General features: G+C 36.7%; 6 protein-coding genes and 1 long non-coding RNA gene across 39 annotated transcripts; 2 read left to right on the forward strand and 5 right to left on the reverse strand.

Moving 5' to 3' along the window:
• Positions 1 to 21,332: 21,332 nt before the first annotated feature.
• LOC129879983 (mediator of RNA polymerase II transcription subunit 25-like) lies at positions 21,333 to 39,831 on the reverse strand. Of its 10 annotated transcripts, XM_055953751.1 has the most exons (14): positions 39,554 to 39,676; positions 35,367 to 35,430; positions 34,702 to 34,832; positions 32,686 to 32,895; positions 32,538 to 32,603; positions 31,141 to 31,342; positions 30,129 to 30,184; positions 28,822 to 30,018; positions 27,165 to 27,218; positions 26,689 to 26,717; positions 25,121 to 25,189; positions 24,909 to 24,999; positions 21,802 to 21,891; positions 21,333 to 21,697 (listed from the first exon to the last, which is right to left on the reverse strand). In XM_055953751.1, the coding sequence occupies exons 3-14, from the start codon at positions 34,825 to 34,827 to the stop codon at positions 21,560 to 21,562; spliced, it is 2,328 nt and encodes a 775-aa protein (XP_055809726.1). In that variant the 5' UTR covers positions 34,828 to 34,832; positions 35,367 to 35,430; positions 39,554 to 39,676; the 3' UTR covers positions 21,333 to 21,559. The 10 variants fall into 10 exon arrangements, 8 of the variants coding, with proteins under 8 accessions (XP_055809726.1, XP_055809725.1, XP_055809724.1 ...); XM_055953750.1 differs by lacking the exon at positions 35,367 to 35,430 and having other exon boundaries at positions 30,138 to 30,184; positions 34,702 to 34,816; positions 39,554 to 39,821; XM_055953749.1 differs by lacking the exon at positions 35,367 to 35,430 and having other exon boundaries at positions 34,702 to 34,813; positions 39,554 to 39,820.
• Positions 39,832 to 51,688: 11,857 nt separating this feature from the next.
• LOC129879987 (uncharacterized) lies at positions 51,689 to 52,351 on the reverse strand. The gene is made up of 2 exons (XR_008765318.1): positions 52,158 to 52,351; positions 51,689 to 52,053 (listed from the first exon to the last, which is right to left on the reverse strand). It is a non-coding gene; the product is annotated as an uncharacterized LOC129879987 (long non-coding RNA).
• A 1,417-nt stretch (positions 52,352 to 53,768) lies between these two features.
• On the reverse strand, positions 53,769 to 66,543 carry LOC129879984 (mediator of RNA polymerase II transcription subunit 25-like). Of its 9 annotated transcripts, XM_055953761.1 has the most exons (9): positions 66,236 to 66,358; positions 61,033 to 61,096; positions 60,367 to 60,497; positions 58,384 to 58,593; positions 58,236 to 58,301; positions 56,837 to 57,038; positions 55,825 to 55,880; positions 54,519 to 55,715; positions 54,153 to 54,273 (listed from the first exon to the last, which is right to left on the reverse strand). In XM_055953761.1, exons 3-9 carry the CDS (start codon positions 60,490 to 60,492, stop codon positions 54,202 to 54,204), a joined length of 1,929 nt encoding a protein of 642 aa, XP_055809736.1. In that variant the 5' UTR covers positions 60,493 to 60,497; positions 61,033 to 61,096; positions 66,236 to 66,358; the 3' UTR covers positions 54,153 to 54,201. The 9 variants fall into 9 exon arrangements, with proteins under 9 accessions (XP_055809735.1, XP_055809736.1, XP_055809733.1 ...); XM_055953760.1 differs by lacking the exons at positions 54,153 to 54,273; positions 61,033 to 61,096 and adding an exon at positions 53,769 to 54,146 and having other exon boundaries at positions 60,367 to 60,481; positions 66,236 to 66,541; XM_055953758.1 differs by lacking the exon at positions 61,033 to 61,096 and having other exon boundaries at positions 60,367 to 60,478; positions 66,236 to 66,543.
• A 3,976-nt stretch (positions 66,544 to 70,519) lies between these two features.
• On the reverse strand, positions 70,520 to 82,932 carry LOC129879988 (mediator of RNA polymerase II transcription subunit 25-like). Of its 8 annotated transcripts, XM_055953770.1 has the most exons (11): positions 82,673 to 82,756; positions 79,778 to 79,841; positions 78,818 to 78,848; positions 78,560 to 78,623; positions 77,895 to 78,025; positions 75,911 to 76,120; positions 75,763 to 75,828; positions 74,347 to 74,548; positions 73,335 to 73,390; positions 72,341 to 73,225; positions 71,930 to 72,095 (listed from the first exon to the last, which is right to left on the reverse strand). In XM_055953770.1, exons 2-11 carry the CDS (start codon positions 79,828 to 79,830, stop codon positions 72,024 to 72,026), a joined length of 1,770 nt encoding a protein of 589 aa, XP_055809745.1. In that variant the 5' UTR covers positions 79,831 to 79,841; positions 82,673 to 82,756; the 3' UTR covers positions 71,930 to 72,023. The 8 variants fall into 8 exon arrangements, with proteins under 8 accessions (XP_055809742.1, XP_055809743.1, XP_055809745.1 ...); XM_055953767.1 differs by lacking the exons at positions 71,930 to 72,095; positions 79,778 to 79,841 and adding an exon at positions 70,520 to 70,596 and having other exon boundaries at positions 82,673 to 82,931; XM_055953768.1 differs by lacking the exon at positions 79,778 to 79,841 and having other exon boundaries at positions 71,929 to 72,095; positions 73,344 to 73,390; positions 82,673 to 82,932.
• A 12,773-nt stretch (positions 82,933 to 95,705) lies between these two features.
• Positions 95,706 to 115,786, reverse strand: LOC129879989 (mediator of RNA polymerase II transcription subunit 25-like). Of its 9 annotated transcripts, none has more exons than XM_055953777.1 (16): positions 115,483 to 115,785; positions 110,048 to 110,078; positions 109,798 to 109,861; positions 109,131 to 109,261; positions 107,107 to 107,316; positions 106,959 to 107,024; positions 105,677 to 105,878; positions 104,677 to 104,723; positions 103,361 to 104,557; positions 103,050 to 103,115; positions 101,560 to 101,613; positions 101,084 to 101,112; positions 99,482 to 99,550; positions 99,270 to 99,360; positions 96,175 to 96,264; positions 95,706 to 96,070 (listed from the first exon to the last, which is right to left on the reverse strand). In XM_055953777.1, exons 4-16 carry the CDS (start codon positions 109,254 to 109,256, stop codon positions 95,933 to 95,935), a joined length of 2,385 nt encoding a protein of 794 aa, XP_055809752.1. In that variant the 5' UTR covers positions 109,257 to 109,261; positions 109,798 to 109,861; positions 110,048 to 110,078; positions 115,483 to 115,785; the 3' UTR covers positions 95,706 to 95,932. The 9 variants fall into 9 exon arrangements, 5 of the variants coding, with proteins under 5 accessions (XP_055809752.1, XP_055809750.1, XP_055809751.1 ...); XM_055953775.1 differs by having other exon boundaries at positions 104,668 to 104,723; XM_055953776.1 differs by having other exon boundaries at positions 104,668 to 104,723; positions 109,131 to 109,861.
• A 12,849-nt stretch (positions 115,787 to 128,635) lies between these two features.
• Positions 128,636 to 132,367, forward strand: LOC129879990 (transcription factor HHO3). The gene is made up of 5 exons (XM_055953781.1): positions 128,636 to 128,997; positions 129,610 to 129,932; positions 130,020 to 130,299; positions 130,683 to 130,759; positions 131,742 to 132,367. The coding sequence occupies exons 1-5, from the start codon at positions 128,862 to 128,864 to the stop codon at positions 132,165 to 132,167; spliced, it is 1,242 nt and encodes a 413-aa protein (XP_055809756.1). The 5' UTR covers positions 128,636 to 128,861; the 3' UTR covers positions 132,168 to 132,367.
• A 109-nt stretch (positions 132,368 to 132,476) lies between these two features.
• LOC129879991 (transcription factor NIGT1-like) lies at positions 132,477 to 134,242 on the forward strand. The gene is made up of 2 exons (XM_055953782.1): positions 132,477 to 132,631; positions 133,612 to 134,242. The coding sequence occupies exons 1-2, from the start codon at positions 132,563 to 132,565 to the stop codon at positions 134,035 to 134,037; spliced, it is 495 nt and encodes a 164-aa protein (XP_055809757.1). The 5' UTR covers positions 132,477 to 132,562; the 3' UTR covers positions 134,038 to 134,242.
• The last annotated feature ends 9,937 nt before the right edge of the window (positions 134,243 to 144,179 follow it).

Raw genomic sequence — 144,179 nt, forward strand, 5'->3', positions numbered from 1 at the left:
TTTGCTAGCTTTTCGTGTGTGTTAGCCCACGGATTTTTTAGGTGCCGGGGGTCTGGGTCGAATTTTCTTGGATTCTTCCATAGTAGTGTCCGTAACGACCTGGAGAACGACTCCAGTAGCCCCGGCGGCGCTTTAGAGGTGTTTAAGAGCATTTTATTTGAGATGCAATAGGAATTAGGCGATTTTGCCAGTTTTTGTTGTGTGTTAGCCCACAGATTTTTTACGTGCTGGGGGCCATGTCGAAATTTCTTGGAATCTTCCATTATAGCGTCTGTAACGACCTGGGGAACGACTCCAGTAGCCCCAGTGGCGCTTTAGTGGGGTTTAGGAGCATTTTATTGGCGACACAATAGGAATTAGGCGATTTTGCCAGTTTTTTGTATATGTTTGCCCACGAATCTTTTAGGTGCCGGGGGTCCGGTTCAAATTTTCTTGGATTCTTCCATTGTAGCATCCGTAACGACCTGGGGAAGGACTCCAGTAGCCCCGGCGGCGCTTTAGAGGGGTTTAGGAGCATTTTATTGTTGACGCAATAGGAATTAGGTAATTTTGCAAGTTTTTCATGTGTGTTAGCCCACGGATTTTTTACATGCCGGGGGCCTTGTCTAAATTTCTTGGATTCTTCCATTATAGCATCCATACGACCTAGGGAATGACTCCAGTAGCTCCGGCGGCGCTATAGAGGGGTTTAGGAGCATTTTATTGGCGGCGCAATAGGAATTAGGCAATTTTGACACTTTTTCGTGTATGTTAGCCCACGGATATTTTAGATGCCGAGGGACTTGTCTAAATTTCTTGGATTCTTCCATTGTAGCATCCGTAACGACCTAGGGAATGACTCCAGTAGCTCCGGCGGCGCTATAGAGGGGTTTAGGAGCATTTTATTGGCGGCGCAATAGGAATTAGGCAATTTTGACACTTTTTCGTGTATGTTAGCCCACGGATATTTTAGATGCCGGGGGTCTGGTTCAAATTTTCTTGAATTCTTCTATAGTAACGTCCGTAACGACCTGGGAAACGACTCCAATAGCCCCGGCGGCGCTTTAGAGGGGTTTAGGAGCATTTTATTGTCGACGCAATAGGAATTAGGTAATTTTGCCAGTTTTTCGTGTGTGTTAGCCCACGGATTTTTTACATGCCGGGGGCCTTGTCTAAATTTCTTAGATTCTTCCATTGTAGCTTCCGAAATGACCTGGGGAACGACTCCAGTAGCCCCGGCGGCGCTATAGAGGGGTTAAGGAGCATTTTATTGGCGGCGCAATAGGAATTAGGCAATTTTGCCATTTTTTCGTGTGTGTTAGCCCACAGATATTTTAGGTGTCGGGGGTCCGGGTCGAATTTTCTTGGATTCTTCTATAGTAGCGTCCATAACGACCTGGGGAACGACTCCAATAGCCCTGGCGGTGCTATAGAGGTGTTTCGGAGCATTTTAGTAGCGACGCAATAGAAATTACACAGTTTTGTCAATTTTCGTGTGTGTTAGCCCACGGATTTTTTACATGCCGGGGGGCATGTCTAAATTTCTTGGATTCTTCCATTGTAGCGTTCGTACTGACCTGGGGAACCACTCCAGCAGCCCTGACGGTGCTATAGAGGGGTTTAGGAGCATTTTATTGGCGGCGCAATAGGAATTAGGTAATTTTACCACTTTTTCGTGTGTGTTAGCCCACGGATATTTTAGGTGACGGAGGTCCAGGTCGAAGTTTCTTGGATTCTTTCATAATAGCGTCCGTAACGACCTGGGGAACAACTCCAGTAGCGCCGGCAGTGCTTTAGAGTAGTTTCGGAGAAATTTATTGGCGACGCAATGGAAATTAGGCGATTTTGCCAGTTTTTGTTTTGTGTTTGCCCACGAATCTTTTAGGTGCTGGGGGTGCGGGTCGAATTTTCTTGATTTATTCAATAGTAGCATCCGTAACGACTTGGGGAAAGACTCCAGTATCCCCGGCAGCGCTTTAGTGGGGTTTAGGAGCATTTTATTTGAGACGCAATAGGAATTAGGCGATTTTTCCAGTTTTTCGTGTGTGTTAGGCCACGGATTTTTTACGTGCTGGGGGTCTGTGTCGAAATTTCTTGGAATCTTCCATCGTAGCATCCGTAACGACTTGGAGAACGACTCCAGTAGCCCCTGTGGCGCTTTAGAGGGGTTTAGGATCATTTTATTGGCGACGCAATAGGAATTAGGCGATTTTGCCAGTTTTTCGTGTATGTTTGCCCACAGATTTTTTAGGTGCCGGGGGTCCGGCTCATATTTTCTTGAATTCTTCCATAGTAACGTCCGTAACGACCTGGTGAACGACTACAGTAGCCCCGACGGCACTTTAGAGGGGTTTAGGAGCATTTTATTGGCGACGCAATAGGAATTAGGTGATTTTGCCAGTTTTTCGTGTGTGTTAGCCCACGGATTTTTTACATGCCGGAGGCCTTCTCGAAATTTCATGGATTCTTCAATTGTTGCATCCGTAACGACCTGGGGAACGACTCCAGCAGCCCCGACGGCGCTATAGAGGGGTTTAAGAGCATTTTATTAGTGGCGCAATAGGAATTAGGCAATTTTGCCACTTTTTCGTGTGTGTTAGACCACGGATATTTTAGATGTCGGTGGTCCGGGTCGAATTTTCTTGGATTTTTCCATAGTAGCGTCCGTAACGACCTGGGGAATGACTCCAGTAGCCCCGGCGGTGCTATAGAGGGGTTTAAGAGCATTTTATTGGTGACGGAATAGAAATTAGGTAATTTTGTTAGTTTTTCGTGTGTGTTAGCCCACAGATTTTTTACATGCCGGGGGGGCCGTGTCTAAATTTCTTGGATTCTTCCATTGTAGCGTCCATACCGACCTGGGGAACAACTCCAGCAGCCCCGACGGCGCTATAGAGGGGTTTTGGAGCATTTTATTGGCGGCGCAATAGGAATTAGGCAATTTTGCCACTTTTTCGTGTGTGTTAGACCACGGATATTTTAGATGTCGGGGGTCCGGGTCTAATTTTCTTGGACTCTTCCATAGTAGCGTCCATAACGACCTGGGGAACGACTCCAGTATCCCCAGCGGCGCTTTAGAAGAGTTTAAGAGCATTTTATTTGAGACGCAATACGAATTAGGCGATTTTGCCAGTTTTTCGTGTGTATTAGCCCACGGATATTTTACATACTGGGGGGCCGTGTCGAAATTTCTTGGAATCTTCCATTATAGCGTCCGTAACGACCTGGGGAACAACTCCAGTAGCCCCGGCGGCGCTTTAGAGGGGTTTAGGAGCATTTTATTGGCGACGCAATAGGAATTAGGCAATTTTGCTAGTTTTTCGTGTATGTTTGCCCACGGATCTTTTAGGTGTCAAGGGTTCGGGTCGAATTTTCTTGGATTCTTCCATAGTAGTGTCCGTAACGACCTGAGGTACGACTCCAGTATCCCCGGCGGCGCTTTAGAGGGGTTTAAGAGCATTTTATTTGAGACACAATAGGAATTAGGCGATTTTGCCAGTTTTTTGTGTGTGTTAGCATACGGATATTTTACATGCTGGGGGGCCGTGTCGAAATTTCTTGGAATCTTCCATTATAGCATTCGTAATGACTTGGGAACAACTCCAGTAGCCCCGGCGGCGCTTTAGAGGGGTTTAGGAGTATTTTATTGGCGACGCAATAGAAATTAGGCGATTTTGCTACTTTTTCATATATGTTTGCCTACGGATTTTTTAGGTGCCGGGGGTCCGGTTCAAAATTTCTTGGATTCTTCCATAGTAACGTCCGTAACTACCTGGGGAACGACTCCAGCAGCCCCGGTGGTGCTTTAGAGGGGATTAGGGGACTTTTATTGTCGACGCAATGGGAATTAGGTGATTTTGCCAGTTTTTCGTGTGTGTTAGCCCACGGATTTTTTACATGCCGGGGGCCTTGTCTAAATTTCTTGGATTCTTCCATTGTAGCATCCGAAACGACCTGGGGAACGACTCTAGTAGCCCTGGCGGCGCTATAGATGGGTTTAGGAGCATTTTATTGGCAGCGCAATAGGAATTAGGCAATTTTGCCACTTTTTCGTGTGTGTTAGCCCACAGATATTTTAGGTTCCGGGGGTCTGGGTCGAATTTTCTTAGATTCTTCCGTAGTAGCGTCCGTAACGACCTGGGGAACGACTCCAGTAGCCCCGGCGGTGCTATAGAGGTGTTTAGGAGCATTTTATTTGCGACGCAATAGAAATTAGGCAATTTTGCCAGTTCTTCGTGTGTGTTAGCCCACGGATTTTTTACATGCCGAGCGGGCGTGTCTAAATTTCTAGGATTCTTCCATTGTAGCGTTCGTACCGACCTGGGGAACGACTCCATCAGCCCCGACGGCACTATAGAGGGGTTTAGGAGCATTTTATTGGCAGCGCAATAGGATTTAGGCAATTTTGCCACTTTTTCGTGTGTGTTAGCCCACAGATATTTTAGGTGCCGGGGTCCGGGTCGAACTTTCTTGGATTCTTCCATAGTGGTGTCCGTAACGACCTGGGGAACGACTCCAGTAGCCCCGGCGGCGCTTTAGAGGGGTTTAAGAGCATTTTATTGGCGACGCAATAGAAATTAGGCAATTTTGCCAGTTTTTCGTTTGTGTTTGCCCACGGATCTTTTAGGTGCCGGGAGTCCGGTTCAAATTTTCTTGGATTCTTCCATTGTAGCGTCCGTAACGACCTGGGGAATGACTCCAGCAGCCCCAGCGGTGCTATAGAGGGGTTTAGGAGCATTTTATTGGCGGCGCAATAGGAATTAGGCAATTTTGCCACTTTTTCGAGTGTGTTAGCCCACTGATATTTTAGGTGCCGTGGGTCCGGGTCGAACTTTCTTGAATTCTTCCATAGTAGTGTCCGTAACGACCTGGGGAACAACTCCAGTAGCCCCGGCGGTGCTATAGATGGGTTTAAGAGAATTTTATTGGCGACGCCAAATTAGGCAATTTTGCTAGTTTTTCGTTTGTGTTAGCCAGCAGATTTTTTACATGTCGGGGGACGTGTCTGAATTTCTTGGATTCTTCCATTGTAGCATTCGTACCGACCTGGGGAACGACTCCAGCAGCCCCGACGGCGCTATAGAGGGGTTTAGGAGCATTTTATTGACGGTGCAATAGGAATTAGGCAATTTTGCTACTTTTTTGTGTGTGTTAGCCCACAGACATTTTAGGTGCTGGGGGTCCGGGTCGAATTTTCTTGAATTCTTCCACAGTAGCGTCCGTAACGACCTGAGGAACAACTCCAGTAGCCCCGGCGGTGCTATAGAGGGGTTTAAGACATTTTATTGGCGACGCAATAGAAATTAGGCAATTTTGCCAATTTTTTGTTTGTGTTAGCCCACAGATATTTTACATGCCGAATGGCCGTGTCTACATTTCATGGATTCTTCAATTGTAGCGTCCGTAACGACCAGGGGAACGACTCCAGCAGCCTCGGCGGCGCTATAGAGGGGTTTAGGAGCATTTTATTGGCGGCGCAATAGGAAATAGGCAATTTTGCCACTTTTTCATGTGTATTAGCCCACGGATATTTTAGATGCCGGGGGTCCGGGTCGAATTTTCTTGGATTCTTCAATAATAGCGTCTGTAACGACCTGGGTAACGACTCCATTAGCCCCGGCGGCACTATAGAGGGGTTCAGGAGCATTTTATTGGTGACGCAATAGGAATTAGGCAATTTTGCCACTTTTTCGTGTGTGTCAGCCCACGAATTTTTTAGGTGTCGGGGGTCTGGGTCGAATTTTCTTTTATCTTCCATAGTAGCGTCCGTAACGACCTGGGGAACGACTCCAGTAGCCCCGGCGGCGCTTTAGATGGGTTTAGGAGCATTTTATTTGAGACGCAATAGAAATTAGGCGATTTTGCCAGTTTTTCGTGTGTGTTAGCCGACGGATTTTTTACGTGCTGGGGGGCCATGTCGAAATTTCTTGGAATCTTCTATCGTAGCGTCCGTAACGACCTGGGGAACGACTCCAGTAGCCCCGGCGGCACTTTAGAGGGGTTTAGGTGCATTTTATTGGCGACGCAATATGAATTAGGCGATTTTGCCAGTTTTTCGTGTATTTTGCCCACAGAATTTTTAGGTGCCGGGGGTCCGGTTTAAATTTTCTTGGATTCTTCCATAGTAACGTCCGTAACGACCTGGAGAACGACTCCAGTAGCCCCGGTGGCACTTTAGAGGGCTTTAGGAGCATTTTATTGGCGACGCAATAGGAATTAGATGATTTTGCCAGTTTTTCGTGTGTGTTAGCCCACGGATTTTTTACATGCCGGAGGCCTTGTCTAAATTTCGTGGATTATTCCATTGTTGCATCCGTAACGACCTGGGGAATGACTCTAGTAGCCCCGGGGTGCTATAGAGGGGTTTAGGAGCATTGTATTAGCGGTGCAATAGGAATTAGACAATTTTGCGACTTTTTCGTGTGTGTTAGCCCACAAATATTTTAGGTGCCGGGGGTCCGGGTTGCATTTTCTTGGAGTTTTCCATAGTAGCGTCAATAACGACCTGGAGAACGACTCCAGTAGCCCCGGCGCTGCTATAGATGTGTTTAAGAGCATTTTATTGGTGACGCAATAGGAATTAGGCAATTTTGCCACTTTTTCGTGTGTCTTAGCCCACGTATATTTTAGATGCCGGGGGTCCGGGTCGAATGTTTTTGGATTCTTCCATAGTAGCGTCCGTAACGACCTAGGGAATGACTCCAGTAGCCCCGGCGGTGCTATAGAATGGTTTAAGAGCATTTTATTGGCGACGCAATAGAAATTAGGCAATTTTGCTAGTTTTTCGTGTGTGTTAGCCCACGGATTTTTTACATGCCGGAGGGCCGTGTCTAAATTTCTTAGATTCCTCCATTGTAGCATCCGTAACGACCTGGAGAACGACTCCAGCAGCCCCGACGGCGCTATAGAGTGGTTTTGGAGCATTTTATTGGCGGCACAATAGGAATTAGGCAATTTTGCCACTTTTTCGTATGTGTTAGCCCACGGATATTTTAGGTGCCGGGGGTCCGGGTCGAATTTTCTTGGATTCTTCAATAGTAGTGTCCGTAACGACCTGGGCAACGACTCCAGTAGCCCCGAAGGCACTATAGAGGGGTTCATGAGAATTTTATTGGCGGCGCAATAGAAATTAGGCAATTTTTCCACTTTTTAATATGCGTTAGCCCATGGATATTTTAGGTGCCGGGGGTCCGGGTCGAATTTTCTTTGATTCTTCCATAATAGCATCCGTAACGACCTGGGGAACGACTCCAGTAGCCCCGGCGGTGCTATAGAGGGGTTTAAGAGCATTTTATTGGAGACGCAATAGAAATTAGGCAATTTTGCCAATTTTTCGTGTGTGTTAGCCCACGGATTTTTTACATGCCGGAGGGCCGTGTCTAAATTTCTTAGATTCTTCCATTTTAGCGTCCGTAACGACCTGGGGAACGACTCCAGCAGCCCCGGCAGCGCTATAGAGGGGTTTAGGAGCATTTAATTGGTGGCGCAATACGAATTAGGCAACTTTGCCACTTTTTCGTGTGTGTTAGCCCACAGATATTTTAGGTGCCAGGGGTCCGGGTCGAATTTTTTTGGATTATTCAATAGTAGCGTCCGTAACGACCTGGGCAACGACTCCAGTAGCCCCGGCGGCACTATAGAGGGGTTCATGAGCATTCTATTGGCGACGCAATAGGAATTAGGTAATTTTGCCAGTTTTTTGTGTGTTAGCCCACGAATGTTTTAGGTGTTGGGGGTTTAGGTCGAATTTTCTTGGATTCTTCCATCGTAGTGTCCATAACGACCTTGGGAACGACTCCAGTAGCCCCGGCGGCGCTTTAGAAGAGTTTAAGAGCATTTTATTTGAGACGCAATACGAATTAGGCGATTTTGCCAGTTTTTCGTGTGTATTAGCCCACGGATATTTTACATGCTGGGGGGCCGTGTCGAAATTTCTTGCAATCTTCCATTATAGCGTCCGTAACGACCCGGGGAACGACTCTAGTAGCCCCGGTGGCGCTTTAGAGGGGATTAGGAGCATTTTATTGTCGACGCAATAGGAATTAGGTGATTTTGCCAGTTTTTCGTGTGTGTTAGCCCACGGATTTTTTACATGCCGGGGGCCTTGTCTAAATTTCTTGGATTCTTTCATAGTAGCGTCCGTAACGACCTGGGAAACGACTCCAGTAGCCCCGGCGTCACTATAGAGGGGTTCAGGAGCATTTTATTGGCGACGCAATAGGAATTAGGCAATTTTGCCAGTTTTTTGTGTGTGTTAGCCCACGGATTTTTTAGGTGTCGAGGATCTGGGTCGAATTTTCTTGGATTCTTCCATAGTTGTGTCCGTAACGACCTGGGGAATGACTCTAGTAGCCCCGGCGGCGCTTTAGAGGGGTTTATGAGCATTTTATTTGAGACGCAATAGGAATTAGGCGATTTTGCCACTTTTTCGTGTGTGTTTGCCCACGGATCTTTTAGGTGCCAGGGGTCCGGTTCAAATTTTCTTGGATTCTTCCATAGTAACATCCGTAACGACATGGGGAACGACTCTAGTAGACCCGGTGGCGCTTTAGAGGGGATTAGGAGCATTTTACTATCGACGCAATAGGAATTAGGTGATTTTGCCAGTTTTTCGTGTGTTAGCCCACGGATTTTTTACATGCCGGGGGCCTTGTCTAAATTTCTTGGATTCTTTCATTGTAGCATCCGTAACGACCTGGGGAATGACTCTAGTAGCCCCGGTGGTGCTATAGAGGGATTTAGGAGCATTTTATTGGCGGCGCAATAGAAATTAGGCAATTTTGCCACTTTTTCGTGTGTGTTAGCCCACGGATATTTTAGGTTTCGGGGGTCCGGGTCGAATTTTTCTCGGATTCTTCTATAGTAGCGTCCGTAACGACCTGGGAAACGACTCCAGTAGCCCTGTCATCACTATAGAGGGGTTCAGGAGCATTTTATTGGCGACGCAATAGGAATTAAGCAAAGTTTTCCAGTTTTTCGTGTGTGTTAGCCCACAAATTTTTTAGGTGCCGAGGGTCTGGGTCAAATTTTCTTGGATTCTTCCATAGTTGTGTCCGTAACGACCTGGGGAACGACTCCAGTAGCCCCGGCGGCGCTTTAGAGGGGTTTAGGAGCATTTTATTTGAGACGAAATAGGAATTAGGCGATTTTGCCACTTTTTCGTGTGTGTTATCCCACGGATATTTTAGGTGCCGGGGGTCCGGGTCGAATTTTCTTGAATTCTTCAATACTAGCGTCCGTAAAGACCTGGGCAACGACTCCAGTAGCCCCGGCGGCACTATAGAGGGGTTCAGGAGCATTCTATTAGCGACGCAATAGGAATTAGGTAATTTTGCCAGTTTTTGTGTGTGTTAGCCCACAAATTTTTTAGGTGCCGAGGGTCTGGGTCGAATTTTCTTGGATTCTTCCATAGTTGTGTCCGTAACGACCTGGGGAACGACTCCAGCAGCCCCGGCGGCGCTTTAGTGGGGTTTAAGAGCATTTTATTTCAGACGCAATAGGAATTATGCAACTTTGCCACTTTTTCGTGTGTGTTAGCCCACAGATATTTTAGGTGCCAGGGGTCCGGGTCGAATTTTTTTGGATTATTCAATAGTAGCGTCCGTAACGACCTGGGCAACGACTCCAGTAGCCCCGGCAGCACTATAGAGGGGTTCATGAGCATTCTATTGGCGACGCAAAAGGAATTAGGTAATTTTGCCAGTTTTTTGTGTGTTAGCCCACGAATGTTTTAGGTGCTGGGGGTTTAGGTCGAATTTTCTTGGATTCTTCCATCGTAGTGTCCATAACGACCTTGGGAACGACTCCAGTAGCCCCGGCGGCGCTTTAGAAGAGTTTAAGAGCATTTTATTTGAGACGCAATACGAATTAGGCGATTTTGCCAGTTTTTCGTGTGTATTAGCCCACGGATATTTTACATGCTGGGGGGCCGTGTCGAAATTTCTTGGAATCTTCCATTATAGCGTCCGTAACGACCCGGGGAACGACTCTAGTAGCCTCGGTGGCGCTTTAGAGGGGATTAGGAGCATTTTATTGTCGACGCAATAGGAATTAGGTGATTTTGCCAGTTTTTCGTGTGTGTTAGCCCACGGATTTTTTACATGCCGGGGGCCTTGTCTAAATTTCTTGGATTCTTTCATAGTAGCGTCCGTAACGACCTGAGGTACGACTCCAGTAGCCCCGGCGTCACTATAGAGGGGTTCAGGAGCATTTTATTGGCGACGCAATAGGAATTAGGCAATTTTGCCAGTTTTTTGTGTGTGTTAGCCCACGGATTTTTTAGGTGTCGAGGATCTGGGTCGAATTTTCTTGGATTCTTCCATAGTTGTGTCCGTAACGACCTGGGGAATGACTCTAGTAGCCCCGGCGGCGCTTTAGAGGGGTTTATGAGCCTTTTATTTGAGACGCAATAGGAATTAGGCGATTTTGCCACTTTTTCGTGTATGTTTGCCCACGGATCTTTTAGGTGCCAGGGGTCCGGTTCAAATTTTCTTGGATTCTTCCATAGTAACGTCCGTAACGACATGGGGAACGACTCTAGTAGACCCGGTGGCGCTTTAGAGGGGATTAGGAGCATTTTACTATCAACGCAATAGGAATTAGGTGATTTTGCCAGTTTTTCGTGTGTTAGCCCACGGATTTTTTACATGCCGGGGGCCTTGTCTAAATTTCTTGGATTCTTTCATTGTAGCATCCGTAACGACCTGGGGAATGACTCTAGTAGCCCCGGTGGTGCTATAGAGGGATTTAGGAGCATTTTATTGGCGGCGCAATAGAAATTAGGCAATTTTGCCACTTTTTCGTGTGTGTTAGCCCACGGATATTTTAGGTTCCGGGGGTCCGGGTCGAATTTTTCTCGGATTCTTCTATAGTAGCGTCCGTAACGACCTGGGAAACGACTCCAGTAGCCCTGTCATCACTATAGAGGGGTTCAGGAGCATTTTATTGGCGACGCAATAGGAATTAAGCAAAGTTTTCCAGTTTTTCGTGTGTGTTAGCCCACAAATTTTTTAGGTGCCGAGGGTCTGGGTCGAATTTTCTTGGATTCTTCCATAGTTGTGTCCGTAACGACCTGGGGAACGACTCCAGTAGCCCCGGCGGCGCTTTAGAGGGGTTTAGGAGCATTTTATTTGAGACGAAATAGGAATTAGGCGATTTTGCCACTTTTTCGTGTGTGTTATCCCACGGATATTTTAGGTGCCGGGGGTCCGGGTCGAATTTTCTTGGATTCTTCAATACTAGCGTCCGTAAAGACCTGGGCAACGACTCCAGTAGCCCCGGCGGCACTATAGAGGGGTTCAGGAGCATTCTATTAGCGACGCAATAGGAATTAGGTAATTTTGCCAGTTTTTGTGTGTGTTAGCCCACAAATTTTTTAGGTGCCGAGGGTCTGGGTCGAATTTTCTTGGATTCTTCCATAGTTGTGTCCGTAACGACCTGGGGAACAACTCCAGCAGCCCCGGCGGCGCTTTAGTGGGGTTTAAGAGCATTTTATTTCAGACGCAATAGGAATTATGCAATTTTGCCACTTTTTCGTGTGTGTTAGCCCACGGATATTTTAGGTGCCGGGGGTCCGGGTCGAATTTTCTTGGATTCTTCAATACTAGCGTCCGTAAAGACCAGGGCAACGACTCTAGTAGCCCCGGCGGTGCTATAGAGGGGTTTAGGAGCATTTTATTGGCGACGCAATAGAAATTAGGTAATTTTGCCAGTTTTTTGTGTGTGTTAGCCCACGAATTTTTTATGTGCCGGGGGTCTGGGTCAAAGTTTCTTGGATTCTTCTATAGTAGTGTCCATAACGACCTTGGGAACAACTCCAGTAGCCCCGGCGGCGCTTTAGAAGAGTTTAAGAGCATTTTATTTGAGACGCAAAAGGAATTAGGCAATTTTGCCACTTTTTCTTGTGTGTTAGCCTACGGATATTTTAGGTGCTGGGGGTACGGATCGAATTTTCTTGGATTCTTCAATACTAGCGTCCGTAAAGACCAGGGCAACGACTCCAGTAGCCCCGGCGGCATTATAGAGGGGTTCAAGAGCATTCTATTGGCGACGCAATAGGAATTAGGTAATTTTGCTAGTTGTTTGTGTGTGTTAGCCCACGAATTTTTTAGGTGCCGGGGGTCTGGGTCGAAGTTTCTTGGATTCTTCCATAGTAGTCTCCATAACGACCTTGGGAACGACTCCAGTAGCCCCAGCGGCGCTTTAGAAGAGTTTAAGAGCATTTTATTTGAGACGCAATACGAATTAGGCGATTTTGCCAGTTTTTCGTGTGTATTAGCCCACGGATATTTTACATACTGGGGGGCCGTGTCGAAATTTCTTGGAATCTTCCATTATAGCGTCCGTAACGACCTGGGGAACAACTCCAGTAGCCCCGGCGGCGCTTTAGAGGGATTTAGGAGCATTTTATTGGCGACGCAATAGGAATTAGGCAATTTTGCTAGTTTTTCGTGTATGTTTGCCCACGGATCTTTTAGGTGTCAGGGGTCCGGGTCGAATTTTCTTGGATTCTTCCATAGTAGTGTCCGTAACGACCTGAGGTACGACTCCAGTATCCCCGGCGGCGCTTTAGAGGGGTTTAAGAGAATTTTATTTGAGACACAATAGGAATTAGGCAATTTTGCTTGTTTTTTGTGTGTGTTAGCATACGGATATTTTACGTGCTGGGAGGCCGTGTCGAAATTTCTTGGAATCTTCCATTATAGCGTTCGTAACGACTTGGGAACAACTCCAGTAGCCCCGGCGGCGCTTTAGAGGGGTTTAGGAGTATTTTATTGGCGACGCAATAGAAATTAGGCGATTTTGCTACTTTTTCATAGATGTTTGCCTACGGATTTTTTAGGTGCCGGGGGTCCGGTTCAAAATTTCTTGGATTCTTCCATAGTAACGTCCGTAACGACCTGGGGAACGACTCCAGCAGCCCCGGCGGTGCTTTAGAGGGGATTAGGGGCCTTTTATTGTCGACGCAATGGGAATTAGGTGATTTTGCCAGTTTTTCGTGTGTGTTAGCCCACGGATTTTTTACATGCCGGGGGCCTTGTCTAAATTTCTTAGATTCTTCCATTGTAGCATCCGAAACGACCTGGGGAACGACTCTAGTAGCCCTGGCGGCGCTATAGATGGGTTTAGGAGCATTTTATTGGCGGCGCAATAGGAATTAGGCAATTTTGCCACTTTTTCGTGTGTTAGCCCACAGATATTTTAGGTTCCGGGGGTCTGGGTCGAATTTTCTTAGATTCTTCCGTAGTAGCGTCCGTAACGACCTGGGGAACGACTCCAGTAGCCCCGGCGGTGCTATAGAGGTGTTTAGGAGCATTTTATTTGCGACGCAATAGAAATTAGGCAATTTTGCCAGTTCTTCGTGTGTGTTAGCCCACGGATTTTTTACATGCCGAGTGGGCGTGTCTGAATTTCTAGGATTCTTCCATTGTAGCGTTCGTACCGACCTGGGGAACGACTCCATCAGCCCCGACGGCACTATAGAGGGGTTTAGGAGCATTTTATTGGCAGCGCAATAGGATTTAGGCAATTTTGCCACTTTTTCGTGTGTGTTAGCCCACAGATATTTTAGGTGCCGGGGTTCGGTCGAACTTTCTTGGATTCTTCCATAGTGGTGTCTGTAACGACCTGGGGAACGACTCCAGTAGCCCCGGCGGCGCTTTAGAGGGGTTTAAGAGCATTTTATTGGCGACGCAATAGAAATTAGGCAATTTTGCCAGTTTTTCGTTTGTGTTTGCCCACGGATCTTTTAGGTGCCGGGGGTCCGATTCAAATTTTCTTGGATTCTTTCATTGTAGCGTCCGTAACGACCTGGGGAATGACTCCAGCAGCCCCAGCGGCGCTATAGAGGGGTTTAGGAGCATTTTATTGGCGGCGCAATAGGAATTAGGCAATTTTGCCACTTTTTCGAGTGTGTTAGCCCACTGATATTTTAGGTGCCGGGGGTCCGGGTCGAACTTTCTTGGATTCTTCCATAGTAGTGTCCGTAACGACCTGGGGAACAACTCCAGTAGCCCCGGCGGTGCTATAGATGGGTTTAAGAGAATTTTATTGGCGACGCCAAATTAGGCAATTTTGCCAGTTTTTCGTTTGTGTTAGCCAGCAGATTTTTTACATGTCGGGGGACGTGTCTGAATTTCTTGGATTCTTCCATTGTAGCGTCTGTAACGACCTGGGGAACGACTCCAACAGCCCCGACGGCGCTATAGAGGGGTTTAGGAGCATTTTATTGGCGGCGCAATAGGAATTAGGCAATTTTGTCACTTTTTCGTGTGTGTTAGCCTACGGATATTTTAGGTAACGGGGGTCCGGGTCGAATTTTCTTGGATTCTTCAATAGTAGCATCCGTAACGACCTGGGCAACGACTCCATTAGCCCCGGAGGTGCTATAGAGGGGCTTAGGAGTATTTTATTGGCGGCGCAATAGGAATTAGGCAATTTTGCCACTTTTTTGTGTGTTTTAGCCCACGGATATTTTAGGTGCCGGGGGTCCGGGTCGAATTTTCTTGGATTCTTCCATAGTAGCGTCCGTAACGACCTGGGGAACAACTCCAGTAGCCCCGGCGGTGCTATAGAGGGGTTTAAGAGCATTTTATTGGCGACGCAATAGAAATTAGGCAATTTTGCCAGTTTTTCGTTTGTGTTAGCCCACAGATTTTTTACATGCCGGGAAGCCGTGTCTAAATTTCTTGGATTCTTCCATTATAGCGTCCGTAACGACCTGGGGAACGACAACAGCAGCCCCGGCGGTGCTATAGAGGGTTTAGGAGCATTTTATTGGCGACGCAATAGGAATTAGGCGATTTTGCTAGTTTTTCGTGTATGTTTGCCCACGGATCTTTTAGGTGTCGGAGGTCCGGTTCATATTTTCTTGGATTCTTCCATTGTAACGTCCGTAACGACCTGGAGAATGAATCTAGTAGCCCCCGCAGCGCTTTAGAGGGGATTAGGAGCATTTTATTGTCAACGCAATAGGAATTACGTGATTTTGCCAATTTTTCGTGTGTGTTAGCCCATGGATTTTTTACATGCCGGAGGCCTTGTCTAAATTTCTTGGATTCTTCCATTGTAGAATCCGTAACGACCTGGGGAACGACTCTAGTAGCCCCGGCGGCGCTATAGAGGGGTTTAGGAGCATTTTATTGGCGGCGCAATAGAAATTAGGCAATTTTGCCACTTTTCGTGTGTGTTAGCCCACAGATATTTTAGATTCCGGGGGTCCGGGTCGAATTTTCTTGGATTCTTCCATAGTAGCGTCCGTAATGACCTAGGAATGACTCCAGTAGCCCCGGCGGCACTATAGAGGGGTTCAGGAGCATTTTATTGGCGACGCAATAGGAATTAGGCAATTTTGCCACATTTTCGTATGTGTTAGCCCACGGATTTTTTAGGTGCCGGGGGTCTGGGTCGAATTTTCTTGGATTCTTCCATAGTAGTGTCCGTAACGACCTGGGGTACGACTCCAGTAGCCCCGGCGGCGCTTTAGAGGGGTTTAAGAGCATTTTATTTGAGACGCAATAGGAATTAGGCGATTTTGCCAGTTTTTCGTGTGTGTTAGCCCACGGATATTTTACGTGCTGGGGGGGCGTGTTGAAATTTCTTGGAATGTTCTATTATAGCGTCCGTAACGATCTGGGGAACAACTCCAGTAGCTCCGGCGGCGCTTTAGAGGGGTTTGGAGCATTTTATTGGCGACGCAATAGGAATTAGGCGATTTTACTTGTTTTTCATGTATGTTTGCCCACGGATCTTTTAGGTGTCGGGGGTTCGGTTGAAATTTTCTTGGATTCGTCCATAGTAACGTCCGTACCGACCTTGGGAACGACTCCAATAGCCTCGGCGGTGCTTTAGAGGGGATTAGGAGCATTTTATTGTCGACGCAATAGAAATTAGGTGATTTTGCCAGTTTTTCGTGTGTGTTAGCCCACGGATTTTTTACATGCCGGGGGCCTTGTCTAAATTTCTTGGATTCTTCCATTGTAGCATCCGTAACGACCTGGGGAACGACTCTAGTAGCTCCGGCGGTGCTATAGAGGGGTTTAGGAGCATTTTATTGGCGGCGCAATAGGAATTAGGCAATTTTGCCACTTTTTCGTGTGTATTAGCCCACGGATATTTTAGGTTCCGGGGGTCCGGGTCGAATTTTCTTGGATTCTTCCATAGTAGCGTCCGTAACGACCTAGGGAACGACTCCAGTAGCCCCGGCGGTGCTATAGAGGTATTTAGGAGCATTTTATTTAAGACGCAATAGGAATTAGGCGATTTTGCCAGTTTTTCGTTTGTGTTAGCCCATGGATTTTTTACGTGCTGGGGGGCCGTGTCGAAATTTCTTGGATTCTTCCATTGTAGCGTTCGTACCGACCAGGGAAACGACTCCAGCAGCCCCGACGGCGCTATAGAGGGGTTTAGGAGTATTTTATTGGCAGCGCAATAGGAATTAGGCAATTTTACCACTTTTTCGTGTGTGTTAGCCCACGAATATTTTAGGTGCCGGGGGTCCGAGTCGAATTTTCTTGGATTCTTCCATAGTAATGTCCGTAACGACCTGGAGAACAACTCCAGTAGCCCCGGCGGTGCTATAGAGGAGTTTAAGAGCATTTTATTGGCGACGCAATAGAAATTAGGCAATTTTGCTAGTTTTTCGTTTGTGTTAGCCAACAGATTTTTTACATGCCGGGGGCCGTGTCTAAATTTCTTGGATTCTTCCATTGTAGCGTCCGTAACGACCTGGGGAATGACTCCAGCAGCCCCGGCGGCGCTATAGAGGGGTTTAGGAGTATTTTATTGGCGGCGCAATAGAAATTACGCAGTTTTGCCACTTTTTTGTGTGTGTTAGCCCACGGATATTTTAGGTGCCGGGGGTTCGGGTCTAATTTTCTTGGATTCTTCAATAGTAGAGTCTGTAACGACCTGGGCAACGACTCCATAAGCCCCGGCGGCGCTATAGAGGGGTTCAGGAGCATTTTATTGGCGACGCAATAGGAATTAGGCTATTTTGCCAGTTTTTCGTTTGTGTCAGCCCACGGATTTTTTAGGTGCATGGGGTCTAGGTCTTATTTACTTGTATCTTCCATAGTAGTGTCCGTAACGACCTGGGGAACGACTCCAGCAGCCCCGGCGGCGCTATAGAGGGGTTTAGGAGCATTTTATATGCGGCGCAATAGATATTAGGCGATTTTGCCACTTTTTCGTGTTTGTTAGCGCATGGATTTTTTACATGATGGGGGGCCGTCTCGAATTTTCTTCGATTCTTCAATAGTAGCGTCCGTAACGACCTAGGCAATGACTCCATTAGCCCCGGCGGTGCTATAGAGGGGTTCAGGAGCATTTTATTGGCGACGCAATAGGAATTAGGCTATTTTGCCAGTTTTTCGTGTCTGTCAGCCCACGGGTTTTTAGGTGCAGGGGGTCCGGGTCGAATTTTCTTGTATCTTCCATAGTAGTGTCCGTAACGACCTGGAGAACGACTTCAGTAGCCCCGGCGGTGCTTTAGAGGGGTTTAGGAGCATTTTATTTGAGACACAATAGGAATTAGGCGATTTTGCCAGTTTTTCATGTGTGTTAGCCCATGGATTTTTTACATGCCGGGGGCCTTGTCTAAATTTCTTGGATTCTTCCATTGTAGCATCCGTAATGACCTGGGGAACGACTCCAGTAGCCCCAGCGGCGCTATAGAGGGGTTTAGGAGCATTTTATTGGCGGCGCAATAAAAACTAGGCAATTTTGCCACTTTTTAATGTGTGTTAGCTCACAGATATTTTAGGTTCCTGGGGACCGGGTCGAATTTTCTTCGATTCTTTCATAGTAGCGTCCATAACGACCTGGGGAACGACTCCAGTAGCCCCGGCGCTGCTATAGAGGTGTTTAAGAGCATTTTATTGGCGACGCAATAGAAATTAGGCAATTTGGCCAGTTTTTCGTGTGTGTTAAGAGCATTTTATTGGTGACGCAATAGAAATTAGGTCTTTAAGAGCATTTTATTGGTGACGCAATAGAAATTAGGTAATTTTGCCAGTTTTTCCTGTGTGTTAGCCCACAGATTTTTTACATGCCGAGGGGCCGTGTTTAAATTTCTTGGATTCTTCCATTTTAGCATCCATACCAACCTGGGGAACGACTCCAGCAACCCCGACGGCGCTATAGAAGGGTTTAGGAGCATTTTATTGGCGGCGCAATAGGAATTAGGCAATTTTGCCACTTTTTCGTGTGTGTTAGCCCACAGATATTTTAGATGCCGGGGGTCTGGGTCAAATTTTCTTGGATTCTTCCATAGTAGCGTCCGTAACGACCTGGGGAACGACTCCACTAGCCTCGGCGGTGCTATAGAGGGGTTTAAGAGCATTTTATTGGCGACGCAATAGAAATTAGGCAATTTTGTCAGTTTTTCGTGTGTGTTAGCCCACGGACTTTTAACATGCCGGAGGGCCGTGTCTAAATTTCTTAGATTTTTCCATTGTAGCGTCCGTAACGACCTGGGAAACGACTCCAGCAGCCCCGGCGGCGCTATAGAGGGGTTTAGGAGCATTTTATTGGTGGTGCAATAGGAATTAGTTAACTTTGCCACTTTTTCGTGTGTGTTAGCCCACGGATATTTTAGGTGCCGGGGGTCCGGGTCGAATTTTCTTGGATTCTTCAATAGTAGCGTCCGTAACGACCTGGGCAACGACTCCAGTAGCCCCGGCGGCACTATAGAGGGGTTCAGGAGCATTTTATTGGCGACGCAATAGGAATTAGGCAATTTTGCCAGTTTTTCGTGTGTGTTAGCCCACGGATTTTTTAAGTGCCGGGGGTCTGGGTCGAATTTCCTTGGATTCTTCCATAGTAGTGTCCGTAAAAACCTGGGAACGACTCCAGTAGCCCCGACGGCGCTTTAGAGGGGTTTAAGAGCATTTTATTTGAGACGCAATAGGAATTAGGCGATTTTGCCAGTTTTTCGTTTGTGTTAGCCCATGGATTTTTTACGTGCTGGGGGGCCGTGTCGAAATTTCTTGGAATCTTCCATTGTAGCGTCCGTAACGACCTGGGGAACGACTCCAGTAGCCCCGATAGCGCTTTAGAGGGGTTTAGAAGCATTTTATTTGCGACGCAATAGGAATTAGGCGATTTTGCCAATTTTTCGTGTATGTTTGCTCACGGATCTTTTAGGTGCCGGGGGTCCGGTTCAAACTTTCTTGGATTCTTCCATAGTAACGTCCGTAACAACCTGGGGAACGACTCCAGTAGCCCCGGTGGCGCTTTAGAGGGGTTTAAGAGCATTTTACTTGAGACGCAATAGGAATTAGATGATTTTGCCAGTTTTACGTGTGTGTTAGCCCACAGATTTTTTACATGCCGGGGGCCTTGTCTAAATTTCTTGGATTCTTCCATTGTAGCATCCATAACGACCTGGGAAACGACTCTAGTAGCCCCGGCGGCGCTATAGAGGGGTTAAGGAGCATTTTCTTGGCGACGCAATAGGAAATAGGTGATTTTGCCAGTTTTTCGTGTGTGTTAGCCCACGGATTTTTTAGGTGCCGAGGGTTCGGGTTAAATTTTCTTGGATTCTCCCATAGTAGCGTCCGTAACGACCTGGGGAACGACTCCAGTAGCCCTACGGCGCTTTAGAGGGGTTTAGGAGAATTTTATTAGAGACGTAATAGGAATTAGGCGATTTTGCCAGCTTTTCATGTGTGTTAGCCCACAGATTTTTTACGTGCCAGGGGTCCGTGTCGAATTTTCTTGGATTATTCCATAGTAGCGTCCGCAACGACCTGGGGAACAACTCCAGTAGTCCCGGCGGCACTATAGAGGGATGTAGGAGCATTTTATTGGCGGCGCAATAGGAATTAGGTAATTTTGCCACTTTTTCGTGTGTGTTAGCCCACAGATATTTTAGGTGTCGGGGGTCCGGGTCGAATTTTCTTGGATTCTTCCATAGTAGCGTCCGTAACGACCTGGGGAACGACTCCAGCAGCCCCGACGGTGCTATAGAGGTGTTTAGGAGTATTTTATTGGTGACGCAATAGAAATTAGATAATTTTGCCAGTTTTTCGTGTGTGTTAGCCCACGGATTTTTTACATGCCGGGGGCCGTGTCTAAATTTCTTGGATTCTTCCATTGTAGCGTGCGTACCGACCAGGGGAACGACTCCAGCAGCCCCGACGGCGCTATAGAGGGGTTTAGGAGTATTTTATTGGCGGCGCAATAGGAATTAGGCAATTTTGCCACTTTTTCGTGTGTTTTAGCCCACGGATATTTTAGGTGCCAGGGGTCCGGGTCGAATTTTCTTGGATTCTTCCATAGTAGCGTCCGTAACGACCTGGGGAACAACTCCAGTAGCCCCGGCGGTGCTATAGAGGGGTTTAAGAGCATTTTATTGGCGACGCAATAGAAATTAGGCAATTTTGCCAGTTTTTCGTTTGTGTTAGCCCACAGATTTTTTACATGCCGGAAAGCCGTGTCTAAATTTCTTGGATTCTTCCATTATAGTGTCCGTAACGACCTGGGGAACGACACCAGCAGCCCCGGCGGTGCTATAGAGGGGTTTAGGAGCATTTTATTGGCGGCGCAATAGGAATTAGGCAATTTTGCCACTTTTTCGTGTGTAATCAAAGATCTTATCTATCAGATAATTTTTCTGGTGAAGGAGAGAAAGTTTGACAAGCTAAGAAACTCTCATTTAAACCAAGAGTTTAAGCTATCTAATTTATATATTTGGTAGTAAAACTAGTTGACCGAACGATGCATTTGGATAAGAAGGCCAATGAAAATGCCTCTTAAAGTTGTTATATATCATTTCAATCGAATAGTTAACATTCATATTGTTTGTAAAAGTAAATATGAAATGTAAATAAAGCGACCAAGTTCTACCTAACCAACAAGCAGAATTATAGATCTTCCCCTATTGTGTAAATGAAAGACAAATGATCGGAATAATTGTCTCGAAGAGACAATGCCACCTGAAAATCACCAGAAAGAGGCTCAGTACCATAGTAAGTGTCATAAATAAAGGCTAACACAAGTTGGCGTTGTAAGACGGCTTTTCCATAATAAATCCTATGTTTCATTTTTATAACTATGATGTCCAGACTTAATTGCGTGCACATTGACTAAAACCACAATAATCGCCAATAACTCTATTCACCAACACAAAAACAAATGGAAACAAAGACCTAGTATTTATTGTCTTTCTTGTTGGAGGGCTGGGGGGTGCCTTGCACGTCTTGGGAAAATCATGCTTTGTATCTGAAGTTATTGGTGTTGAAAATTAAACCTAATATCTCACGGTGCTCAACCTACTTCATTAACCACTAGATCCTACGTTAACTGGAGAGAAATCTATGATCTCAAAAAAAATTGAAAGTTAAAAGGTGAAATAACAACAATGAAACTTGTGTTTCTTCAAACTGTAAATCCAAAGTGGTCAACAGGAATAACGAACAAGAAACCCACAATGTTAGGTTTGGGTTTGGAGATGAAGAACAATAGTCATATTGGGCAGCCAATTACTCTCCACACTGCATGAAGAAAGTGTTTAAAATTCGATAGCCAAGTAATAGCAATTTCTGCAATGGCTATTTGTCAAATTTATTGTCACATTTAATTAACCAGAACTGCTGTTGAATTCTAGGAATTCCTGGTAACGCGCCCCAGTAATTGGTTGTTCGAGCAGCTGCTCTACTTGGGGAGACAATTGTTCTTGCAGCTGCTGATTGGGTATTGTTGGCCTAAACTCCATGTTCTGAAAAAATCCGAAGATCCACGAATTTGAGATATCACAAAAAATACAGCTCCATTTAAATGATCGTCTAATCAAAAGATTCGAAGTATGTCAAGGTTTCTTACCTCATAAGGTAACAGCATTCCAATTAAGCGGTAGGTTTTATCAGAAACATAGAGGAACAATGTATGTGATGGTAGTGAAATTATTCCACCCTAAACAATTATAATAAAGAGAAAAATGTCAGTTTAAATTTCAGACTGAAAAATTGCATAGGAACTCCTTATAAAGTATAGCATATATAGAGAGAGGAGAGAGATTTGTGGATCGCCGACCTTCTCCTCAAAGAAAATAAAAAAGAACTAAGGTAAAGGGCAGAGGTGCACAATATTTTCAGTAGATAGTTCAGACTTCAGAGAACAGCCATTAGACCTTGCGAATTTCAATGGTTAAAGGCCCTACCCTGCAGGGAGGATATCGACTGCCACAAATACTACTGGAACCAGGTTAAGTTGCCAATTCTGTAGTTTTTCTCAAGGAGTGAGAAATTGACAACACAGATGAATGTCTTAATGATCTGACTCACTAATTGCCAGTATATATGCTGATACTAAAACTGCTCTACTTCGTAAGGTGTTAAGCAAGGAAAAGTCAACCAATAATGTGACTTCATTTTTATTAACATCTCGAGCTGTCTGCAGATTCTGTATATATAGTGTCAAATATCCATGTGTTTCCTTTCTTCTGATACTAGCTGATACTGTGAAATTTGAACAGTTTCTGCATCAACATGCTCTTAGTACCCTCTCCACCACCACCACCACCACCACCACCCTAAACCCATATTTAAGAAAGGAAAAGAAAACAGGATAGTGAGACATATATATATATATATGATTGAACTATTATCATTGTAAAGAAAATGAACCTCGTATCTAACTCATTCCAAAAGCTAACTATGTGGTGAGAGTTATGCAAGACCATATAAGGACACAACCTATGTTGCACGGACTCTTAGAAATTCCTGCCGCACCCGTGTCAATGCGACAGGGTGTGTGGGATCCATACCGAATTTGGTCACCTTATCTTGGGAACTTTGACCACATTCTATGACTGGGAACGGGAAGTAAAGATTGATTGGGTATATAGTATGAAGTTTTATTAGTCTTAGTTCAATAACTTTAACTAATCAGAATATATACTTTATATATCCTAATAGACATTTATTGGCCGTATCCCAGCACCCGTATCCACAGTTGGATCCATACCCCCGAATCCTAAAACTTACGCGATTGAAGAATCTGACCTTTAGATTCGCAACCGGATCGGATATCCGCACCTCCGAGCAACATAGGAGACAACGACCTATTCTCTCAACAAATGTAGGATACTCTAACACCCGATGCACGCTCATGTCTAGACATCTGAAGTGTGGGGACATATCAGATGAAGCCCAACATTGGGTAGAGATGGATCTGATATCACGTAAAGAAAATGGACTGGGTCTAACAACCCCAAACGCATAAGATAAGGATTGTCCAAAACCACATAAGGAGACAACAATCAATTCCCTTAAACAATGTGGGTACTCTAACAATTATGATAGAAATACAATGATAAAACTTCAAGTATTGTAAAGGGGGGTATCAACTCCAAGTGACTTAGTAGGTGTATAAGGTATTCTATTCCACTACACTAGAACACTAGTTACTTTTAAAAGCCTCTTCAAATGGATTATACATCTGCTTTTATGCACATTATTGTATTAATTACATGGAAATGTAAGACTACCAACTTCAGATGATCCATCTTAAACAAGAATATCACACCTATTGGCGCGCGTGCCAGCCAAAGTGTCCACCCCTATGAAATTCTTCTTCCTTTTTGAATCTAGCACAGTTCTATCTCTGATCAGGTGATGGTTATAACGTTATAGTGCCACTATTTCGACGACCCACCATGCTACTTTCTATGCGACCGGTGTCCTCCCATGATCTTGAATTTATATCATAGCCAAGGATTTGAATCCCTACTCTAAAAATTCGTCTATAATAGTTGAGGGACTGAGTCCCTACTCTAAAAGTTCTTTCTCCATTTCGCTGAAAACTCTACTCTAGAAATTTTCTCCCTACCGCAAAAATTTCTCTTTCCCTCTTCCAATACCTCTTCCTTTAATTCTTTTTATTCTTAAAAGAAGTTTATCCCTCGTCCAAAAGTTCCATCTTAAATTTAAAATAAAGGACTATTTCCTTTCCCAAAAGAAATGAATAGTTTTCTTCTTATTATTTTCACACAAAAAAACCAAAATAATTTCTTCTATTTATTCACCAAAAAAGGTGGTTCAGACCAATGGAACTGGAATCCTACCTTCACCGGATGCAAGGGACAACACCTATTCCACTACCCATGAAAATTGATATGTGACAGTAAGCTGCAATATACCATTGCTTCGAATCTAGTGTTTCTTGAAAGAACGAAGCATGTAATGGATTGTCATCTTATTTTATTATGACGACAAGGGAACCAGCGACCGCTATCCTTTGGGTGCGCGATAAGACCCCGCTCTTATGCAATAGCTAGCAAACCACACAAGAAAGGTAAACCGCACTAGGCAAGCCCGTGCAACGAGCTCAACCCCCTATTATCGCAGGTAAGGGGTTTCGAACTTGAGACCTCCATTATGGATGTCCCAAGCCAAACCGTCTGAGCCACCAATTGAACCGGGTGCATTGTGACATGTTTCGTCAATTCAAATGATCAAATAGTAAATATTCTTACAAATTACTTTGTGGCTCCAGAATTGAGTATATTTATGGCAAGTTAAGAGCATAGGATACATAGTCTCCAACTTGAGGGGAGTGCTATGAATTAGGAAATTATTAATATGGCAAGAGCCTATTCCTTGTGAATATAGAAAAGGAGTAGAATCCCTGTTTGTGTAAATAGGAACAGGAATTACTTTCGTCTCCTTTTTAAGATTACTTGTCAACATTTATAAACCCTAACATGCCTGAGGGAATAATCAGGCAATTCATTCTCGAATCTCTTTTTTTTTTCTTTCCTTTTGACTAACTTAACATTTCCTTCCCCGGACCCTGCGCATAGAGAGAGCGACCGGGCTGCCCTTTACAAACTTAACATTACCTCTTACTGACTCTAATATTCTAGCATGATGAATTATAACTGAACTCTGATTGTTCTCTACTGGTAATATAGACTTGAGAACGCTTACCATGTTCATTTCTTGCAGATGGTTAAGAAGTTCATGCTCCTCGATTGCCCAAAAAACTAAAATATCTGCCTTTCCAGTGTGCTGCCTAACTCTTGCATAAATGTGATAAAATTTCAGGAGATGCAGCTTGTACTTTGCATGACTGAAAAGGAATCAATATCTGACAAATGAAGAAGATCCAAAAAGATAATATGTTGTCTCAGAAAAATTACTGTTCAATCATATGATCTTTGCGGGCAATGTGGAGAATTTGCAATGTTTGGGGCAAATTTGCAGCAAGCCTGAGCAAAATAAAAAAATCAGTTCAAAGTATTAAAGTAGTCCAACACTGAAAATTTTATGGTTGCACAAAGAAGATAAACAAAGAGGGAAAAAAAAGGCAAATTTATAGATAAGCCAAGAAATTAAGCTTCATATAGTTGACATCATGGAGTCCATGCATACTTGACGTAGAAAAAAATAATTACATAGGCGATACCAATTAGTTGAGAATATATTTTAGTTATGTTAGCATGTTTACTTTGGATGCCGGAATTCCTGGGGACAACTGGTGGTGGTGCCACAGGCATCCTCTTCTTTGAATAGAGAGGACTGTGAACATATTGACATTGATTTCAGTTCGACTATTGCATTTCTTTCAAAGATATTTTCTGCTTATCTCATTTATTTGGACTCATATTTTTATCAGAGGATAAAGTTGTGGTCATTAGCTTTTAAAATACTTCTAACGATAATTGATGCTTGCATGGCTGCAAACAAGCACCGAGCTAGAAATATATATTAAAATGTTCCTGTGATAAATATGCAGAGAGGCAGTTAGGCTCAATTGTTGAGTAAGCTGAACTGCTCTATGCCTGAGCATACTGCAGATCTTTTAAGTTGTTGGATTAGAAGAGGAGGAATCAAGATAAAAAGATATGGTGGAAAACAGTACCTGTCTGCATTTGGTGGAACATTTGAAAGGAAAGAAATGAAAGAAATTTTGAAGACAAGGAACGTACAATACAGAAGATCAAGCGGAAAGTTATCATCACTTTATGTTTTTGAATTTTGGTGTAAAGTGCAGTGTATAGAATAGGAAGCCCACTTAGTGGACTTTATAGGACTTGTGTACGTACTTTCAGCAAGTGTAATTTTTTGTGAAATACAAAGTTACCAGTTTCAAAATAAAAATAAAAAGACTGCTATAGATCTTAATCATCCAGATCAATTAAATGATTGTAAAATTAAAGAACAAACGCTGTTAAAGATTAAGATCTGAATAGATTTAGACCTAAAAAACAAAAGACTTGATGACTAAGATCTGAGATCTAAATAAGAGTAAAACCTTCATTGACTGCAAACAAATGAGGCCTTACACTTTCTCCTTTTCATTACTAAGAGAGGAAATTGGATGACCTCTAGTAAAAGAATATTGAGAAGGATCATCAGACTAAAATCACCCATCTCTCCCAAAGTAACAAGTTTTGAAACTTAACAAGAGGTCTTTCGTCTCTTCACCAATCTTCAGTTCGCTGCTGTTGCAAGAACTTGAGAGGTTAAATTCACGAGAAATGAAATCTATCTTATTTTTGAGTCCTCAACATCAGTTCTTCAGTTTTACGTGATAAATGTTGCCATCTCCGTACCATCTTAACCTTGAAACATAATGATACACTCTCCTACACATGAGGAGAAAGAATTCCGTAGCTTCATTCAACAGAGGGGTTACTACCATTGCAATCAACTTGAATTGTAAATGTTGGACAGTTGAAGCAAGCATTAAAGAAAATGTACTTACGATTCAGAAGCTGATGATCTCTTGTACCCCTGCCACAAGAGAAAAATAAACCACGAGATCTTACTCAATCAGCAAAGAATCAAATAACATTTTAGAACATGAAAAGAGGAACTACACAATAGTTTTTTTAATAATAAATAAAAAGCCGACAAAAACCCGAGGGTCACTGGCTCACGGTTCGAAACTCGGTAGATCATGAGTCGGACGCTCTGTCCTTCTACACTTAAATACCAGGCATTTGTCTAGAGAAAGGTTCGAACCCGTGAAGTGTGCTTAGCCTACACATCATGGATTGTGCTCTTACCATTAGACCAAAGACCTGGGATCAGAATTACATAATACCTCAACATGCTACTTTATCTATCAAATTAAAATTGGAGCGCCATCCTGTGGGTTTAAACACCTAACAATGAAAACTATTAAAGGGAACTAAATTCTAAATAAAAACTTCCCACACAAGACAAATTTAAACACACCTGTAGTCTCGAAATATGTTCAGGTTCATGCCTTTTCACAATTGATAAATTTCCCTGAAATATTTTCATCAGAAAGTTAGCAGTGCTTCACCAACATCATGTCAAAACGCAGTAGCCATCAGTTAATCTCTAAGGACAACAATTGGAAAAAAAAAAGAATAAAGCATGTGGATGACTAAAAAGTTTACCAAATGTTCATTTGAGAAACACACACCCCAAATTACATCTGAATATATCAGCAATAACAATCCCATTTGCCAACATTGTCAATAACTTGAATTCATGCAATTCATAAGGAAATAACTACACTAAACACATTCTGCTGTTCATAGTAGTGTTAAGAAAACCATTGTTCTACTTTGTTGGTCCTTTACCAGGCATTTTTACATTATCTTGGCAAAGTCAGTGCAGATAAAGGTTTATTTACCTATTGCATCACAAATAACTTTTTTCTCGAGGAATTAATATCTCTTGGCGACTTACAAAGAATAGAAGAAAATGGCCTTTTCAGATCTCTTATGTGTAAAAGTGAAGATCACTTGTAACTTGTAAGAAAAACATAAAACTAAAGAAACTTAGCACTTCTCCAAACTGAAGTAACATCAGACAAAATAGTACTAGTCATTTTTTGCAATACACATGAAGCAACTTAGCACTTCTCCAAAAATTGTCAAGGAAGATTAGGTCGGTCACTAGAACAAGAATGGAAGAGTAGAGAAAGCACCATATTTTTAATAGAAAAAGAAAGATACCTAGCCTTCTCCACTTTGACGTCTTAAGATGTCATGTTAACTACTTTGGTTTGACTGTTTTCTTACAAACTAATTGATTTGACACTCATCTTTTATCAGAAAAATTCAGTACTCATCCAGTGGTATTAAGCCTAAGCATCATCTTGCAACTATATGCTAAATTCTATAATACTCATCGACTCATTTCATGTTCAAGTATTGTTCAATAAATTAACCCATGGATTTGAAAGCATAGTAGATTACATTTTGCATGGCAAACCCCCTCCTTCCCTCCCAATGTGCCATCCTCTGATTTCACAGCTTTATTTTCTGCTATCTTATACTCTTCATAATCCTAACTTAAACTATCTGAGACTGAGTCACTAAAGAAAGGAACAAAATGACTAAGAACTGGAACACATTACTGAATTTAGTTGAACTAGGACACATTTCACGTTAGTTTAAATTCTTTTTACCTCCTTTTACAAATTTCCAACATGACTGGTCAACATTCTCTTTTATTCAGTACTGGTCAAATAATTATCTATGGAGCAAATTCATGTAATGGTTAAGTGGAAACAGGATATTAGGGTCAGAGTAAAGCATCAATTCAGACCTTAAAGAACATTTCTCCCAGCTATTGATGGATGAAACTTGGATGTGATATTTGCACAGTTGTGTCTAAGAAACAGAGCAAAACATTAGCAGTCAACTTAAACCTTAATAGTTCTTGAATTTTAAATCCAGGTATCAACTATCAGCATAAAAACATCAACAAAAACTAAATATACAGTACTCTTTAAAATAGTTCAAATTTAAATCGTATCTGTCATTTAGACAGTACAAAACTTTAATGGAGGATTTCCTTATGGAGCATATAGTCTGTTGTCAATCTTCAGCTCTTTCTACTTATTAGTTGGCCTTACCTCCCAGATTTTGACGTAACCTGACTGAGCTGATGGTGATGTAGCCATTGTTTGCTGCTGAGATAGAGACATGTTAGCTTCTGCACTGTTATTCCTGCCAAGAGCCAATATTCCAGGCTGTCCTTGTTGAGTCATCCCTGGAGTAGGCATCATTCTGCCAATTTCCAAAGGCATACTACTACCCATTCCACTTGGCACATTCTGGTGCATGCCTATCCCTCTTGGCATCATTTGAGACCCAGGAAAATTTCCTTGACTCATTACAGGTGCTGCTAGACTGCCTGCATCAATGCCTCCTTGGATATTACTCAACAGTTGTCCCGAAGGCATACCAGTATGCATTCCAGTTGGCACATTCCGGTGCATGCCTATCCCGCTTTGCATCATTTGACGCCCAGGAAGATTTCCTCGACTCATTACAGGTACTGTGAGATTGCCTTCTCCAATGCCTCCTTGGATATTACTCAATAGTTGTCCCAAAGGCATACTAGTATCCATTCCACTCGGCACATTTTGGTGCATGCCTACCCTGCTTTGCATCATTTGAGACCCAGGAAGATTTCCTTGACTCATTACATGTGCTGTTGGACTGCCTGCACCAATGGCTCCTGGGATTTTACTCAACAGTTGTCCCGAAGGCATACCAATACCTGTTCCACTCGGCACATTCTGGTGCATGCCTATCCCGCTTTGCATCATTTGAGACCCGGGAAGATTTACTCGACTCATTACAGGTACTGTTTGACTGCCTGCACCAGTGCCTCCTAGGATATTGCTCAATGGTTGGGACATGCAATGGTTAGAATTCCCAAATATACTGGGAGCCATCAAAGTTAATGATGCAGGACCGAAGTTTTGAGATATCTGATCAGTTCTGGCAATTGGAGCAAACCCAGTCATTGATGTGAAACCTAGTTGCCCCGATGTTAATACAGTTGGAGCAGTAGATATAGCAGAAGCCACTTCATTCAATATTCCGACATTAGCAGCTGCACCACTAAATGGAAGACCTAAGGACTGTGTCATCACACCGACAATAGGTGTTGTTTCCTTAGTATTCTCATTATTCGGAACCATCTCCTCTGAAATAGAAATAGGTAAACCACTTTGCAAGCTTGCAGCAACTTGAGAAGTAGGATGAGCAGTAGGAATATGTGGAGGTGCAGGTCTACCAACAGAGGTCGCCATGGCGGGCTCCTGAAGAAATATGTAATAAGATCATGACATTCACATTGCTTTGGGGAGTTTTAGCAAAAGCTAATACCTCATTCAAATGACAAGCAAAGAATCAAGTTATTGAATCTTACGATATTTACCGGTGCAGCAGGAATATTTCCAGCTGAAATGGGTTGTTGATTCATAACTGAAAGGTACATGGAAAAGAATTAGAACTCCTTCAACAAAACTCCGTGAATTGCTAATATATCATAGGATGCTCTACATGAAATTTATGAACCAACAACTATCGAAATTGAAGTAGTTTACATATGTTACATAAGAGATTCATTAATTTGGACTTGCATTAATTTGAAGTGAGAAGTAAGACGGTATTCAAGCAGAGATACAACTCAACCCAACTTCAGAAAAGGACAACAATAGATGACGTTAAGCAGAAGAAGAAAAAGGTCCGACTACTTTTATGCCTCAAACAATTGAGACAAGGGGATGGACATATATTAGCAATAGAGGAACTGTAACCATAAAGCAACCAGTCATCTATCTAACATGTTACCTCAACATCAGCAATTGAAACAAATTAATCAGCAACCGCATAAGGAAGAACAAAATGGAAAAAATAGAGTGAAAGCATTCACATTAATCCTGAATTGTGATGGTTCACTATCATCATCATTCATGATCATCTACTGTTATGCTTCTACTATTAACACTACTATTACTATTAGTAGTATTATTTGGTTTTTCTTTTGTCTGGATTTGATCAAGACAACGAAAAGTTTAAGATGTTAAACCCAACCCAACTTATATCAGGCCAATAAACTTATTCCAGAAATGTGAGATATGCTGTGGTATTTCTAACTTCACTATTGTGTCAAATGGTTGGTCTATTTTACAGATCACCAAACCAAACTTGCAGATGCAGTGCAGCACTTGTTGTCAACCGCACCCTTTCATTCATTCATCCATTCATTCAATTATTGACTTCTCCTCTAGAGGGTACTTCTCATTTTATATTCACAAAATAATCTTTTTTCAACAGAAAAAGGACATCTAAAATGAATCAGGCATACCTATAACACTATCCAGAGAAACATTCATACCAGGCAAATGTGCAAGAGAGAGATCCAGAATTTGTCTGACCTGATGAATTAGCTGGCCCGGAAATTGGAGGCACAGAAGTCATATCCATTTCAACCAGGCTCTGGTTTGGCGCCAAACTTTCCATTTCAGTGTGACTGAAAGCAGCACAATCCCTGCTGAAATTTTCCGAAATTAATACAAGAAAATTCGGATTCTTAGACGTATCAACAGGCGGGTCAGCTGCTTGCGGATCGTGTTTTCCCTGGATCAAGACAAGTTCACACTTAGTATAGGAAACTACAATGAAGGGGCAGTACATTTCCTACTTCAAATCACCAGCACTAAAACTTAACCAGATTAGCATTTGCATGCCAAGTCAGCAGGATTTAAATTTATTCTTCTGAATGATGAAAGGATTTAAAGACAGAAATCACGACTTAGTATGTCGAGCAAGAATATTAGCATGAGGAATTTCAAGATATCAAAATAGAAACCAATAACTTATCCATAAAGCCCTGAAAGCCTTCACAGCATCTAAAGATACTTATACTCTTTACCAAGTTGTCACGCTTCTCCGGGATGAAGCTAGAAATTTCTCCACTCATGGGGTGTTTCGCATTCTCAATTTTGGGTTCTTAAAGGGAAGCATCATTCTCTCAACGGTAGCAACTTTAAATTGGCAACAAAGTTTGCAGGAACCTACTTTCTGGAGCACTTGGTAAATCTTTACTTATGATAAACAAGCACAATGAGTTTGAAATAATTGGGACTACACTTCACCTTAAATCACCTTTCTCTATTAAAGACAAAACAATAACAAATGATAACAGCGTGTAGACTAATAAATACTGGTGGAGCTAAGTGGAGTAATTAAATCCCCTTTGTTAAAAAAATGTGCTATGCATATAGGACAATAACGATTTCGTTTGGTATATATAAACTGTGGAATCCCCTTCATATAAGGAAAAAGTCTAGTGAAGTTGCAACGAACGATCAAATAGTGCTTTAGATCACAAGTTCAAATCCTAATGTAACATTTTATTGTTTTCTTGAATCCCCGATTCCCCCGGTATAAATTCCTGGCTTTGCCACTGCTATTAAATTGGGATTTGCTATAACAATTGGGATGCTCCTGATGGCTTAGCCACCCAAGGAGAAAACTTGAGTTCCTCTAACAACATTCCATGTAACTTAAGATTATGTGCACCCATTGTAAGAAACAAAAAAACTCGATGGTATATCAACACTTTACCAGCTGTATCCTCAACATTGAACTATTATAGATGAGGCCCAAATTTAGCAACTCTTTAATTAAAAAGAGGGTGACACAATTAATCCTACAGGAGTTTGAATGGACATGCAAACAGTAATTATTGTGTATCACTTCAACATATAGTCAACAGGTTTTGACCCTAAAAACAAGGGGAAAAGCTCAATGAAAAATTGTTCATAATTACCGCATTATATATTGCTCTTAATTTCGGAAGCTTCCTTGGGCATATAACAGAGAGGGAAACAGAGCACTGCAAGGAAAGAAAAGCATTCAGCAGAGGAATATGAGGGAAGCACCATGGTTTTGAAGAGAAAAGAGTTATCAACCAGTACCTGAGGAAATGCCTTTGCAACTATCTCAGCATCAGCTAGTCGAAGACTGGTATGTGCTTCAATATTTCCACTCTGCTCCAGATTCAGCATAGCTGGATAATAAACTGGTGTAGGCAATGAATAAGGGTTACTTGCGGCAACAAGTATGCAATGTCTTTGCCCATCAGCATTTTGTTGAGTTTGTTGGCTTCCATTGAATGAAAAAAACATCTGAATGAAAAATCAGTCAAGTGAAATACTATGTGAGCATAGTAGGAGCAGTTCAGTTTACATTGCACTCCAACATAGACACAAATTCCGTCTACTACATAATCAATTTCTCCTACAGTACGATATAGGGTGTTAACAAACTTGGGGCTGTTAGTATTGGCAACCATTTGTCTGGTTTTTATACCAAAAAATCACAGTGACCAACTCCAAAAAGAAAACAGCACATTGGCATTTCTGTTTCAACATCAGAAGCTTTTGTGACTTGTTGGCTTTGCCCTAAACCCACCCCCTCTTCATCCTTCCTTCAACGCATTTCTGAACACTTCTTTTCTTGGATTTTTCCGGTCTTCTTTTATTTTTATTTTTAAAAAGTTTTGCTTTCCCCAATTCACATCTAGTTTATACAGAAGAACTTTTAAATAAAAGGTGAAGAGGTTTAGTCAGTTTAAATCAGATTTAAACTAAAAGCACTTCCTTTTAATAAATCAAATATCAATGTATTAATCACCAAGATGGCCCCAAACAAAAAGGGGGTATTTCTTTATATATTCACCAATTTCGAAAGTCTCTAATATGTTTTAGGGCTTTGTGATAGCTTCTACCCAAAAAAAATAAAAAGAGCAAAACCGAAACTCCCAAAAATAAAACCAAAATCAATCTTCACAAAACCAAATCCAAACACTCTTCTTCTTTTTTTCCTGAAGGAAAAAAGCCAAAACTAACTTGACAAGCAAATACCAAAACCAAGCACCACCTGGGTGAATTGATATACTTCAACATCGTGAGAGCAGAGATAAAGCTTTTTTAACTCTTCATGACCTAATAAAGTACTAGTAAATTTAAGTTGGCGGACATTTATGTGAACCAACTAATGCAACTACTGGCATGCTAAACCTGTTCAGGAAACATGGGGAGGATATACGAGAATCCAAACCAGATCTTTCCTTAATGGAAAAGGTTTATGATCTTCAAAGCATCAAGTTCACATAACAATACTAAATTATGACATGTTGACTGTTGAGCGACATATGTATACTCTTTTACATCCTCCAACAATTACTTCAATGTACTACTAACAAAGTCAAATATATTAGCCCATTCAAACTTACTAATCTCGTCTTCTTTTGGCAAGGTAAAGTAACTTTCTAATCCTAGTCAATCCACAAGTCAAACTATATCTACAATGTATCATAACTTATTGTTACCATATGAAGCACCCGCCAAACCAGTATATGAACTGGGAAGGAAAAAGAACTCTGGTTCAATAAAGATGAAATAAACCGATGCAAAACAGTTGAATCTACGCAGTGAGAAGGGAAGTGTCCTTTAGTTTATGTTGGTAGTTCACAAGCACAAGGCAGAAATACTTTTTTGCTGATTTCACTCCTCTATAAAATATCATATGATCAATACGACATTCAAATAAACAGAAGGCAGTAAAAACAAGCAATAATTTACTGGCTAATTGTCTAAAATAACTTTTATTTCTACACATCTACAAACTTTTAGGTGAAAATGAAACTTATCCTCACTATCCTGAACAGCAGTAGCATAGTAAAGAGCAACAACTACTACGCCTCAATCCCAAGTTAGCTAGAATGGCGAATAATGGTACAGAATATAGAAAAAAATAAAATCGATAATCATATGGACCTCATAGAGAACTCCCTAGAAAGCAAAGGAAGCACAAAGAGGAAAGCGTGTCATAGAAAATAAAACAGTAAGAGATGTGTAAATAATACCAAGCAAAACAAAACTACTGCTCATAATACCAGAAATGCTCACATCCTAAACAGTAAAACACACCATTAATGCTGAAGCAAGGCCTTCTGCAGCTGCAACATCATTGAAGCCACCACCTGAGAAAGGTAGAGCTGATAGCCACTGGAAAAACACATCTATGTTCCTTGTCCAGCCACTTCTTTGTAACATGCAAGCTGTGTTAGAGATGGTGAAATGGAAGATGGAAAAAAATAAAACGTCAACCAGAAAGAAAAAGAAAAAGCTGTATATGCTTAAGCAAGGAGAGGTGAAAAAAGCCTCAAAACATTGAATTAGGATGCATTATCCCCGTCAAAGTTTTATAAGCCATAAGCTATAAGCCCATCCAACTAGGCTCTTTGTCTACTTCATGGCTTATGCAAATCACACAAATTTAACAAATTCTTTTGTTGCATATAAAGATTTGACATATGGAAATCACATACTAAAAATCTCTAGACACACAAAGATCAAAGATGAAGATTGTTCTAATAATGGTGCAATGATGCCAACTATACAAAACAGTCCATAAAATGCTAATAAAGATTTGTACAAAATGTAGTGCCACATGTTTGTTCCTTTTTCTAGTTGAGATTGAGACAGGGTCTGAAGATGGTTCTTCTATGTGAATGACACAACTATTGTTCATACTTAAGTTGCAATTGGGTCAGCCAATAAAAAAAAGTATTAAGAACAAAATGGATACAAACCACTGTAGGAATCGTGCACATTAAAGACCACCAATGACAGCTCTACATCGCCAGTAGATGGGTTCTGGAATTTCAACAGAAGAAAGGTAAAATTAGCTAAAAGAAACATAAGAAGTTGATTATTGCCTTCAACTCATGTTGTAATGGAATATCATCTCCCCCTATTCAAGAATACAGTATCTTGGACATTACAATCACCGTCATGGAATCCTAAAGACGGAAAAAAGGTTTAAAAGATGAACAATATGAATTTACAAACCTGTTCTATTGAATCAGCTCCAGTAAAGGACCTGAAATTTTACAAAAGCCTATAAATTAAACGCAACATATAATGACATTTTAAATCTAGACATAATTTCACAGTATCAAATTAAGATTTAAAGAAAACAGAAAAGGCTACCGCGACAGTACAAAAGAAAAATTTAACACTTGGAAACTGTAGTGTTTTTGGGAGTCAGGTGGATGACAACAATCTCGGCTTTTTTTATTTAAGTCATAGAAGCAGGCAATTAAGGAACCAAAACAACCAACAAATGCAAATAGAACATTATAAAGAATTTCACCTATACATCAACAGTTGAGATAATCATAAACATGTTTTTGCATAGTTATCTTCTTCTGCCACCCCTCAACCCAACAAAGGAAAATAAAGAGAAAATACAGGTTTCTGCTACAAAAAGCCCATCAGAAACTACTTTATGGTTGGGTAGCCTCTTCTACAAACACATTGTATTTTATCAATTAAAGATATCTTCATATGATGATGATTATTACTAACTGAAATTATAGGTTTCTCCATGGAGAAGATCAGATTTTGCAATCTTTACCACTACATGTGTGCAATTTGTCTCACTACGATCTACATGATTCCACGCTTCTCAAAACTTTAGTCAACGTGCAAGTAAAATATTAGGCAACAAGTCAGCATCCTTGCCTCCATTCCGGGCTTACCTTAATAACCAAGGCTTCATTTATTTACTTAAAAGTAGGAGGCAGATATGCCATCTAATGATCACACTTGAAAAGGAGAGCAATAAAAACTAATTTCACTAAAATTAATCGTCAACACGACTCAGTTCTAATAAAACACCAAACCAAAAAGCAAATAAGCTTCAGTGCATTGATAGTGATAAAATTAATGACAAATCAATTCATTAAAAGCCAAGAGAAAACGATCCAAATTCCAAACAAACATAGATCAGATGAAATGAGGGGGCGTATGTGGATGTGATTGAGTACCTAATCATTTTCTCGAGGTAGTCGGAAACGATTGTTTTCCAGTAAGGTCCCATGGCACCTGTGCCTTCAACGACGACTATTAGTTGTTTTTTCACCATGTGTGCTTTGCTTAAGATTCTGTAGATTGATTGTTATTCGCCGCCTATGATTCTATTTATTAGATAGTATACATGTTTAGGGATAGGGTTGGAATTGAAAATATTTGTGTAGACATCGAGATTTTGTTGGATTTAAGATGGGCCTCTACAAGACTAGCCCAATCCATGATCTTCGAACCTGAGCCTCCCACGACATCGAGATTTTGTTGGATTTAAGATGGGCCTCTACAAGACTAGCCCAATCCATGATCTTCAAACCTGAGACTAGCTCCGGGTTGAAGATCATGGATTAGGCTAGTCTTGTAGAGGCCCATCTTAAATCCAACAAAATTTCAATGTCTACACATACATTTTCAATTCCAGCCCTATTCCTGAACTTGTATACTATCTAATAAATAGAATCATAGGCGGTGAATAACAATAGATCTGCAGAATCTTAAGCAAAGCACACATGGTGACAAAACAACTAATAGTTGTCGTTGAAGGCACAGGTGCCATGGGACCTTACTGGAAAACAATCATTTCCGATTACCTCGAGAAAATGATTAGGTACTCAGTCACATCCACATACGCCCTCTCATTTCATCTGATCTATGTTTGTTTGGAATTTGGATCGTTTTCTCTTGGCTCTTAAATGAATTGATTTGTCATTAATTTTATCACTATCAATGCAGTGAAGCTTATTTCCTTTTTGGTTTGGTGTTTTATTAGAACTGAGACGTGTTGACGATTAATTTTAGTGCAATTAGTTTTTATTGCTCTCCTTTTCATATGTGATCATTAGATGACATATCTGCCCCCTACTTTTAAGTAAATAAATGAAGCCTTGATTATTAAGGTAAGCCCGGAATGGAGGCAAGGATGCTGACTTGTTGCCTAATATTTTACTTGCACGTTGACTAAAGTTTTGAAAAGCGTGGAATCATGTAGATCGTAGTGAGACAAATTGCACACATATAGTGGTAAAGATTGCAAAATCTGATCTTCTCCATGGAGAAACCTATAATTTCAGTTAGTAATAATCATCATCATATGAAGATATCTTTAATTGATAAAATACAATGTGTTTGTTGAAGAGGCTACCCAACCATAAAGTAGTTTCTGATGCGCTTTTTGTAGCAGAAACCTGTATTTTCTCTTTATTTTCCTTTGTTGGGTTGAGGGGAGTCAGAAGAAGATAACTATGCAAAAACATGTTTATGATTCTTTAATGATTATCTCAACTGATGATGTATAGGTGAAATTCTTTATAATGTTCTATTTGCATTTGTTGGTTGTTTTGGTTCCTTAATTGCATGCTTCTATGACTTAAATAAAAAAAGCCGAGATTGTTGTCATCCTCCTGACTCCTAAAAAAGCTACAGTTTCCAAGTGTTAAATTTTTCTTTTGTACTGTCGCGGTAGCCTTTTCTTTTTTCTTTAAATCTTAATTTGATGCTGTGAAATTATGTCTTGATTTGAAATGTCATTATATGTTGCGTTTGCCTTCTTAACTAAACAAGACCGTTTCTTCTCCACCTTATTGCAAAGAAATTTCCTTTGGGATGTGGCGGATGGTACACCAGAATTTTACTTAGTTCGTTGGGGAGACTATGACATCTCCTAAGTGGTAAGGGAAGTTGTGGGGTCAAGGAATTGAAAGTTTTTAACAAAGTACTTCGGGTAAATGGTTGTGGAGATTTTTGGTGGAGGAAGATCTTTATGGAGGGGGGTGATTGTGGATAAATATGGTGTAAAGGAAGGAGGATGGAGAACAAATGGAATTACAATGTCTTTCGGGTGTAGTGGTGTGTGGAGGAATATAATGAAAGGGTGGAATGCCTTCTTTGATAACATTGTTTTTAAGGATGGGGATAGGAGTAGAGTTAGATTCAAGGGGAAAAAGTGTTGTGGGGGAATGGTGCTTAAGGATTAATTTTCAGTGTTGTATAGAGTCTCTAGCCCGAGGGAATTGTCCGTTCAGAATGTTAGGGGACACAAGGAAATGGGGGTTTTGGGATCTGAAGTTTAGGAGGAAATTCCAGGATTAAGAGGTGCCCGAGTTTCAAAGATTCCAAATTTACTCCAAAGGCAAGGTGAGCCAATTGACAAATATGATCCCTTGAGTTGGGAGCTCGGGAATAAAAATCCGTTCTTAGTTAAGTCCTTTCATGAGAAGCGAAGCTCCTGGTTAGGACAGAGGTAAGTTTTCCACATACCTCGGTCTGGATTCCTAAGGTGTCGAGGAAGGTGTGTTGCTTCGCGTGGCTTAGCTACTAAAGGGGTGATTTTGACAGTGGAAAATCTTAGGAAATGAGCCCTTTTTATCTTTTGACATACAATAAGCACTTGATCCTCTCCTAACAGAAGAGGCAAACCACAGCGAAAATTATTGTGGATTAAGCACCAAAATCTGTCAAAAAGCTACCTTTTTCAAAAGTCCTAGGTTTTAAACAAACCCTTCAAATATCCCAAGTCCAAACCCAGAAACCTTCCACTCTAACCCTCTTCAAGAAGCTCCAGTCAAGGTCTCTGTTGAGCCAGAAGAAAGCTCAAGGTCAACATCCAACTTTGTTCTTGTTTCTTTAATGTATTTCTGTGTACGGTGAGCTCATACGAAGCATAGTATGACAGGAATTCTTCAAATACCAACTAATTAAATCAAATCACACAAAATGCAATACATAAGCCTACACATTGCAAACATAATTAAGAAATTAAACATTATCCTCTCTGAGATCGTCACACAAATTAATACTACACCATATGAATATTACTAAAATTGACTGTCAACACGGAATCAATTCCAATAAAAAATACCGAACGAAAATAGTACTAATATGAGTGAAATTGCATCGCGTAAATGAGTACCGTGTTATTTTAAGCCGGCGCAATTCGAACCGACTCTTCGCCGGAAAGTTCCAATAATTGCGCCGCCGCATAAATGAGCAACGATGAACTGTTTGTCCGCCATGTGTGCGCATTTGTCGAAGATTCTAGAAACTGAATAGCAATTTTCCATAGCACCGATTTCTCACTTCGCAAGCTTTGCTTATTTTTCATAAATTGCGGCGACAGGAGATTAACAGCTTTCCAGGTGTTTTATACATTTTCTGATGAGGAAGGGTAAAAAAAAAAAGACGGCAACAACTAGACCACGGATCATTATTATATTCACTAATCATTATCAATCATAATTAATCGCCGCCCCATCATCATCCATCATCATTCACCATTATCATTAGTTATCAATATCATTTCACTATTAATTATAAATTGTCACCACCAATAACCACGTTAATCACTAGTATCAAACACTATACCATAATACAACTCATAACCATCCAAAATTGGCACATACAATCACTATCATTAATCATCACCACCACAAATTGTCATATAAAAATTTTAAATATTTTATTGATATAATATTAAATCAATTCAGTATTTTATTTGAATTTTATATTTATTATATTTTAAATAAAGACAATTTTTATACATTTAGATGTTTAGAAAACAAACAGTCTTTACTTTTTAATATTCAGATCTTAACGTAACATTTTAATATTCAGTTTCAGACCTCCAAATCGTAATATTCAGATTCAGACGTCTAAATATTAAGGCATATCTTAATATTCAGATGTGCATTCAGATTCACACATCTTAATTTTAATGAAAACAAATAAGGTCTTACGCCCCCCAAAAAGAAAAGTATCTACCCTTAAATGTCTCATTGCTTTCACGCCTCATTTTTATTTTAAAATAGCACCAATATATTTTAAAATTCATGCGCTAAAGTCATATTAACGTCAGCGCTCACCCTATATGATATTGATAGGCTATCAATATACCGACGTAGTATTACAGATGATTAAGTTCGATCCTATATGATACCGATATGATATCAATATAACGATGGAGTATCACCCAAAGCGCCATAACGACGTGGGTTTTTTGTAGAAGAGGCTACCCAACCATAAAGTAGTTTCTGATGGGTTTTTTGTAGCAGAAACCTGTATTTTCTCTTTATTTTCCTTTGTTGGGTTGAGGGGTGTCAGAACAAGATAACTATGCAAAAACATGTTTATGATTCTTTAATGATTATCTCAACTGTTCATGTATAGGTGAAATTCTTTATAATGTTCTATATGCATTTGTTGGTTGTTTTGGTTTCTTAATTGCCTGCTTCTGTGACTTAAATAAAAAAAGCCGAGATTGTTGTCATTCACCCAACTCCCAAAAAAACTTCAGTTTTCAAGTGTTAAATTTTTCTTTTGTACTGTCACGGTAGCCTTTTCTATTTTCTTTAAATCTTAATTTGATGCTGTGAAATTATGTCTTGATTTGAAATGTCATTATATGTTGCGTTTGCCTTCTTAACTGAACAAGACCGTTTCTTCTTCACCTTATTGCAAAGAAATTTCCTTTGGGATGAGGCGGATGGTACACCAAAATTTCACTTAGTGTTGGGAGACTATGACATCTCCTAAGTGGTAAGGGAAGGCGTGGGGTCAAGGAATTGAAAGTTTTTAACAAAGTACTTCGGGTAAATGGTTGTGGAGATTTTTGGTGGAGGAAGAATCTTTATGGAGGGGGGTGATTGTGGATAAATATGGTGTAAAGGAAGGAGGATGGAGAACAAATGGAATTACAATGTCTTCCGAGTGTAGTGGTGTGTGGAGGAATATAATGAAAGGGTGGGATGCCTTCTTTGATAACATTGTTTTTAAGGATGGGGATAGGAGTATAGTTAGATTCAGGGGGCAAAAGTGTTGTGGGGGAATGGTGCTTAAGGATGAATTTTCAGTGTTGTATAGAGTCTCTAGCCCGAGGGAATTGTCCGTTCAGCATGTTAGGGGACACAAGGAAATGGGAGTTTTGGGATCTGAGGTTTAGGAGGAAATTCCAGGATTAAGAGGTGCCCGAGTTTCAAAGATTCCAAATTTATTCCAAAGGCAAGGTGAGCCAATTGACAATTATGATCCCTTGAGTTGGGACTCCTGGTTAGGACAGAGGTAAGTTTTCCACATACCTCGGTCTGGATTCCTAAGGTGTCGAGGAAGGTGTGTTGCTTCACGTGGCTAGCTACTAAAGGGGTGATTTTGACAGTGGAAAATCTTAGGAAATGAGCCCTTTTTATCTTTTGACATACAATAAGCACTTGATCCTCTCCTAACAGAAGAGGCAAACCACAGCGAAAATTATTGTGGATTAAGCACCAAAATCTGTCAAAAAGCTACCTTTTTCAAAAGTCCTAGGTTTTAAACAAACCCTTCAAATATCCCAAGTCCAAACCCAGAAACCTTCCACTCTAACCCTCTTCAAGAAGCTCCAGTCAAGGTCTCTGTTGAGCCAGAAGAAAGCTCAAGGTCAACATCCAACTTTGTTCTTGTTTCTTTAATGTATTTCTGTGTACCAACTAATTAAATCAAATCACACAAAATGCAATACATAAGCCTACACATTGCAAACATAATTAAGAAATTAAACATTATCCTCTCTGAGATCGTCACACAAATTAATACTACACCATATGAATATTACTAAAATTGACTGTCAACACGGAATCAATTCCAATAAAAAATACCGAACGAAAATAGTACTAATATGAGTGAAATTGCATCGCGTAAATGAGTACCGTGTTATTTTAAGCCGGCGCAATTCGAACCGACTCTTCGCCGGAAAGTTCCAATAATTGCGCCGCCGCATAAATGAGCAACGATGAACTGTTTGTCCGCCATGTGTGCGCATTTGTCGAAGACTCTAGAAACTGAATAGCAATTTTCCATAGCACCGATTTCTCACTTCGTAAGCTTTGCTTATTTTTCATAAATTGCGGCGACAGGAGATTAACAGTTTTTCAGGTGTTTATACATTTTCTGATGAGGAAGGGTAAAAAAAAAAAACGTCAAGAACCTAATTAGCCGCCAATAACAATCGTGACCGTCATTATTATATTCACTAATCATTATCGATCATAATTAATCATTATTATACATCGCCGCCCATCATCATTCACCATTATTATTAGTTATCAATATCATTTCACTATTAATTATAAATTGCCATCGCCAATAAACACGTTAATCACTAGTATCAAACATTATACCATAATACAACTCATAACCATCCAAAATTGGCACATACAATCACTATCATTAGTCATCACACCACAAATTGTCATATAAAAATTTTAAATATTTTATTGATATAATATTAGATCAATTCAGTATTTTATTTGAATTTTATATTTATTATATTTTAAATAAAGACAATTTTTATACATTTAGATGTTTAGAAAACAAACAGTCTTTACTTTTTAATATTCAGATCTTAACGTAACATTTTAATATTCAGTTTCAGACCTCCAAATCGTAATATTCAGATTCAGACATCTAAATATTAAGGCATATCTTAATATTCAGATGTGCATTCAGATTCACACATCTTAATTTTAATGAAAACAAATAAGGCCTTACGCCCCCAAAAAAGAAAAGTATCTACCCTTAAATGTCTCATTGCTTTCACGCCTCATTTTTATTTTAAAATAGCACCAATATATTTTAAAATTCATGCGCTAAAGTCTTATTAACGTCAGCGCCCACCCTATATGATATCGATAGGCTATCAATATACCGACGTAGTATTACAGATGATTAAGTTCGATCCTATATGATACCGATATGATATCAATATAACGATGGAGTATCACCCAAAGCGCCATAACGACGTGCGTTAGAAAAAAAATATAGCTTCTACTAATTTAGAGTCTAATAAATAAAATTGTGAATTTAATAATTTCTATTAATTGTTTCATTTTTATTTCTTAAAGAAAGAACCCAATCCTATATGATACCTATAGGGTATCAATATACCGATAGAGTATCACAGAGAATTAAATTCATTCCTATATAATATCGATATGTATTAATATACTGATGGAGTATCACAGATGATTAATTAATAGCAGTGATGCTAACGTTATGCGCAAAATAAAAAATGAAAAAATGGGGTAAGAGGGTAAATAGTTTGGATTTGATCCAATTTGGATAAATGGTTCCACAATTGAATCTATTTTGTGTAGTTTTCAAAAAAAAAAATAGTTTTAGATTCCTACAAATTAAGTCCAATAGGCTAACCTAGACCGTTAGGGCCATTCAATTGGCCTCAAATCTTTAGTGTTTAGCTATCTTTGAGTCTGGTGGCCTTTATTAAAAAAAAAAAAGGAATAGTGAGAGAAATTTTCTTGTATTTTTTTTCCAGTTTTTGAAACAGCTGAAGCCTAGATTTTCATTCAATAACATAAAATATAAAAACAACAATAAAAAGTGATAAAGAAAATATCATGAGTTTGGGCATTTTTAGTGCAGAAAATTTAAAGGACCTTCTATAATGATTTGGCGTAATAGTACATGCAGCCTTACCATGATCCACATCATTTTTTAAGCATTTAGGAGTTGCTCAATAAAAAATAGGAGATTTGTTTCGTATGTGTTAGCCCATTATTTTTGATTGAACTGATTTTCGAGAATCTTTTTGCAAAAAATTTATAGGACCCTCTGTAATGACATTGAGCAACAGTATGTCTAGCCTCGCCATGATTCATGTCATTTTTTGTAGTATTTAGGGACCACTCAACAGAAATTCGGCAATTTTTTTAGTAGGCGTTTGGCCATGCGATTTCATCTCATGAAATGAAATTCCAAATTCACCAAAAATCATGATTTGGGAATTTCAAATCATGATATGGGATTTTTCAATTACAAAAATTGACCCACAAGTTTATATTTTGTAAAAATAACTCGTATTTATTTTATATATATCTACTAACCATTTGTTTCATATGTAAATAAAATTTATAATTCATATCATTACTTTTAAAACCGTTTATCTCATATAACGATTATTCTCTCCAATATAAAATTTATTTTTACTTCAAATCAATTCTTAGTTTATAATTTATATTTACCAAATTCATTATTTTTTATTAAATTTATTAGTACTTCATTCAAACCAATGTTTAATAATGAAAAAATTCCAACATTATATTGAGTGGAGAAGACTAATCATTGTGTTCTGTGACATTAATTGTAAAAACAATTTCCTTAGGTACTAATAACTTGAACACTACAACTTATATTCAATTTTATTTTTTTTATTGAGTTAATTAAGGTTTTAATCAATAGATGATGTATTTTTTAGAATAGCTTTGTAATAATGTATAACGCGATTTTATAAACTTTTGCTTGTTTGGTAAGATTGTATAAACAATTGAGACAATTTTGATAGTTTTACAACTTATGGAATTTTTATGTTTATAAGAAAACATACAACATAAAAAATCCAAATTGCATGCCTAACAAAACCTCAACTTCATCTCATAATTTCAAATCATGATTTCATATCGCATGACCAAACGGGTCCTTAGTTTTTCGTGTGCATGAACCCTTTAGTTTTTTAGTGAACTAGCTTTCAGGCATTTTGTTTTGTAAAAACTTTACAGGCCCCTCTGTAATGACCTAGGCAACAGTACGTCTAGGCTCACTATAATCCACACAATATTTTTAGCATTTAGGGGCCATTCAACATAAATTAAGCGAATTTATCATATTTTCGTTTGTGTTAGCCCGCGATTTTGTTTTTATGAAATATGTCACGACCCGAATTCGGGTGTGATGGCATTCATCTCAATCCACCGAGATGAGTCAGCCTAATACCCAACGAAAAGTAGATGCGGAAGAAAAAGAAAAGATCAAAATTTAACTTAAGCGAAAACAAATAAAAGAAGCTCAACATCCCCCCAAGATTGGTTGTCACGTGTACAAGCCACTAATATATTATCGAAGTACGAAAAGAAATACAGTTACAATGTCTTTGTCTCTAGAATAGGACTAAAACATAAGAAAAGAGCAAGAGGTGTCCGCTAGATAGATGTAACAGCTACCTCGACTCTCGGAATGATAGCCTCGGATGTAGTAGAAAATGCTAGAAGATCAAACAGATCTGGGCTCACAACCTACACAAGTGTGGAAGCAAGGGGTGATTACCAAACAACACGGTACTCAGCAAGTGGATAACTAAAACTAAGCAAAGCTTAATAGATACAAGTACTCTTGTCCTCCCAACCGAACCTCCTTAACTACAACCTGCATAAAATCAGTCCAACTCTACACTTGTACAATAATAACAGTAATACAGTCCACAAATACTCATCAATAGTCTCGTCAATGAATCATACCAAGTCAAGTTCAGCACACACAGAGCAATATGGGGATAAACACAAATTTACAAATATCAATAAAATGCGATGCAATGCAATGAAATGATGCATGTCTGTCCTATTGGTACACATCCGCTGAATCACAGTCCGGAACCCATGGGAGACATTTTTGTCCATGTAACCTGCCACAGAGCGTGTGGCTCGTCCCCTCAATATATATATTCTGCCACGGAGCGTGTGGCCCGACCCCTTTATTTCATAATACCTACCACGGAGCGTGTGGCCCGACCCCTTTGTTTCATAATACCTGCCACGGAGCGTGTGGCCCGACCCCTTTTGTTTCATATCATTTTCAATCTCAACACAATATGTCAGAACCAATGCAATCAATTCATGTTCATACAATTCACGATAATAATATGACAACAACCATAATTTTTCCTATCTCACATCAACATAGTCATTTCACATGTCCAAAATAAATCCACAATCATAACATATCAATTCCACTAATACATGTCATTAGATCACCATTTTCTATCCCTCATCTCCATTTTTTTAAGGTCAATCATATAGTCAATAATCCAGTCTAATTCTCATTATTCCCTAGTACACATAACACAAAAATACAAGCATCTATAAACTTAAACTGAGGTTTAGAAATTCACTTGCCTCAAATAATCAAGCAATTACTTTGGGACTTGAGCCTTCCCTTTTCGTTGGGCCTCCAAATAAGTATAATCTAATATAATAAATAACCACAATAAGATTTCGAAACTAACAGCATCCATATTATTATATGTCTAACCTAGACTCAAAACCTATCCAAATCTATAAACATGTTCCTAATCTTGATGTCACTTAACATGTTAACTCCCGTATTTCTTAAATTTCATACCTAGATTAAGCCTTAATTTCTGTCAATAACATAAATCTAATTAGGGGTGTTCATGGTTCGGTTTGGTTCAGTTATTGATTAAAATCATAACCAAACCAATTTAATCGGTTATTACATGTCTAAAATCATAACCAAACTAAGTAAAATAATAACCACGGGTTTGGTTATTGTCGGTTTGGTTCGGTTATTCGATTTATGACTAGCCGAGATAATTCAAATATTCTCTGTCTACATTCTTCAAATTCTTACGAAGCTCTTTTTTTCTCACAGCCCACAGAGGTTCAAAACAGAAAAGGAAACAACTTAAACATTCAAAACAAAAAAGAAAACAACTTAAAATCAATTTAAAATTTGAAAAACTTCTTATAAACCTTCTCAAAATTTGTCAATCTTGTACTTGGGGGTGAGGAGTTGAGGTTGCTTTTGAGTCTTCACTGTTAGTCTATGACTGTGAGTCTGTGACTTTATGAGAAACCAACATGAGAGGAACAGAAATGTAAAAGAAAAATAGATACTAGGGTTTTAAAGTTTTAACTTTTACCTTATGTTGCTGCCTGCTGCTTAAGTGTTTAGTGCTTATTAGGAATTTAGGATAAAGAATTGAGGATTTAGAATTGGGCTAATGAGCTTGGATTGTTGGACTTGGACTGCTGTTTAGTGTTTATTAGAATTTATAATTGGGCTTGAGAGTTGGGCTTGGATTGTTGGGCCTTAAAAATAAGTATATTAATATTAAATTAATAATTAAAAGGTATAAAATATATTTAATCATTTATGAAAAACTAATATTATACGTATAAATAATTATAAATTTTATGTATATAATTATCGGTTTGGTTCGGTTATTTATTCGGTTATTTTTTTCTATAACCATAACCAAACCAAATATTATCGGCTATTCAAATTTAAAACCAAACCAAACCAAACCAAACCAAATATCGGTTTTTTTATTCGGTTTGGTTAAATTTTCGGTTTGGTTTTGGTTTTAACCAAAACTGTGAACAGCCCTAAATCTAATGATATTCGTTTAATACAATAAACCTAATATTTGATTACTTATCTCAATATATTAAAATATAAAACATATTATGATAATTAACGGCATAAGTTAAAATGAAAGTGAACTTAATAACGTTGCAAGAGGGCAATTTGTAGGAACTAATCCATATCTTATCAATAATTGGGCATTAATATGATTGCTACTTAATAACTACATCACTTCTATCTAACTTTTCAACCAAGCCTATTGAGTTGATATATTATATTATCCAAATACCAATTCCACCAATTATCTCATGAAAACTTTTCTCAATCCACCCCACAATTCTTCATTCTCCTTCACTGAATATTATACATATATATTACTTATTCACGTGAAAATCACTACGTGGATACATAAAAAAAACCCAACTACAAAATCTTACCTAAAGAACGTGGTTGTTCTTTGCACTGTCTTCGCCGCAATAGGTAGGTTTCTTCCCTTCTTTCTTTTCTTTTCTACTTAATTAAGTATTAAAAATGACAAACTTTCACTAGCCTATTTTAATATATAGGCTAAGTCATAATGGTATTTAAATAAATTAACAGTTTAGCCCATCAATCAAATTAATTATTTAAAGTTACCCCTCAACTAAATAACCATAGTTATCGAATAGTCCAAATTTATAATTTAATTTTTTTTTTTATTATTATTATTATTATTTTTTGGAGAGAGTATTTTATGGAAGAGAGATGACTCATTCTCAAAATGACCAAACGGGTCATTACATTGCTTTCGGGAATTTTTTGCAAAGAGTTTAAACGGACCTCCGTAATGATCTGGGGTAACAGTACGTGTAGCCTCGCCATGGTTCATGCCATTTTTTCGCATTTATCGGTCACTCAACAGGAATAAGGAGATTTCTACTTTGTTTTTTTGTATGTGTTAGCACATGAATTTTTTGGTGAACTGACTTTCAAGCATTTTGTTGTAAAATCTTTACAAGACCCCCTGTAATGATCTAATGTAACATTACGTGTAGACTCGCCACAATTCACACCAATCTTTGGCATATAGGGTCCAATTAAAAGGAATTAGATGGTTTTTTTAGTTTTTCGTGTGTTAGTCCGTGAATTTTTTGATGAATTGACTTTCGAGCATTTATTTTTAAAAATAATTTACAGGACCCTCCGTAATGACCTGGGATAATGGTACATGTAGATTCACCATGATCCACGCTATACTTTTAGAATTAAAGGTCCACTCAACAGAATTTAGACGATTTTTTTATTTTTTCGTATGTGTTAACCAATATTTTTTTTGGTAACTGGATTTCAGGCATTTTTTTTGCAAAACTTTATAGGACTCGTCGTAATTACCATTGGTAACAAATAACAATACATGTACTCTCTCCATGATCCACGTCATTTTCTTAACATTTAGGGGTCACTTAACAAGAATTAAACATTTTTTTCTATTTTTCGTGTGTTAATGCCTATTAATATTTTGGTGATATGACTTTCGATCAATTTTGATGTAAAACCTTTACAGGGCCTGCATAATGAACTTGGGGAACAGTAGGTGTAGTCTCGGCATGATCCATGCCACTTTCTTAGCATTTAGGAGCCACTAAATAAGAATCAGACGATTTTTCAGTTTTTTGTGTGTTAGCCCATGATTTTTTTGGTGAACTGGATTTTGAATATTTTTTTGTAAAAACTTTAGTGGACCCTCCATAATGATATTGGGTAACAGTACTTGGGGAGCAATAGGTGTAGTCTCGGCATGATCCATGCCACTTTCTTAGTATTTAGGGGCCACTAAATAAAAATCGGTCGATTTCTCAGTTTTTTGTGTGTTAGCCCATTATTTTTTTGTGAACTGACTTTTGAATATTTTTTTGTAAAAATTTAGTGGACCCTCCATAATGTTATGGGGTAACAGTACGTGTAGCCTCGGCATGATCCACGCTACTTTCTTATCATTTAAGGGATACTCAATAGAAATTATGTGATTTTCTTAGTATTTCATGTGTTAGCCTATGATTTTTTTTTTGTGAACTGACTTTCAAACATTTTTTTTTGCAAAACACTTACAAAACCCTCTGTAACTACTTGTGGCAATACCACGTGTAGCCTCGGCATAATCATTCTATTTTCTTAACATTTAGAGATCACACAACAAGAATTAGACGATTTTCTAAGTTTTTTACATGTGTTAGCCATAAATTTTTTGATGATATGATTTTTGATCATTTTTTTTTGCAAAACTTCTATAAGACCCTCCATAACGATTCGGGGAACCATACGTGTAACTTCGGCATTATCCACACCACTTTCTTAACATTTATAGGTCACTCAAACGGCATTAGGTGATTTTCTCAATTTTTCGTGTTTGTTAGCCTTTGATTCTTTTGGTGATATGACTTTCGATTAATTTTATTGTAAAACCTTTATAGGACCATCCGTAATGACCATGGGGAACAGTATGTGTAGCTTCGGCATGATCCACGCCATTTTCTTAGCATTTAAGGGTCACCCAGTAGGAATCAGGCGATTTTCTTAGTTTTTATGTGTTTTAGCCTATGCATTTTTAGGTTAACTGGCTTTCAGGCATTTTTTCTTACAAAAACTTTACAGGACCCTCTGTAATGACCTAGGGTAATAGTACGTCTAGCCTCACCATGATTTAAGCCATTTTTTTTTAGCATTTAGGAGTTACTCATAAGAAATTAGACGATTTTCTCAGTTTTTTGTGCGTGGTTAGCCCATGAATTTTTTGGTAAACTAACTTTCGAGCATTTTTTTTTGTAAAATTTTTATAGGACCCTCCGTTATGACTTGGGGTAACAGTACCTATAGCTTTGCCATGATCCATACCATTTTAAAGCATTTTTTGGCCACTCTACAGGAGTTAGATGATTTTTTCTCACTTTTTCGTAGGTGTTAGCCCATGAATTTTTTGCTGATCTAACTTTTGGACATTTTTTTTACAAAATCTTTAAAGGCCCCTTTGTAATGTCATCGGGTAACGTGTGGATTCGCCATGATCCACACCTTTTTTTAAAAGTAGTTAGAAGTCACTCAATAGGAATCAGACAATTGTTTTTAGTTTTTCGTGTGTGTTAGCCATGAATTTTTTGGTGAACTGACTTTTCGACATTGTTTTTGCTTAAACTTTATAAGACCCTCTGTAATGACCTGGGGTAACAAAACGTGTAGGCTCTCCATGATGCACACCATTTTTTAGCATTTAGGGGCCACTAAACAGGAATACGGCCATTTTCTTAGTTTTTTATGTATGTTAGCTCATGAATTTTTAGGTGAACTGGCTTTTCGGCATTTGTTTTGCAAAATCTTTACAGGACTCTTTGTAATGACCTAGGATAAAAATATGTGTAGCCTCGCCGTGATCCACGCCATATTTTAGCATATACTGGTCACTCCACAGAAATTAAGTGATTTTTCCAGTTTTTCGTGTATGTTAGCCTATTAATTTTTGGTGAACTGACTTTCGATTATTTTTTTTTGTAAAAACTTTATAGAACCCTCCATAATGATCCAGGGCAACAGTACATGTAGCCTCTCCGTGATTCACGCCTTTTTTAGCACTTAGTGGTCACTCAATAAGAATTAGACGATTTTCTCAGTTTTTCATGTGTTCGTCCATGAATTTTTTGGTGAATTGTCTTTCGGATAATTTTTTTGCTGAAACTTTACAAGACCATCTGTATAACAGTACAACAATTTAGAATTTTCTTAGTTTTCATTGTTTTAGTCCATGAATTTTTGAGATTATAACTCATGGTACTCAACCTACTTCATTAACCACTAGATCACACCAATAGATCCTACGTTAACCGGAGAGAAATGTATGATCTCAAAAAAATTTGAAAGTTAGAAGGTGAAATAACAACAATGAAACTTGTGTTTCTTCAAACTGTAAATCCAAAATGGTCAACAGGAATAACGAACAAGAAACCCACAATGTTAGGTTTGGGTTTGGAGATGAAGAACAATAGTCATATTGGGCAGCCAATTACTCTCCACACTGCATGAAGAAAGTGTTTAAAATTCGATAGCCAAGTAATAGCAATTTCTGCAATGGCTACTTGTCAAATTTATTGTCACATTTAATTAACCAGAACTGCTGTTGAATTCTAGGAATTCCTGGTAACGCGCCCCAGTAATTGGTTGTTCGAGCAGCTGCTCTACTTGGGGAGACAATTGTTCTTGCAGCTGCTGATTGGGTATTGATGGCCTAAACTCCATGTTCTGAAAAAATCCGAAGATCCACGAATTTGAGATATCACAAAAAGTACAGCTCCATTTAAATGATCGTCTAATCAAAAGATTCGAAGTATGTCAAGGTTTCTTACCTCATAAGGTAACAGCATTCCAATTAAGCGGTAGGTTTTATCAGAAACATAGAGGAACAATGTATGTGATGGTAGTGAAATTATTCCACCCTAAACAATTATAATAAAGAGAAAAATGTCAGTTTAAATTTCAGATTGAAAAATTGCATAGGAACTCCTTATAAAGTATAGCATATAGAGAGAGAGGAGAGAGATTTGTGGATCGCCGACCTTCTCCTCAAAGAAAATAAAAAAGAACTAAGGTAAAGGGCAGAGGTGCACAATATTTTCAGTAGATAATTCAGACTTCAGAGAACAGCCATTAGACCTTGCGAATTTCAATGGTTAAAGGCCCTACCCTGCAGGGAGGATATCGACTGCCACAAATACTACTGGAACCAGGTTAAGTTGCCAATTCTGTAGTTTTTCTCAAGGAGTGAGAAATTGACAACACAGATGAATGTCTTAATGATCTGACTCACTAATTGCCAGTATATATGTTGATACTAAAACTGCTCTACTTCGTAAGGTGTTAAGCAAGGAAAAGTCAACCAATAATGTGACTTCATTTTTATTAACATCTCGAACTGTCTGCAGATTCTGTATACATAGTGTCAAATATCCATGTGTTTCCTTTCTTCTGATACTAGCTGATACTGTGAAATTTGAACAGTTTCTGCATCAACATGCTCTTAGTACCCCCTCCACCACCACCACCACCCTAAACCCATATTTAAGAAAGGAAAAGAAAACAGGATAGTGAGACACACACACACACACACACACACACACACACACACATATATATATATATATATATATATATATATGATTGAACTATTATAATTGTAAAGAAAATGAACCTTGCATCTAACTCATTCCAAAAGCTAACTATGTGGTGAGAGTTATGCAAGACGACCTATGTTGCACGGACTCTTAGAAATTCCTGCCGCACCCGTGTCAACGCGACAGGGTCTGTGGGATCCATACCGAATTTGGTCACCTTATCTTGGGAACTTTGACCACATTCTATGACCGGGAACGGGAAGTATAGATTGATTGGGTATACAGTATGAAGTTTTATTAGTCTTAGTTCAATAACTTTAACTAATCAGAATATATACTTTATATATCCTAATAGACATTTATTGGCCGTATCCCAGCATCCGTATCCACAGTTGGATCCATACCCCCGAATCCTAAAACTTATGCGATTGAAGAATCTGACCTTTAGATTCGCAACCGGATCGGATATTCGCACCTCCGAGCAACATAGGAGACAACGACCTATTCTCTCAACAAATGTAGGATACTCTTAACACCCGATGCACGCTCATGTCTAGACATCTGAAGTGTGGGGACATATCAAGATGAAGCCCAACATTGGGTAGAGATGGATCTGATATCACGTAAAGAAAATGGACTGGGTCTAACAACCCCAAACGCATAAGATAAGGATTGTCCAAAACCACATAAGGAGACAACAATCAATTCCCTTAAGCAAAGTGGGTACTCTAACAATTACGATAGAAATACAATGATAAAACTTCAAGTATTGTAAAGGGGTGTATCAGCTCCAAGTGACTTGGTAGGTGTATAAGGTATTCTATTCCACTACACTAGAAAACTAGTTACTTTTAAAAGCCTTTTCAAATGGATTATACATCTGCTTTTATGCACATTATTGTATTAATTACATGGAAATGTAATACACAGGAAATGTAATACACATCTTGTTGGTAAATCAAATATGCTTCTGGAAGTTATACTATACAATACCTTAAGAGTAAGACTACCAACTTCAGATGATCCAACTTAAACAAGAATATCACACCTATTGGCGCGCGTGCCAGCCAAAGTGTCCGCCCCTATGAATTTCTTCTTCCTTTTTGAATCTAGCACAGTTCTATCTCTGATCAGGTGATGGCTATACCGTTATAGTGCCACTATTTCGACTACCCACCATGCTACTTTCTATGCGACCGGTGTCCTCCCATGATCTTGAAGCAACTTCATGTAATGGTTAAGTGGAAACAGGATATTAGGGTCAGAGTAAAGCATCAATTCAGACTTTACAAGAACATTTCTCCCAGATATTGATGGATGAAACTTGGATGTGATATTTGCACAGTTGTGTCTAAGAAACAGAGCAAAACATTAGCAGTCAACTTAAACCTTAATAGTTCTTGATTTTTAAATCAAGGTATACAATATCAGCATAAAAACATCAACAAAAACTAAATATACAGTACTCTTTAAAATAGTTCAAATTTAAATCGTAATTGTCATTTAGACAGTACAAAACTTTAATGGAGGATTTCCTTATGGAGCATATAGTCTGTTGTCAATCTTCAGCTCTTTCTACTTATTAGTTGGCCTTACCTCCCAGATTTTGACGTAACCTGACTGAGCTGATGGTGATGTAGCCATTGTTTGCTGCTGAGATAGAGACATGTTAGCTTCTGCACTGTTATTCCTGCCAAGAGCCAATATTCCAGGCTGTCCTTGTTGAGTCATCCCTGGAGTAGGCATCATTCTGCCAATTTCCAAAGGCATACTACTACCCATTCCACTTGGCACATTCTGGTGCATGCCTATCCCTCTTGGCATCATTTGAGACCCAGGAAAATTTCCTTGACTCATTACAGGTGCTGCTAGACTGCCTGCATCAATGCCTCCTTGGATATTACTCAACAGTTGTCCCGAAGGCATACCAGTATGCATTCCAGTTGGCACATTCCGGTGCATGCCTATCCCGCTTTGCATCATTTGACGCCCAGGAAGATTTCCTCGACTCATTACAGGTACTGTGAGATTGCCTTCTCCAATGCCTCCTTGGATATTACTCAATAGTTGTCCCAAAGGCATACTAGTATCCATTCCACTCGGCACATTTTGGTGCATGCCTACCCTGCTTTGCATCATTTGAGACCCAGGAAGATTTCCTTGACTCATTACATGTGCTGTTGGACTGCCTGCACCAATGGCTCCTGGGATTTTACTCAACAGTTGTCCCGAAGGCATACCAATACCTGTTCCACTCGGCACATTCTGGTGCATGCCTATCCCGCTTTGCATCATTTGAGACCCGGGAAGATTTCCTCGACTCATTACAGGTACTGTTTGATTGCCTGCACCAGTGCCTCCTAAGATATTGTTCAATGGCTGGGGCATGCAATGGTTAGAATTCCCAAATATACTGGGAGCCATCAAAGTTAATGATGCAGGACCGAAGTTTTGAGATATCTGATCAGTTCTGGCAATTGGAGCAAACCCAGATATTGATGTGAAACCTAGTTGCCCCGATGTTAATACAGTTGGAGCAGTAGATATAGCAGAAGCCACTTCATTCAATATTCCGACATTAGCAGCTGCACCACTAAATGGAAGACCTAAGGACTGTGTCATCACACTGACAATAGGTGTTGTTTCCTTAGTATTCTCATTATTCGGAACCATCTCCTCTGAAATAGAAATAGGTAAACCACTTTGCAAGCTTGCAGCAACTTGAGAAGTAGGATGAGCAGTAGGAATATGTGGAGGTGCAGGTCTACCAACAGAGGTCGCCATGGCGGGCTCCTGAAGAAATATGTAATAAGATCATGACATTCACAATGCTTTGTGGAGTTTTAGCAAAGCTAATACCTCATTCAAATGACAAGCAAAGAATCAAGTTATTGAATCTTACGATATTTACCGGTGCAGCAGGAATATTTCCAGCTGAAATGGGTTGTTGATTCATAACTGAAAGGTGCATGGAAAAGAATTAGAACTCCTTCAACAAAACTCCGTGAATTGCTAATATATCATAGGATGCTCTACATGAGATTTATGAACCAACAACTATCGAAATTGAAGTAGTTTACATATGTTATATAAGAGATTCATTAATTTGGACTTGCATTAATTTGAAGCGAGAAGTAAGACGGTATTCAAGCAGAGATACAACTCAACCCAACTTCAGAAAAGGACAACGATAGATGACGTTAAGAAGAAGAAGAAAAAGGTCCGACTACTTTTATGCCTCAAACAATTGAGACAAGGGGATGGACAAATATTAGCAATAGAGGAACTGTAACCATAAAGCAACCAGTTATCTATCTAACATGTTACCTCAACATCAGCAATTGAAACAAATTAATCAGCAACCGCATAAGGAAGAACAAAATGGAAAAAATAGAGTGAAAGCATTCACATTAATCCTGAATTGTGATGGTTCACTATCATCATCATTCATGATCATCTACTGTTATGCTTCTACTATAAACACTACTATTACTATTAGTATTATTATTTGGTTTTTCTTTTGTCTGGATTTGATCAAGACAACGAAAAGTTTAAGATGTTAAACCCAACCCAACTTATATCAGGCTAATAAACTTATTCCAGAAATGTGAGATATGCTGTGGTGTTTCTAACTTCACTATTGTGTCAAATGGTTGGTCTATTTTACAGATCACCAAACCAAACTTGCAGATGCAGTGCAGCACTTGTTGTCAACCGCCCCCTTTCATTCATTCATCCATTCATTCAATTATTGACTTCTCCTCTAGAAGGTACTTCTCATTTTATATTCACAAAATAATCTTCTTTCGACAGAAAAAGGACATCTAAAATGAATCAGGCATACCTATAACACTATCCAGAGAAACATTCATACCAGGCAAGTGTGCAAGAGAAAGATCCAGAATTCGTCTGACCTGATGAATTAGCTGGCCCGGAAATTGGAGAAACAGAAGTCATATCCATTTCAACCAGGCTCTGGTTTGGCGCCAAACTTTCCATTTCAGTGTGACTGAAAGCAGCACAATCCCTGCTGAAATTTTCCGAAATTAATACAAGAAAATTCGGATTCTTAGACGTATCAACAGGCGGGTCATCTGCTTGCGGATCGTGTTTTCCCTGGATCAAGACAAGTTCACACTTAGTATAGGAAACTACAATGAAGGGGCAGTACGTTTCCTACTTCAAATCACCAGCACTAAAACTTAACCAGATTAGCATTTGCATGCCAAGTCAGCAGGATTTAAATTTATTCTTCTGAATGATGAAAGGATTTCAAGACAGAAATCACGACTTAGTATGTCGAGCAAGAATATTAGCACGAGGAATTTCAAGATATCAAAATAGAAACCAATAACTTATCCATAATGCCCTGAAAGCCTTCATAGCATCTAAAGATACTTATACTCTTTACCAAGTTGTCACACTTCTCCGGGATGAAGCTAGAAATTTCTCCACTCATGGGGTGTTTCGCATTCTCAATTTTGGGTTCTTAAAGGGAAGCATCATTCTCTCAACGGTAGCAACTTTAAATTGGCAACAAAGTTTGCAGGAACCTACTTTCTGGAGCACTTGGTAAATCTTTACTTATGATAAACAAGCACAATGAGTTTGAAATAATTGGGACTATACACTTCACCATAAATCACCTTTTTCTATTAAAGACAAAACAATAACAAATGACAACAGCGTGTAGACTAATAAATACTGGTGGAGCTAAGTGGAGTAATTAAATCCCCTTTGTTAAAAAAATGTACTATGCATATAGGACAATAACGATTTCGTTTGGTATATATAAACTGTGGAATCCCCTTCATATAAGGAAAAAGTCTAGTGAAGTTGCAACGAACGATCAAATAGTGCTTTAGATCACAAGTTCAAATCCCAATGTAACATTTTATTGTTTTCTTCAATCCCCGATTCCCCCGGTATAAATTCCTGGCTTTGCCACTGCTATCAAATTGGGATTTGCTATCCTAAATCCACAGTTTTGAACAATTGGGATGCTCCTGATGGCTTAGCCACCCAAGGAGAAAACTTGAGTTCCTCTAACAACATTCCATGTAACTTATTGGAAGAAACAAAAAAACTCTATGGTATCATCACTTTACCAGCTGTATCCTCAACATTGAACTATTATAGATGAGGCCCAAATTTAGCAACTCTTTAATTAAAAAGAGGGTGACACAATTAATCCTACAGGAGCTTGAATGGACATGCAAACAGTAATTATTGTGTATCACTTCAACATATAGTCGACAGGTTTTGACCCTAAAAACAAGAGGAAAAGCTCAATGAAAAATTGTTCATAATTACCGCATTATATATTGCTCTTAATTTCGGAAGCTTCCTTGGGCATATAACAGAGAGGGAAACAGAGCACTGCAAGAAAAGAAAAGCATTCAGCAGAGGAATAGGAGGGAAGCACCATGGTTTTGAAGAGAAAAGGGTTATCAACCAGTACCTGAGGAAATGCCTTTGCAACTATCTCAGCATCAGCTAGTCGAAGACTGGTATGTGCTTCAATATTTCCACTCTGCTCCAGATTCAGCATAGCTGGATAATAAACTGGTGTAGGCAATGGATAAGGGTTACTTGCGGCAACAAGTATGCAATGTCTTTGCCCATCAGCATTTTGTTGAGTTTGTTGGCTTCCATTGAATGAAGAAAACATCTGAATGAAAAATCAGTCAAGTGAAATACTATGTGAGCATAGTAGGAGCAGTTCAGTTTACATTGCACTCCAACATAGACACAAATTCCGTCTACTACATAATCAATTTCTCCTACAGTACGATATAGGTTGTTAACAAACTTGGGGCTGTTAGTATTGGCAACCATTTGTCTGGTTTTTATACCTAAAATCACAGTGACCAACTCCAAAAAGAAAACAGCACATTGGCATTTCTGTTTCAACATCAGAAGCTTTTGTGACTTGTTGGCTTTTGCCCTAAACCCACCCCCTCTTCATCCTTCCTTCAACGCATTTCTGAACACTTCTTTTCTTGGATTCTTCCGGTCTTCTTTTATTTTTATTTTTAAAAAGTTTTGCTTTCCCCAATTCACATCTAGTTAATACAGAAGAACTTTTAAATAAAAGGTGAAGAGGTTTAGTCAGTTTAAATCAGATTTAAACTAAAAGCACTTCCTTTTAATAAATCAAATATCAATGTATTAATCACCAAGATGGCCCCAAACAAAAAGGGGGTATTTCTTTATATATTCACCAATTTCGAAAGTCTCTAATATGTTTTAGGGCTTTGTGATAGCTTCTACCCAAAAAAAATAAAAAGAGCAAAACCGAAACTCCCAAAAATAAAACCAAAATCAATCTTCACAAAACCAAATCCAAACACTCTTCTTCTTTTTTTCCTGAAGGAAAAAAGCCAAAACTAACTTGACAAGCAAATACCAAAACCAAGCACCACCTGGGTGAATTGATATACTTCAACATCGTGAGAGCAGAGATAAAGCTTTTTTAACTCTTCATGACCTAATAAAGTACTAGTAAATTTAAGTTGGCGGACATTTATGTGAACCAACTAATGCAACTACTGGCATGCTAAACCTGTTCAGGAAACATGGGGAGGATATACGAGAATCCAAACCAGATCTTTCCTTAATGGAAAAGGTTTATGATCTTCAAAGCATCAAGTTCACATAACAATACTAAATTATGACATGTTGACTGTTGAGCGACATATGTATACTCTTTTACATCCTCCAACAATTACTTCAATGTACTACTAACAAAGTCAAATATATTAGCCCATTCAAACTTACTAATCTCGTCTTCTTTTGGCAAGGTAAAGTAACTTTCTAATCCTAGTCAATCCACAAGTCAAACTATATCTACAATGTATCATAACTTATTGTTACCATATGAAGCACCCGCCAAACCAGTATATGAACTGGGAAGGGAAAAGAACTCTGGTTCAATAAAGATGAAATAAACCGATGCAAAACAGTTGAATCTACGCAGTGACAAGGCAGAAATACATTTCTGCTGATTTCACTCCTCTATAAAATATCATATGCTCAATACGACATTCAAATAAACAGAAGGCAGTAAAAACAAGCAATAATTTACTGGCTAATTGTCTAAAATAACTGTGATTTCTACACATCTACAAACTTTTAGGTGAAAATGAAACTTATCCTCACTATCCTGAACAGCAGTAGCATAGTAAAGAGCAACAACTACTACGCCTCAATCCCAAGTTAGCTAGAATGGCGAATAATGGTACAGAATATAGAAAAAAATAAAATCGATAATCATATGGACCTCACAGAGAACTCCCTAGAAAGCAAAGGAAGCACAAAGAGGAAAGCGTGTCATAGAAAATAAAACAGTAAGAGATGTGTAAATAATACCAAGCAAAACAAAACTACTGCTCATAATACCAGAAATGCTCATTATCAAAACATCCTAAACAGTAAAACACACCATTAATGCTGAAGCAAGACCTTCTGCAGCTGCAACATCATTGAAGCCACCACCTGAGAAAGGTAGAGCTGATAGCCACTGGAAAAACACATCTATGTTCCTTGTCCAGCCACTTCTTTGTAACATGCAAGCTGTGTTAGAGATGGTGAAATGGAAGATGGAAAAAAAATAAAACGTCAACCAGAAAGAAAAAGAAAAAGCTGTATATGCTTAAGCAAGGAGAGGTGAAAAAAGCCTCAAAACATTGAATTAGGATGCATTATCCCAGTCAAAGTTTTATAAGCCATAAGCTATAAGCCCATCCAACTAGGCTCTTTGTCTACTTCATGGCTTATGCAAATCACACAAATTTAACAAATTCTTTTGTTGCATATAAAGATTTGACATATGGAAATCACATACTAAAAATCTCTAGACACACAAAGATCAAAGAAGAAGATTGTTCTAATAATGGTGCGATGATGCCAACTATACAAAACAGTCCATAAAATGCCAATAAAGATTTGTACCAAATGTAGTGCCACATGTTTGTTCCTTTTTCTAGTTGAGATTGAGACAGGGTCTGAAGATGGTTCTTCTATGTGAATGACACAACTATTGTTCATACTTAAGTTGCAATTGGGTCAGCCAATAAAAAAAAGTATTAAGAACAAAATGGATACAAACCACTGTAGGAATCGTGCACATTAAAGACCACCAATGACAGCTCTACATCGCCAGTAGATGGGTTCTGGAATTTCAACAGAAGAAAGGTAAAATTAGCTAAAAGAAACATAAGAAGTTGATTATTGCCTTCAACTCATGCTGTAATGGAATATCATCTCCCTCTATTCAAGAATACAGTATCTTGGACATTACAATCACCGTCATGGAATACTAACAACAACAACAACAACAACAACAACAACCCAGTGAAATCCCACACCATGGGGTCTGGGGAGGGTAGAATGTACGCAGACCTTACTCCTACCAAGGTAGGACGGCTGTTTCCTGGAGACCCTCGGCTCAGTAAAAGCATAAATGCATAAAAAATGTTAGATAAGAATAGAAAATTAAAAGCTTTATGAGAAAAACAACAAACAAATAACGAATAGATAACAAATAAATAAAGACTAATAACAAATAACGATTAAATAAATAATTAATAAATAATGAAAGCGTCACAGGTAAAGTTGAGTAATCAAAGCATAGAAAGTAATAAATAATAGCAGAAATAACAGAAATCAGAAGTCAAAGCGCAAGAGATCGTAATGCACTACTACACCTATGAATAGAGAAGAATAACGAGACTATGAACTAGCCTTCTACCCTAATTTGGGTCCTCCACACCCTCCTATCTAAGGTCATGTCCTCCGTAAGCTGTAACTGCGCCATGTCCTGTCTAATCACCTCTCCCCAATACTTCTTCGGCCTACCCCTACCTCTTTTGTAACCATCCATGGCCAGCCTCTCACACCTCCGCACTGGGGCATCTGTGTCTCTCCTCTTCACATGTCCATACCATCTCAGTCGTATTTCCCGCATCTTGTCTTCCACCGAGGCCACTCCTACCTTGTCCCGAATAGCCTCATTTCTAATCCTGTCGCTCCTGGTGTGCCCACACATCCATCTCAGCATTCTCATCTCAGCAACTTTCATCTTTTGAATGTGAGAAGTCTTAACTGGCCAACACTCCGCCCCATACAGCATAGCCGGTCTAACCACCACTTTGTAGAACTTGCCCTTAAGTTTTGGTGGCACATTCTTGTCACATAGCACTCCGGAAGCGAGCCTCCATTTCATCCACCCTACCCCAATACGATGTGTGACATCATCGTCAATCTCCCCGCTGCCTTGCATGATAGACCCAAGATACTTGCAACTACTTCTCTTTTGGATGGCCTGAGCACCAAGAAAGGTTTAAAAGATGAACAATATGAATTTACAAACCTGTTCTATTGAATCAGCTCCAGTGAAGGACCTGAAAAGTTTACAAAAGCCTATAAATTAAACGCAACATATAATGACATTTCAAATCAAGACATAATTTTACAGTATCAAATTAAGATTTAAAGAAAAAAGAAAAGGCTACCGCGACAGTACAAAAGAAAAATTTAACACTTGGAAACTGTAGCTTTTTTGGGAGTCAGGTGGATGACAACAATCTCGGCTTTTTTTATTTAAGTCATAGAAGCAGGCAATTAAGGAACCAAAACAACCAACAAATGCAAATAGAACATTATAAAGAATTTCACCTATACATCAACAGTTGAGATAATCATTAAAGAATCATAAACATGTTTTTGCATAGTTATCTTCTTCTGCCACCCCTCAACCCAACAAAGGAAAATAAAGAGAAAATACAGGTTTCTGCTACAAAAAGCCCATCAGAAACTACTTTATGGTTGGGTAGCCTCTTCTACAAACACATTGTATTTTATCAATTAAAGATATCTTCATATGATGATGATTATTACTAACTGAAATTATAGGTTTCTCCATGGAGAAGATCAGATTTTGCAATCTTTACCACTACATGTGTGCAATTTGTCTCACTACGATCTACATGATTCCACGCTTCTCAAAACTTTAGTCAACGTGCAAGTAAAATATTAGGCAACAAGTCAGCATCCTTGCCTCCATTCCGGGCTTACCTTAATAACCAAGGCTTCATTTATTTACTTAAAAGTAGGAGGCAGATATGCCATCTAATGATCACACTTGAAAAGGAGAGCAATAAAAACTAATTTCACTAAAATTAATCGTCAACACGACTCAGTTCTAATAAAACACCAAACCAAAAAGCAAATAAGCTTCAGTGCATTGATAGTGATAAAATTAATGACAAATCAATTCATTAAAAGCCAAGAGAAAACGATCCAAATTCCAAACAAACATAGATCAGATGAAATGAGGGGGCGTATGTGGATGTGATTGAGTACCTAATCATTTTCTCGAGGTAGTCGGAAACGATTGTTTTCCAGTAAGGTCCCATGGCACCTGTGCCTTCAACGACGACTATTAGTTGTTTTTTCACCATGTGTGCTTTGCTTAAGATTCTGTAGATTGATTGTTATTCGCCGCCTATGATTCTATTTATTAGATAGTATACATGTTTAGGGATAGGGTTGGAATTGAAAATATTTGTGTAGACATCGAGATTTTGTTGGATTTAAGATGGGCCTCTACAAGACTAGCCCAATCCATGATCTTCGAACCTGAGCCTCCCACGACATCGAGATTTTGTTGGATTTAAGATGGGCCTCTACAAGACTAGCCCAATCCATGATCTTCAAACCTGAGACTAGCTCCGGGTTGAAGATCATGGATTAGGCTAGTCTTGTAGAGGCCCATCTTAAATCCAACAAAATTTCAATGTCTACACATACATTTTCAATTCCAGCCCTATTCCTGAACTTGTATACTATCTAATAAATAGAATCATAGGCGGTGAATAACAATAGATCTGCAGAATCTTAAGCAAAGCACACATGGTGACAAAACAACTAATAGTTGTCGTTGAAGGCACAGGTGCCATGGGACCTTACTGGAAAACAATCATTTCCGATTACCTCGAGAAAATGATTAGGTACTCAGTCACATCCACATACGCCCTCTCATTTCATCTGATCTATGTTTGTTTGGAATTTGGATCGTTTTCTCTTGGCTCTTAAATGAATTGATTTGTCATTAATTTTATCACTATCAATGCAGTGAAGCTTATTTCCTTTTTGGTTTGGTGTTTTATTAGAACTGAGACGTGTTGACGATTAATTTTAGTGCAATTAGTTTTTATTGCTCTCCTTTTCATATGTGATCATTAGATGACATATCTGCCCCCTACTTTTAAGTAAATAAATGAAGCCTTGATTATTAAGGTAAGCCCGGAATGGAGGCAAGGATGCTGACTTGTTGCCTAATATTTTACTTGCACGTTGACTAAAGTTTTGAAAAGCGTGGAATCATGTAGATCGTAGTGAGACAAATTGCACACATATAGTGGTAAAGATTGCAAAATCTGATCTTCTCCATGGAGAAACCTATAATTTCAGTTAGTAATAATCATCATCATATGAAGATATCTTTAATTGATAAAATACAATGTGTTTGTTGAAGAGGCTACCCAACCATAAAGTAGTTTCTGATGCGCTTTTTGTAGCAGAAACCTGTATTTTCTCTTTATTTTCCTTTGTTGGGTTGAGGGGAGTCAGAAGAAGATAACTATGCAAAAACATGTTTATGATTCTTTAATGATTATCTCAACTGATGATGTATAGGTGAAATTCTTTATAATGTTCTATTTGCATTTGTTGGTTGTTTTGGTTCCTTAATTGCATGCTTCTATGACTTAAATAAAAAAAGCCGAGATTGTTGTCATCCTCCTGACTCCTAAAAAAGCTACAGTTTCCAAGTGTTAAATTTTTCTTTTGTACTGTCGCGGTAGCCTTTTCTTTTTTCTTTAAATCTTAATTTGATGCTGTGAAATTATGTCTTGATTTGAAATGTCATTATATGTTGCGTTTGCCTTCTTAACTAAACAAGACCGTTTCTTCTCCACCTTATTGCAAAGAAATTTCCTTTGGGATGTGGCGGATGGTACACCAGAATTTTACTTAGTTCGTTGGGGAGACTATGACATCTCCTAAGTGGTAAGGGAAGTTGTGGGGTCAAGGAATTGAAAGTTTTTAACAAAGTACTTCGGGTAAATGGTTGTGGAGATTTTTGGTGGAGGAAGATCTTTATGGAGGGGGGTGATTGTGGATAAATATGGTGTAAAGGAAGGAGGATGGAGAACAAATGGAATTACAATGTCTTTCGGGTGTAGTGGTGTGTGGAGGAATATAATGAAAGGGTGGAATGCCTTCTTTGATAACATTGTTTTTAAGGATGGGGATAGGAGTAGAGTTAGATTCAAGGGGAAAAAGTGTTGTGGGGGAATGGTGCTTAAGGATTAATTTTCAGTGTTGTATAGAGTCTCTAGCCCGAGGGAATTGTCCGTTCAGAATGTTAGGGGACACAAGGAAATGGGGGTTTTGGGATCTGAAGTTTAGGAGGAAATTCCAGGATTAAGAGGTGCCCGAGTTTCAAAGATTCCAAATTTACTCCAAAGGCAAGGTGAGCCAATTGACAAATATGATCCCTTGAGTTGGGAGCTCGGGAATAAAAATCCGTTCTTAGTTAAGTCCTTTCATGAGAAGCGAAGCTCCTGGTTAGGACAGAGGTAAGTTTTCCACATACCTCGGTCTGGATTCCTAAGGTGTCGAGGAAGGTGTGTTGCTTCGCGTGGCTTAGCTACTAAAGGGGTGATTTTGACAGTGGAAAATCTTAGGAAATGAGCCCTTTTTATCTTTTGACATACAATAAGCACTTGATCCTCTCCTAACAGAAGAGGCAAACCACAGCGAAAATTATTGTGGATTAAGCACCAAAATCTGTCAAAAAGCTACCTTTTTCAAAAGTCCTAGGTTTTAAACAAACCCTTCAAATATCCCAAGTCCAAACCCAGAAACCTTCCACTCTAACCCTCTTCAAGAAGCTCCAGTCAAGGTCTCTGTTGAGCCAGAAGAAAGCTCAAGGTCAACATCCAACTTTGTTCTTGTTTCTTTAATGTATTTCTGTGTACGGTGAGCTCATACGAAGCATAGTATGACAGGAATTCTTCAAATACCAACTAATTAAATCAAATCACACAAAATGCAATACATAAGCCTACACATTGCAAACATAATTAAGAAATTAAACATTATCCTCTCTGAGATCGTCACACAAATTAATACTACACCATATGAATATTACTAAAATTGACTGTCAACACGGAATCAATTCCAATAAAAAATACCGAACGAAAATAGTACTAATATGAGTGAAATTGCATCGCGTAAATGAGTACCGTGTTATTTTAAGCCGGCGCAATTCGAACCGACTCTTCGCCGGAAAGTTCCAATAATTGCGCCGCCGCATAAATGAGCAACGATGAACTGTTTGTCCGCCATGTGTGCGCATTTGTCGAAGATTCTAGAAACTGAATAGCAATTTTCCATAGCACCGATTTCTCACTTCGCAAGCTTTGCTTATTTTTCATAAATTGCGGCGACAGGAGATTAACAGCTTTCCAGGTGTTTTATACATTTTCTGATGAGGAAGGGTAAAAAAAAAAAGACGGCAACAACTAGACCACGGATCATTATTATATTCACTAATCATTATCAATCATAATTAATCGCCGCCCCATCATCATCCATCATCATTCACCATTATCATTAGTTATCAATATCATTTCACTATTAATTATAAATTGTCACCACCAATAACCACGTTAATCACTAGTATCAAACACTATACCATAATACAACTCATAACCATCCAAAATTGGCACATACAATCACTATCATTAATCATCACCACCACAAATTGTCATATAAAAATTTTAAATATTTTATTGATATAATATTAAATCAATTCAGTATTTTATTTGAATTTTATATTTATTATATTTTAAATAAAGACAATTTTTATACATTTAGATGTTTAGAAAACAAACAGTCTTTACTTTTTAATATTCAGATCTTAACGTAACATTTTAATATTCAGTTTCAGACCTCCAAATCGTAATATTCAGATTCAGACGTCTAAATATTAAGGCATATCTTAATATTCAGATGTGCATTCAGATTCACACATCTTAATTTTAATGAAAACAAATAAGGTCTTACGCCCCCCAAAAAGAAAAGTATCTACCCTTAAATGTCTCATTGCTTTCACGCCTCATTTTTATTTTAAAATAGCACCAATATATTTTAAAATTCATGCGCTAAAGTCATATTAACGTCAGCGCTCACCCTATATGATATTGATAGGCTATCAATATACCGACGTAGTATTACAGATGATTAAGTTCGATCCTATATGATACCGATATGATATCAATATAACGATGGAGTATCACCCAAAGCGCCATAACGACGTGCGTTAGAAAAAAAATATAGTTTCTACTAATTTAGAATCTAATAAATAAAATTGTGAATTTAATAATTTCTATTAATTGTTTCATTTTTATTTCTTAAAGAAAGAACCCAATCCTATATGATACCTATAGGGTATCAATATACCGATAGAGTATCACAGAGAATTAAATTCATTCCTATATAATATCGATATGTATTAATATACTGATGGAGTATCACAGATGATTAATTAATAGCAGTGATGCTAACGTTATGCGCAAAATAAGAAATGAAAAAATGGGGTAAGAGGGTAAATAGTTTGGATTTGATCCAATTTGGATAAATGGTTCCACAATTGAATCTATTTTGTGTAGTTTTCAAAAAAAAATAGTTTTAGATTCCTACAAATTAAGTCCAATAGGCTAACCTAGACCGTTAGGGCCATTCAATTGGCCTCAAATCTTTAGTGTTTAGCTATCTTTGAGTCTGGTGGCCTTTATTTATAAAAAAAAAGGAATAGTGAGAGAATTTTTCTTGCATTTTTTTTCCAGTTTTTGAAACAGCTGAAGCCTAGATTTTCACTCAATAACATAAAATATAAAAACAACAATAAAAAGTGATAAAGAAAATATCATGAGTTTGGGCATTTTTATTGCAGAAAATTTAAAGGACCTTCTATAATGATTTGGCGTAATAGTACATGTAGCCTTACCATGATCCACATCATTTTTTAAGCATTTAGGAGTTGCTCAATAAAAATTAGGAGATTTGTTTCGTATGTGTTAGCCCATTATTTTTGATTGAACTGATTTTCGAGAATCTTTTTGTAAAAATTTTATAGGACCCTCTGTAATGACATTGAGCAACAGTATGTCTAGCCTCGCCATGATTCATTTCATTTTTTGTAGTATTTAGGGACCACTCAACAGAAATTCGGCATTTTTTTTAGTAAGCGATTCGCCATGCGATTTCATCTCATGCTTTGAAATCACAAATTCACCAAAAATCATGATTTGGGAATTTCAAATCATGATATGAGATTTTTCAAATACAAAAATTAACCCACAAGTTTATATTTTGTAAAAATAACTCGTATTTATTTTATATATATCTACTAACCATTTGTTTCATATGTAAATAAAATTTATAATTCATATCATTACTTTTAAAACCGTTTATCTCATTTAACGATTTTTCTCTCCAATATAAAATTTATTTTTACTTCAAATCAATTCTTAGTTTATAATTTATATTTACCAAATTCATTATTTTTTGCCAAATTTATTAGTACTTCATTCAAACAAATGTTTAATAATGAAAAAATTTCAACATTATATTGAGTGGAGAAGACTAATCATTGTGTTCTGTGAAATTAATTGTAAAAATAATTTTCTTAGGTACTAACAACTTGAACACTACAACTAATATTCAATTCTATTTTTTTTATTGAATTAATTAAGGTTTAATCAATAGATGATGTATTTTTTAGAATAGCTTTGTAATAATGTATAACTCGATTTTATAAACTTTTACTTATTTGGTAAGATTGTATAAACAATTGGGACAATTTTGATAGTTTTACAACTTATGGAATTTTTATGTTTATGAGAAAACATACAACATAAGAAGTTCAAATCGCATGCCTAACAAAACCTCAACTTCGTCTCATAATTTCATATCGCATGACCAAACGGGTCCTTAGTTTTTCGTGTGCATGAACCCTTTAGTTTTTTAGTGAACTAGCTTTCAGGCATTTTGTTTTGTAAAAACTTTACAGGACCCCCTGTAATGACCTAGGCAATAGTACGTGTAGGCTCACCATAATCCACACAATATTTTTAGCATTTAGGGGCCATTCAACATAAACTAGGCGAATTTATCATTTTTTCGTTTGTGTTAGCCCACGATTTTGTTTTTATGAAATAGCTTTCGGAATTTTTTTGCAAAGAGTTTAAAGGGACCTCCGTAATGACCTGGGGTAACAGTACGTGTAGCCTCGTCATGGTTCATGCCATTTTTTTCGCATTTATTGGTTACTCATCAGGAATTAAGAGATTTCTACTCTGTTTTTTGTATGTGTTAACACATGAATTTTTTGGTGAACTGATTTTCAGGCATTTTGTTGTAAAATCTTTACAAGACCCTCTGTAATGACCTAAGGTAACATTACGTGTAGACTCGCCACAATTCACACCAATCTTTGGCATATAGAGTCCACTTAAAAGGAATTAGACGACTTTTTTAGTTTTTCGTGTGCTAGTCTGTGAATTTTTTGATGAATTGACTTTCGAGCATATATTTTTAAAAATAATTTACAAGACCCTCCATAATGACCTGGGATAACGGTACATGTAGATTCACCATGATCCACGCTATACTTTTAGAATTAAAGGTCCACTCAACTGCATTTAGACGATTTTCTTAGTTTTTCGTATGTGTTAACCAATAATTTTTTTGGTAACTGGATTTCAGGCATTTGTTTTTGCAAAACTTTATAGGACTCTTCGTAATTACCATTGGTAACAAATAACAATACATGTACTCTCTCCATGATCCACGTCATTTTCTTAACATTTAGGGTCACTTAACAAGAATTAAACATTTTTTAGCATTTGGGGTCACTAAACATGAATAAAGCCATTTTCTTAGTTTTTTATTTATGTTAGCCCATGAATTTTTTGGTGAACTAGCTTTCCGACATTTGTTTTGCAAAATCTTTATAGGACTCTTTGTAGTGACCTAGGATAACAATACGTGTAGCCTCGCCGTGATCCACGCCATTTTTTAGCATATACTGGTCACTCCACAGAAATTAAGTGATTTTTCCAGTTTTTCGTTTGTGTTAGCCTATTACTTTTTGGTGAACTGACTTTCGATAATTTTTTTTTGTAAAAACTTTATAGAACCCTCCATAATGATCCAGGGCAACAATACATGTAGCCTCTCCATGATTCACGCCTTTTTTAGCACTTAGTGGTCACTCAATAGGAATTAGACGATTTTCTCAGTTTTTCATGTGTTCGTCCATGAATTTTTTGGTGAATTGTCTTTCGGATAATTTTTTTGCTGAAACTTTATAGGACCATCTGTATAACAGTACAACAATTTAGAATTTTCTCAATTTTCATTGTTTTAGTCCATGAATTTTTGAGATTATAACTAATCAGATTTTTATTGCCCTCAAATTTATTGGAATCATTCATAATGAACTAGTGAATGATATCCATATGGTGTAGTATTAATTTAAACACACCTGTAGTCTCGAAATATGTTCAGGTTCATGCCTTTTCACAATTGATAAATTTCCCTGAAATATTTTCATCAGAAAGTTAGCAGTGCTTCACCAACATCATGTCAAAACGCAGTAGCCATCAGTTAATCTCTAAGGACAACAATTGGAAAAAAAAAAGAATAAAGCATGTGGATGACTAAAAAGTTTACCAAATGTTCATTTGAGAAACATACACCCCAAATTACATCTGAATATATCAGCAATAACAATCCCATTTGCCAACATTGTCAATAACTTGAATTCAGGCAATTCATAAGGAAATAACTACACAACACATTCTGCTGTTCATAGTAGTGTTAAGAAAACCATTGTTCTACTTTGTTGGTCCTTTACCGGGCATTTTTACATTATCTTGGCAAAGTCAGTGCAGATAAAGGTTTATTTACCTATTGTATCACAAATAGCTTTTTTCTCGAGGAATTAATATCTCTTGGCGACTTACAAAGAATAGAAGAAAATGGCCTTTTCAGATCTCTTATGTGTAAAAGTGAAGATCACTTGTCACTTGTAAGAAAAACATAAAACTAAAGAAACTTAGCACTTCTCCAAACTGAAGTAACATCAGACAAAATAGTACTAGTCGCTTTTTGCAATACACATGAAGCAACTTAGCACTTCTCCAAAAATTGTCAAGGAAGATTAGGTCGGTCACTAGATCAAGAATGGAAGAGTAAAGAAAGCACCATATTTTTAATAGAAAAAGAAAGATACCTAGATGACTTCTTACTATTGCCCTCCTCAGCTAAAAGCACCATCTCTGGCTCAACAGCGAAAAAAATATATGGCCCTTTCTGATTGTCAACTTTCTTGATGTGCCAAAAAGCCTGTTGTTCATGTTCTGCTCATAGTACTTTAGCCTTCTCCACTTTGACATCTTAAGATGTCATGTTAACTACTTTGGTTTGACTGTTTTCTTACAAACTAATTGATTTGACACTCATCTTTTATCAGAAAAATTCAGTACTCATCCAGTGGTATTAAGCCTAAGCATCATCTTGCAACTATATGCTAAATGCTATAATACTCATCGACTCATTTCATGTTCAAGTATTGTTCAATAAATTAACCCATGGATTTGAAAGCATAGTAGATTACATTTTGCATGGCAAACCCCCTCCTTCCCTCTCAATGTGCCATCCTCTGATTTCGCCAGCTTTATTTTCTGCTATCTTATACTCTTCATAATCCTAACTTAAACTATCTGAGACTAAGTCACTAAAGAAAGGAACAAAATGACTAAGAACTGGAACACATTACTGAATTTAGTTGAACTAGGACACATTTCACGTTAGTTTTAATTCTTTTTACCTCCTTTTACAAATCTCCAACATGACTGGTCAACATTCTCTTTTATTCAGTACTGGTCAAATAATTATCTATGGAGCAACTTCATGTAATGGTTAAGTGGAAACAGGATATTAGGGTCAGAGTAAAGCATCAATTCAGACTTTACAAGAACATTTCTCCCAGATATTGATGGATGAAACTTGGATGTGATATTTGCACAGTTGTGTCTAAGAAACAGAGCAAAACATTAGCAGTCAACTTAAACCTTAATAGTTCTTGATTTTTAAATCAAGGTATACAATATCAGCATAAAAACATCAACAAAAACTAAATATACAGTACTCTTTAAAATAGTTCAAATTTAAACCGTATCTGTCATTTAGACAGTACAAAACTTTAATGGAGGATTTCCTTATGGAGCATATAGTCTGTTGTCAATCTTCAGCTCTTTCTACTTATTAGTTGGCCTGACCTCCCAGATTTTGACGTAACCTGACTGAGCTGATGGTGATGTAGCCATTGTTTGCTGCTGAGATAGAGACATGTTAGCTTCTGCACTGTTATTCCTGCCAAGAGCCAATATTCCAGGCTGTCCTTGTTGAGTCATCCCTGGAGTAGGCATCATTCTGCCAATTTCCAAAGGCATACTACTACCCATTCCACTTGGCACATTCTGGTGCATGCCTATCCCTCTTGGCATCATTTGAGACCCAGAAAAATTTCCTTGACTCATTACAGGTGCTGCTAGACTGCCTGCATCAATGCCTCCTTGGATATTACTCAACAGTTGTCCCGAAGGCATACCAGTATGCATTCCAGTTGGCACATTCCGGTGCATGCCTATCCCGCTTTGCATCATTTGAGACCCGGGAAGATTTCCTCGACTCATTACAGGTACTGTTTGACTGCCTGCACCAGTGCCTCCTAGGATATTGCTCAATGGTTGGGACATGCAAAGGTTAGAATTCCCAAATATACTGGGAGCCATCAAAGTTAATGATGCAGGACCGAAGTTTTGAGATATCTGATCAGTTCTGGCAATTGGAGCAAACCCAGATATTGATGTGAAACCTAGTTGCCCCGATGTTAATACAGTTGGAGCAGTAGATATAGCAGAAGCCACTTCATTCAATATTCCGACATTAGCAGCTGCACCACTAAATGGAAGACCTAAGGACTGTGTCATCACACTGACAATAGGTGTTGTTTCCTTAGTATTCTCATTATTCGGAACCATCTCCTCTGAAATAGAAATAGGTAAACCACTTTGCAAGCTTGCAGCAACTTGAGAAGTAGGATGAGCAATAGGAATATGTGGAGGTGCAGGACTACAAACAGAGGTCGCCATGGCGGGCTCCTGAAGAAATATGTAATAAGATCATGACATTCACAATGCTTTGTGGAGTTTTAGCAAAGCTAATACCTCATTCAAATGACAAGCAAAGAATCAAGTTATTGAATCTTACGATATTTACCGGTGCAGCAGGAATATTTCCAGCTGAAATGGGTTGTTGATTCATAACTGAAAGGTGCATGAAAAAGAATTAGAACTCCTTCAACAAAACTCCGTGAATTGCTAATATATCATAGGATGCTCTACATGATATTTATGAACCAACAACTATCGAAATTGAAGTAGTTTACATATGTTACATAAGAGATTCATTAATTTGGACTTGCATTAATTTGAAGTGAGAAGTAAGACGGTATTCAAGCAGAGATACAACTCAACCCAACTTCAGAAAAGGACAACGATAGATGACGTTAAGAAGAAGAAGAAAAAGGTCCGACTACTTTTATGCCTCAAACAATTGAGACAAGGGGATGGACATATATTAGCAATAGAGGAACTGTAACCATAAAGCAACCAGTCATCTATCTAACATGTTACCTCAACATCAGCAATTGAAACAAATTAATCAGCAACCGCATAAGGAAGAACAAAATGGAAAAAATAGAGTGAAAGCATTCACATTAATCCTGAATTGTGATGGTTCACTATCATCATCACTCATGATCATCTACTGTTATGCTTCTACTATTAACACTACTATTACTATTAGTATTATTATTTGGTTTTTCTTTTGTCTGGATTTGATCAAGACAACGAAAAGTTTAAGATGTTAAACCCAACCCAACTTATATCAGGCCAATAAACTTATTCCAGAAATGTGAGATATGCTGTGGTATTTCTAACTTCACTATTGTGTCAAATGGTTGGTCTATTTTACAGATCACCAAACCAAACTTGCAGATGCAGTGCAGCACTTGTTGTCAACCGCACCCTTTCATTCATTCATCCATTCATTCAATTATTGACTTCTCCTCTAGAGGGTACTTCTCATTTTATATTCACAAAATAATCTTCTTTCAACAGAAAAAGGACATCTAAAATGAATCAGGCATACCTATAACACTATCCAGAGAAACATTCATACCAGGCAAGTGTGCAAGAGAGAGATCCAGAATTTGTCTGACCTGATGAATTAGCTGGCCCGGAAATTGGAGGCACAGAAGTCATATCCATTTCAACCAGGCTCTGGTTTGGCGCCAAACTTTCCATTTCAGTGTGACTGAAAGCAGCACAATCCCTGCTGAAATTTTCCGAAATTAATACAAGAAAATTCGGATTCTTAGACGTATCAACAGGCGGGTCAGCTGCTTGCGGATCGTGTTTTCCCTGGATCAAGACAAGTTCACACTTAGTATAGGAAACTACAATGAAGGGGCAGTACGTTTCCTACTTCAAATCACCAGCACTAAAACTTAACCAGATTAGCATTTGCATGCCAAGTCAGCAGGATTTAAATTTATTCTTCTGAATGATGAAAGGATTTAAAGACAGAAATCACGACTTAGTATGTCGAGCAAGAATATTAGCATGAGGAATTTCAAGATATCAAAATAGAAACCAATAACTTATCCATAATGCCCTGAAAGCCTTCACAGCATCTAAAGATACTTATACTCTTTACCAAGTTGTCACGCTTCTCCGTGATGAAGCTAGAAATTTCTCCACTCATGGGGTGTTTCGCATTCTCAATTTTGGGTTCTTAAAGGGAAGCATCATTCTCTCAACGGTAACAACTTTAAATTGGCAACAAAGTTTGCAGGAACCTACTTTCTGGAGCACTTGGTAAATCTTTACTTATGATAAACAAGCACAATGAGTTTGAAATAATTGGGACTATACACTTCACCTTAAATCACCTTTCTCTATTAAAGACAAAACAATAACAAATGATAACAGCGTGTAGACTAATAAATACTGGTGGAGCTAAGTGGAGTAATTAAATCCCCTTTGTTAAAAAAATGTGCTATGCATATAGGACAATAACTATTTCGTTTGGTATATATAAACTGTGGAATCCCCTTGATATAAGGAAAAAGTCTAGTGAAGTTGCAACGAACGATCAAATAGTGCTTTAGATCACAAGTTCAAATCCCAATGTAACATTTTATTGTTTTCTTCAATCCCCGATTCCCCCGGTATAAATTCCTGGCTTTGCCACTGCTATCAAATTGAGATTTGCTATCCTAAATCCACAGTTTTGAACAATTGGGATGCTCCTGATGGCTTAGCCACCCAAGGAGAAAACTTGAGTTCCTCTAACAACATTCCATGTAACTTAAGATTATGTGCACCCATTGGAAGAAACAAAAAAAACTCTATGGTATCATCACTTTACCAGCTGTATCCTCTACATTGAACTATTATAGATGAGGCCCAAATTTAGCAACTCTTTAATTAAAAAGAGGGTGACACAATTAATCCTACAGGAGTTTGAATGGACATGCAAACAGTAATTATTGTGTATCACTTCAACATATAGTCAACAGGTTTTGACCCTAAAAACAAGGGGAAAAGCTCAATGAAAACTTGTTCATAATTACCGCATTATATATTGCTCTTAATTTCGGAAGCTTCCTTGGGCATATAACAGAGAGGGAAACAGAGCACTGCAAGAAAAGAAAAGCATTCAGCAGAGGAATAGGAGGGAAGCACCATGGTTTTGAAGAGAAAAGGGTTATCAACCAGTACCTGAGGAAATGCCTTTGCAACTATCTCAGCATCAGCTAGTCGAAGACTGGTATGTGCTTCAATATTTCCACTCTGCTCCAGATTCAGCATAGCTGGATAATAAACTGGTGTAGGCAATGGATAAGGGTTACTTGCGGCAACAAGTATGCAATGTCTTTGCCCATCAGCATTTTGTTGAGTTTGTTGGCTTCCATTGAATGAAGAAAACATCTGAATGAAAAATCAGTCAAGTGAAATACTATGTGAGCATAGTAGGAGCAGTTCAGTTTACATTGCACTCCAACATAGACACAAATTCCATCTACTACATAATCAATTTCTCCTACAGTACGATATAGGTTGTTAACAAACTTGGGGCTGTTAGTATTGGCAACCATTTGTCCGGTTTTTATACCAAACAATCACAGTGACCAACTCCAAAAAGAAAACAGCACATTGGTATTTCTGTTTCAACATCAGAAGCTTTTGTGACTTGTTGGCTTTTGCCCTAAACCCACCCCCTCTTCATCCTTCCTTCAACGCATTTCTGAACACTTCTTTTCTTGGATTTTTCCGGTCTTCTTTTATTTTTATTTTTAAAAAGTTTTGCTTTCCCCAATTCACATCTAGTTTATACAGAAGAACTTTTAAATAAAAGGTGAAAAGGTTTAGTCAGTTTAAATCTGATTTAAACTAAAAGCACTTCCTTTTAATAAATCAAATTTCAATGTATTAATCACCAAGATGGCCCCAAACAAAAAGGGGGTATTTCTTTATATATTCACCAATTTCGAAAGTCTCTAATATGTTTTAGGGCTTTGTGATAGCTTCTACCCAAAAAAATAAAAAGAGCAAAACCGAAACTCCCAAAAATAAAACCAAAATCAATCTTCACAAAACCAAATCCAAACACTCTTCTTCTTTTTTTCCTGAAGGAAAAAAGCCAAAACTAACTTGACAAGCAAATACCAAAACCAAGCACCACCTGGGTGAATTGATATACTTCAACATTGTGAGAGCAGAGATAAAGCTTTTTTAACTCTTCATGACCAAATAAAGTACTAGTAAATTTAAGTTGGCGGACATTTATGTGAACCAACTAATGCAGCTACTGGCATGCTAAACCAGTTCAGGAAACATGGGGAGGATATACGAGAATCCAAACCAGATCTTTCCTTAATGGAAAAGGTTTATGATCTTCAAAGCATCAAGTTCACATAACAATACTAAATTATGACATGTTGACTGTTGAGCGACATATGTATACTCTTTTACATCCTCCAACAATTACTTCAATTCACTACTAACAAAGTCAAATATATAAGCCCATTCAAACTTACTAATCTCGTCTTCTTTTGGCAAGGTAAAGTAACTTTCTAATCCAAGTCAATGCACAAGTCAAACTATATCTACAATGTATCATAAATGAGTATAACTTATTGTTACCATATGAAGCACACGTCAAACCAGTATATGAACTGGGAAGGGAAAAGAACTCTGGTTCAATAAAGATGAAATAAACCGATGCAAAACAGTTGAATCTACGCAGTGACAAGGCAGAAATACATTTCTGCTGATTTCACTCCTCTATAAAATATCATATGATCAATACGACATTCAAATAAACAGAAGGCAGTAAAAACAAGCAATAATTTACTGGCTAATTGTCTAAAATAACTGTGATTTCTACACATCTACAAACTTTTAGGTGAAAATGAAACTTATCCTTACTATCCTGAACAGCAGTAGCATAGTAAAGAGCAACAACTACTACGCCTCAATCCCAAGTTAGCTAGAATGGCGAATAATGGTACAGAATATAGAAAAAAATAAAATCGATAATCATATGGACCTCACAGAGAACTCCCTAGAAAGCAAAGGAAGCACAAAGAGGAAAGCGTGTCATAGAAAATAAAACAGTAAGAGATGTGTAAATAATACCAAGCAAAACAAAACTACTGCTCATAATACCAGAAATGCTCACATCCTAAACAGTAAAACACACCATTAATGCTGAAGCAAGGCCTTCTGCAGCTGCAACATCATTGAAACCACCACCTGAGAAAGGTAGAGCTGATAGCCACTGGAAAAACACATCTATGTTCCTTGTCCAGCCACTTCTTTGTAACATGCAAGCTGTGTTAGAGATGGTGAAATGGAAGATGGAAAAAAATAAAACGTCAACCAGAAAGAAAAAGAAAAAGCTGTATATGCTTAAGCAAGGAGAGGTGAAAAAATCCTCAAAACATTGAATTAGGATGCATTATCCCAGTCAAAGTTTTATAGGCCATAAGCTATAAGCCCATCCAACTAGGCTCTTTGTCTACTTCATGGCTTATGCAAATCACACAAATTTAACAAATTCTTTTGTTGCATATAAAGATTTGACATATGGAAATCACATACCAAAAATCTCTAGACACACAAAGATCAAAGAAGAAGATTGTTCTAATAATGGTGCAATGATGCCAACTATACAAAACAGTCCATAAAATGCTAATAAAGATTTGTACAAAATGTAGTGCCACATGTTTGTTCCTTTTTCTAGTTGAGATTGAGACAGGGTCTGAAGATGGTTCTTCTATGTGAATGACACAACTATTGTTCATACTTAAGTTGCAATTGGGTCAGCCAATAAAAAAAAGTATTAAGAACAAAATGGATACAAACCACTGTAGGAATCGTGCACATTAAAGACCACCAATGACAGCTCTACATCGCCAGCAGATGGGTTCTGGAATTTCAACAGAAGAAAGGTAAAATTAGCTAAAAGAAACATAAGAAGTTGATTATTGCCTTCAACTCATGTTGTAATGGAATATCATCTCCCCCTATTCAAGAATACAGTATCTTGGACATTACAATCACCGTCATGGAATCCTAAAGACGAAAAAAGGTTTAAAAGATGAACAATATGAATTTACAAACCTGTTCTATTGAATCAGCTCCAGTGAAGGACCTGAAATTTTACAAAAGCCTATAAATTAAACGCAACATATAAGAACATTTCAAATCAAGACATAATTTCACAGAAAACAGAAAAGGCTACCGCGACAGTACAATAGAAAAATTTAACATTTGGAAACTGTAGTTTTTTCGGGAGTCAGGTGGATGACAACAATCTCGGCTTTTTTTATTTAAGTCATAGAAGCAGGCAATTAAGGAACCAAAACAACCAACAAATGCAAATAGAACATTATAAAGAATTTCACCTATACATCAACAGTTGAGATAATCATAAACATGTTTTTGCATAGTTATCTTCTTCTGCCACCCCTCAACCCAACAAAGGAAAATAAAGAGAAAATACAGGTTTCTGCTACAAAAAGCCCATCAGAAACTACTTTATGGTTGGGTAGCCTCTTCTACAAACACATTGTATTTTATCAATTAAAGATATCTTCATATGATGATGATTAATACTAACTGAAATTATAGGTTTCTCCATGGAGAAGATCAGATTTTGCAATCTTTACCACTACATGTGTGCAATTTGTCTCACTACGATCTACATGATTCCACGCTTCTCAAAACTTTAGTCAACGTGCAAGTAAAATATTAGGCAACAAGTCAGCATCCTTGCCTCCATTACGGGCTTACCTTAATAACCAAGGCTTCATTTATTTACTTAAAAGTAGGAGGCAGATATGCCATCTAATGATCACACTTGAAAAGGAGAGCAATAAAAACTAATTTCACTAAAATTAATCGTCAACACGACTCAGTTCTAATAAAACACCAAACCAAAAAGCAAATAAGCTTCAGTGCATTGATAGTGATAAAATTAATGACAAATCAATTCATTAAAAGCCAAGAGAAAACGATCCAAATTCCAAACAAACATAGATCAGATGAAATGAGGGGGCGTATGTGGATGTGATTGAGTACCTAATCATTTTCTCGAGGTAGTCGGAAACGATTGTTTTCCAGTAAGGTCCCATGGCACCTGTGCCTTCAACGACGACTATTAGTTGTTTTTTCACCATGTGTGCTTTGCTTAAGATTCTGTAGATTGATTGTTATTCGCCGCCTATGATTCTATTTATTAGATAGTATACATGTTTAGGGATAGGGTTGGAATTGAAAATATTTGTGTAGACATCGAGATTTTGTTGGATTTAAGATGGGCCTCTACAAGACTAGCCCAATCCATGATCTTCGAACCTGAGCCTCCCACGACATCGAGATTTTGTTGGATTTAAGATGGGCCTCTACAAGACTAGCCCAATCCATGATCTTCAAACCTGAGACTAGCTCCGGGTTGAAGATCATGGATTAGGCTAGTCTTGTAGAGGCCCATCTTAAATCCAACAAAATTTCAATGTCTACACATACATTTTCAATTCCAGCCCTATTCCTGAACTTGTATACTATCTAATAAATAGAATCATAGGCGGTGAATAACAATAGATCTGCAGAATCTTAAGCAAAGCACACATGGTGACAAAACAACTAATAGTTGTCGTTGAAGGCACAGGTGCCATGGGACCTTACTGGAAAACAATCATTTCCGATTACCTCGAGAAAATGATTAGGTACTCAGTCACATCCACATACGCCCTCTCATTTCATCTGATCTATGTTTGTTTGGAATTTGGATCGTTTTCTCTTGGCTCTTAAATGAATTGATTTGTCATTAATTTTATCACTATCAATGCATTGAAGCTTATTTCCTTTTTGGTTTGGTGTTTTATTAGAACTGGGTCGTGTTGACGATTAATTTTAGTGAAATTAGTTTTTATTGCTCTCCTTTTCAAGGGTGATTATTAGATGGCATATCTGCCCCCTACTTTGAAGTAATTAAATGAAGCCTTGGTTATTAAGGTAAGCCCGGAATGGAGGCAAGGATGCTGACTTGTTGCCTAATATTTTACTTGCACGTTGACTAAAGTTTTGAAAAGTGTGGAATCATGTAGATCTTAGTGAGACAAATTGCACACATGTAGTAGTAAAGATTGCAAAATCTGATCTTCTCCATGGAGAAACATATAATTTCAGTTAGTATTAATCATCATCATATGAAGATATCTTTAATTGATAAAATACAATGTGTTTGTAGAAGAGGCTACCCAACCATAAAGTAGTTTCTGATGGGCTTTTTGTAGCAGAAACCTATATTTTCTCTTTATTTTCCTTTGTTGGGTTGAGGGGTGTTAGAACAAGATAACTATGCAAAAACATGTTTATGACTCTTTAATGATTATCTCAACTGTTGATGTATAGGTGAAATTCTTTATAATGTTCTATTTGCATTTGTTGGTTGTTTTGGTTCCTTAATTGCATGCTTCTATGACTTAAATAAAAAAAGCCGAGATTGTTGTCATCCTCCTGACCCCCAAAAAAACTACAGTTTCCAAGTGTTAAATTTTTCTTTTGTACTGTCGCGGTAGCCTTTTCTGTTTTCTTTAAATCTTAATTTGATGCTGTGAAATTATGTCTAGATTTGTAATGTCATTATATGTTGTGTTTGCCTTCTTAACTGAACAAGACCGTTTCTTCTTCACCTTATTGCAAAGAAATTTCCTTTGGGATGTGGCGGAAGGTACACCAGAATTTCACTTAGTTCATTGGGAGACTATGACATCTCCTAAGTGGTAAGGGAAGGCGTGGGGTCAAGGAATTGAAAGTTTTTAACAAAGTACTTCGGGTAAATGGTTGTGGAGATTTTTGGTGGAGGAAGAATCTTTATGGAGGGGGGTGATTGTGGATAAATATGGTGTAAAGGAAGGAGGATGGAGAACAAATGGAATTACAATGTCTTTCGGGTGTAGTGGAGGAATATAATGAAAGGGTGGGATGCCTTCTTTGATAACATTGTTTTTAAGGATGGGGATAGGAGTAGAGTTAGATTCAGGGGGAAAAAGTGTTGTGGGGGAATGGTGCTTAAGGATGAATTTTCAGTGTTGTATAGAGTCTCTAGCCCGAGGGAATTGTCCGTTCAGCATGTTAGGGGACACAAGGAAATGGGAGTTTTGGGATCTGAGGTTTAGGAGGAAATTCCAGGATTAAGAGGTGCCCGAGTTTCAAAGATTCCAAATTTACTCCAAAGGCAAGGTGAGCCAATTGACAAATATGATCCCTTGAGTTGGGAGCTCGGGAATAACAATCCGTTCTTAGTTAAGTCCTTTTATCAGAAGCGAAGCTCCTGGTTAGGACAGAGGTAAGTTTTCCACATACCTCGGTCTGGATTCCTAAGGTGTCGAGGAAGGTGTGTTGCTTCGTGTGGCTAGCTACTAAAGGGGTGATTTTGACAGTGGAAAATCTTAGGAAATGAGCCCTTTGTATCTTTTGACATACAATAAGCACTTGATCATCTCCTAACAGAAGAGGCAAACCACAGCGAAAATTATTGTGGACTAAGCACCAAAATCTGTCAAAAAGCTACCTTTTTCAAAAGTCCTAGGTTTTAAACAAACCCTTCAAATATCCCAAGTCCAAACTCAGAAACCTTCCACTCTAACCCTCTTCAAGAAGCTCCAGTCAAGGTCTCTGTTGAGCCAGAAGAAAGCTCAAGGTCAACATCCAACTTTGTTCTTGTTTCTTTAATGTATTTCTGTGTACCAACTAATTAAATCAAATCACACAAAATGCAATACATAAGCCTACACATTGCAAACATAATTAAGAAATTAAACATTATCCTCTCTGAGATCGTCACACAAATTAATACTACACCATATGAATATTACTAAAATTGACTGTCAACACGGAATCAATTCCAATAAAAAATACCGAACGAAAATAGTACTAATATGAGTGAAATTGCATCGCGTAAATGAGTACCGTGTTATTTTAAGCCGGCGCAATTCGAACCGACTCTTCGCCGGAAAGTTCCAATAATTGCGCCGCCGCATAAATGAGCAACGATGAACTGTTTGTCCGCCATGTGTGCGCATTTGTCGAAGATTCTAGAAACTGAACAGCAATTTTCCATAGCACCGATTTCTCACTTCGTAAGCTTTGCTTATTTTTCATAAATTGCGGCGACAGGAGATTAACAGCTTTTCAGGTGTTTTATACATTTTCTGATGAGGAAGGGTAAAAAAAAAAAGACGGCAACAACCTAATTAGACCACCGATCATTATTATATTCACTAATCATTATCAATCATAATTAATCATTATTATATATCGTCGCCCATCATCATTCACAATTATCATTAGTTATCAATATCATTTCACTATTAATTATAAATTGCCACCATCAATAACCACGTTAATCACTAGTATCAAACACTATACCATAATACAACTCATAACCATCCAAAATTGGCACATACAATCACTATCATTAGTCATCACTACCATAAATTGTCATATAAAATTTTTAAATATTTTATTGATATAATATTAGATCAATTCAGTATTTTATTTGAATTTTATATTTATTATATTTTAAATAAAGACAGTTTTTATACATTTAGATGTTTAAAAAACAAACGGTCTTTACTTTTTAATATTCAGATCTTAACGTAACATTTTAATATTCAGTTTCAAACCTCTAAATCTTAATATTCAGATTCAGACGTCTTAATATTAATGCACATCTTAATATTCAGATGTGCATTTAGATTCAAACATCTTAATTTTAATGAAAACAATTAAGGCCTTATGCCCCCAAAAAAGAAAAGTATCTACCCTTAAATGTCTCATTGCTTTCACGCCCCATTTTTATTTTAAAATAGCACAAATATATTTTAAAATTCATGCGCTAAAGTCATATTAACGTCAGCGCCCACCCTATATGATATCGATAGGCTATCAATATACCGACGTAGTATTACATATGATTAAGCTCGATCCTATATAATACCGATATGGTATCAATATAACGATGTAGTATCACCCAAAGCGCCATAACGACGTGCATTAGAACAAAAAATATAGATTCTACTAATTTAGAATTTAATAAATAAGATTGTCAATTTAATAATTTCTCTTAATTGTTTCATTTTTATTTCTTAAAGAGAGAACTCAATCCTATATGATACCTATAGGGTATCATATATAACGATGGAGTATCACAGAGAATTAAATTCATTCCTATATAATACCGATATGGTATTAATATAATAATGGAGTATCACAAATGATTAATTCATAGCAGTGATGCTAACGTCATGCGCAAAATAAGAAATGAGAAAATGGCTAAGAGGGTAAATAGTTTGGATTTGATCCAATTTGGATAAATGATTTCACAATTGAATCTATTCTGAGTAGTTTTCAAAAAAAAAGTAATTTTAAATTCCTACAAATTAAGTCCAATAGGCTAACCTAGACCATTAGGGCCAATTCAATTGGCCTCAAATCTTTAATGTTTAGCTATCTTTGAGTCTGGTGGCCTTTATTAAAAAAAAAAAGGAATAGTGAGAGAAATTTTTTGATATTTTTTTTTCCAGTTTTTAAAACAGCTGAAGCCTAGATTTTCACTCAATAACATAAAATATAAAAACAACAATAAAAAGTGATAAAGAAAATATTATGAGTTTGGGCATTTTTATTGCAGAAAATTTAAAGGACCTTCTATAATGATTTGACGTAATAGCACATGTAGCCTTACCATGATCCACATCATTTTTTAAGCATTTAGGAGTTGCTCAATAAAAATTAGGAGATTTGTTTCGTGTGTGTTAGCCCATTATTTTTGAGTGAACTGATTTTCGAGAATCTTTTTGTAAAAATTTTATAGGACCCTCTGTAATGACATTGAGCAACAGTATATCTAGCCTCGCCATGATTCATGTCATTTTTTGTAGTATTTAGGGACCACTCAACAGAAATTCGACGAATTTTTTAGTAGGCGTTTGGCCATGCGATTTCATCTCATGCGATGAAATCCCAAATTCACCAAAAATCATGAATTGGGAATTTCAAATCATGATATGAGAATTTTCAAATACAAAAATTGACCCACAAGTTTATATTTTGTAAAAATAACTCGTATTTATTTTATATATATCTACTAACCATTTGTTTCACATGTAAATAAAACTTTTGTTTATTTGGTAAGATTGTATAAACAATTGGGACAATTTTGATAGTTTTACAATTTATGGAATTTTTATGTTTATGAGAAAACATACAACATAAAAAGTCCAAATCGCATGCCTAACAAAACCTCAACTTCATCTCATAATTTCAAATCATGATTTCATATCGCATGAACCCTTTAGTTTTTTAGTGAACTAGCTTTCAGGCATTTTGTTTTGTAAAAACTTTACAGGACCCTCTGTAATGACCTAGGCAACAGTATGTGTAGGCTCGCCATAATCCACACAATTTTTTTAGCATTTAGGAGCCATTCAACATAAACTAGGCGAATTTATCATATTTTCGTTTGTGTTAGCCCACGATTTTGTTTTTATGAAATAGCTTTCGGGAATTATTTGCAAAGATTTTAAAGGGACCTCCGTAATGAACTGGGGTAACAGTACGTGTAGCCTCTCCATGGTTCATGTCATTTTTTTCGCATTTATCGGTCACTCATCAGGAATTAAGAGATTTCTACTCTGTTTTTTGTATGTGTTAGCACATGAATTTTTTGGTGAACTGATTTTCAGGCATTTTGTTGTAAAATCTTTACAAAGACCCTCTGTAATGACCTAAGGTAACATTACGTGTAGACTCGCCACAATTCACACCAATCTTTGGCATATAGGGTCCAATTAAAAGGAATTAGACGATTTTTTTAGTTTTTCGTGTCTTAGTCCGCGAATTTTTTGATGAATTGACTTTCGAGCATTTATTTTTAAAATAATTTACAAGACCCTCCATAATGACCTGGGATAACGGTACATGTAGAATCACCATGATCCACGCTATACTTTTAGAATTAAAGGTTCACTCAACAGGATTTAGACGATTTTCTTAGTTTTTCGTATGTGTTAACCAATAATTTTTTTGGTGAACTGGATTTCGGGCATTTTTTTGCAAAACTTTATAGGACTCTTCGTAATTACCATTGGTAAGAAATAACAATGCATGTACTCTCTCCATGATCCACGTCATTTTTTTAACATTTAGGGGTCACTTAACAAGAATTAAACATTTTTTTCTATTTTTCGTGTGTTAATGCCTATAAATATTTTGATGATATGATTTTCGATCAATTTTGACGTAAAACCTTTAGAGGGCCTTGCATAATGAACTTGGGGAACAGTAGGTGTAGTCTCGGCATGATTCATGCCACTTTCTTAGCATTTAGGGACCTCTAAATAAGAATCAGATGATTTCTTAGTTTTTTGTGTGTTAGCCCATGATTTTTTTGGTGAACTGGATTTTGAATATTTTTTTGTAAAAACTTTAGTGGACCCTCCATAATGATATTGGGTAACAGTACTTGGGGAACAATAGGTGTAGTCTCGACATGATCCATGCCACTTTCTTAGCATTTAGGGGCTACTAAATAAGAATTGGACGATTTCTCAATTTTTTGTGTGTTAGCCCATGTTTTTTTTGGTGAACTGGCTTTTGAATATTTTTTTGTAAAAATTTAGTGGACCCTCCATAATGTTATGGGGTAACAGTACGTGTAGCCTCGGCATAATCCACGCTACTTTCTTATCATTTAAGGGACACTTAATAGAAATTATGTGATTTTCTCAGTATTTCGCGTGCTAGCCCGTGATTTTTTTTTGTGTGAACTGACTTTCTGTAACGACCCATCAGGTCGTTTTGAGAACTAGAACTTTTTATTTAATAAAAGACTCACCCCGTAAAATTTTAATGGGTACTTTGGACTAATTGATAACTAAGGTTATTTCATTGAAGGGTGACTTTAAATAATTAATTAAATTAATGGGTTAAAGTGATAATTTATTTAATATCATATGCCACTTATCCATATTATTAAATTAGAGTTAGTAGGTTTATATTTGTTAACCACCACAAATCATCATGCGGCGGAAACTGTAACGAAAAGAACTCAATTTCGACGTCGGCAAGACTTAGAAAACTACTTCAGGTAAAGTGCATAGAAACTCCAATATCATTACTTTTCTATATAATTAATTGTTGGGTTAAAATGGTTTGCCTTATATATCAATTTTACTTTCTTGCAAATTAAATAGACCAGTGCACTTTGATGGTGGAAAAGTCATAAAACTGAATGGTTAGTAATATAATAATAATTACCCATCAATATGTAATGATGAGTAGGTTCATATCATCAATTACTAAATAAACTAATTCCCCAATATGCTGCTCGTCCTTCGTAGTTGTATTTTCAAGAAAAAAATATTTTTAACTTGGATTATGTGATGAAATTTTCGTACCACATTATAAACTTAATTCAAGCTTTGATATATGGAGATAGGTAATTAAATATTAGTTGTATTATATTATATGAATACCATTAAGGTTAAATAATTCAGAAGAATTAAGACTTAAACCTAGGCTTGAATTTTAGAGAATTGATTATAGAGTTGAGTTTGTTGTGGGGTCTAGGTTAAACATATAAATAATATTGGTGCCTACGGACTAGTTTACTTATAAATATTATATATTTGATAGATTGGAAACGTGAGGCTACGAAGAAGGAAAAAACATTGGTGAATTAGCTTGCTTGACTTCAGTTCTTCGGTTGAGGTAGGTTATGGTTTTTATTCTATATCATAGATAGACTCTTAATAGTGATTGATATTCATGGAGTAATATGTGTGAAGTTTACTACACATTTAATTGTTGTGGTTTGGATGGTTGATATGTTGTTGTGATTGGTCTAAAATCCCGAGGCCATGAAATCCATAATCTTGAACTTGTCCTATCAAAAATGGTGCCTTGAATAAAGAAGGCTTGATGAAATATTGTTAATGAAGTGGAATGTAATCATAAGGAATGATAAATTAATTACATTTGGATCAGGTGTCACGTTCCGACACGATATATTTGGATCGGGTGTCACGTTCCGACATAATATATTTGGATCGGGTGTCACATTCCGATACGGTATATTTGGATCGGGTGTCACGTTCCGACACGATATATTTGGATCGGGTGTCACGTTCCGGCACGGTAATATTAAAGGAAAATAAATTAAAATTACTTAATACTACCCAATCTCCAAAAACTCAAATTTCAAAAGAGTGTGATGTGGAGGCTTGAGTCCTTATGTGTGATCTTGATATTGTTGACTGGTTATGTAATTGTTCATTGGTTGCCACCTGTTAAGTGTTGTTGTTGATTTTCCACTATTATTTTATGTATATTGATTTCTATTTTGAGTCGGCCGATGATACCTACTCAGTACATATTATCCTGTACTAATCCCTACTTGTATCTTTTCTTGTTTTATTTTGTGGAGTGCAGCGAGTGTTCCACAGACTTCTACTCGACCTCAGCTCTAGTCAGTCTCAAGATCATCGAATTTCAGGGTGAGCTATCCTTCTAGCTCGTAGTGGATTCTCTCGGTTATGGCATAGTGTCTTTAATTTTTGGACACATTTTGTTATTTGTTCATTTTGGTGCTTGATATTTCCAGACTTAGTTTTAGAATTTAGATGTCCTTCATGTGATGACTTTCAGATTTTAGAGAACGTCAAGTAATAGATTTTAGTGGCTTTTGTTATTTTTGACTTTAATAAGATTGAGCTTCCGCAGTATTATCGTGATTTATAAGTTGAATCGTTAATGTAAGTTGGGGTTTGTATCATTGGTTCTCCCACCTAGGAGGTTAAGTGTGGGTGCCACTCACGGCCTATTTTGGGTCGTGACAAACTTGGTATCAGAGCCTTAGGTTCATTGATCTCATCACACAAGGACAGGTCTAGTAGAGTCTTGCGGAACGGTACGGGGACGCCTTTACTTTTCTTCGAGAGGCTATAGGACTTTAGGAAAACTCCATTCCTTCTTCCTTTTGTGCTATTACTTGAATCCAATTGGTATCTAGGTGATACAAATTGGTATCTGACCTTCTTCACTTTACTTTCGCAGATGGTTAGAACTAGAGCAACAAGTGCACCTGAGCCAGCCGTTGGGGCTGTAGGCAGAGGAAGAGTAACAACGAGAGGCCGTGGTAGAGGTCGCGGAAGAAAGCCCACCAGGGGCAGGGTCCAAACAGCTGGGCCAGCCAAGGAAATAGCAGTGACCCCTCCACTGGCTGATGAGGTAGTTAGAGATGATGTTGAGGTGGAGGAGGAGCAGGTTCATGAGAGGGAAGCACCACCCCAGCCTACTCCAGAGATGATCCACCAGGTTCTCACCTATCTTAGTGGGTTTCCGATCAGGGACAAGCTCCCCCAGCACCTCATATTCCAGGAGTTCAACATGCAGCTGTTATGGCTCCCCGCATAACTGCGTCTTTGGGGACAAGCATGTTTCCTGAATTGACTACAGGGCCGGTAATGACAAGTGACCAGCATGATCTCTTTGTTAAGTTCTTGAAGTTGAAACCCCCAGTCTTCAGGGGTACTGAATCTGAGGATGCCTATGATTTCCTTGTTGATTGTCATGAGCTACTTCATAAAATGGATATAGTAGAACGATTTGGTGTTGAGTTTGTGACATACCAGTTTCAAGGAGACGCCAAAATGTGGTGGCGGTCTCACGTGGAGTGCCGACCAGTAGAGGCACCACCTATGACCTGGGCAACCTTTTCTGACTGTTTTATGGAGAAGTATATTCCCCGGACCTTAAGAGACAGGATAAGAGACGAGTTCCTAAATATAGAGCAAGGGAGGATGTCTGTTGCCGCTTATGAGGCCAAGTTTCGTGCCTTAGCCAGATATGCTACTCAGCTTTGCTTTAGTTCAGAGGAGAGAATTCGCCGCTTTGTGAATGGATTGAGGTCAGATTTGCGAATTCCAGCTTTACAGGTTGCTGCTTCAGCAAAATCCTTTCAGGAAGTGGTTGATTTTGTGATAGAGGTAGAGGGGGTGAAGCCAGATAACTTTACTAAAGAGACAACATTCAAGAAGTTTCGTAAAAGAGGTGAGTTTAGTGGTTCTTACTCCAGGGGGCAAAGTTCTGGAGATTATTCGACCCGTCCTATTCAGTATTTATTGCAGGTTTCAGATGGAGGACCGTTAAAGACTAGTCAGCCTTTTTCTAACTTTGGGGGTTATCTTCAGTCTTCTTCGTCTTCACAAAGACCCACTCTTGACCCTCAGACTTGTTACGGATGTGGTGAGCCTTGACATATCAGAAAATATTGTCCAAGGCAGAGTCAGGCTTGGCATGATCAGGGTTATAGAGTCCCAACAGTTAGAGGTGGAGGCGACGGCTATGGTAGGGGTCGTCATTCTGGAGGACGTGGTGGCCAAGGTCGTGGTGGTCGCCAGTCCGACCGAGGTGGCGGGCAGGTTGGAACTACTGGAGTACAGCCCGGCAAGGGAAATAATCAGACAGGTGACAGAGCCCATTGTTATGCTTTCCCTGGGAGGTCAGAGGCAGAGGCATCCGATGCTGTTATCACAGGTACTCTTCTGGTCTGTGATAACTTGGCTTTCGTATTGTTTGATCCTGGATCCACATTTTCTTATGTATCTTCCGCATTTGCTGATGGACTTGATTTACATTGTGACTTACTTGACATGCCTATTCGTGTTTCTACACCTGTTGGTGAGTCTGTGCTAGTTGAGAAAGTGTATAGGTCTTGTCTTGTGACTTTTGTGGGGAGCAGAACTTATATAGATTTGATTATTCTGGAGATGGTTGACTTTGATGTAATCTTGGGTATGACTTGGCTCTCTCCAAATTTTGCTATCTTAGACTGCAATGCTAAGACTGTGACATTAGCCAAGCCTGGGATGGATCAGTTGGTGTGGGAGGGTGTAATGACCCGTTTGGTCATTTTGAGAATGAGTAATCTCTCTTCCATAAAATATTCTCTCCAAAAAAATAAAAAAAAATAAAAATAATAATAATAATAATAATAATAAAATAAAATAAAAATATAAATTTGGACTATTCAATAACTAGGTTAATTAGTTAAGGGGTAACTTTAGATAACTAATTTAATTGATGGACTAAAGTGTTAGTTTAGTAATATCTTATACCACTTTATTTATTAAAATAAATAGTAGGGTTTTTCACTTTTAATACATAATTAGTTAGAAAATAAAAGAAAAGGGAATATACAAAACTTACCTGCGACGCCAAGGAGGAGCATCCGAAACTGCTTCAGGTAAGGGTTAAACTTCAATCTTGTTCTGCGTATTATTTGCTATGATATGTAATGTGTATATTAGTATAATTCTTGGTTAAATTTTTTGTTGGTTGAAAGGAATTGTAATTTGGAAATAAGGACGGCTGAAGTGCAAAGAAAATATGACCCAATGCTTGTTAGTATTAGGGGTATATGGTGAAGTAGTCTTAGTAAAAGAAAAAAAAATATACATAAATATTAATTAAGGTAGTGCCACTGTTGGGCAGAACCAATAGTGGTTTCTGCCACTGGTTTCGACCAGTGGCTTTAACTTTAGTTATTTTTCTTTCGTTATCAATGAAAAAAAATAAAATTAAGTTTCATATATTGAGATAGATAATTAAATATTAGGTGTGTTGGATTATATGAACATCATTAGATTTATGTCATCTGGAGGAATTGAGACCAAATCCTAGACTTGATATTTAAGATTTGATTATAGAATTAGGTAAGTTTTTGGGTCTAAGCTAAACTTATAGTGATATGAATATTTTTAATTACGAAATCTTATGGTGATTATTCATTTAATTAGATTACATTGATTTGGAAATCCAGCGAAAGGGGAAGGCTCAAGTACCGGAGTAATTGCTTGATTTTTTTTGAGGCAAGTGAATTTCTAAACCTCAGTTTAAGCTTATAGATGCTTGTATTTATGTGTTATGTGTATTAGGAAGTAATGAGAATTAGGCTGGATTATTGACTATATGATTGACCTTAAAAAAAATGGAGATGAGGGGTAATAAAATGGTGATCTAATGACATGTATTGGTGGAATTGATATGTTATGATTGTGGATTTATTTTGGACATGTGAAATGACTATGTTGATGTGAGATAGGAAAAATTATGGTTGTTGTCATATTATTATCGTGAATTATATGAACATGAATTGATTGCATTGGTTCTGACATATTGTGTTGAGATTGAAAATGATATGAAACAAAGGGGTCGGGCCACACGCTCCGTGGCAGGTATTATGAAACAAAGGGGTCGGGCCACACGCTCCGTGGCAGGTATTATGAAACAAAGGGGTCGGGCCACACGCTCCGTGGCAGGTATCATGAAATAAAGGGGTCGGGCCACACGCTCCGTGGCAAGATATATATATATTGAGGGGACGGGCCACACGCTCCGTGGCAGGTTACATGGACAGAAATGTCCCCCATGGGTTCCGGACTGTGATTCAGCGGATGTGTACCGATAGGACAGACATGCATCATTTCATTGCATTGCATTGCACCTTTCTGATTATTTGTGAATTTGTGTTTACCTCTACATTGCTATGTATATGTTGACTTGACTTGATATGATTCACTGATGAGATTATTGATGAGCATTCGTGGACTATATTGTTGCTGTTATTGTACAAGTGTAGAGTTGGGCTGGTTTCATGCAGGTTGTAGTTAAGGAGGTTCGGTTGGAAGGAAAGGAGTACTTGTATCTATTAAGCTTTGCTTAGTTTTAGTTATCCACTTGCTGAGTACCGTGTTGTTTGGTACTCACCCCTTGCTTCCACACTTATGTAGGTTGTGAGCACAGGCCCGCTTGATCTCCTACAGTTTACTACCGCTTCTGAGGATATTATCATTCCGAGTGTCGAGGTAGCTGTTACATCTATCTAGCGGATACCTCTTGCTCGTTTCTTATGTTTTAGTCCTATTCTAGAGACAAAGACATTGTGACTGTATTTCTTTTCGTACTTCGATAATAAATTAGTGGCTTGTACACGTGACAACCAATCTTGGGGGATGTTGAGTTTCTTTTACGTGTTTTCGCTTAAGTTAAATTTTGATTCTTTTCTTTTTCTTCCGCATCTACTTTCGTTGGATATTAGGCTGACTTATCTCGGTGGGTTGAGATGAGTGCCATCACACCCTGATTCGGGTCGTGACAGAGGGTGACTATATTTCCACCCCAGTTCAGATTATCTCTTTTCTTCGTGCTAAGAGGTTGGTGAGTAAGGGTTGTTTAGCCTTCCTAATACATCTTAGGGATGATAATTCTGAAGTGCCGACGATTGAGTCTATCTCTATAGTTCGTGAGTTTATGGATGTTTTCCCCGCAGACTTACCCGGTATGCCACCTGATAGAGATATAGATTTTCGTATCGACTTAGAGCCCGACACTCGCCCTATTTCCATTCCACCTTATAGAATGGCCCCAGCTGAGTTGAGGGAGTTGAAGGCCCAACTTCAGGAGTTGTTGGGTAAAGGTTTTATTAGACCGAGTGCCTCTCCTTGGGGTGCTCCAGTCTTATTTGTAAAGAAGAAGGATGGTAGCCTTCGTATGTGCATAGACTACAGGCAGCTGAACAAGGTGACTATTAAAAATAGGTATCCTCTTCCCCGCATTGATGACTTATTCGATCAGTTGGAGGGTGCTTGTGTTTTCTCAAAAATTGATTTGAGGTCTGGTTACCATCAGCTGAAAATACGGGCAACAGATGTATCGAAGACGGCTTTTCGAACCAGGTATGGTCACTATGAATTCTTAGTAATGCCTTTTGGGCTTACAAATGCGCCTGCTGCTTTCATGAGTCTGATGAATGGAATCTTTAAGCCATATTTGGATCTCTTTGTTATTGTTTTTATTGATGATATATTAATCTACTCAAAGAGCCAAAAAGAACATGAAGAGCATCTGAGAACTGTTCTGGGATTGTTAAGGGAGAAGAAGTTATATGCCAAATTCTCCAAGTGTGAGTTTTGGCTTGATTCAGTGTCTTTCTTAGGGCACGTGGTTTCTAAAGATGGAGTGATGGTGGATCCCCAGAAGATTGAAGCATTGAAAAGTTGGGCAAGGCCCACTAATGTCTTAGAGGTAAGGAGTTTTATTGGTTTGGCTAGCTACTACCGCCGGTTCGTCAAGGGATTTGCTTCTATTGCTTCCCAGCTGACTAATCTGACCAAGCAGAAAGTTCCATTTGTATGGTCGGATGAGTGTGAAAAGAGCTTTCTGAAACTCAAGACCTACTGAATTCACGCTATTTTTTTTAACGTTTATGATTCATGAAATAAAATTCAGAATTTTCATGAAATATAATTCAGGATTTTCTTAGTTTTTTGTGTATATTCTTAATTTTTGAAATAAGACTAACCAGATATCTTTGACCCAAATTTTATCGGATCATCCATAATGAACTAGTAAACAAAATAAAAAAAAAGTGATTGTCTTTTATTAATATGTTAAAAGTAACAGTAAAAATAAAAAATTATTTTTGAAATACTAAACAAATAAAAGTGAATGAAAGGAATATAATCCGACTAAAATTAATACACATGAGTTAAGTTGCACTTCCAAGAACTGAACACCACAACAAACTATTAATGAAAAATCATGATAGTCCTCCTGTTGGTTCTTTGTCACTCCCTGAAGTGAATCAGGCAAACTATAACCAACAAGAAAGAGGTCATGGCCCCATTCGTGGTCGTGGTTGAAGAACAAATTATAATTATGATGCTCGTTTGGCACCGAGAAATGATCAGCAATATAAAAAGAAGACTGAAAAGCAAGAAGCTATACCAAAGAAAAATTCAAAAAATATATGTCATAGATGTGGAGGTATGAGGCACTGGTCACGGACTTGCCGGTCATCAAAACGTTTGGTTCAGCTATATCAAGCATCATTGTAGAGGGCAAAAATTAATCCAGAGACAAACTTTATCTCTGAATATAATATTGAGTCTATGCATCTGGATGTAACTGATTTCTTCAATTTTCGAGAAAAAAATATGAATATTGATAAGCCTAATAATATTTAAATGATTTTCTTTTCATTTGTCTGCACTAAATAATATGTTTATATTTTTTTTCTAATTCATATAAATAAATAAAATTTGTATAATGAGCCATGTTTTAATTATAATGTTTACCTTATTTCTTTTTGAAGAAAAATATGAATATGCCTCAAATTTTGTTTGGATCAATAATCAATCACGACGATATTTGTGTAATTGATAGTGGAACAACTAATGCCATTTTTAAAGACAAGAAATATTTTTTCTACTTGCTTAGAAGAAAAACAAATGTTACTACAATTTCTGCTAATTCAAAAATAGATTTCAGGATTTTTGAAACAGCTGAAGCCTAGATTTTCACTCAATAACATAAAGATGATATTGTTTGTAAAAGTAAATATGAAATGTAAATAAAGCTACCAAGTTCTACCTAACCAGGAAGCAGAATTATAGATCTTCCCCTGTTGTGTAAATGAAAGACAAATGATCGGAATAATTGTCTCGAAGAGACAATGCCACCTGAAAATCACCAGAAAGAGGCTCAGTACCATAGTAAGAGTCATAAATAAAGGCTAACACAAGTTGGCGTTGTAAGGCGGCTTTTCCATAATAAATCCTATGTTTCATTTTTATAACTATGATGCCCAGACTAACTTGTGTGCACATTGACTAAAACCACAAAATAATCGCCAATAACTCTATTCACCAAAACAAGAACAAATGGAAACAAAGACCTAGTATTTATTGTCTTTCTCGTTGGAGGGCCGGGGGGCGCCTTGCACGTCTTGGGAAAATCATGCTTTGTATCTGAAGTTATTGGTGCTGGAAATTAAACCTGATACCTCATGGTGCTCAGCCTGCTTCATTAACCACTAGATCCTACGTTAACTGAAGAGAAATCTATGATCTCAAAAAAAATTGAAAGTTAAAAGGTGAAATAACAACAATGAAACTTGTGTTTCTTCAAACTGTAAATCCAAAATGGTCAACAGGAATAACGAACAAGAAACCCACAATGTTAGGTTTGGGTTTGGAGATGAAGAACAATAGTCATATTGGGCAGCCAATTACTCTCCACACTGCATGAACAAAGTGTTTAAAATTCGATAGCCAAGTAATAGCAATTTCTGCAATGGCTACTTGTCAAATTTATTGTCACATTTAATTAACCAGAACTGCTGTTGAATTCTAGGAATTCCTGGTAACGCGCCCCAGTAATTGGTTGTTCGAGCAGCTGCTCTACTTGGGGAGACAATTGTTCTTGCAGCTGCTGATTGGGTATTGATGGCCTAAACTCCATGTTCTGAAAAAATCCGAAGATCCACGAATTTGAGATATCACAAAAAGTACAGCTCCATTTAAATGATCGTCTAATCAAAAGATTCGAAGTATGTCAAGGTTTCTTACCTCATAAGGTAACAGCATTCCAATTAAGCGGTAGGTTTTATCAGAAACATAGAGGAACAATGTATGTGATGGTAGTGAAATTATTCCACCCTAAACAATTATAATAAAGAGAAAAATGTCAGTTTAAATTTCAGATTGAAAAATTGCATAGGAACTCCTTATAAAGTATAGCAGATATATAGAGAGGAGAGAGATTTGTGGATCGCCGACCTTCTCCTCAAAGAAAATAAAAAAGAACTAAGGTAAAGGGCAGAGGTGCACAATAGTTTCAGTAGATAGTTCAGACTTCAGAGAACAGCCATTAGACCTTGCGAATTTCAATGGTTAAAGGCCCTACCCTGCAGGGAGGATATCGACTGCCACAAATACTACTGGAACCAGGTTAAGTTGCCAATTCTGTAGTTTTTCTCAAGGAGTGAGAAATTGACAACACAGATGAATGTCTTAATGATCTGACTCACTAATTGCCAGTATATATGCTTATACTAAAACTGCTCTACTTCGTAAGGTGTTAAGCAAGGAAAAGTCAACCAATAATGTGACTTCATTTTTATTAACATCTCGAGCTGTCTGCAGATTCTGTATATATAGTGTCAAATATCCATGTGTTTCCTTTCTTCTGATACTAGCTGATACTGTGAAATTTGAACAGTTTCTGCATCAACATGCTCTTAGTACCCTCTCCACCACCACCACCACCACCACCACCCTAAACCCATATTTAAGAAAGGAAAAGAAAACAGGATAGTGAGACATATATATATATATGATTGAACTATTATCATTGTAAAGAAAATGAACCTCGTATCTAACTCATTCCAAAAGCTAACTATGTGGTGAGAGTTATGCAAGACCATATAAGGACACAACCTATGTTGCACGGACTCTTAGAAATTCCTACCGCACCCGTGTCAACGCGACAGGGTGTGTGGGATCCATACCGAATTTGGTCACCTTATCTTGGGAACTTTGACCACATTCTATGACCGGGAACGGGAAGTATAGATTGATTGGGTATATAGTATGAAGTTTTATTAGTCTTAGTTCAATAACTTTAACTAATCAGAATATATACTTTATATATCCTAATAGACATTTATTGGCCGTATCCCAGCACCCGTATCCACAGTTGGATCCATACCCCCGAATCCTAAAACTTACGCGATTGAAGAATCTGACCTTTAGATTCGCAACCGGATCGGATATCCGCACCTCCGAGCAACATAGGAGACAACGGCCTATTCTCTCAACAAATGTAGGATACTCACCCGATGCACGCTCATGTCTAGACATCTGAAGTGTGGGGACATATCAGATGAAGCCCAACATTGGGTAGAGATGGATCTGATATCACGTAAAGAAAATGGACTGGGTCTAACAACCCCAAACGCATAAGATAAGGATTGTCCTAAATCACATAAGGAGACAACAATCAATTCCCTTAAGCAATGTGGGTACTCTAACAATTACGATAGAAATACAATGATAAAACTTCAAGTATTGTAAAGGGGGGTATCAACTCCAAGTGACTTAGTAGGTGTATAAGGTATTCTATTCCACTACACTAGAACACTAGTTACTTTTAAAAGCCTCTTCAAATGGATTATACATCTGCTTTTATGCACATTATTGTATTAATTACATGGAAATGTAAGACTACCAACTTCAGATGATCCATCTTAAACAAGAATATCACACCTATTGGCGCCCGTGCCAGCCAAAGTGTCCGCCCCTATGAAATTCTTCTTCCTTTTTGAATCTAGCACAGTTCTATCTCTGATCAGGTGATGGTAATAACGTTATAGTGCCACTATTTCGACGACCCACCATGCTACTTTCTATGCGACCGGTGTCCTCCCATGATCTTGAATTTATATCATAGCCAAGGATTTGAATCCCTACTCTAAAAATTCGTCTATAATAGTTGAGGGACTGAGTCCCTACTCTAAAAGTTCTTTCTCCATTTCGCTGAAAACTCTACTCTAGAAATTTTCTCCCTACCGCAAAAATTTCTCTTTCCCTCTTCCAATACCTCTTCCTTTAATTCTTTTTATTCTTAAAAGAAGTTTATCCCTCGTCCAAAAGTTCCATCTTAAATTTAAAATAAAGGACTATTTCCTTTCCCAAAAGAAATGAATCGTTTTCTTCTTATTATTTTCACACAAAAAAACCAAAATAATTTCTTCTATTTATTCACCAAAAAAGGTGGTTCAGACCAATGGAACTGGAATCCTACCTTCACCGGATGCAAGGGAGAACACCTATTCCACTACCCATGAAAATTGATATGTGACAGTAAGCTGCAATATACCATTGCTTCGAATCTAGTGTTTCTTGAAAGAACGAAGCATGTAATGGATTGTCATCTTATTTTATTATGACGACAAGGGAACCCGCGACGGCTGTCCTTTGGGTGCGCGGTAAGACCCCGCTCTTATGCAATAGCTAGCAAACCACACAAGAAAGGTAAACCGCACTAGGCAAGCCCGTGCAACGAGCTCAATTCCCTATTATCGCAGGTAAGGGGTTTCGAACTTGAGACCTCCATTATGGATGTCCCAAGCCAAACCGTCTGAGCCACCAATTGAACCAGGTGCATTGTGACATGTTTCGTCAACTCAAATGATCAAATAGTAAATATTCTTACAAATTACTTTGTGGCTCCAGAATTGAGTATATGTATGGCAAGTTAAGAGCATAGGATACATTCTCCAACTTGAGGGGAGTGCTATGAATTAGGAAATTATTAATATGGCAAGAGCCTATTCCTTGTGAATATAGAAAAGGAGTAGAATCCCTGTTTGTGTAAATAGGAACAGGAATTACTTTCGTTTCCTTTTTAAGATTACTTGTCAACATTATATAAACCCTAACATGCCTGAGGGAATAATCAAGCAATTCATTCTCGAATCTCTTTTTTTTTCCTTTTGACAAACTTAACATTTCCTTCCCCGGACCCTGCGCATAGAGGGAGCGACCGGGCTGCCCTTTACAAACTTAACATTACCTCTTACTGACTCTAATATTCTAGCATGGTGAATTATAACTGAACTCTGATTGTTCTCTACTGGTAATATAGACTTGAGAACACTTACCATGTTCATTTCTTGCAGATGGTTAAGAAGTTCATGCTCCTCGATTGCCCAAAAAACTAAAATATCTGCCTTTCCAGTGTGCTGCCTAACTCTTGCATAAATGTGACAAAATTTCAGGAGATGCAGCTTGTACTTTGCATGACTGAAAAGGAATCAATATCTGACAAATGAAGAAGATCCAACAAGATAATATGTTGTCTCAGAAAAATTACTGTTCAATCATATGATCTTTGCGGGCAATGTGGAGAATTTGCAATGTTTGGGGCAAATTTGCAGCAAGCCTGAGCAAAATAAAAAAATCAGTTCAAAGTATTAAAGTAGTCCAACACTGAAAATTTTATGGTTGCACAAAGAAGATAAACAAAGAGGGAAAAAAAAAAAGGCAAATTTATAGATAAGCCAAGAAATTAAGCTTCATATAGTTGACATCATGGAGTCCATGCATACTTGACGTAGAAAAAAGTAATTACATAGGCGATACCAATTAGTTGAGAATATATTTTAGTTATGTTAGCATGTTTACTTTGGATGCCGGAATTCCTGGGGACAATTGGTGGTGGTGCCACAGGCATCCTCTTCTTTGAATAGAGAGGACTGTGAACATATTGACATTGATTTCAGTTCGACTATTGCATTTCTTTCAAAGATATTTTCTGCTTATCTCATTTATTTGGACTCATATTTTTATCAGAGGATAAAGTTGTGGTCATTAGCTTTTAAAATACTTCTAACGATAATTGATGCTTGCATGGCTGCAAACAAGCACCGAGCTAGAAATATAAATTAAAATGTTCCTGTGATGCAGAGAGGCAGTTAGGCTCAATTGTTGAGTAAGCTGAACTGCTCTATGCCTGAGCATACTGCAGATCTTTTAAGTTGTTGGATTAGAAGAGGAGAAATCAAGATAAAAAGATATGGTGGAAAACAGTACCTGTCTGCATTTGGTGGAACATTTGAAAGGAAAGAAATGAAAGAAATTTTGAAGACAAGGAACGTACAATACAGAAGATCAAGCGGAAAGTTATCATCACTTTATGTTTTTGAATTTTGGTGTAAAGTGCAATGTATAGAATAGGAAGCCCACTTGGTGGACTTTATAGGACTTGTGTACGTACTTTCAACAAGTGTAATTTTTTGTGAAATTTTTTTTACTTAAAACTATACTGAACCACCTATCTATTCCTTTTTTGGCGCGTACCAGTTTCAAAAAAAAATAAAAAAATAAAAAGACTGTTATAGATCATAATCATTTAGATCAATTAAATGATTGTAAAATTAAAGAACAAACGCTGTTAAAGATTAAGATCTGAATAGATTTAGACCTAAAAACAAGACTCGATGACTAAGATCTGAGATCTAAATTAGAGTAACTGCAAACAAATGAGGCCTTACACTTTCTCCTTTTCATTACTAAGAGAGGAAATTAAATGACCTCTAGTAAAAGAATATTGAGAAGGATCATCAGACTAAAATCACCCATCTCTCCCAAAGTAACAAGTTTTGAAACTTAACAAGAGGTCTTTCGTCTCTTCACCAATCTTCAGTTCGCTGCTGTTGCAAGAACTTGAGAGGTTAAATTCACGAGAAATGAAATCTATCTTATTTTTGAGCCCTCAACATCAGTTCTTCAGTTTTACGTGATAAATGTTGCCATCTCCGTACCATCTTAACCTTGAAACATAATGATACACTCTCCTACACATGAGGAGAAAGAATTCCGTAGCTTCATTCAACAGAGGGGTTACTACCATTGCAATCAACTTGAATTGTAAATGTTGGACAGTTGAAGCAAGCATTAATGAAAATGTACTTACGATTCAGAAGCTGATGATCTTTTGTACCCCTGCCACAAGAGAAAAATAAACCACGAGATCTTACTCAATCAGCAAAGAATCAAATAACATTTTAGAACATGAAAAAAGGAACTACACAATAGTTTTTTAAATAATAAATAAAAAGCCGACAAAAACCCGAGGGTCACTGGCTCACGGTTCGAAACTCGGTAGATCATGAGTCGGACGCTCTGTCCTTCTACACTTAAATACCAGGCATTTGTCTAGAGAAAGGTTCGAACCCGTGAAGTGTGCTTAGCCTACACATCATGGATTGTGCTCTTACCATTAGACCAAAGACCTGGGATCAGAATTACATAATACCTCAACATGCTACTTTATCTATCAAATTAAAATTGGAGCGCCATCCTGTGGGTTTAAACACCTAACAATGAAAACTATTAAAGGGAACTAAATTCTAAATAAAAACTTCCCACACAAGACAAATTTAAACACACCTGTAGTCTCGAAATATGTTCAGGTTCATGCCTTTTCACAATTGATAAATTTCCCTGAAATATTTTCATCAGAAAGTTAGCAGTGCTTCACCAACATCATGTCAAAACGCAGTAGCCATCAGTTAATCTCTAAGGACAACAATTGGAAAAAAAAAAAGAATAAAGCATGTGGATGACTAAAAAGTTTACCAAATGTTCATTTGAGAAACATACACCCCAAATTACATCTGAATATATCAGCAATAACAATCCCATTTGCCAACATTGTCAATAACTTGAATTCATGCAATTCATAAGGAAATAACTACACTAAACACATTCTGCTGTTCATAGTAGTGTTAAGAAAACCATTGTTCTACTTTGTTGGTCCTTTACCAGGCATTTTTACATTATCTTGGCAAAGTCAATGCAGATAAAGGTTTATTTACCTATTGCATCACAAATAACTTTTTTCTCGAGGAATTAATATCTCTTGGCGACTTACAAAGAATAGAAGAAAATGGCCTTTTCAGATCTCTTATGTGTTAAAGTGAAGATCACTTGTAACTTGTAAGAAAAAACATAAAACTAAAGAAACTTAGCACTTCTCCAAACTGAAGTAACATCAGACAAAATAGTACTAGTCGTTTTTTGCAATACACATGAAGCAACTTAGCACTTCTCCAAAAATTGTCAAGGAAGATTAGGTCGGTCACTAGAACAAGAATGGAAGAGTAGAGAAAGCACCATATTTTTAATAGAAAAAGAAAGATACCTAACTGACTTCTTACTATTGCCCTCCTCAGCTAAAAGCACCATCTCTGGCTCAACAGCGAAAAAAATATATGGCCCTTTCTGATTGTCAACTTTCTTGATGTGCCAAAAAGGCTGTTATTCATGTTCTGCTCATAGTACTTTAGCCTTCTCCACTTTGACATCTTAAGATGTCATGTTAACTACTTTGGTTTGACTGTTTTCTTACAAACTAATTGATTTGACACTCATCTTTTATCAGAAAAATTCAGTACTCATCCAGTGGTATTAAGCCTAAGCATCATCTTGCAACTATATGCTAAATGCTATAATACTCATCGACTCATTTCATGTTCAAGTATTGTTCAATAAATTAACCCATGGATTTGAAAGCATAGTAGATTACATTTTGCATGGCAAACCCCCTCCTTCCCTCTCAATGTGCCATCCTCTGATTTCACAGCTTTATTTTCTGCTATCTTATACTCTTCATAATCCTAACTTAAACTATCTGAGACTGAGTCACTAAAGAAAGGAACAAAATGACTAAGAACTGGAACACATTACTGAATTTAGTTGAACTAGGACACATTTCACGTTAGTTTTAATTCTTTTTACCTCCTTTTACAAATTTCCAACATGACTGGTCAACATTCTCTTTTATTCAGTACTGGTCAAATAATTATCTATGGAGCAACTTCATGTAATGGTTAAGTGGAAACAGGATATTAGGGTCAGAGTAAAGCATCAATTCAGACTTTACAAGAACATTTCTCCCAGCTATTGATGGATGAAACTTGGATGTGATATTTGCACAGTTGTGTCTAAGAAACAGAGCAAAACATTAGCAGTCAACTTAAACCTTAATAGTTCTTGATTTTTAAATCAAGGTATCAACTATCAGCATAAAAACATCAACAAAAACTAAATATACAGTACTCTTTAAAATAGTTCAAATTTAAATCGTATCTGTCATTTAGACAGTACAAAACTTTAATGGAGGATTTCCTTATGGAGCATATAGTCTGTTGTCAATCTTCAGCTCTTTCTACTTATTAGTTGGCCTTACCTCCCAGATTTTGACGTAACCTGACTGAGCTGATGGTGATGTAGCCATTGTTTGCTGCTGAGATAGAGACATGTTAGCTTCTGCACTGTTATTCCTGCCAAGAGCCAATATTCCAGGCTCTCCTTGTTGAGTCATCCCTGGAGTAGGCATCATTCTGCCAATTTCCAAAGGCATACTACTACCCATTCCACTTGGCACATTCTGGTGCATGCCTATCCCTCTTGGCATCATTTGAGACCCAGGAAAATTTCCTTGACTCATTACAGGTGCTGCTAGACTGCCTGCATCAATGCCTCCTTGGATATTACTCAACAGTTGTCCCGAAGGCATACCAGTATGCATTCCAGTTGGCACATTCCGGTGCATGCCTATCCCGCTTTGCATCATTTGACGCCCAGGAAGATTTCCTCGACTCATTACAGGTACTGTGAGATTGCCTTCTCCAATGACTCCTTGGATATTACTCAATAGTTGTCCCAAAGGCATACTAGTATCCATTCCACTCGGCACATTTTGGTGCATGCCTACCCTGCTTTGCATCATTTGAGACCCAGGAAGATTTCCTTGACTCATTACATGTGCTGTTGGACTGCCTGCACCAATGGCTCCTGGGATTTTACTCAACAGTTGTCCCGAAGGCATACCAATACCTGTTCCACTCGGCACATTCTGGTGCATGCCTATCCCGCTTTGCATCATTTGAGACCCAGGAAGATTTACTCGACTCATTACAGGTACTGTTTGACTGCCTGCACCAGTGCCTCCTAGGATATTGCTCAATGGTTGGGACATGCAATGGTTAGAATTCCCAAATATACTGGGAGCCATCAAAGTTAATGATGCAGGACCGAAGTTTTGAGATATCTGATCAGTTCTGGCAATTGGAGCAAACCCAGTCATTGATGTGAAACCTAGTTGCCCCGATGTTAATACAGTTGGATCAGTAGATATAGCAGAAGCCACTTCATTCAATATTCCGACATTAGCAGCTGCACCACTAAATGGAAGACTTAAGGACTGTGTCATCACACTGACAATAGGTGTTGTTTCCTTAGTATTCTCATTATTCGGAACCATCTCCTCTGAAATAGAAATAGGTAAACCACTTTGCAAGCTTGCAGCAACTTGAGAAGTAGGATGAGCAGTAGGAATATGTGGAGGTGCAGGTCTACCAACAGAGGTCGCCATAGCGGGCTCCTGAAGAAATATGTAATAAGATCATGACATTCACAATGCTTTGTGGAGTTTTAGCAAAAGCTAATACCTCATTCAAATGACAAGAAAAGAATCAAGTTATTGAATCTTACGATATTTACCGGTGCAGCAGGAATATTTCCAGCTGAAATGGGTTGTTGATTCATAACTGAAAGGTACATGGAAAAGAATTAGAACTCCTTCAACAAAACTCCGTGAATTGCTAATATATCATAGGATTCTCTACATGAGATTTATGAACCAACTATCGAAATTGAAGTAGTTTACATATGTTACATAAGAGATTCATTAATTTGGACTTGCATTAATTTGAAGTGAGAAGTAAGACGGTATTCAAGCAGAGATACAACTCAACCCAACTTCAGAAAAGGACAACGATAGATGACGTTAAGAAGAAGAAGAAAAAGGTCCGACTACTTTTATGCCTCAAACAATTGAGACAAGGGGATGGACATATATTAGCAATAGAGGAACTGTAACCATAAAGCAACCAGTCATCTATCTAACATGTTACCTCAACATCAGCAATTGAAACAAATTAATCAGCAACCGCATAAGGAAGAACAAAATGGAAAAAATAGAGTGAAAGCATTCACATTAATCCTGAATTGTGATGGTTCACTATCATCATCATTCATGATCATCTACTGTTATGCTTCTACTATTAACACTACTATTACTATTAGTATTATTATTTGGTTTTTCTTTTGTCTGGATTTGATCAAGACAACGAAAAGTTTAAGATGTTAAACCCAACCCAACTTATATCAGGCCAATAAACTTATTCCAGAAATGTGAGCTATGCTGTGGTATTTCTAACTTCACTATTGTGTCAAATGGTTGGTCTATTTTACAGATCACCAAACCAAACTTGCAGATGCAGTGCAGCACTTGTTGTCAACCGCACCCTTTCATTCATTCATCCATTCATTCAATTATTGACTTCTCCTCTAGAGGGTACTTCTCATTTTATATTCACAAAATAATCTTCTTTCAACAGAAAAAGGACATCCAAAATGAATCAGGCATACCTATAACACTATCCAGAGAAACATTCATACCAGGCAAGTGTGCAAGAGAGAGATCCAGAATTTGTCTGACCTGATGAATTAGCTGGCCCGGAAATTGGAGGCACAGAAGTCATATCCATTTCAACCAGGCTCTGGTTTGGCGCCAAACTTTCCATTTCAGTGTGACTGAAAGCAGCACAATCCCTGCTGAAATTTTCCGAAATTAATACAAGAAAATTCGGATTCTTAGACGCATCAACAGGCGGGTCAGCTGCTTGCGGATCGTGTTTTCCCTGGATCAAGACAAGTTCACACTTAGTATAGGATTTAAATTTATTCTTCTGAATGATGAAAGGATTTAAAGACAGAAATCACGACTTAGTATGTCGAGCAAGAATATTAGCATGAGGAATTTCAAGATATCAAAATAGAAACCAATAACTTATCCATAATGCCCTGAAAGCCTTCACAGCATCTAAAGATACTTATACTCTTTACCAAGTTGTCACGCTTCTCCGTGATGAAGCTAGAAATTTCTCCACTCATGGGGTGTTTCGCATTCTCAATTTTGGGTTCTTAAAGGGAAGCATCATTCTCTCAATGGTAGTAACTTTAAATTGGCAACAAAGTTTGCAGGAACCTACTTTCTGGAGCACTTGGTAAATCTTTACTTATGATAAACAAGCACAATGAGTTTGAAATAATTGGGACTATACACTTCACCTTAAATCACCTTTCTCTATTAAAGACAAAACAATAACAAATGATAACAGCGTGTAGACTAATAAATACTGGTGGAGCTAAGTGGAGTAATTAAATCCCCTTTGTTAAAAAAATGTGCTATGCATATAGGACAATAACGATTTCGTTTGGTATATATAAACTGTGGAATCCCCTTCATATAAGGAAAAAGTCTAGTGAAGAGATCACAAGTTCAAATCCCAATGTAACATTTTATTGTTTTCTTCAATCCCCGATTCCCCCGGTATAAATTCCTGGCTTTGCCACTGCTATCAAATTGGGATTTGCTATAACAATTGGGATGCTCCTGATGGCTTAGCCACCCAAGGAGAAAACTTGAGTTCCTCTAACAACATTCCATGTAACTTAAGATTATGTGCACCCATTGGAAGAAACAAAAAAACTCTATGGTATATCATCACTTTACCAGCTGTATCCTCAACATTGAACTATTATAGATGAGGCCCAAATTTAGCAACTCTTTAATTAAAAAGAGGGTGACACAATTAATCCTACAGGAGTTTGAATGGACATGCAAACAGTAGTTATTGTGTATCACTTCAACATATAGTCAACAGGTTTTGACCCTAAAAACAAGGGGAAAAGCTCAATGAAAAATTGTTCATAATTACCGCATTATATATTGCTCTTAATTTCGGAAGCTTCCTTGGGCATATAACAGAGAGGGAAACAGAGCACTGCAAGGAAAGAAAAGCATTCAGCAGAGGAATATGAGGGAAGCACCATGGTTTTGAAGAGAAAAGGGTTATCAACCAGTACCTGAGGAAATGCCTTTGCAACTATCTCAGCATCAGCTAGTCGAAGACTGGTATGTGCTTCAATATTTCCACTCTGCTCCAGATTCAGCATAGCTGGATAATAAACTGGTGTAGGCAATGGATAAGGGTTACTTGCGGCAACAAGTATGCAATGTCTTTGCCCATCAGCATTTTGTTGAGCTTGTTGGCTTCCATTGAATGAAGAAAACATCTGAATGAAAAATCAGTCAAGTGAAATACTATGTGAGCATAGTAGGAGCAGTTCAGTTTACATTGCACTCCAACATAGACACAAATTCCGTCTACTACATAATCAATTTCTCCTACAGTACGATATAGGTTGTTAACAAACTTGGGCCTGTTAGTATTGGCAACCATTTGTCTGGTTTTTATACCAAACAATCACAGTGACCAAGTCCAAAAAGAAAACAGCACATTGGCATTTCTGTTTCAACATCAGAAGCTTTTGTGACTTGTTGGCTTTGCCCTAAACCCACCCCCTCTTCATCCTTCCTTCAACGCATTTCTGAACACTTCTTTTCTTGGATTTTTCCGGTCTTCTTTTATTTTTATTTTTAAAAAGTTTTGCTTTCCCCAATTCACATCTAGTTTATACAGAAGAACTTTTAAATAAAAGGTGAAGAGGTTTAGTCAGTTTAAATCAGATTTAAACTAAAAGCACTTCCTTTTAATAAATCAAATTTCAATGTATTAATCACCAAGATGGCCCCAAACAAAAAGGGGGTATTTCTTTATATATTCACCAATTTCGAAAGTCTCTAATATGTTTAGGGCTTTGTGATAGCTGCTACCCAAAAAAAATAAAAAGAGCAAAACCGAAACTCCCAAAAATAAAACCAAAATCAATCTTCACAAAACCAAATCCAAACACTCTTCTTCTTTTTTTCCTGAAGGAAAAAAGCCAAAACTAACTTGACAAGCAAATACCAAAACCAAGCACCACCTGGGTGAATTGATATACTTCAACATCGTGAGAGCAGAGATAAAGCTTTTTTAACTCTTCATGACCTAATAAAGTACTAGTAAATTTAAGTTGGCGGACATTTATGTGAACCAACTAATGCAACTACTAGCATGCTAAACCTGTTCAGGAAACATGGGGAGGATATACGAGAATCCAAACCAGATCTTTCCTTAATGGAAAAGGTTTATGATCTTCAAAGCATCAAGTTCACATAACAATACTAAATTATGACATGTTGACTGTTGAGCGACATATGTATACTCTTTTACATCCTCCAACAATTACTTCAATGTACTACTAACAAAGTCAAATATATTAGCCCATTCAAACTTACTAATCTCGTCTTCTTTTGGCAAGGTAAAGTAACTTTCTAATCCTAGTCAATGCACAAGTCAAACTATATCTACAATGTATCATAACTTATTGTTACCATATGAAGCACCCGCCAAACCAGTATATGAACTGGGAAGGGAAAAGAACTCTGGTTCAATAAAGATGAAATAAACCGATGCAAAACAGTTGAATCTACGCAGTGAGAAGGGAAGTGTCCTTTAGTTTATGTTGGTAGTTCACAAGCACAAGGCAGAAATACTTTTCTGCTGATTTCACTCCTCTATAAAATATCATATGATCAATACGACATTCAAATAAACAGAAAGCAGTAAAAACAAGCAATAATTTACTGGCTAATTGTCTAAAATAACTGCGATTTCTACACATCTACAAACTTTTAGGTGAAAATGAAACTTATCCTCACTATCCTGAACAGCAGTAGCATAGTAAAGAGCAACAACTACTACGCCTCAATCCCAAGTTAGCTAGAATGGCGAATAATGGTACAGAATATAGAAAAAAATAAAATCGATAATCATATAGACCTCACAGAGAACTCCCTAGAAAGCAAAGGAAGCACAAAGAGGAAAGGGTGTCATAGAAAATAAAACAGTAAGAGATGTGTAAATAATACCAAGCAAAACAAAACTACTGCTCATAATACCAGAAATGCTCATTATCAAAACATCCTAAACAGTAAAACACACCATTAATGCTGAAGCAAGGCCTTCTGCAGCTGCAACATCATTGAAACCACCACCTGAGAAAGGTAGAGCTGATAGCCACTGGAAAAACACATCTATGTTTCTTGTCCAGCCACTTCTTTGTAACATGCAAGCTGTGTTAGAGATGGTGAAATGGAAGATGGAAAAAAAAATAAAACGTCAACCAGAAAGAAAAAGAAAAAGCTGTATATGCTTAAGCAAGGAGAGGTGAAAAAAGCCTCAAAACATTGAATTAGGATGCATTATCCCAGTCAAAGTTTTATAAGCCATAAGCTATAAGCCCATCCAACTAGGCTCTTTGTCTACTTCATGGCTTATGCAAATCACACAAATTTAACAAATTCTTTTGTTGCATATAAAGATTTGACATATGGAAATCACATACTAAAAATCTCTAGACACACAAAGATCAAAGAAGAAGATTGTTCTAATAATGGTGCAATGATGCCAACTATACAAAACAGTCCATAAAATGCCAATAAAGATTTGTACAAAATGTAGTGCCACATGTTTGTTCCTTTTTCTAGTTGAGGTTGATAAAGGGTCTGAAGATGGTTCTTCTATGTGAATGACACAACTATTGTTCATACTTAAGTTGCAATTGGGTCAGCCAATAAAAAAAAGTATTAAGAACAAAATGGATACAAACCACTGTAGGAATCGTGCACATTAAAGACCACCAATGACAGATCTACATCGCCAGCAGATGGGTTCTGGAATTTCAACAGAAGAAAGGTAAATTTAGCTAAAAGAAACATAAGAAGTTGATTATTGCCTTCAACTCATGTTGTAATGGAATATCATCTCCCCCTATTCAAGAATACAGTATCTTGGACGTTACAATCACCGTCATGGAATACTAAAGACGGAAAAAAGATGAACAATATGAATTTACGAACCTGTTGTATTGAATCAGCTCCAGTGAAGGACCTGAAAAGTTTACAAAAGCCTATAAATTAAACGCAACATATAATGACATTTCAAATCAAGATATAATTTCACAGCATCAAATTAAGATTTAAAGAAAACAGAAAAGGCTACCGCGACAGTACAAAAGAAAAATTTAACACTTGGAAACTGAAGTTTTTTTGGAGTTGGGTGGATGACAACAATCTCGGCTTTTTTTATTTAAGTCATAGAAGCAGGCAATTGAGGAACCAAAACAACCAACAAACGCAAATAGAACATTATAAAGCATTTCACCTATACATCATCAGTTGAGATAATGATTAAAGAATCATAAACATGTTTTTGTATTTTAACATAGTTATCTTCTTCTGAAACCCCTCAACCCAACAAAGTAAAATAAAGGTTTCTTCTACAAAAAGTCCATTAGAAACTACTTTATGGCTGGGTAGCCTCTTCTACAAGCACATTATATTTTATCAATTAAAGATATCTTAATATGATGCTGATTAATACTAACTGAAATTATATGTTTCTCCATGGAGAAGATCAGATTTTGCCATCTTTACCACTACATGTGTGCAATTTGTCTCAGTACGATCTACATGATTCCATGCTTCTCAAAACTTGATTCAACATGCAAGTAAAATATTAGGCAACAAGTCAGCACCCTTGCCTCCATTCCGGGCTTACCTTAATACCCAAGGCTTCATTTATTTAATTCAAAGTAGGGGAAGATATGTCATCTAATAATCACCCCTAAAAAGAGAGCAATAAAAACTAATTTCACTAAAATTAATGGTCAACACGACTCAGTTCCAATAAAACACCAAACCAAAAAGGAAATAAACCTCACTACATTGACACCGATAAAATTAATGACAAATCAATGCATTAAAAGCCAAGAGAAAACGATCCAAATTCCAATCAAACATAGATTAGATGAAATGAGGGGGCGTATGTGGATGTGATTGAGTACCTAATCATTTTCTCGAGGTAATCGGAAATGATTGTTTTCCAGAAAGGTCCCATGGCACCTGTGCCTTCAACGACAACTATTAGTTGTTTTTTCACCATGTGTGCTTTGCTTCAGATTCTGCAGATTGATTGTTATTCGCCGCCTATGTTTCTATTTATTAGATAGTATACAAGTTTAGGGATAGGGTTGGAATTGAAAATGTATGTGTAGACATCGAGATTTTGTTGGATTTAAGATGGGCCTCTACAAGACTAGCCCAATCCATGATCTTCAAACCTGAGCCTCCCACGTGGGAGGCTCAGGTTTGAAGATCATAGATTGGGCTAGTCTTGTAGAGGCCCATCTTAAATCCAACAAAATCTCGATGTCGTGGGAGGCTCAGGGTTGAAGATCATGGATTGGGCTAGTCTTGTAGAGGCCCATCTTAAATCCAACAAAAGCTAGATGTCTACACATACATTTTCAATTCCGACCTTATCCCTGAACTTGTATACTATCTAATAAATAGAATCATAAGCGGCGAACAACAATCAATCTGCAGAATCTTAAGCAAAGCACACATGGTGACAAAACAACTAATAGTTGTCGTTGAAGGCACAGGTGCCATGGGACCTTACTGGAAAACAATCATTTCCGATTACCTCGAGAAAATGATTAGGTACTCAGTCACATCCACATACGCCCCCTCATTTCATTTGATCTATGTTTTTTTGGAATTTGGATCGTTTTCTTTTGGCTCTTAAATGAATTGATTTGTCATTAATTTTATCACTATCAATGCACTGAAGCTTATTTTCTTTTTGGTTTGGTGTTTTATTAGAACTAAGTCGTGTTGACGATTAATTTTAGTGAAATTAGTTTTAATTACTCTCCTTTTCAAAGATGATTATTAGATGGCATATCTGCCCCCTACTTTGAAGTAAATAAATGAAGTCTTGGGTATTAAGGTAAGCCCGGAATGGAGGCAAGGATGTTGACTTGTTGCCTAATATTTAACTTGCATGTTGAATCAAATTTTGAGAAGCATGGAATCATGTAGATCGTAGTGAGACAAATTGCACAAATGTAGACTTAGGATTGTTCGTGGTTATAGTTAAAAAACCAAACCGAACCACAATCCGAACCAAACCGATTAAAAAAAATCGATATTTAGTTTGGTTTGGTTAGGTTTGATTTTAAATTTTGAAAAGCGATACGATTTGATTTTGGTTTTACTAAAAATAAACCGCAAAAATAACCAAACCGAACCGAGAAATTAAATATATAAATTTCATAATTATTTATATATTATTCATAAATAAAATATATATACTTAAATTTTTAACTTCACCATTTTCTCAAGTCCAACACTAAAATTTTGGTATATAACTTTCTTGTACCCCTCCCCTAGGTAGTTCCTCAATTGTTGAACTTGGGGTTATTTTTTTGCTATAAAGATTTGATCTTTGGTGTATAATGACTTTAGTATTACTTAACGAAATCACTTTTTCGTGTAATAATAGCTCTAGCATTGCTTAATTGCTTAATTGAATCCACATTAGCTTTCATGTGGATTGTTCATGTACTAGATGTTTGCGTCTATCAAGATGTGTATGCTATAAACAATCTTATTATTTTCAAACCGAAAAAAACAAAAAAATTAAACCAAACTGACAATAACCAAACCGATGGTTATTTTTTTGGTTTAGTTTGGTTTGGTTTTGGTTTTAACCAATAACCGAACCATAAACACCCTACATGTAGAGGTAAGGATGGCAGAATCTGATCCTCTCCATAAAGAAACATATAATTTTAATTAGCATTAATCATCATCATATGAAGATATCTATAATTGATAAAATACAATGTGCTTGTAGAAGAGGCTACCCAGCCATAAAGTAGTTTCTGATGGGCTTTTTGTAGCAGAAACTTGTTTTGTTAGGTTGAGGGGTGTCAGAAGAAGATAACTATGTTAAAATGCAAAAATATGTTTATGATTCTTTAATGACTATCTCAATTGTTGATGTATAGGTGAAATGTTTTATAATGTCCTATTTGCATTTGTTGGGACGCAATAAATTTTATGGAGACTTCCAGTTTCTTAGTGGGTATTTTTCGATTTTTTGACTTGCCAGCTTGCTGAATTTAACACCCAAGGGAAACATGTAAACTTTGAGAAGTGTTAATTCTAATCTTAAATCCAAAAGTTGAAATTAATACATTTCCAAATTTGTCTATTAAAATGAAGATAGGATGTCTTAATGCGTTTCCTAGTTTAGATAGGACTTTTCGACATGTTCTGGCTAGGATGATTTGGTTAACTTATCATGTAGGACTTTTCGACATGTTCTGGCTAGGATGACCGATGTAATTTTTCTCCCCTCTCTGAGCAAATATGGTGAACAAGACAACTTATTCTTCTCCCCTCCCTGAAATTCCTGTAGACCTGAAAGATATAATTATGCATGTTTTGTTACCTTCTATAACAGTTATACTTAAGTTATAGTATCTAATAGCTTCATAACTTTCTTTCCTTGTTTTGAGATGTATTATGTCCTTTTTGTGTTTTTTTCGTTCTCGTTTTCTCTTCTTCTTTTTTGTAATTGTTCTTTTAAGGGGTGATCTTTTAAAACTCACATCAGATTTTCTCTCATAGTTACAGAGCAAATAATTGTTGTTCTAGCTCCAGGGTTCTTTTTGTTTCACTTCAGCGATTTTAGCTAGAGAAGTCAACTGATTAACTTTCGCTTGAATGACTACTGAATATGTTGCTGGTTTGGGTTCTTCAAAGCCGTTGTTTGCTTGTGTTTTTCAATCAAACCAGCTTCTAGATCATTGTTATTGCTGGAGTATAGGTGTTGTAGACATTTTCATAGGCTTATCCCATTGAGAGAATGCGATTTTTCAAAAATACTCTTATGATGATTGTCCACTAAATTGACTATTCTGCAACATCAACATTCTGGTGATTCTTAACTGGACAAGACCGTTTCTTCTTCACCTTATTGCAAAGAAATTTCCTCTGGGATGTGGCGGATGGTACAACGGAATTTCACTTAGTTCGTTGGGAGACTATGACATCTCCTAAGTGGTAGGAAGGTGTGGGGTCAAGGAATTGAAAGTTCCTAACAAAGTACTTCGGGTAAATGGTTGTGGAGATTTTTGGTGGAGGAAGAATCTCTATGGAGGGGGTGGATTGTGGATAAATATGGTGTAACTGAAGGGGGATGGAGAACAAATGGAATTACAATGTCTTTCGGGTGTAGTGGTGTGTGGAGGAATATAATGAAAGGGTGGGATGCCTTCTTTGATAACATTGTTTTTAAGGATGGGGATAGGAGTAGAGTTAGATTCAGGGGGCAAAAGTGTTGTGGGGGAATGGTTTTTAAGGATGAATTTTCAGTGTTGTATAGAGTCTCTTGCCCAAGGGAATTGTCCGTTCAGCATGTTAGGGGACACAAGGAGATGGGAGTTTTGGGATCTGAGGTTTAGGAGGAAATTCCAGGATTGAAAGGTACCCGAGTTTTAAAGATTCCAAATTTACTCCAAAAGCAAGGTGAACCAATTGACAAATCTGATCCCTTGCGTTGGGAGCTCAGGAATAACAATTCGTTCTTAGTTAAGTCCTTTTATGAGAAGCGAAGCTCCTGGTTAGGACAGAGGTAAGTTTTCCACATACCTCGGTCTGGATTCCTAAGGTGTCGAGGAAGGTGCGTTGCTCCGCGTGGCTAGCTACCAAAGGGGTGATTTTGACAATGGAAAATCTTAGGAAATGAAAAGTGGTTTGCGTGAGTTAGTGTTGGATACTACAAAATCCTACTTGTTGCGAGGCCTAGGTGATGGACGTGGCCTATCTCAAAGTCATGGACAGACATGACGCATACTTGATGAGTTTGGTTAAGAAATAAAGTTGAGCCTTTTTTATCTTTTGACATACAATAAGCACTTGATCCTCTCCTAACAGAAGAGGCAAATCACAGCGAAAATTATGGTGGATTAAGCACCAAAATCTGTCAAAAAGCTACCTTTTTCAAAAGTCCTAGGTTTTCAACAAACCCTTCAAATATCTCAAGTCCAAACCCAGAAACCCTCCACTCTAACCCTCTTCAAGAAGCTCCGGTCAAGGTCTCTGTTGAGCCAGAAGAAAGCTCAAGGTAAACATCCAACTTTGTTCTTGTTTCTTTAATGTATTTCTGTGTACGGTGAGCTCATACGAAGCATAGTATGATAGGAATTCTTCAAATACCAATTAATTAAATCAAATCATACAAAATGCAATACACAATCCTATACACTGCAAACATAATTAAGAAATTAAACATTATCCTCTCTGAGATCGTCACACAAATTAATACAACACCATATGAATATTACTAAAATTGACTGTCAACACGAACTAAATTTCAATAAAAAAAATACAGAACGAAAATAGTGCTAATATGAGTGAAATTGCATCACGTAAATGAGTACCGTGTTATTTTAAGCCGGCTCAATTCGAACCGACTCTTCGCCGGAAAGTTCCATTATTGCGTCGCCGCATAAATGAGCCACGATGAACTGTTTGTCCGCCATGTGTGCACCTTTATCGAAGATTCTAGAAACTAAATAGCAATTTTCCATAGCACCGATTTCTCACTTCTTAAACTTTGTTTATTTTTCATAAATTGCGGCGACCGGAGATTAACAGCGTTTCGGGTGTGTATACATTTTCTGATGGGGAAGGGGAAGAAAAGACGGCAAGAACCTAATTAACAACCATTTAGGGTTTGTTTAAAAATAAAAGTTAATTTTCTAAATTTAAAATTTATGTTAGAGGAATAAGGATCTATATAAATGCTATTAAATTAAATATTAAATAATAAATATATGTTTTTAACTTATATTATAAAAAATAATTTATTTATATTTTTTAAATTAGTATATTTTAAATAATTTAATCAAATAAACTAAATGTATAAGATTTTTATGAATATCATAAAATATATGTTTGACAAAAATGTTAATATTATAAATATAATATCATAAAATTATTAAAACATTTGACAAAAAAATAATCTATCAAGTTTAACTAAAAAATAAATATTTTGCAATGTGAAAATTCAAGTCAATAGTACTAAAATAAATGAAATTGAAAATATGACATAAATCCTAAATTTAAAACAAAAAATTTAACGTAATACTCTTATATCAAATTTTAACGCAACATACATAAATATGATTTTAAAAATTAGAATACTAACAAAATTATTTTTAAAAAGAAATAGAATAATAAATAAATAAATAAATAATATGAAAAATTGCATGGAATGAAAAAGTAAAGGTTGAGAATAAGAATGGAATGAAATGAAATGAAATATAAATAAAAAATATATATTTAGAAAATATTATAATAATAAAAATATTTTTAAAAAAATAGTGGAAATAAAAATTAAATTAAAATGAAAATATATAAATATAAATATAAATAAAAGAAGAATTTTAAAAAGCTTCATGTAATTACATGATGTAATTACACCAAATTCCTACCCTTCCTTGGGAATTGAAAAGTGTAATTACTCCCCTTCAATGACACTCAATTCATCTCTTACCAAGCAATTACTTGATTTACCAAACATGTCAAAGAGTGTAATTACACCCAATTACACCAAATCTCAATTATATTGTGGCTTTTCAAACATACTATAAATCAAGTATTCGGTTTCGAGCCCGTGTATGAGGTCAAGTGGGTTTCTAATCTAAATTAATTGCGCTTCAATCATGTACCGAACATCAAATAAAAACAAATTAAGTCTAATAATATTAATTAACTATATTAAACTTTTAATTAATTTAATCATTATTTGTGATCATGTTTACTTGTAAACGTTCGCAAGTACGTAATAATTTGTATTGATAATTTGTTATTTTAAATTTAACGTGATATAATTTTAGAACAAGCTTGCAACTACAAGAAAGAAAGGAAAAAAAATAGTTTTACCTTCATACAAATTTGGTCCAATAAGCTTACCTAGACCATTAGGGCCATTCAATTGGCCTCAAATCTTTAGTTTTGAACTAGGGAAAATTACCTAACTATACACCTTATATTACTATATTTACTATTATTCCCTACCATTTATAAAAATCTCAAAAATCTCTCTTTTTTTAATTCTCTCTCCAACTCACTGATAAATCCCATTCATTCTCCCCAACTATCCTAAATTCACGCCTAATTTGAAGCCCCATATACAGCGGTTTCTTTTTGAATTTCAATTCATATTTTTCTGAAATTCAAATTTCTAAATAAGGTAATTCAATTTCTTCCTTCTCTAGAATCTCACTTCAATTCCATCTCCTTCGATTTTCCATTGATTTCAACTGTATGTTTTTGTTGATTTTAATCTTCTATTCACTGATACATATGGAATCATATCCATCATTTAGTGTTGGTCTCACATAATTAAATCAAAATAAAAAAATTCTTGTTTCATCGGAGTTTGATTCTTCTGGTGAAGGGTATAAAGAGATTAGATCCAAGCATCTCAACGATCCATTAATTATGGATACTTTACATGCAAAATCGAAATTTCAAATTGCAAAGTCGAAATTTATAGTTCAGCAATCACCTCAAAAAGCAGAGGAGAAAGTCGAAGGTGTTACAACACGACCTAATCTTCCAAAGGTATGAATTATTCAAATATATCAGACCTTAATGCAGCAAATAAATGCATCAGACTATATGTATCAGATATCTTTTAACCATATATGATATAGTCTATATGTATCAGATTTCTTTTCTTGTATTTTTAAGTGTTGATAAACATTTCATATGTTGATACATAAGGTTCTAATAAGGTTTTTGCTATTATGTACATGACACATAAGGTCTTCAGTTTTTTACGATTTTTCTGGTACATAAGGTTTAATGCTTGATACATAAATTTTTCTGATATATAAGGTTTAATGCTTGATACATAAATTTTTTTGATACATAAGGTTTAATGCTTGATACATAATTTTTTCTGATACATAAATTTTTCTGATACATAAGGTTTAATACTTGATACATAATTTTTCTTATACATAAGGTTTAATGTTTGATACATAAATTTTTCTTATACATAAGGTTTAATGCTTGATACATAAATTTTTCTGATACATAAGGTTTAATGCTTGATACATAAATTTTTCTGATACATAAGATTTAATGTTTGATACATAAATTTTTTTGATACATAAGGTTTAATACTTGATACATAAATTTTTAGATACATAAGGTCACTTTTGTATCATATATTTTAATGTATCAGATCAGATGTACAATGTATCAAGTTCAAGTTGTATTTAATCATTTTTCATGTCAATGCAGGGACTGAAGTATGGCCAAGGATGGTTATGTTAGCGAAAAAGACGATCCAAAAAAACTTTAGAGAGATTTCATCTCTCCTAGTCAAGGAGAGCCGATTGACGTCGAGTAGTTTTTTTTTGAATTTTATAGTAGTAGAATGTACAATTTTATTTTTGCACAAATAGTAAACATTTTTTTTGGTTATTCAACAATTTAGCAGACTTTTATCAGATTCTCATGTATCAAACTCGAATTTAAGATGAAAATTTATTTATCAGATTCTCATGTATCAAACTTTACTGCTTCTGATACATCTACAACCTATATCAATACAAGATGTTATGTATCAACCACAATTCAGTTGAAAACTAACACAACAATCTTCAATGTATCAGCCCTTAATCTGTCGAATATGTCGAATGGTTATGTATCAGTTATTCTCATGTATCAAACTCAAATATAAGATGAAAGTTTATGTATCAGATTTTCATGTATCAAGCTTTACTGCTTCTAATATAGTCTATATGTATCAGATTTCTTTTCTTGTATTTTTAAGTGTTGATAGACATTTCATATGTTGATACATAAGGTTCTAATAAGATTTTTGCTATTATGTACATGACACATAAGTTCTTCAGCTTTTTATAGATTTTTCTGATACATAAGGTTTAATGCTTGATACATAGATTTTTCTGATACATAAGGTTTAATGCTTGATACATACATTTTTCTGATACATAATGTTTAATGCTTGATACATAAATTTTTCTGATACATAAGGTTTAATGCTTGATACATAATTTTTTCTGATACATAAGGTTTAATGCTTGATACATAAATTTTTCTGATACATAAGGTTTAATGCTTGATACATAATTTTTTCTGATACATAAGGTTTATGCTTGATACATAATTTTTTCTGATACATAAGGTTTAATGCTTGATACATAATTTTTTCTGATACATAAGGTTTAACGCTTGATACATAAATTTTTCTGATACATAAGGTTTAACGCTTGATACATAAATTTTTCTGATACATAATGTTTAATGCTTGATACATAAATTTTTTTGATACTTAAGATTTAATGCTTGATACATAAATTTTTCTGATACATAAGGTCACTTTTGTATCATATATTCTAATGTATCAAACTCCTATGCTCTATTTTTTGAATTTCAGGAAACGTGACCCAACACTCATTAAATGTGAAGCTGCAGCAGAGATAAGCATTAAGCAGGAGCTTTTGTTCTCCATTCAGTTATATATCCAAGCATCGGAAGGGGAAATTAAATAGGATTCCTCTTCATCGTCTTCCATCGGCGAGACAGTCACCTCCGCCGCCATTCCGCCAATAATCCTATGCTCTGTTTTTTAATTTTTTCAAGTCCCTCATAACTGTTAAGCTTTGTATGGGTTAATTCCCTTATTTAGCTAAGTAATTGATTGAAAGAAGGAAACTTAACTTGATTTAAGTTACCTTTCCATAAATAAATCAACAACATTAATTATTATGTACACAAAACGTGATGTATCAGAAACACCACTAATGTATCAGAAATCTGAGAAAAATCAGGGAAATCGGGTAATTTAAGAAAAAGTAGGGATAAGTTGTAATTGGACTTTTTCACTGTGGGATTTAGGTAAAGTACCCTTTTAACTATTTTGAGTCTGGTGGCCTTTATTTTTTTTTATTAAAAAAAGAGAAATTGTGAGAAAAAAATTCTAGTAAACCTTTTTTCAGTTTTTGAAACAAATGCAACCTAGATTTTCACTCAGTAACATAAAATAAAAAAAGAACAACAATAAAAAGTGATAAGGAAAATATTATGAGTTCGGTTGGAGTGTTTGGACATATAACTTGTCATTTCTTGACAAATATATTTGCCGACATTCCAAGTTCCAAAGTTTTAGAAAAAAAAAACTAGAATTTAGGCCAAATTCTAGTATTTGGAAAAAAAAAATTAAAAAATAAAATTTATCCCAAACTTTTATATTTTATAAAACCAACATCATCTATTAGTCCTAATTAATATCAATCTACAACAAATTCCATTAAAAAAAAAACAACTTATTTTTAATGGGTTATAATTTATCTTGAATCATTGACAAGTTTGACTATGTGATTATTGTACTGCTTTTGGCCATATTGTTGTTTTTGTTGTTGTTAATTATCATCAATTATATTATAAGGTTATTTTAACGGAACATGTTTATTATAAAATGATAATACAAACTTATGGGTAATTTTACTATTTTTTAGTGCTTATGAATTTAAATCATATTTTTTTTAAAATCAAGTATTTCTCCCAAAATCTATGGCCAAACACATGCATAATAAAACTTCACTCCAAAATAATTTCCCAAAATACTTAAAAATTTGTGGCCGAAAATTAGCTAAAGGCCACTTTTGAGCAAACTGAAAATTTTGTGAAAAAAATAGTATTAAACAATGGTCCAAGATTTTGTAAATTATTGTCAACGTTAGAAGATAGTAATGTTTTATTTGTAAGGTGAAGCAATATATAGAGCAAACATTAGATCGGAGTCTAACGTTATCCAAAAGGATAATTTTTCAAAGATTATTTTTGCACAATTTTTAAAAATCCAGACAAATCTAAATGAGGGCTTAAAAAGGAACATTTACATTAGTCGGTTCATCACCTTTTGTCTCTTACCAACAGTCCAACACAAATCATGAATAACTCTATCCATCAAATTTATAAATAAATAGATAGAGAAGAAATTACTCTCTCCAAACTCTACACGAGCCAAGAATCTGTCGGTAATAATCTATATATCTTCTCAAGATAAGATAAAGCTACATATATACCAATATCTTTTTCAAATTTCACTTGTAAAATCACATTAAATATGTTATTATCGTAAAAAGGAGACCACTTATTTTGTTTTATTATTTATTTTTGCTGAAATTTGAATCCCTATCTCTAATATCTTTTACTCATTTTATTAATTGCTTGGTGCTTAAACTCTCATACTTTTAAAGATGAGCCCTAAAAATTCAACATGAGATAAGGAATTAAGGATGCCAACTACTCACAAAATTTTAAAATCCAACCTCACGTTCATATGAAAGGCCATTCATCATATTGATTTTATATATATTGCGTGAGGTGGGGGGGGGGGGGGAGTTGTAGGTGGCAAAATGACTTTTGCACTATAGCATTATAAAATATTTTGTGCATGAAGAAACAAATTAAAGTGCCTTCTTATGAAACGTCTTTCCATAATTGTGCTTCTTTTTGGCTCTTAAAGGACCTAAGGTCATTTCCTAAAATGGTGTCCCTATATATTATATTTAACAATTCCATTTTACTACTTTTGAAAAAAGAAAAGAAAGAAATCAGACATATCAAAGATTCATTATTGGATGCCACAATTTTAATACACAACACCTTTTCGTGTGCTAGCTTAATTAGTAGCAAAAGTTCTTTTGTATTTTATTTTTAAAAAAATTGTTTTGGAGATAATATAGTTCTTTTGTAATTTGTTATTTTAAAAGAAAGATAGTTTTATGTACGAGGATATGACACTAGGGCGTATCTTAGGCATTGGGTGTAGGTTCTCAAGAACTTAGTAATATTGTGTATATCTTGAATTTATATTGAGAAATTCAATAAAACATACAAAAACTAATCGATGGAAACTCGGTAACAAAGTAAGCTCTTGGTCCAAAGATAGAAATAAACATGCTCAAGCTTTGTTGCACTCCTCACTGATTGTTTGATTCCCCTTGCACACTTATGATATAGTTTTTTTATAATAAAAAATATTGAGATCTCTGTGAATCTATAAATCTGAAATTTTGAATCTATCTCGGTACGAGATCCTATATATGTCTGGTATGTTCGTGACAAAAATAAAAGTAGGAAAAAAAAGAAGATAAAATAGAGGTCCATTAACTATAAGAGATATACCTATATTGAGAGTAAATATTTTAAAGAATTATAGTTCTATGAAAACCCCATTGTTGTCCACATAACAAGAAGGCATTTTGAAAGAATATGCCATTTCATATGTATCCATTCCTTCACATAGGCCGGCGGAGCAACAACCGGTGAAGGTTGGTTATGACGTTGAACACGCTTCGTCGAAAAATTAGACTGTATGTATAAATTATAACTTTTTGTATATATAGTCGGACCTAGTTCGTTTCCTTTCTCCGAGTTTAGTATTATTATTTTTATTCCCTTATATTTAGATTCATATCACTACATGTTGTTTCACTTCGGTAATTTTTTATCTTCTTGTTTTTATTTGTTGCAATTGTTTCTTTTTTGTTGTTTATTCAAACGAGGTTTTTTTGAAAATAACCTTTCTACTTTAAAAAAGTAGATGTAAGATTTGCGTACACTCTATATTCTCCAAACCCCATATGTGAAATTACATTTAGTTTTTTTGTTGTGGTGTTTTTAACGAAATTTCTGATTTCACGTTACTTAGATGTCCATATTAGAACATTTTCACTCTTTTACTATATATCTCCTATTTACTTAATTACTGATCAGGAAGGATACTAATGCGTCTATAGAACTATATCAATCAATGGTCTAACAAACATAACAGATAATATGACTTTTTACCAGATTGAGGGAAATCTTGTTTTCAATCATTTGTATCACTATTTTTTTTAAATAGTGATAAATAAAATTTAGAGCTATACAACAAAAACCGTTGTTAAATTAGCAATGAATTAACTATAAATTTTGGAAAATTGCTAGTTGCCAGCTATTTAGCGGAAGATTAGCAACAAAGATGGTAACAAATTTCAAGTTTTTTTGGTATGTATTTTAGAGGTATGGAATGTATAAGCCTTTCAATAATTAACCAATTTCACCTTTTGAATATGTTTTACGTATTCAAATTCATGTGAACGAGAGCAAAAAAAAAAGAAGATGAGATCTAGGGGCTTGCTTTGCCCGTTAAGAATAAGTAACTTGTTCGTTATCTTTATTTCTATTGCATTCTATCTCACCGTATCATATTCTGTTATGCAATATTAGAAAATCACTATCAATATTTCGATGTAGGTTTGAGATAATCGCTTATTCCATAACCTTGGGTCTTGTAATTACAAAGTTAGCTAATTAATGCCTAATGGCCTATATATTTTCATCGACTAAGATACTAATAAAAGACTTCTTGCTAGTCAATAACAATGATATATACTTTGGTGAGAAGTAGTTGTCAAAATGCCATTAATTCGTACATTTATTTACGATATAGTAAATTAGAAGACTATATTATATATATATATAATAGAAGAATGTTATCCCAATCTTGTTGGTGGCTTGTTATTTAAACATGTATCTTTCAACCAACTATCAATTAGAAATAGTATTAAAAGAGTTCCCTTACCTAGCGTTAGAAATGTGTTGATTTAGCCCAAATTTTAATCTTATTTGACTTTTGATAGATTTCACTGAAAAAATTAAACAAATGTTCTCTTTATAAGGATTTCTTCAACTCATGAATAATGTGAAGGCATGAAATACGTGTAGGGCTAGGTGTATCAAAAGAATTGGATGCATATTAATCTGACGCGTTTATTTTGTGTGACAATAATATTACAGGGCGAATCACTCTTCAATTATGTAATAATATGCATTGCAAAGAATTAAAGCAATACTTTTATATAATATAATTTCAACGCTCTTACGGAATAGTGATAAAGTAAAATGCTAATGCCCTAAACCAGTAACCATAGCAACATGAGGAGAAAGAATGAATTATATCTAATGTCTTTTTAGATAGATATACTCAATGCTATATAAAAAAAAAATGTTTCTTTTAATAACCATACAACTAATCTTCGAATTAACTGGCTAGTAGGCATGAGAATAGTTCTTCAAATAAATATAAAGTATAAAACCATTTTTATCAACTTTAACAAACATTTAGTTTTTTTACCTACCTTATCTAGTAGGATCAATTTGAACATTAAGGGGTCGTTTGGTGTGAAAGATAACATTAAATTATCTCAAAATTAAATGATAGTGCCATTTAATTTGCCGTTTGGTTGGCAAGTCCAGTATAACTTATTCCGGAATTAATAATTAGTATCAGAATAAGTTATTTCTTCTCTTGAGAGGTATAATAATTCCGGGATAGCTTATTCCGGGAAAAAATAAAGAAAATGACAAAAATATCCTTTTATATCCTTTTTATATATCATTTTCACCTCCATGTATATTCACATTATTTTTAATACCATGTATTATAATATTTACAATCTTCACTACTTCTTATTTTTATGATAATTTTTTATATTTTTTTATTAAAAAAATTAAACTATACAAATATAATTTTTATTTATTAATTTTTTTTGACTAATTCTTATATTTATTTATGTTTTGATTTCTCTACTACTAAATTACATATTTTTAATTATATATCTTTTTAGTCACTTGAAAGATTGTATTTTATATATCAACTAAAATAAAAATTTTATTATTTTATAATTTAAGAGTGATATGTGCTTAAATGAAATGATATAAATAATAAATCATTTTTTACTTTAACAAATTTAAGATGAAAATTCTATTTTAAAACTAAATAAGATGAACGTTTTATTTTAAATACATATGGTTACCATCATGAAAATACACACACAAAAATATTTAAGCTAAATAAGATGATTTTTTTTTAAGAATAACTAACTAAAGCTTGCAAAGAAAATATAAAAAAACTAAATAAAGTGAATAGTATTTTTATAAACAAACAACTTGTTCTTAAAATTTATGCAATACATATTATTTTGAATATAACAAACCAAATAATCAATAAAAAATAATCTCAATATAACTTATCCCATCATAACTAATTCCAGCATAACTTATTACAGCATAACTAATTTCATCATAACTCATATTCAAACCAAACGATCCCTTTAACTGTCTAAATAAGTTTTACAACAGCTTCCTCAGGCTTGCAAGCAAACAACTTATCAACAACTTTTTCTCAAGAGCTTTTACAATTGCTTCCTAAAAACTTTTGCAACTACTCTTTTTCTTATATAAATACAAAAAAATCGATTGAATTCATTTATATATCAATTCAAAATTAATTAATATATTATTCTCTATCTTTATATACTTGAAGTAGCATATTTACTTTATATTCTTTATTTCATAACAAATTCCTATTTTGTATTTGTTTTAGGAAACACACTAGAAAAATAATCTATTGGATACCATCATTAAAAAAATAAAAAATAAATTGCTATTATTTTTTCCAAAGGGGTGAGAACTCTAAATTTGATTAAGAAGAATATTCGGACACAACCTACTACGGTCCCTAATGTAATGGGACCCAATCAGCGACGACTGTGTCTGATCAACAATTAGTGCGTTCTCATCACGCATTATGTCATGCGTCTCGGCCACACAACACCATTCTCTTGCCTCTTTGAGACCCCCAAAAGCCAACTTCATTTTTTTAATTTTTTTTTTTTAGTCCTTAGAAGTAGTTTGATAGCTTGTTAAAATTATATAAGTATTAATTATATAATTAATAATTATGTAGATATTAGTAATAAATTAAATTTTATTAATCTATCTACAAATAATTTAGTTTTTAACAAGATATAACTTATACATATATTAATACATGTGAATAAATTATTTCTTTATTAGTTATCAAACGATCTCTAAAATGAGAAAATCGATTTTACACATTGAAATTCTTAATAGTTCAATTATTTGATTATCTGATTTTTCACCTAATTGATGAGTTTGATTCTTTATCTTGTAATTTTATCGCCCATTTCTCTTTATAATTTCATAGTCTCAATTTGAAAAGACAAAAATATTGAAAATATTCTTAAATTCAAAGCAAATTATTAGTTTCATTCTACAACTATTGACAGTCTTAAAAACACATATTACTTGACTAATTGTACTTAAATACACTTATAATCTTGCAACATAACTGATATACACTTCTAAATTCTCGTCATATTTAGAGGTGTTTTTAAAACTTTCTCTCGGCTTTTCATTAAGAGTTTCTTGCTTCTATAAGAGTTTGAAATCACTTATATGTCATGTGGCAGATCGGGAGTATATCTAAGTTTAGTTAGTCAAGTAGAAAAATAATTTTATGTCTATCAATAAATCAGGGATTAAATAATAATTTGCGCTAAATTCAAAAGATATTTATAATACTTTTCTCATTTAAAAAAATAAAAAATCATATGTAAAGGTGGATGGCGCGTAGAGGCACGCGTGATGAGAGGATTCGTTAAAGTTTTTTTTAGTGTTGTCGTGATTATTCAGAGCAAAAGAAACGGAGTATATTCCAAAAAAAAGAAAGTTCTAGAGTGGGTTTTGGAAAATTACATTTTGACCCCTGCAAATATTTTTTACCTCGTAGTTTTTTTTTTCCTGATTTGTTATTGAACCCTTCAATTTATGGTTCTTCTATATTTTTTCCGTTTTTGTGTTTGTTAGTGAATCAATGTTGCAAAGTTAAGAAATGAACTTGGAAGTATTTTTAGTTGTACAAATGTGTATTGCATATTGATATTAAGAAGTTGTCATTTTGCATTGTTATATATATATATATATATATATATATATTTAATGTACGTTATAAAACTCGATTAATATTTTCTAAAGTAAATTTATTGTCGCATGTGAAAGAGGTAAAAAAAAAATACATGTTCATCATATATTCTGCTCCATAATTTCCTTGAGTGTTGTAATTTATGCTAGATAACATTAGAAAAAAGGTGAAAAAGCAAATATAACAACAATAATTTTAAAAAATATTAATAGTTTAATTGATTTACTACATAAATTTTTATTTTATTTATAAGGATTTGATTCTCATTTTGTAATCTCCTTCTCCAACTTGATCCGAATGGCTTTTCGCCACTCAATCTTATCAAAATTTCATTTTTTATAGCCTAATTTATATTCACGGCTAGCATGACTATGTAACAACCACTTCCCCCTAAGTAGGTAAAAATGAGAATAGTAGGTATATTACATGAATGACATTAAATTAAAATAGAAGGACAAAAGAGTAAAATGGAAAAAGAATAGAGTGTGAAGTCTTTGATCTTATCTTGATAAAAATATATGTAACGTCAATGCCAGCATACATTATAAGTAAAGTTTACTACATTATAATAAGAATCACTCTTTCGAATATTCACAACTCTCTAAAAAAGAAGAAAACCTAACCCATCAAAGATTCGTTTCATATGCGACGCCCCGACCTCGACCCTTCCCACCACGCACCGCCCATCCAAAACAAAAATAATCAATTTATAATCTTTTTATCTTTTTTTAATTATTTAAAATTCGAATTTTACTGATTTAATTAATTTGAATTACGATAACTAAATCAAAAATCAAGGAAAACATTCTCTATCTAAAAGTTGTTCATATTTTGGGATGTGAAATGGACATTTTTGATTAAGAATGGAGGAATAAATAATTTCAACACAATATTTAGTGTTACATTACCACTAAAAAATAGGAATTATCGATAAATGAATTCGGTAGATAAACATCTTAATTTGTTTCTAATACTATTTAGAAAAGAAGTAGCGATAAATTATTTAAAAAATTGTTAGTTACGACTTATGAGCTATTTAATAATGAATTAACGATACAGTTCTTAGCTAATTTCAGTCTTTTATAGTGCATATTTCTTATATGATATTCGATATTCAGAATTTATTAGTTTGATTAAAGTCAAATTCATGAGTGAGGATCTCTAAAGTAAAAAAAAAAAAACTCCTTATTGTAAGTTTCTCTATTCTCAAAGTTCGAATTCAAAACCTTGATTAAGGTTGAATGACTTTTATCAGTTCCATCACACTCTCTTGTAATTTAGTAATACTAGTCAAATTAATTCAGATTCATCCTGTGCAAGAGACTCATAAAGGGAAAAAATGATTTTCAGAGGCCGAACTCGAAACCATTAGTAAGAGTGAAATGGCTTGATGGTGTAGGTGTTACTATATGTCTTTTTTTTTTTGAATTTTTTCATTTGGCGTCCGTTACTCATATTAGAGCCCGATTAAATTCAGATTTTCCCTGAAAAGTTCTACTTAGTGGGTAAAGCACTAAGATGACTCCATATTAACGGAGATTCAAATTCAAAATTTTTAATTAAGAATAAATAAATATTTATTATTCGATTCTTATCGGTGGTGTTGCTGCATGTTATGCGTGTATATATACCTCAAACCATCATAAAGACTTTTATATCTTTTTTTATTTCTTATATACCAAGTTTATTCCCTTTTATGATTCTTCCTAGATCCCTTTATTCTTTAAATTACCATTCCGGATCTTTCTATGCTTATAACAAAACAAATCAACTCTCTCATTTAAATGTTCTTCTTGGTCCTCTCATTTCTCTCATTATAGCCTTCCATAATAAATAAATTAACAAAAAAAATTGCATACTTTCGCCTTAGGTCAACCAAATCATCACCACAAAAGCTGGAAAACTTCAAAGAAAGTTTTCTTTTCCTTTCCATAGAAGATGATGATCAACAACAACAGTTTCACAGAGAAAATGGAGAGATGTCAACAATATATTGATGCTCTTGAAGAAGAAAGAACAAAGATTCAAGTTTTCTCTAGAGAACTTCCACTTTGTCTTGAACTTGTCACTCAAGGTAATTAAATTTTCTCACTATTATTTTTTTTTCTTCAAGATTTTTATACTAATTCATACAATATAACAAAACCCCATTTCTTCATTTATTTGTAATTTTTTTTCTTTTAAGATTCATACTATTCAAACAAAATAATAAAACCCCATTTCTTCAATTTCTTCATTTTAGTGAATTTTTCTTCAAGATTCTATACTATTCATACAAAATAATAAAACCCCATTTCTTTAATTTCTTCATTTTTGTGTTTTTTCTTTCTTGTTTTATGTGGTAAAGATACCAATGAGTGTTCTAAAGACTCTACCTTTCAAGATTCTATACTATTTAACTAAATAACAGAACTCCATTTCTTAATTTTCTTCATTTTTTGTGATTTTATTCTATGCTATTCAAAACACAATATTTTTCTCCCCTTCCCACCCCACCCACCTAGGAGAATCAAGTATTTTCACTTATTCTCCATCACTCGAATGGTAAAAGTGCTCAACCACTCGAACAAGCCTTTATTTTTTTAATTTCTTTATTTTTTAATTTTATTTTATGCTTTTCAAACAAAATTACAAAATCCCATTTCTTAAATTTGTTCATTTTTGTGATTTTTTTTTTCATGAGCAGCTATTGAAACATACAAGCAACAATTATCTGGGACAACAACAGAGTACAACCTTAATGCACAATCTACTGAATGTTCTGAGGATGAACATACATCTAGTGATGTTCCTGTTTTGGAAGAATTTATTCCATTAAAAAGAACGTTTTCTCATGAAGATCAAGATGAAGATGAAGAAAATGAATCTCATAAATCAAAATCTTTTATTAATAACAATAATAATAATACTAGTAATTCTACTAGTTCAAAGGACACCAAAAATAAAAAATCTGATTGGCTTAGATCTGTTCAGCTCTGGAATCAAACTTCAGATCCCATTCCAAAAGAGGTAATTAATTTTGAAAAAAAATAAAGTTTTTTATTTTATTTTTTATTTTTTGTTTATCTAAGTTTTTTTTTTGTGGGTTTAATATAGGAATTAACACCTAAAAAGGTGTTGGTTGTAGAAGTGAAGAAAAATGGAAGTGGAGGAGCATTTCATCCTTTCAAGAAAGAGAAAAATGTTGTCGCCGCCGCGGAAGAAACACCGGTAATTAACGGTGTTACTCCAGCGGCGACAACTAGTTCCACGGCGGAAAATGGCGGCGGAACTAAGAAAGAAGATAAAGATGGACAAAGAAAACAAAGACGGTGTTGGTCACCAGAGTTACATAGAAGATTCTTACATTCCTTGCAACAACTTGGTGGCTCTCATGGTATAATTTTTTTAAAATTAATTTGTTTTTAATTTTACGAAAAATAAGTTTATTTTTGCGTTACTAGAAAAAATAAATAAGAATAAGCTATAAAATTTGTTACTAGAATTTGATCGTGTTAATAATATATATTTTTTGACAACTCGTACTAATTTGTTGTTAAATAAAATTACAATGATTTTTACTATTTAGCGATAAAAGTTATTTATGCTACTTTCTATTATTAGTTTTTCATAATGATGGATAAGCAACAAACTTTACTACTATTTATCCATTTGTTTTTAATTTTTATTGTTTATGGATAGAAGTTATCAATGGCTAATTCTTGTATTTTTGTACAGAAGTTATTTATCGTTAATTTTTGTTGATTTTTTTTTTTGCAGTTGCTACTCCAAAACAAATTAGGGAGTTAATGAAGGTGGATGGACTCACTAATGATGAAGTTAAAAGTCATTTACAGGTATATTTACATGATCAATGACTATTCTAGACTGTCTGTATAATTTTATTTTTTTCCCAACACACTAAAAAGGAATATCATATATATTTGCTTTGGCAAATGTGAAACATTATCAAAATTGGGAAATTGGACATATTATATGTTTTGTTTGGTAGTGCAAATTTGATTAGGGGTTCATCAATAAGGTTCTAGTACGAACTTGCTTTGGATTATTTTGGATAGACTCAACAATTTTGGATAACTTTTATATATTTTTCTTTCTTTAATATCATACGCAATTAAATACTCTGAATCGATGTTTATCTGAAATAATATCTTTACAATCTCAAGATTTAAGATATGAGCAAGATTTGTAAAATTATATTGAATATTTTATTATTATGTAAGTAAATGACAATATATATTTTTTTCTTCCTTTAATATCATACGCAACTAAATATTCTGAGTCGATGTTTATCAAAAATAACTTCTTTACATTTTCAAGAGTCAAGATAGGAGTGATACTTGTAAATTATAATGAGTTTGTTATTGTTGTTACGCAACTAAATGACTATATATATATATATATATTGTTATAGAAAATCTACAACGTTTGAAGTTTTGGTTTTAGCCAAATTTGGTAAATGCATATATATATATATATATATATATATATATATATATATATATATATTTTAGCTGAGCTAAAAATCGAAAGTTACTTTGAGTTTAGTAACAATAATAGGCTTTCTAAAATTTGCTTATACAAATCTACTTTTATATGGATACCAAATCAAGCAACATATATATGATGATGTACTAGGTTAGTTTTCCAAGATGGATATACAAATTTCCAAGTTACTTACCACTAATTAGAAATTAAAATCTAACTCATAAAATTTTAAAATGTTATATAGCATGACTTGATAATATAATTTTTTTTTATTACATGAATATATATACATGAATGACTTAAATATCGTCTCTTGATTTTTTTCCACAGAAATATAGATTACACACGAGAAGACCTAGTCCTTCATCAATTCACAACAATCACCTCCACCAATCACCACCACAATTCATGGTCGTCGGAGGAATATGGGTCCCACCACCGGAATACGCTGCCGCCATAGCCGCTGCAGCACCAGCGGCCTCGGGCGAAGCGTCGGGAGTTGCCAACTCAAATGGAATCTATGCCCCTATTGCCACCCATCCAAAGGGTCCACTCCATGATCATGCATCTGGAGGAACCCTAAAACAATTAAGGCAACACAACAAGAAGTCGTCGCGCTCAGGGCAACACAACAAGAAGTCGTCGCGCTCTGAGCGCGACGACAGCTACTGTCACAGTGATGGTGGCGACGTGCATTCGAATTCTCCGGCGACGTCCTCTTCTACACATACCACTACTGCTTCACCAGCTTACTAAAAAAAGTTTAGAATTTTTTTTGTAATATATTTTATTTTTCATCTTTTCCACGATAAAAGTAGAAAGTCATATAGAGTTAATTTTTCGGTTTTCTAGAAGTAAAAAAAATAACTTATCGTATTTATTTGTGTCTTTAGTTTATATTTTAAAAAATATATATCTTTTGTGATATCTTTTGAGGATCTTTCAGACGCATTTTGACAATGACAGTAATGAAGATTGAATAATTGGTGGTTCCCATTGTTTTGAATTTTTGAAATGACACGTGGATTTTTATTTTATTTTTTGGCATAGCGTTTAATTCTTCTTTTCTTTATAGGAATATTATTTTCCCTCGTATTTAGCCTAGCTACATAAATCCTAGCTTAATTTTAGCCTCTTTTTTTTATTGAAGCATGGGAAATATTAGGGAGTTAATGAAGGTGGATGGACTCACTAATGATGAAGTTAAAAGTCATTTACAGGTATATTTACATGATCAATGACTATTCTAGACTGTCTGTATAATTTTATTTTTTTCCCAACACACTAAAAAGGAATATCATATATATTTGCTTTGGCAAATGTGAAACATTATCAAAATTGGGAAATTGGACATATTATATGTTTTGTTTGGTAGTGCAAATTTGATTAGGGGTTCATCAATAAGGTTCTAGTACGAACTTGCTTTGGATTATTTTGGATAGACTCAACAATTTTGGATAACTTTTATATATTTTTCTTTCTTTAATATCATACGCAATTAAATACTCTGAATCGATGTTTATCTGAAATAATATCTTTACAATCTCAAGATTTAAGATATGAGCAAGATTTGTAAAATTATATTGAATATTTTATTATTATGTAAGTAAATGACAATATATATTTTTTTCTTCCTTTAATATCATACGCAACTAAATATTCTGAGTCGATGTTTATCAAAAATAACTTCTTTACATTTTCAAGAGTCAAGATAGGAGTGATACTTGTAAATTATAATGAGTTTGTTATTGTTGTTACGCAACTAAATGACTATATATATATATATATATTGTTATAGAAAATCTACAACGTTTGAAGTTTTGGTTTTAGCCAAATTTGGTAAATGCATATATATATATATATATATATATATATATATATATATATATATTTTAGCTGAGCTAAAAATCGAAAGTTACTTTGAGTTTAGTAACAATAATAGGCTTTCTAAAATTTGCTTATACAAATCTACTTTTATATGGATACCAAATCAAGCAACATATATATGATGATGTACTAGGTTAGTTTTCCAAGATGGATATACAAATTTCCAAGTTACTTACCACTAATTAGAAATTAAAATCTAACTCATAAAATTTTAAAATGTTATATAGCATGACTTGATAATATAATTTTTTTTTATTACATGAATATATATACATGAATGACTTAAATATCGTCTCTTGATTTTTTTCCACAGAAATATAGATTACACACGAGAAGACCTAGTCCTTCATCAATTCACAACAATCACCTCCACCAATCACCACCACAATTCATGGTCGTCGGAGGAATATGGGTCCCACCACCGGAATACGCTGCCGCCATAGCCGCTGCAGCACCAGCGGCCTCGGGCGAAGCGTCGGGAGTTGCCAACTCAAATGGAATCTATGCCCCTATTGCCACCCATCCAAAGGGTCCACTCCATGATCATGCATCTGGAGGAACCCTAAAACAATTAAGGCAACACAACAAGAAGTCGTCGCGCTCAGGGCAACACAACAAGAAGTCGTCGCGCTCTGAGCGCGACGACAGCTACTGTCACAGTGATGGTGGCGACGTGCATTCGAATTCTCCGGCGACGTCCTCTTCTACACATACCACTACTGCTTCACCAGCTTACTAAAAAAAGTTTAGAATTTTTTTTGTAATATATTTTATTTTTCATCTTTTCCACGATAAAAGTAGAAAGTCATATAGAGTTAATTTTTCGGTTTTCTAGAAGTAAAAAAAATAACTTATCGTATTTATTTGTGTCTTTAGTTTATATTTTAAAAAATATATATCTTTTGTGATATCTTTTGAGGATCTTTCAGACGCATTTTGACAATGACAGTAATGAAGATTGAATAATTGGTGGTTCCCATTGTTTTGAATTTTTGAAATGACACGTGGATTTTTATTTTATTTTTTGGCATAGCGTTTAATTCTTCTTTTCTTTATAGGAATATTATTTTCCCTCGTATTTAGCCTAGCTACATAAATCCTAGCTTAATTTTAGCCTCTTTTTTTTATTGAAGCATGGGAAATATTAGGGTACAAGGTAGGGGTCTAGTCAACCCCCTTCTCCATCCGACTCAAGGAGAAAAAGAGAACAAAATGGGGGGCTTCAGAAAAGAATATAACTTAGCGATAGAGTGTTATCTTGACATGATAAAAGTGATCGAGTTTGGTATTTCTTCGTCTATGGCTGATCCCGTTAATTCAAAGGAGCAATTTGAATTACTATAGATTGATTTCCTCCCATATAGCCTCGATGATGCCTCCGGTACTCTAAGGCAACAACGATTACAATAATAAATTTAAGGTAAGTTCATAAGTGGAATTTGAGAGAATAAAATGTACATAATTTTACTATTACATATAGGGTAGAAAGAACTTGCAACCAGCAAAGGTCAATGAGTTCACACGTGCAGAATTTAATTTTTTTTAAATGGAAAATTTTAATGTACTATACACTATTTTAACAAGTAAAGGTTCAAAAGAATTGAAGAGTCTACACATGTTAGGTAGAAGAATGATAGGTACAAACAACAACAAATCCAGTATAATCCCATAATGTGGGGTCTGGGGAGGGTAGAGTGTACGCAGATCTAACCCTCACCTTGAAAGGTAGAGCGACTGTTTCTGAAAGACCCTCGGCTTTAAGAGAGGACAAGATAAAAGGTCAGATAGGGGCAAACATATAGAAAACAAGATGAAAACAGAAATAGCAAAAGGGAAAGTCGTGGTAGAGTGGTACGGGAAGAAAGAGGCATAACTACAATAAATAAATAAATAAGATAAGATAAGATAGATAAGACAGTCAAAGTACAACGGCGCCACAACTATAAACAGCAATACAATGCAGAAATCAAAAGGCAATAAACAATGAGCAGAACTACAACTACTATGGTGCAAAAGATGAATCACTTAGCCTTTAATCCTAATCTGAGTCCTCCACAAAGGAAATTATAGTGCGCTAATGCGCCTACTAATAGGGTAGGGTAACGCGACTATGTACTAGCTTTCTACCCGAATGCGAGTCCTCCACACACTCCTATCTAAGGTCATGTCCTCGGTAAGCTGTAACCGCGCCATGTCTTGTCTAATCACATCTCCCCAATATTTCTTCGGCCTACCCCTACCTCTTCTGAAGCCATCCATGGCCAACCTCTCACACCTCCTCACTGGGGCATCTGTGTCTCTCCTCTTCACATGCCCAAACCACCTAAGTCGCATTTCTCGCATCTTGTCTTCCACTGCGTCCACTCCTACCTTATCCCGAATAGCCTCGTTTCTAATCCTGTCACTCCTGGTATGCCCACACATCCATCTCAACCTTCTCATCTCGGCTACTTTCATCTTTTGGACGTGAGAGACCTTAATTGGCCAACACTCTGCCCCATATAACATAGCCAGTCTAACAACCACTTTGTAGAACTTGCCCTTAAGTTGTGGTGGCACCTTCTTATCACAGAGCACCCCGGAAGCGAGCCTCCATTTCATCCACCCTGCCCCAATATGATGTGTGACATCGTCGTCAATCTCTCCGCTGCCTTGCATGATAGACCCCAGGTACTTGAAACTACCTTTCTTTTGGATGGCCTGGTCACCAAGCATAACTTCCGCGCCAACCTCATGGGGTGTCTCACTAAACTTGCAATCTAAGTAATCTGTCTTGGTCCTACTCAGCTTAAACCCTTTAGACTCTAGGGTGTGTCTCCAATCCTCCAGCTTAGCGTTAACTCCGCTACGAGTCTCATCGATTAGGACTATATGGAGGACCTGGTGATGTGTGTGTTGTCTCTAATTTTGCTACTATGTGTGATATTAATCCTCCAGCAGTTCCATAGAGGTAGTTCTTCAGGCATTCGAGTGTTTTGTGATTACTGTAAAAATTTAGGACATTGCAAGGACAAATGTTACAGGCTCCATGGCTTTCCACAAAATTTCAAGTTCACAAAAGGTAAAAATGCATCTGCTGCAGCTGTACATGGAGGACCTGGTGAAGTGTTGGATGATCATTCTGATGACCTTGGCAGCCAAAGAACTGATAGTAGTTTCATCCTAACCATGGAACAACAATATCAACTGCTGCAACTGATTGGAAGTTTCCAAAGTGGATCACCATCTGAAGGCACGGCTAACCTCACTAGTAGAGCTGCAAACTTTGCAAGTATTCTTGTTTGCTGCACTCATAGTGAAATTATGGCAGATCTTTCATACAAGTGTTGTCATCTACCTACTGCTTTTTGGATCCTAGACTCGGGAGCATCTAACCACATGTCATATAACAAGAAATTTTGTACCAATACTAGGACCGTATCTTATCCTTTCTTAGTTACTTTACCAAATGGATATATGGTGAAGGTAACAATAATATGTGATGTTGTTCTCAGTACAGCCTTGACATTACATAAGGTGTTGTTTATTCCTAGTTTCAAATTCAATCTCATCTCTATATACTCTCTTACTATGTAAATTCTTCAATCTAATATTAATTTATCTGTCTTCTCATGTATCTTGCAGGCCCCTTCAATGAAGAGGCCTCTGGAGATTGGTAGAGCAAGAAATGAATTGTATTTCCCTTGCACAGAATGTCAATGCAAATCTCTCGAGTCCTTTCATCCTTCTTCTTCTTCACTTACTGTTCCTTCCCCTTCCTTTGTAAATAGTTGCAAGTCCAGTGATGTGTGTGTTGTCTCTAATTTTGCTACTATGTGTGATATTAATGCTTTACAGGCTTTTCCATCCCCTATCCCTTCATCTGTAAATGCTTGTCATTCACAAAATGAAGAAGCATGTTCTGCTCACATTCCTTCATTCTCTAATGATTGCTCATTTACTAGAGATTGTATAGATTTCTTATGGCATTAACAGATTAGGAGAATTTTCCTCTAAAGAACCTTTCTTATGCCAAATTTGCCCCATGGCAAGACAAAACAGGTCTCCATTTCCACAAAAAGTCTCAATCTTCCACTAATAAACTTTTTGACCTCCTCCACATTAATGCTTGGGGACCATATCATGAATCCACACACAACAACTACAAATATTTTTTGACTATGGTAGATGACTATACCAAATCCACATGGACACACTTAATGAGTTGTAAAGGCAATACTTTATAAATTCTAAAAGCTTTTCTTTAGATGGCAGAAAACCAATTCCAAACCTGCATCAAAACCATAAGATCAAACAATGGGTTGGAGTTTACCAGTCATGAAGCCATAATGTTTTACCAATCCAAAGGAATTGTACACCAAAGGTCATGTCCTTACACACCACAACAAAATGGTGTAGTAGAAAGAAAACAAAAATACCTTTTAGAAACAACAAGGACACTTCTATATCAATCCAAACTCCCCATAAAATATTGGAGAGAGTGTCTCTTGACTGCCACTTACTTGATTAACAGACTATCATCTATTTCTCTTAAGAATAAATGTCCATATGAACTCTTTTACCTAAAGAAATCCAATTATTCTTACCTCAGGAGTTTTGGATGCTAATGTTATCCTACCACCCCCAAGACTCACAAAGATAAATTTGAACCTAGAGCACAACCCCACATCTTCATAGGATACCCTTTTGGAACAAAAGGATACAAGGTTCTTGACTTAGCCAGCAAGAAGATACATGTCTCAAGGGATGTTCAGTTTTATGAAAATATCTTTTCTTTCGTCTATTCAACAACTCTTTCTTCTTTTCCCACTGTATTGAAGCATGTGAATTCTGATATTTCTTTTTGTTTCTTGAAGACAACACTTTAAATGATACATGTCAATCACAGACTGAGAAAATATCACCATCTGATGTTGTAGAACACAACACCTCACCATACATACCACATACTACATCCAACTACCCTGCTACCACCACTCAAAATACTCCACACTATCCCAATATGCATTAGAATCCTAACTTGTCTATGTCCATGCCTGAACCTGATGGTTATCTGAACATACCAGCACTTAGGAGATCCTCTAGACCCCTTATTACACCATCCCATTTAAAATAATTTGTCTATTCCATTCCTTCACTGAAGGACCAAGTCGAAGCACCACCTACATCTTTTAGTGACTTCTTCACTAAAATCAAACATTTTTTCCTCACCTCCTTGGATCCAGATAGCCAACAGGTAATGCAAAACATTTCTCATGATAGAGAACCTGATTCTTATGAAGAAGCATCTATGAATCCTGTATGGAAAGCAACTATGACATAGGAATTTGAGGCCTTACATGCTAACCAAACTTGGGATTTAGTTCATTTACCTATAGGGAGGAAAGCAATAGATTGTACATGGGTCTACAAAATCAAGCGCTGATGGATCTATAAAGAGGTTCAAAGCAATATTAGTGGTAAAAGGATACACTCAACAAGCAGGAGTTGACTATATTGAGACTTTTTCCCAGTGGTTAAAATGACCAATATTAGAACTCTGATTAGTGTAGCAATCAAAAAGGGATGGAAACTTTATCAACTAGATGTAAATAATGCATTTTTACATGGAGATCTACATGTGAAAGTTTACATGGATGCTCCTCAAGGGTTGGAAATAAATAATCAACAGTTGGTATACAAACTAAAGAAATCCTTATATAGGTTGAAACAAGCCAGCAGATAGTGATATAATAAGCTCACAGAAGCATTACAATCAAGGGGATTTGTCCACTCAGCTGAGGATTACTCACTCTTCTACAAAAAAATCTGCTACTTCATCAATTTTTATGGCAATATATGTAGATCACGTTGAACGTTATTAGTGCTTATGCGCCGCAAGCGGGCTTATGCGAAGAGGATAAGAGGCGCTTTTGGGAGGAGTTGGACGAGTTAGTGGGAGGCATACCACCTACTGAGAAGCTTGTCGTGGGAGGGGATTTCAATGGGCACATCGGATCTATTTCGGGAGGGTATGATGATGTGCATGGGGGCTTTGGCTTCGGGGACAGAAATGGAGGAGGAACCGCACTATTGGATTTCGCAAGAGCTTTCGGGTTAGTGATAGCCAACTCGAGTTTTCCAAAGAAGGAGGATCACTTGGTAACCTTCCGTAGTTCAGTGGCTAAAACTCAGATAGATTTTTTACTCCTCAGGAAGGATGATAAGGGTTTGTGCAAAGACTGTAAGGTCATCCCGATCGACAACCTTACAACCCGACATAAGCTCTTAGTGATGGATTTAGGGATAAAGATGACAAGGACGAGGAGGGTCGGGGAAGAACGACTTAGAATCAGATGGGGGAGTTTGACAACGGTTAGTGCCCTTGAGATGGGAGAGAAATTGAAGGATATGGGGGCCTGGGATAGTAGTGGGGATGCGAACGATATGTGGGATAGGACAGCTAGTTTTATTAGGGTTATAGCAAAGGAAGTGCTAGGAGTCTCGACAGGTAGTCGTAGTCGGCATCGAGGGGACTGGTGGTGGAATGGAGAAGTGCAAGGGAAAGTGGAAGCAAAGAAGGTGGCGTATGTTAAGTTGATGGAGAGCAAGGATGAGGTGGAGAAGTGGACGAATGGAGAACTGTATAAGATAGCGAGGAAGGAGGCGAAGTTGGCGGTTGCAACGGCGAAAATGGCAGCTTTTGAACGTCTTTATGCTGAACTGGAAGAGAAAGGTGGGGAAAGAAAATTATTGAGGCTAGCCAGGGCCCGGGAGAGAAGGGCACGCGATGTGGATCAAGTGAAGTGCATTAAAGACGAAGACGGAAAAGTATTGGTAGAGGAGACCCTTATCAAACAAAGATGGCAGTCATACTTCCATAAACATTTGAATGACAAAGGGGACAGAGAAATTGTGTTGGGAAATTTGGAACATACAGGAAGGAATCACGATTTTGGGGGTTGTAGGAGTATTACGGTCGATGAGGTTAAGGATGTTGTTCGTAGGATGCGCTGGGGAAGAGCGACCGGACCTGACGAGATCCCTGGAGAATTTTGGAAGAGTGCGGGCTCGGTAGGTTTGGAATGGCTGACTAGGTTATTTAATGTCATCTTTACGACGGCAACGATGCCCGTAGAATGGAGATCGAGCATCATGATCCCGCTTTACAAAAATAAAGGGGATAGCCAGAGCTGTGACAACTATAGAGGTATTAAGCTTCTAAGCCATACTATGAAAGTGTGGGAAAGAGTGGTAGAGATGAGGGTGAGGAGAGGCGTGTCTATTTCAGAGAACCAGTTCGGATTTATGCCGGGACGCTCAACTACAGAAGCCATCCACCTTATGAGTAGACTAATGGAGCAATATAGGGAGAGAAAGAGAGACTTGCATATGGTGTTCATCGACTTGGAAAAGGCTTACGATAAAGTCCCACGAGAGATACTATGGAGATGTTTGGAGGCTAAATGTGTACCTGTAGCGTACATAAGGGTGATCAAGGACATGTACGAGGGTGCCAAAACCAGGGTAAGGACAGTAGGAGGGGACTCAGAACACTTCCCAGTTATGATGGGGTTGCATCAAGGATCAGCTCTTAGCCCATTCCTATTTGCCTTGGTGATGGATGAATTGACGCGACAAATTCAAGGTGAGGTGCCATGGTGTATGCTTTTTGCGGACGACATAGTCCTCATCGATGAGACTCGTAGCGGAGTTAACGCTAAACTGGAAGATTGGAGACGCACCTTGGAGTCTAAGGGGTTTAAGCTGAGTAGAACCAAGACAGAGTACCTAGAGTGCAAGTTCAGTGAGACACCTCAAGAGGTTGGCGCGGAAGTTAGGCTCGGGGACCAAGCCATCCAAAAGAGAAGTAGTTTTAAGTACCTTGGTTCTATCATGCAAGACAGAGGAGAGATCGACGAGGATGTCACACACCGTATTGGGGCAGGATGGATGAAATGAAGGCTTGCCTCCGGTGTGTTATGTGACAAGAAGGTGCCACCACAACTTAAGGGCAAGTTCTATAAAGTGGTCGTTAGACCAGCTATGTTATATAGGGCAGAGTGTTGGCCAGTTAAGGTCTCCCACGTGCAAAAGATGAAGGTTGCCGAGATGAGAATGTTGAGATGGATGTGTGGGCATACCAGGAGTGACAGGATTAGAAATAAGGCTATTCGAGAAAAGGTAGGAGTGGCCTGGAAACGCGACTGAGATGGTTTGGATATGTGAAGAGGAGAGTCCCAGAGGCACCAGTGCGGAGATGTGAGAGGCTGGCCATGGATGGTTTCAGAAGAGGTAGGGGTAGGCCGAAGAAATATTGGGGAGAGGTGATCAGACAGGACATGGCGCATTTACGACTTACCGAGGACATGACCCTAGATAGGAGGGTGTGGAGGACACACATTAGGGTAGAAGGCTAGTTCATAGTGGTTTTATTCTCCCTTATTCGTAGGCGTATTAACGCACTATGATTTCTGGTACTCTGCTGTATGTTATTTATGGTATTTATGTTATTATCCAATAATAATATCTACTGTTTTTTGTGCTTTGATTATACTATTGTTTGGACCGTTTTCGTTATCTACTTATTTACTCTAATATTCTTGTCTAACCTTGTTCTATACTTTTATTGAGCCGAGGGTCTTTCGGAAACAGCCGTCCTACATTGGTAGGAGTCAGGTCTGCGTACACTCTACCCTCCCCAGACCCCACGATGTGGGATTTCACTGGGTTGTTGTTGTTGTTGTATATGTAGATGACAGAGTGCTCACAGGAACAGATTTAACAGAAATCAATAACTTAAAGTCTTTTCTACATAATGCTTTCAAAATCAAGAATCTGGGACAACTACATCATTTCCTTGGTTTTGAGTTGTTCTACAGGGAAGTTGGTATCATTATATCTCAAAGGAAGTTCACCAAAGAGTTGTTGAAGGAGTTTGATTGCATTTCCTACACACCAGTAGCTACTCCATTAGAATCCAATATCAAATTGTTGATAGATGAAGGACCCCTTCTTAATGATCCTACTTATTACAAGAAACTGGTGGGAAAATTCAACTTCCTCACTAATACTAGGTTGGATATAGCTTATAGTGTTCAACATTTGAGTCAGTACATGCAAGCTCCCAGAGAACCTCATCTCAAGGCTACAATACATGTTCTTAGGTATTTGAAGAATGATCCTACCTTACGGATTTTCATATCAAAAGATCCTACATTCACTCTTAAAGCATATTGTGATTCAGATTGGACTTCTTGCCGTGATTCCAGAAAATCGACCAGTGGTTATATTGTAATGCTTGGGAACAATCCAATTAGTTGAAAGTCCAAGAAGCAAGCCACAGTTTCTCTTTCGTCTGCTGAAGCAGAGTACATGTCCATTAGAATGGTGGTTGGAGAATTGATTTGGCTAAGAAGAATCTTGATAAAGTTTGATATTCCTTGCACTAATCCTACTCCTCTGTACCGTGACAGTCAAGCAGCAATTCATATAGCTAGGAATCCTGTTTTTCACGAATGAACGAAACACATAGAGGTGGATTGCCATTTTGTGAGGAACACCCTACAAGATGGGATCATTACTCTTCATCATGTTTCAACTCGTGATCAATTAGCTGATGTGTTCACTAAATCCCTAACAGGAATCAAGCACACTGCAATACTGGGCAAGTTGGCAGTGGATTCCTCCCCTCCAACTTGAGGGGGGGGGAGGGTGTTGAGAATGAACAGATTAATTAGTGTTAGTTAGGATTAGTTAGTTAGATTAAGTTGTTAGACTTGACAGCTGTCAACAGCTGTACACGATAAAAAATTAGTTAGTTAGTTGGTTTTGTATATAAACTAGTCTAAGCTTGTATTTTGTTGCTCAATTTTTCCTTTCAATGAAATAGAAGTTTTCTCTCTTCTCTCAAGTTTTGTTCTTCAGTTTCTGTTTTCTTCTTCTTCAAGCTTCAATGGAAGCTTAGTTCAGCTTATCAATGGAGTTTCGATTTCAAGTTTTTGTCAAAATTAAAATATAAGACTGTCGAATTACTTATAATGTTAATTTTTATATGTTGAGTCCTTGAAGGTAAAAACTAACTAAAAGAATATGAATTAGCGATAAATAAATTATGTATGTTAATTTTATTTAACAATGAATAATGATACACAATCAAAAATTGTTAATTTCTAGCTACAGTGATAGATTGACGATGAAATACATAACTAATTTTAGTTTCTTTTGAAATGAATTAAAGATATCACTTTTTCCTTTAGTAAAAAAAAAAAAGAAGAATGTTCTTCTTTTATAATTTAGGAAATGTATACTCATTCGTTCTAAAATATTTGTCATAATTTTTTTTGAGAGTCAATTAATATGAGCTTGACCAACATTTTAAGATGTATTTTTTTATATAATTTTTAATATTCAAATTTTAATTTTTAAAATATTAAATGAATATAATTTAATTTAAATTTAAAAATTAATTAAATTGATTCTAAAAAAATAAAACGTGATAACTATTTTGAATGGGACAAATTATTTCTTAGTAAGCTTGTAGAAAGTTCAATCTTTTGTGAATAACAACCGTAAAAAGGAGAGAGAATCCAGCATAATTTTGAAAAGCAATTAATGGAGATAATGTTAGGTAAGTTATCAAAGTCAATACATATCATATCTTAAATTCCAGATTTTTGGAATAATCCACTGTTTTTTTAAACAATAATTAGTTTTTTATTAATTACTCTAGCTGTGGTGCAATTGTACCAGCTTAATATTGACTAAAAAAAAGGATGAAATTAATAACACTTCTTTCCTTTTTGTTATTTAGATATTAACCCCACAAAACAAAGAATACAAAAATATTAAAATAATTTAATAGACTTGACTTTTGAGCAATATTCTACATCATATACATAA

Source organism: Solanum dulcamara, chromosome 2 (assembly GCF_947179165.1).
Source record: "Solanum dulcamara chromosome 2, daSolDulc1.2, whole genome shotgun sequence".
Lineage (NCBI taxonomy): Eukaryota > Viridiplantae > Streptophyta > Magnoliopsida > Solanales > Solanaceae > Solanum > Solanum dulcamara.

Bases quoted from the DNA above. Each gene is read 5' to 3' on its own strand.
- LOC129879983 (XM_055953748.1), bottom strand. From the start codon at position 39,666: ATGCGCACACATGGCGGACAAACAGTTCATCGTTGCTCATTTATGCGG. The intron at 34,817-39,553 runs GTACTCATTTAC...CATGTTACAAAG, and splicing joins CGCCGGCTTAAAATAACACG to AAGTGGCTGGACAAGGAACA. The intron at 27,219-28,821 runs GTAAGGCCAACT...AAAATATTTCAG, and splicing joins GTTACGTCAAAATCTGGGAG to GGAAATTTATCAATTGTGAA.
- LOC129879984 (XM_055953757.1), bottom strand. From the start codon at position 66,348: ATGCGCACACATGGCGGACAAACAGTTCATCGTTGCTCATTTATGCGG. The intron at 58,302-58,383 runs GTACTGGTTGAT...CTTTTCTTGCAG, and splicing joins TTGCAAAGGCATTTCCTCAG to TGCTCTGTTTCCCTCTCTGT. The intron at 55,881-56,836 runs GTCAGACGAATT...TGCACCTTTCAG, and splicing joins CGGGCCAGCTAATTCATCAG to TTATGAATCAACAACCCATT.
- LOC129879988 (XM_055953766.1), bottom strand. From the start codon at position 82,785: ATGCGCACACATGGCGGACAAACAGTTCATCGTTGCTCATTTATGCGG. The intron at 74,549-75,762 runs GTAATTATGAAC...GTCTTGATCCAG, and splicing joins TAAGAGCAATATATAATGCG to GGAAAACACGATCCGCAAGC. The intron at 73,391-74,346 runs GTCAGACAAATT...TGCACCTTTCAG, and splicing joins CGGGCCAGCTAATTCATCAG to TTATGAATCAACAACCCATT.
- LOC129879990 (XM_055953781.1), top strand. From the start codon at position 128,862: ATGATGATCAACAACAACAGTTTCACAGAGAAAATGGAGAGATGTCAA. The intron at 130,300-130,682 runs GTATAATTTTTT...TTTTTTTTGCAG, and splicing joins ACAACTTGGTGGCTCTCATG to TTGCTACTCCAAAACAAATT. The intron at 130,760-131,741 runs GTATATTTACAT...TTTTTTCCACAG, and splicing joins AAGTTAAAAGTCATTTACAG to AAATATAGATTACACACGAG.
- LOC129879989 (XM_055953775.1), bottom strand. From the start codon at position 109,256: ATGTTACAAAGAAGTGGCTGGACAAGAAACATAGATGTGTTTTTCCAG. The intron at 107,025-107,106 runs GTACTGGTTGAT...CTTTCCTTGCAG, and splicing joins TTGCAAAGGCATTTCCTCAG to TGCTCTGTTTCCCTCTCTGT. The intron at 103,116-103,360 runs GTAAGGCCAACT...TCTGTTTCTTAG, and splicing joins GTTACGTCAAAATCTGGGAG to ACACAACTGTGCAAATATCA.
- LOC129879991 (XM_055953782.1), top strand. From the start codon at position 132,563: ATGGGAAATATTAGGGAGTTAATGAAGGTGGATGGACTCACTAATGAT. The intron at 132,632-133,611 runs GTATATTTACAT...TTTTTTCCACAG, and splicing joins AAGTTAAAAGTCATTTACAG to AAATATAGATTACACACGAG.